The following is a 144,179-nucleotide window of genomic DNA, read 5'->3' as shown; positions in this document are numbered from 1 at the left end:
ACCAAGCCAAAGTCCAAAGCCAACGCCCACTCTCCGAACCTGAATTAAATGCTGTGCGCCCGACTTCCATTATAGTGCCATGCGATAGAAGCGTGTTTTATGACGCGGTGGACCCAGGTTCAATTCGGAACACGGGACGCGTTCTTCTCTTTCCAATTGCTTGCCCAATCACCGCCGCTGCTTACTCCGTACCCCTAGGGCCTCTTAAGTGGCAGGAAGTTTAGGTTCCCGGATTTACGCAAAAAGGCTGTGTGCTCGGTTCTCGGGGCCTTCGCAACCACATTTTTCTCTTGAAGAGCGCACTCCCAACACGTGCTCCTGGGCTTCTCTCCTCCATGGCAGTTTTCCTCACACTTTCTGGCTGAGAATTTTCTTTCTCTCCGCTTGGCCGAAGGGAATTTTGTGTTAACGATCCCCACGGACAGAAAACAACTTTAACAGCTTCCCCATTAGGTGAGACAATTCGGGTCAGGATTGATTAGGCGAGAAGCGCGGGATAGACACCGAAAGAAGCAGGAAAAAGAACGTGTGGACAAGGTGCGGCAGGGCGGATGGGGAGAGAAGAATTTGAAAGCGAAGGGTGATATGAAGGCAGGGTAGAGGAAGGATGCGAGATAGGAAATTTAAAAGTGTGAAATATGGGCAACAACAGAAGGGGAGAAACTTATATTATTATAAAGTAACGACACTACATCGAAAAAAGGACCGGTGGCTGGTGGGTAGGCAACTAAACTACCCTACACGAAATATTTCAAGACGCAAGTCGACAGGGAGATAGGGATTGGCAATGCCTAAAGCACGGCTGGATCCAATGCATATAAGAATCAAGACAATGCGGACCGTGTTTAACTCGTACTTAAATGAGGCCGGGAGTAGACCACGTAACGGGCCGTACGTCCAGCGTGTTAACATCATTGCAGTCATGACAGTTGGCGAAAGTGTTGACAGGGATACAACGTAAGGGGTCGCGGGTGTTGTTAAGGAGCGTGATATGCACATTGTGTGATCGGTTGCCTGAATGATTACTGCGAACTACATTCTTGTCTTCAATGGGGCTACTGGTGCCATTCTGCGGCCAAGTCAGATACGATGACGAAATTAGATTGCGCCGATTAAAGAATCATTCTGTTGTTTCAGATATCCCTGATATCCAGGGGACAAAATTCGCGGAAGCCGCACCTCTCAATTTTGCGGAGCGGCAACGCTCGCGTATCCGGCCAATCTGGTTGTTAATAACGTGAGATCTATAGGGTGGGCTGCCTTAAAGGGGCCCTGCAGACCAAATTAAACTTTGTGTTATTCGGAAAATTTCCTCTTTTATGGTGTCCCCAGTCTTTGACCGACAACAAATGGTCCCGTATTCACTGAGAAATTATAAAATTGACGTTAAAATGTTGATTCTACCGCCAAATCGTGTTTTCGGACGTCAGCAATGAAGTCCTAAGTGCACGTATTACAACGAACTTCCACTGCGTCATTCGGCTCTGCAGCCTTGCTTGCCGTCAGTCCTCACAGAGGGAGCTACCCAACTCATCCACTGACCGTGGTCCACCGTTGCTTTGTTTCGGAGCGTATTTTCACCTTGCTTGTTTTTCTAACTGTAGAAAGAAAGCGCTTTGTGAAACATGGGGTATCCTTGACAAACAGGGTCATGTAAAACAACGTCGCTTACGGCAATCTGGCAGCATCGTGAAAGAAAACTCCAAATCGGAGAACTGCTGTGCCGCTAAAACTAACATAGTCCGCCTAGTACGAACATCAGTGCGCATCGGTACGTCTATCTAACGCGTATTTTCGTAACTTGCATGGTTTACCGCACCATTGTTATTTCTGTAAAATGAATATGCATTACATTTAAGCGCAAATAGCTAGTTTAGCAACTCCATAGGCCATGCATAATTTGCGTTTGTTTTTGACGGCCTCCGCCAATCGCAATTCTGGGCACCTATGACGACATAATTATTTTGCGGGAAATGAGCTAATAGGTCGCATGTGCATTGCCATTTTTTCTAATTATATAGCGCATGTGTGCGAAGCGTGCGTTAAAGGTTGTTTCAATATGATTCCAACGAGGCAATCTTTCGAATCAACGAAACTTGCGATTTTTCTGGAGGACCCTTTTAACGCTGCCGGTGGTTGGAAGGAGCAGCGTTGCAGTGAAGCTGCTACGCAAGTTCTTTACCGGATGGCCACTATGAGGAGGCACCCAAAAAATACCGATATAGTATTTTTGCTTATGTGCAGGCTAATTGGAAAACGACAAGGAAGGAAGCAGAATGACGCAGAAAAGAGAAAACATGGAGAAGAGACGATGGGGGAGATGGAGGGTTTAGAGGAAGCAGATATAAGAGTGAGAGGGTTGCGAGGACGGAGGCAGAGAGAAACATAATGATCAACACCACCTATATAAATTACAAGGAACAAAGTGAAAGAGGGAGAGGTTTATTTGTGCCCATATTGGTAGAGACATAGGGAGCGAGGGAGGAAGTCGTTTGTCCCTCCTCGTTGGATAGCTACCATGAGCCCGTCGGCTCTAGCGGCATCTTCCGCCGTTGTACAGGTGGCTTCTGCTGCTAGGCGGGAGGGAGCTGACCAAGGAAGCTATGAAGAGTGCAGCGCGAGAGCGATGGCTACCTGAGGTGTAGTGGCTGAGGCAGCTGCGTAGCGTAGCCGGAGTGGCATCAATTCCATTACATTTTCGCGTCATGTAACTGAACGCGAAGAGAAGCGGGTAGGTTTTTCATCTACCAGCTGAACTGAAAAAATGAGAATTTCTTTCAAATGGTAGGGCTTCAGAAACATCTGTATTTAATTCCTCAGAAACAAATGAATATTCTTGGTGCACTGCAGTATTTTTTAAATGTACTGTACTGCTAAAATATGATATTTGGTCATTTCATGTTTTGGTTGTCTCTTTGAAGCCGCTTTTTTGTACCCATCCGGCACTGGGCTACTGACACAGTGTTAATAATATATCGATGTATTCTCATGCGTGTTTTGAAATGCATGCCAGAAAAGTTGTAAGGGACGCTTACGCACGATTTGATTTTACAAGCATGCTTGAGAGCCGCCAACATGATTATCGATCGAAACACGCAGGGGTAGACTGCGCTGCTTAATGGGTCATAGAGCGGCCAAAACGATTTTTATCGGCGCACAGTCAGTGGCCATTTGTCCACAAATGCAGAAGACCACACTGTTGCCTTTTATCCGAACCGCAATAGTGACATTCGTAGAGCAATTTAGCCCGCCTGTTACATCGCTTGGCGGTGAGGCAGCGAGAACTACGACTGCATTGCCATACATAGTGCAGCGTGGCGTTCATGCGTAAAGGTTTTTGTCATCCGCCATTTCCTGCAGGGATGGAATCAAGCTACTGCATGACTGCAACTATGACTGTGAGTCGCACTAGCGAACAAAAGGAGGAATCAAAAAGGTAAAGTTCTTTGATTCGCACTCAAAAAATGCCACACCTTCCCCGTAACCTTCATATTAATTCCTCAATCATTAGAACAAGCGTCTCTGATTAAATAGGTATCTGTGTCAAACAGTTTTCTAACAATACCGACGCGTAAAATACGCTTAATACCTCCGTGCTGCAGCGGACTGACGGAAAATTTAAGGTTATAAATAATAAACAGCAAAGTTATTACGCCCACTTTTGGGACGTCATAATAAATATACCCGCACTTATTTAACAAACTAAGCGGGCGCTTTTCAAGGTTATTTAGGCTGTACAGACGTACCGTTATTTCCTTTCACAGAAACTGTTCCCTAGCACTTCAATTTCATGGTGAAATTTACGGAATAGAATAAATTGTTGTTATTACATAATTCCTCGTTACAATTTCAACCCATGACGTTTGACATAAGCGAAATGCTCTTAACCCCGTAATGATCCATTTGTTTCGTTTCCAATAGAAAATTACTAAAAGAGCGTAGAGCACTTACCGTGAATGACTGGTCACCTGCGGCTTTTTCGAATGCTATGCTAGCATACGCACTGCTGTCAGGGTATCTCCGGTTCGCCGCGCAAGTGCAATTCGGAATTCCATTTTGCTTTTCCCTGCGCTCTGCAACAGCTGTGCCCGATCCCTGAGCGAAACCGGTCACCGGATATTCAGGTCGGCGGTCTGCAGTGCAACGTGACGGATAGGCTTCGTTCGTTCTTCTGCAAAGAACTATTTTCTTATCAACAAAGTTCAGACAACCTGAAAACCGGAATGGCACCTTGACACTCTAACGCTCTCACTCAGTGTTTTTAAACACTAAAATTAGTCACAAACCATAAAAAGACACTGTTTTGTCACAATATTTGCAGCATACGAACTTTGAAAAGTTGTAGGCAAGGAGAAGTAAGGGTAAATGAGTAGGAATCAGAATAGTTCGTGTAATCAGGCGGTGCTTCAAGCAAGGTCCTCGATCGAAAACAGTTACCCATATAAACAAAAGTATACTCAAGCAAAATTGGCAATTTAGTTGAAAATAGTGAGCAACGGAACCGATCTATCACGCATCCTTTCGTACTAGTACCAGGCGTTTATTATGAGCACTCTTCTGATGTTTTTCGTCGTAGGATGTTCCATAGAAAGCGGCAAACTTAGGACAAAGGGCATTACCTCAATCCTCTACAGGCTTTGCACTTATTTTTGTACGTACTTTGCTTATGGCCCCGTTGCCGGACCCGAGTATTAAGATTAAAGAAAAATGTGATTTCATTCAACATTGAGGTGTCCGAGCTGGTTTAAATAAACCACAAGAAATGAACAAAATAAATCGAGCCATCAATTGTTTTGTGCCTGTGAGGTCGAGAACATGGGAATGAGCTGGTTTGATTCCGACGTTGTAGATAAGCCCCCTCCATGCTAAGGTGCTTCAACAGTGCACTTGGGGTGCAAAGTATAAATGCAATTCACGGCACCACATGGTATTTTTCGTCTCACCCAGAATATCCCATGCATTACAGGGAATATTTAGGCCACTATATGTGACGGGGGTGGGGCGGGGCGGGGAAGAGAGGGCACAATGATCCCTCATCCTAATTCCTGCAACTGTCTGCAGTGCAAACAAGAAGCAGAGAAATTATGAGCTACTGGTGAATATACTGCGAAGGTTCTCTGCCCAACAAAACTGCGGCCGGCACAAATTTGCGGAAATTCCTTGCCGTGATCCGGCAAGGAATTCCCGCGTTTACGTGTTTGCTACACACGTCAAGAAGATATAGCTCTGCTTAAGAGATTGAATTGAAAAAACATAATATTGCCTCATGCGTTGTAGTCCCTTAGTGAATTTAGCACTCCACGTAAGTAGCGACAAATGGTGGCTTTCCCGTTACTGCCAAGCCCTGTCCTGCAGTTCGCTTCATACGTTTGGTGGTAGGCTGTCTCAATGCAAAGTGTATCAACCTCCCTTATAGAACGCGAAAGTGTGATTGGGATGATTGGGCAGCAAGCACGCGCGGCTGGCGAGCACGAAATGCGCAGCCGTTTTGGTCCCGGGAAAACTCTCCACAAAGCAGCCTACCTTCAGAGTGTTCAGCCACCAAGGTTATCATACCTTGCATAGGGTGCTTTACAAAACATTATTATAAATTCAATTCAGGGAAGGTAGACGACCAGCTAAGTTAAGGTCCGGGCTGCGCGCGACCTACCAATTAAGATGACGGAAGAGAAGTGGAATTCACAATAAACAACCAAACTTGGCTTCAAGCCGTAAGCAGCGCCCCAAGCACCCGGACGAAAGTATATATGCAAGCAGTTGGAATTACAACAAATACAGGGCTGTGCAAACAAGGACGTGGGAGGCACGGGTCGCACACAGCAAATTTCGAGGCACCTTTCTTATCCACCTTAGAGTACACTGTCATTGACAATGGCCCCTGCTGATGATTACGTTGCCTAAGCGCGCTTTGAATGGATATCACCAATACGTTTTTTTTTGTAGAATAAAGCAATTTTACGCCAAATTCGGAGCATGCAGGACGAAAATGCATGGAAAGCTAGCCATAAATCGCTTCGCCGTACAAGGAACAAAATTTGAGGCATTAATGCTTGCTTTTGTGCAAATGTCATCAAAAAAGGCTAGTCTTCTGCCATCCGTTGCTAAGGAAATGCCTCTCTTCGCTTTTCCGCCCGCCTCTAGCGCTATTGCCCTCCCCTTTCGCTGCTTCCTCAAAAAACACGGACGAAGTCTGGTAAAAACTGTGGAGTACAACAGAGTCAGACAACAATGCGAGAATTAGGAGGACCGAACAAAGCAAAGCAGAGCGGTTTGGGGAGAAGGAAATGTCAAGGAGAATGGGTAAGCAGAGGAGTGGGATAGCCACAAGCAAAGGAAATAAAAAACAGGGCGATTGCAAGCGACAGAACGTAGAGAAGTGGTGGAGTTGAGGGGGAATTGCAGGAGGGACAGAATTTAACAGAAGTTGATTCAGGAGAAAACGGTAAGGAATTAAATGGCATGACGGGGATTTCAGGCAAAGAAAATGAGGTAAAGGCGCGCTGAAAAACTATCGTTTTCGACGTGTATGCGGTAAAGCGAGTGGATTTGCGGGCTTTTTTTTTCTGCACGTGTGCCTGCTAACACTTTTTTTACTTTTTTTTCTTTATATTCTCGTGCTATTTTTGCAAGGCGCGCGCGTTGTTTTTTATGCTTCCTGGGTTGCAATAAAGTTGCATGCATAATTCTATCTGCCACCTGCATCCCGACGGCTGCATAAATGTTGTACGCCATTCACCCAGAGTCAAGGAATTCGCATGGCAGTTGTCCCTGCAAAACAGCTTGCAATTAAACACCGCTGTAGCCGTGCCGACTGTGCCTAAAACTCAATATGCAAATCCAAAAGGCTATTATATGTGATGCGTGATGGATGTTCTATTTGCTTGTGTCTAATTGCATGTTGGGGTTTCCTTGTACACTGTTGCCGGTGTGACAGGTTATTGTTAATTGGCTGCCAAAAAACGGCCACTTCCGATTGATGGAACTACTCTATAATAGTCAGGAGTTTATTTTGTTCTTTGAAGTTGCTGAACCACAATTGATGAAAAGGTCGTTTTGGTCGTGTCGTATTTGTCCTTTGCAGGAAAACGCTTTCTGGTGTAAAGCCCCCTAGGGGCTCCAGCAGTCGGCGTCTCGTGTCATTGTCGTCGTTGGCCGTCACCGTTGTCACGCTGTACTAAAACACCGGAACACTCGTTTTCCAATTCCTCGCGCTGGAACGTTTCATCTCCGTGGGAGAAATGCGTACTAAAAAAGCACACTGGGACAGTCGTTTTCCAACTCCGCGCGAGTAAACGCTCCGTGCTTCAGACACAAGACTTCTACAGGAAAGCTGTACGCCTCTACCCCACAATGGTTTCATCTCCATGAGCAAAAAACGCCAATGCGGCAAACATACATTTATGCACTGCATGCTTCGCCTTTTCCCAGGTTTCACGGTAGTGGGGATGGCCCGCGATTGTTGTTCAAGAGCAGGTAAAATACTAGAAACAAAGGCCGGGGCACCTTTTAAGATCTCTAATAGTGCTTTGACGATAGGGGATGGGGGGTAATTTGTTGCTGGAAACTGAGTTATTGCAAAGTGACTGGACATTTCCTACTATTCCTGCAAAGGTGTTTAAATCGCCACGCACCGTGTGGAAGAAGAGAAAATCAACATCACAAATGGGGTGCTTAGCATGCACGTCGCTATTCGGATAACGTATGCTATACGCACTTATATAGGCGTTGGTTTCAACAGGAATATTTACGACAAAATGTAAAGGTGTACGATTTCCTTCGAGTTTGTTTGCAAGTTATGGACGTAAGGAGGGGAATCTTTAAAAGTGTGAGTGTTAAACCAACGCTTTCATATTTGCAGTGTTGCAGAAAAAAACTGTCGAGTAAGCATCCAAAATAGCTGTTGTGTCTGCACCTTACTTCGGGAAGAAGTAAATATTTCGTTCGGATGCGATTTTCAGAAATCGTCCTGCTGTAATTTCCAAAATCGGCAGATTATGGTAGGACATTACTTAATAAAAACAAAAGGTCTAAGAATTTCACACTTACGCATATGTGTGTAGCAGTAACAGTATTTGACCTACCTTTTTCCATTTAATATAAGTGCTTCCTAACTACGGCTTAGAAAGCAGTACTTACTAATTCAGCATTACTCAGCTTAAAACTCTGAGTTTCTCTTTTACGGATCACTGAAGATTCCAATTAAAGTTTTGTCGCAATATCAATTTTCAGAATAAAAAAATTACCACACCCTCTAAAGAAATTTGACCGAACCGCGAAAGCTTTCTCACATGAAAAATGTGACAAAGCGCGTCAAAACCTTTGCTAATAGTGCGTACAATTGGAGGTCCAACCTTCAAAGATCGACATCGCAAAAAAAGCAGGAACCCAGCCAGTGATTTAAAACGCATCTACCACAGTTCTAAATTTATACCGATATGTCGTTTATGAGATAGAGAAGAAAGTACGAGATGAAGAAAAAATATAGTGTTCTACTCTTTATTCATATTCGATGCGGGTATTGCCTTATCGAGAGCCCTTCCTTTTCCGCAATTTTCAAGTAACCGCATTCCTAGTAACCGCTTTCCAAGCTAACCGCTAACCAATTTTCGAAAAATCCCTCGAACCGGAATGATCAGGCACTTTTTTTACTACAGTCGTCCCGCTCTACAAATTTATACAGCAAAGCTGTACATATTTAATACCTCAGGCCTCTGCACCGGTGTGGGTGTTTTAATCGGCGGCGAGTACTCAAAATGTCTTCCCACCAAGGCACATGCACATAGAGGCAAAGCCGAGTTTACGGCCACTGGCATCAGCTCGTTTTTTTTACTGGTTTTTCCAACATTGTTTGCTGCGCAGGAAAACATGGCCGTCTACGGAATGAGTATGTTTACAGCCCAACCAAGGTCGTCGCCTCTGCTCCGAGACGTGTGTACTGTTGGCCACGCGCTATATACTCCTTTCCTAGGCCGCCGCCTCTGTCCCGAGACGCTGGTCATGCTTGGTGCCCATTTTATTGCGCAATGACAAGCGCACTTCCGCGGGCACCTGCGCGGCGCACTAGCTAATGCACTCGAACTGGCGTAGCCACGGCATTACGTTACTCTAACTCTACCCAAGAATCATGTGTGTCCTTAGTCTGAGACGTAGAGATCTGGCCACTGTCGTTAAAAAAAACATATGCGATTCTCCAACATAACTATACCTACACAAAGAAAATCCTACAAAACCACAACCTACATTCGCATTTCTTCTGCTTAGTGTGGAAGTGCTCTGATGTTTATTTCAAATTTTATTGGTGTTGATATTGTTCGATTGCTTTATATTTTCGCTTTTATACGGGCTTCCAAAACTCTATTTTGTAGCGCAAGCTACACTGGCCGGGGTTGAACTGTTTCGTGTGGACCTTGAAGGGCGGTCATGCGCAAGCACGAGGAGCATTGGATTGGATTTGATTGGATTCAATTGGATTTGGATTGAATGGGATATCGACTGCATTGGATTAAATCAGATTGTGTTGGATTGGGTTTGAAATCCAATCCAGTTGGAGTACGGTTGTGTAGAGAATTGGGTCCGCACATTCGTCGGTCTGCGCATTCAAGAGGAGGGACGTCATAGCCGCGGCAGACGCACTGGCACCCGCGCGTGCCCAGCTGTGCGCCTCCGTTGTGCAGTAGCCAAGTCTGACGCTGCGCCGGAGGAGCTTGGTAGCCGTTTTACGTGGCCCCTGCAGAGCAGTGCTCCGCATACGCAAGGAGCAGTGACTGGACACAACTGGACTGCACTGGACTGGATTGGACAAAACTTGACTGCACTGGACTGGACTGAACTGGATTGAATTGGACTGGATTAGATTGGATTGCAATGCTGAACCTTAGCTCAAGGTGCGTATATTCTAGCATAGCCGAGCTTTTTCTTCTCGCTACGTTCTCTTTTAGTTCCTTCGGCTGTTCTACGGCACGTTTTTGCACTTACATATTTACAACATTGCCAAATATGAGCATGCCTTCCATTATTTTATTCGCAATATCTTATGTAAAAATATAGCACACGACCCTCACATTTGCGTCCTTCTTTTATGTGGTCTTTTTTAGTGACTTATTATTCAGTATTTGGCACTAAAGTTTCTCGGTATTCCCATATAGAAATGGCAGTTTGGTTGTGCGTGGTTTGTGCTTGTATAAACTCCTGCACGCCTGAGAAAAACACATCTTTGCAGTCGAGGATCTGTGCGGCATGGTGGCTGCGACCTCAGGACAGCTTCAAAGAAACTGTTTACTGCTACAGTTGGACGACGAGGGTTGCACTGAAGCTGTCTCGCTAGTGTTCGGTGCGTCTGCTTCCTGAAGCACAGCTGCGCCGTAGTCATGGGATGGCGTTGTACAGCTGCTATGATGGCGAGGGTTCATCGTTCAGAGGCGAGTTTGAGCAGGTTGCTTTTAAAAAATAAACAAAAAACGTTAAGTTTATGTAATCAACGTGCACCTATACAAATATTGGCAAAAGTTCTTAAACACGCATGAGTGCACTTTGAATGCCGGGAATTTTACTGCGAAGCAGAATATGAATAACCCCAATAGATACATTCCAGTTAAGCCGATTGTTTCGGCGCCACTGCAGCGCTCCTCCTGGTCACCGCCGACAGCGCGTTCAGAACTTTCACAACACCGCTTTCACAACTTTCGACAACGCTTCCCCCGCGCCACCAGCGATGCCTCTTTCACAAGCTGCGCAATTGGCTGATAACAGCGGTACCAGAGCAGCGGCTCTGTTTTGAACGCCGAAGTGAGCCCACAATTCTTTTCTGCAGCAAAGGCTTTCCTCAGTGCCACTTTCACCCGTGTATTTCACACCAATGCGCGCACCCGTCACCGATTGCTGATATGTGCGCGGGCAGGTTCAGAGTGGAAGCAGGGGTACCTGCATACACAGCTAGTATACATGCCGCTACCGATGACATGCGGGTTGTGCTGTCCGAAAATTTAGGCGTGGAAGCGACGCGGCTCAATGCCACCTGGCAGCTGCCCTAAATGGTTGAGCGGTTTGGTTTTCGGTTGGTGTGTTACACAGACAGTGAGATGCTTACGACACGGGACAGGAACGATAAGCCACATTTTTGTCCACTAGAATAAAGCTCGAGTCCTTCCAGGTTTTAACTCCCTATAGTAAGATGCTCGGAGGTACAACAGCGCGAGTCCAAGGAGCGTCTGCCGAAAAAAAAGCGCGGATGGGTTCGAAAACAGAAGAAAGCCGCTGCCACCACCATTTCCACCGCAAGTTCCAGCTCGCTGAGTAGCTGCGTATCTCTCCTGGGTGAACAACAACGTAGACGCGAGCCAATATTTCTTGTTCCGCATAGAGGGCTTTTAGAGCGAAACGTTTTGGCGGTGCTTTCCCTTCTGAGCTCGTACACATAACGTGCACATCACGCACGAGTGGCGAGGTGAGGGAAGGAGGGGGGTGCACGTGCCGATATAGATTTCATGCCCTCACTGATGACAATTTCGTTACACTGGCGGGAGGTGTAAACTTGTATTTTCAGCGCCCCAATGCGAACTTTCCGGTTGCCTGAGTGGTAGAGCGAATTCGGTTGGTGTGCTATGCAGACAGTGAGATGCCTACGACGTGGAAGGGGATCAGACAGCTCCATGTTTGTCCACCAGAATAAACCTTGGGCACTTCAAAGTTTTATTGGGCTAAGTTCTAATTGGTCGTTCGCAAAATACAACCAAGCGTTTTTGCTTTTCCCATTTCGTGTACTGGCTCCAGATTCACAGGTCATCCTTCTGCACACAGTGGAAGGGCCGTAATGTTTTTAAACATTTGCAATTTTATGTAGTACAAATCATTGCCTCTTAACATGCGCACACCGACGTGTATTCATGAAATCGACCAAAGCAAATCTTTAGTTTTGTTACGGACATATTTGGGATAAAAATATTAAAATCTTCACTCAGATTTCTGTTTGTCCTATTAGTGTCCTATTCACCGGGATAATTTGAGTGAGTATCGAAGTAAAACTTTCCCTATTTTGTTTAAGATGGAGGTGGGGAAAAAAGCAACAAATACAGCAAAGCGCTCGACTAACATACTACTCCAAAAGGTATCTACTCGGAAGCACTGGTAAGCAGGTCTTGCGGTACAGAACAGCGAAAACAATGTTTGAAGCAACGCACTTGCAATGGTAAATTGCCTTGTCAAATTCTTGCGCCGTACACATCGTTGCTGCAGTCGAGCGTTTTGAAAAAGCAGCGCTGTGTTGCCAAGGGGGAGACGCAGGCTGCGTGCCAGCACCAGCCTTCCCAGTTAGGAACTGGTGTGTGAAATCACAAGCTAGATTAATTAGAATGCCGCGCAGGTGCATTCTTGTTGTTTTTCGACCGTCCCAAATCTAGGAACCCAAATAGTGTCCACAAAGTTCAATGAAATCGCCCAATGAGCAGATTTCTAAGCTTACACCTGTGCTGGTCACTCGCTTGCGTAGGTTGCCCATGACGTTAGCCGCACAGCGAGCCATCACGAAGTCGCAGCGCTTTGGCACGAACACTGCGAAAAGAAGTTACTGGCTGGCCCTGGCGAAAGACGTAGCCAGGTGAAATGGGTTTGTAACCGCCGTCTGAACGGACGAGGACACTGCCACTTCCCGGCAATGACTCCGTCTGAACAGAAACGACAGTAATGTTTTTCATCATCGTCATCTGGCGAAATTATTCAGGGCAGCCCATGTAAGTTCACGTTGAGACCAAGGGCGCAATTGGTTCATAAGTATTACGGGCATTGATTTCGACGGAGGGAAGAGCACAGACCCATGCTTGTCCTCTAGAATTAAACTCTAGTGTTTTCATGCTTAATCCAGCTCATTGACAAAGAAGTACGCTGAATCGCAAATGACAAACGAATGTTGTCTTTTCCGTGTATGATGCGCGAGTGGAGGTAAAACACGCTTCAGCTCTACAGCTTGTTCTTCTGGATAGACTACAAGGGCTGATAATATGTTGTATAGATACACGGCATTATACTGCTTGTGCATTTATTGATTTTATTATTTTGTTTTGGCGTGCTATGTTGTGCTCTCTTCTCTTTTTGCTCAACTGGCAATGCATGTGATAGCCATTTCTATGTTCCTTGTTTTTATTATACCCCAGCCTCTTTGTAACTTCGATGCTTTTAAGCTTTTCGTCGATCCATTTTGTTTGTTAACACTAGTATACCGATCAAATTTCTGATGCATTTTTGTGCAAATGCAGAGCGTTACATGCCTGGTCCTTTTTCATGATTGTCTGGGGTACACGGTTTGCTTTCTGTAGTTTTGTGTTTTTTGTTTGTAATGGAATGGGGGTGTATGCGATGCACGTTTTCCATTTGATGCGTTGACATTGAAATATTTCCCTAATTTTTTATTTTGATCTTTCGGAATAGCCTTCGAATTTTTTTCTATTTTTACCTTTTTGTAATAATTAAATTTGTTAACTTTGCCAGTTACGCATTTTCGCGCACTCCCTTCTAACAGTTTTGGGGGGTTTTGGTTTGTTTTTTCTGGTTCGTTTTAAAGATTTTCTTGTGTAATTGAGCTGTTTAGGATGCACATCTTTAATTTACTGAGACCAATTTTATTATCGTTTAGTTTTATATGCTTTATTTTTGCTTACTGAAGTTTTCTTAACGTAATGTCTGCGTTCTGCATTATAACAAATTATTGTCCTAACTTTGCCACTTACGCCTAGGGAATGACAAGGTGTTATATGAAAATTTATATCCCGTTTCGGTTCGTTTTCTCAAGATGCTTATTTCACATTTGTTCTTGTGAGGGCTGCGAGGACAAAGGCGTTTTTTTTATTTCGGTAAACCTGTTTATTATTTACTTGTATTTGCAGCAGATGGAAATTATGTAAAATGTACACCTTCCTAGTGAAATAATTATGCGAAGTAACTGGATATTGGCGTAATGATACAGTCGTCTTAGCTTGAAACATAAGTAAAATTTTTTTTCCAATGTCACCTACCTTAAGGTCAGAGTTAACAACATTCGCTAGAAACTTGAGACGAAAATGTTTTTCGCACTGACGCGACGTGTAGACAGACGTATACCGACTACGGACACAGAGTACCTACATTCAGGTTCGCTGTAAACTATATAATTGAGCAAGTTAACGCTTTTAATTGTTCGCACAGAGTACGTGATTCTTGTTTTCTTGAACGAAGTTGCAAAAAATAAAGATAAGCGGCGTAGAAGCATTATTCTTCGTAATTTCTTTCCTTCCACACAACTGAAAACGTAGTTGGGAGTAAAAGGGAAGGTGGCTTAACAAGAGGCTAACATTAGTCTTATGCTTAGGGTAAACCCTTGTCTAATAGTTATCACAATTCCAACATTTTCTTTCTCATTATCTCCGTGCCTTTTTATATTTCAGGGCTGTAGAAAACTACCACGAAGCACTAGAACAGATTGCCCTTGCTGTTTTAAAAATCATACGTTGGAACACGCAAGGGCATTCGTTGTAGAGGCTGGCAAAGTGGTGAAACATTGTCAACGTCCGCAATCCTGGCCTGAATTTTTGACAACCACATACTGCCGCCGGCCACAAATTTTGACGGCAAGAGATTGGCGTGGTGTCCTAATAGTGTTCAAACCTTCTAAAAAACGTTCTGTTTAATATACTGCTTTTTTTGTAGAATAACCTAAATGGCGTCGAATCTCGCCCCGGAAATTAAATTCTCCCCTCGGCAATGAACCCGGGTATTAACTTCTTGTGGCACGTGGCGGCGTGATGGGGTACGGGTTGCTTTAAGCTCCCCACAAAAAAAAGTCATGACTTGTGAAGTATGTCAGAAGTTTCACTGACAACACGACGAGCGATGTTTAGACGAGGCAGCGGCGTCAGCTGTTCACTATTACGCTTTGCATGTAACAAACGGACCACAACGAACGCAGCGCAGGGGATGCCATTCACAATTGCGTGAACGCACCCAAAAAACTTCACGGAAGCTCGCACTGCGGCACAAGACTTGACTGGGAAGCGGTTGTGGGTGTTCATTGACGGACAAAATGTTGAGTATTAGTATATTGGTGTTGTTGTGATGCACCTCGGCGGAATGACATTTCAACGACCAGATTTTAAGAAAGACCACAGTGAGCTCGTTGTTTTGGTCGACGGTTTCGTACTCCACTCTTCAAGCGCGACTTATCGTCGCTAGCGGATCACTCGCACTCCGCTGCTCTCGAAGCGCGGCCTTGCGCACTATCCGAAGCCGGGCCATGGGGCGTCAATGATCACCTGCAGGAGCTCCGAAATTCAAGGGCCCTATTCTCGACTGCACAAATTGGCGGCAATTCGCCCATGGTTTTTTGCGTAAGCACGACGTAAGCAATCAGTGACGTGCTGCACCTATAGCTATGACGACATGCAGTGTAGTTTGACGAGTCACTCATAAAGATCGCTACCAAGGTATCAAATATTTCTCAAGAAAGATATAAAAACACTTGACATGTACTTTAAAAATTAAGACTGTGCTGAGGCTGACAAAAAAAACACATTTCTGAAGGTCAATTTTGGCTTCAACACCACAAGGCGAGCGAGTAACGTTGATCCAAAAGCGAGCGAAATGCGGATGTCGAGCTAAAGAAGATCACACAATTTTGTTTACCGTATCTATTTATTTCTTTCAATCGCTTTTAGTAACATAGCTGGGCTCTCTGCTTCAATGCAAGCTTTGTTGCGTTATCACCTTCCCTGCCGCCACCGCCGCCACGCCATCGTCTGCTGCTATGTTACAAGTTTATGGCGTGATCACAGAAAAAAAACGGCCGCGACCATCGAATCCATGACACATAAGAGCAGCGAAGCGCTACGCCTGATAACCGCGGAGCGCACCGATGTCGCCTATTCACTCATTCGTCAAGCTCGACTTCAATCAGCGCTGTAATGAACCAAATAGTCACTTTTCTTTGTTATTTGTCTCTTGAGTTCGATTATGTGACCCAACAGCTTACTGGGACGAGTGTGGACAAATGCCATGCATTGGTTCTCTTTGTCATGGAGAATGCATTGGGTTCTCTTTGTCATGGAGAGGCTTGTACTGCCCTCTTATGTTGCGGTTACGCCAAACAAATAATCTTTATTTTATTGCCAAACATAAAAGCAAAATACTGCAGGTTATTTGTATGCTCCATGATCGCTGACTTGGAAGCAGTTGAAACTGTAATTTGTTTCGGTAGGAAACATGCTTTAAACAGCGCGCATGCGAATCTGCGCCTGCTGCAAATAGCCGCACATTTCGTGGCGCCGTAAGCCGGGGCAATTTATTGCCCTATTTTGCTTGTATTTTGCAACAAAAAAGCCGCCATTTTCAAGCTGTTACGTATCATTACGTCACTTTTACGCAGGCTGAAGTTGCCATTGCATGACGCAATCGTTCCCGCAAACTGTTTAAATTACGTCACGCCTTCTCAGCAAATCACAGAGGGCGTGTGTATTACAATCATTATTGTTGTTGAATAGTAAAGACAGGCTTACGTTGTCATGTCCGCTGCATTGAGTCTGGTTTTTTATTCCCGGCCAATAATTATGCGCCTTTAGTAACGAGAAATACGGCAAACTTTAGAACTGGTGTCAGTAAACGACATGAAACGTCAAAATGACGACAGCACACACAACCGCTTTGTCAACCGGAAGCACGTCACCAAAACTGAAAGCCATTCAGAAAAGACTTCCGGCAAATTGCCAGAATTGCCGGAAATTTGTGCAGTCGAGAACAGGGCCCCAAGTCGCGGCTCTTCTGCGCTACTGAGCCCATGCATACGACGACACAAGGACGAACGAACGAAAGGCGTGCTCTATGGCGGGTATTTTTCGTTCCTAGCAAGTGTTGCCACGATACGGCGAATGCTGGTGTTTTTTTTTCGGCCCAATATTGGCCAATCTCTTTAAGTGGGTAGGCTAAGCTTGACAAACGTGCGCTCGAGGCACGCGAGCACGAGCGCTCAGCCTTTTTTTGTATTTTTAACTGCCGACACCATACACAAACTATTTGCTCAACAGCGTTGCTGTTAAATTGTTTGTTCCTTCAAACGTACTGTCAAGCTCGGTAAAGAACAAGTCAGCTCCGGGTGCAAGCTCCGTGGAAGCGACTAATGGCTCCATCGTTCCAAGTGCGGAGGTTATAAGGAGAAAGAGTAAGGAAGCGTCCCCTGAGGAGATGTGCGTGTTCTCTTTGCGAGAACGGAGCTTTTGCACGCAAAATTCGGCTTCACTCTCCACTGCGCGTTCCTGCTGTCACGGCCGAGCAGCGTCCGTCTGTTTCCTACGGTGCAATTATAGATGCGATATTTTTCAGTACAGTAGAGGCTGCCTGGCAACTATTCAGCGAGAACACAGCTACTGCTGGAAACCAAGGCATTTTTTTAGTCATAAGGGCGGGAAGATAATAAGGCTTTGTATATTAATTGGCAATGGTGCTTCCTCAAAAGATGTGGTTCCCGAGGCAGGATGTAGAAATGAACTCTGCGCGGAATAATTGCGTGCATATGGGTCCTTAGAAATACGTTGCCTGCTTACTGCTTTAGTGCAGAGTGCGAACACTGAATTCCTGCAGGCCCTGGCCTTTTTCGTCAGTATCGCACGTTCATGTGTGTTCACTGTATCACGTCCATACAAATCTCTTAAGTAATTACCGAAGACGATGGGGATTCTGATTACATGCTTAATCCACATCACACAAGTGGCAATCGTTCCGTATAAGGGGAGTCAGCAGTGCCCTAAGAAACAAGCACTGTGCAGACATCACATGAACGAATTGACGATAGAGAACAATTACCCTGTGAGGCATAGCCGGTAAGGCATCAGTAACCGAAAAAAAATAATCCTGACTTACCAAAACAATCTACAGCGCTGAGCCGCACTAATAATGTCCACCGCTTCTACTGCCGACAAACCTCATCAGAATTGTTTTGCAGTTTTGCGGCATATTGCAGCGCAGTGCCTGACTGCTTGCCTTGTATGGTACTAAAATTCAACCCGTGTTCCACTCAGTGTGACGTATGTTGAAACAGAGCACTTATGGTTCTCATAAGGCGTCTCAGGCGTCAACGGGTGCTCGCCCGTGAACGACACCATCGTAGCCCCGAAAATTGTATGGTTTGCGTAAACAACCGGCAGCGAAACGTCACCGGAGGGTGGCTGACGCCTCTCTCCGGCCCATAGTGAAAAGGAGAGGAATTAACCCCTGCGACACCACTGAGCCCTATATCGGTTGGTCTGGGAATGGGTTCCTTACTCACCGCTGTGGCTCAGGGACTATAGAGTTGTCCGGCTGAGTCCAAGTACACGGGTTTGATTGGCGGCCACGGCGGCCGCTTTTATGATGCAGGCAAAAGCAAAAATGCCCATCTGTCGGGATTTTGGCGCGCGTTAAACATCACCAGGTGGTCAAACTACTCCGGACCTCTCCACTACGGTGCACCTTATTCCCCAGTTTAGCTTTGGCGCTTTAAACACCACAATCAGCCAATCACTCAATGTATTCCTGCGAGGACACCTGTGCATTTGGGAACCTGCTTTTACCCCTGCGTGACACACGGCAATCAGCAGACTACGCTGTTGTATTCAGCTACGCTGTTATAAGTTCTTGCCGATGTGAGTATAGCTGGCGCCACTGTTTCCGGGCTTTTTTGAAGAAAGAATTAGCCCGATGTTCTCTCGCCGCCGGAGAGTTCCAGCGCTATGTGGACTTTCATGCGTCGGATATTCTATCACTCTAACGTACACCTTAACATTGTATATGGACTTCGACACATTCGCGCAATAACACGGCGCATATGCTTAGGCTCAAGTCTACCAATTACACAAGCTCACTGGACACCACCTGCCGCATGGCTCCTTTCTCATCAGCCGCTTCGACTGCCACCTTAGCTTAAAGTCACCACGCCCTCTGTCAGATATAGCAATCCACTGTTCGGGGGTCCTGCTGAGGATCGATGAAGCTGAGCTCCTGCACCCCACGCGCATCATCTTAACTTCGAAATACAACCAGTGCACACTACAGCTGCAAAAAACAATTCAAGCCTGTTTCAGCTGACAACTTGTGCCAGTCGTAGCGAAGGCAGAGCTTCTAGGCACTGACAATTGAAGTGCTCCAAAAAAATAAGTTTCTGTTGTTATAAGCGAATTTCTCCTGCTTCCGACATTTGCCTCATCCTGCCTGTTAACACAGGAGTGGCATGATTCTAACCAAACGAAATGAGGTGCGAAAATGGATCCAAAACTACGCGGTTCTTGCTGTATGACTGGACAGACATTTCTCCGCTTGTCATCATACACAATACCGTTTTCATTGAACGATATTTATACGGTTTGTTTTTTCAGCACTGAAACAAAACTACAACAGAAAATTCACTTCAACAGGAGAGTTCATTCTTCTCATAGCCATGAATACACCCCATCGGGACGATGCAAAATTCTCTTCAACGGGCGAGTTTTCTTTTCTCATAGCCCATAGCTGTGAATACCCGGTCATGATGATGTATTTATTTATTTTATTTATTTGTAAATACTGCAGTCTCTCTCCAGACTTTTGCGGGGTTGGTACAGGTAAGTAAATACAAATACATACAAAACAAGACAGCAAACAATAGAACATAAAATGCAGAACAATAAAAAACATATCTTATTACAAACACTTTTCAATTGAAGTCAATGACTGCTGTGCAACTACTTCGTTGCTGAGATCGTTCCATTCAACAATTGCTCGAGAAAAAAAGGAATATTTGTAATAGTTGTTTCGATGGTTCATTGGGGTTATGGAGAAGGCGTGGTGGCGTCTTGTATTATAACGGGATGAATATTTTAGGATGCGAGAAGTGTCGATGAAGTAATGCCCTCTAATTATTTAAAAGAAGAACTTAAGGCGGCAAATGCGGTTTTTGTCTGAAACGGGAAACATCCCGCTTTGTTCAAGGAGAGCTGATATTGAGGTGCGCCCATATAAATTTTAAATAAATCTTACAGCCTTTTTTTTGCAACCTTTCTAATTTATTAGTATTGGATTTTGTGAATGGGTCCGAGATTACTACTCTATCATTGGTCGAATAATTGCATTAAGTGCCGAAAGACGTACATCCGGTGTGCAAGATGTTAAGGAACGTCGTAGATAGAATAACTTGCATAGTGATCTAGCTGTGAAGCTGTGTATGTGTTTCGTAAAGGAAAGATTGTTCGATATCTAAAGGCCTAGGTACTTATAGTGTTCTACTTCCTGAAGACGAACATTATCAGCGCTGTATTGGTACTAGAAAGGAAAGTTTTAATCGGTTATTTTCACGAAGACAGATTTTTCAAAGTTGATAGACATTTGATACTCGTTGCACCAAGCATTTATTTTCTGGAAATAATTATTTAGTCTTGACTGGTCTGGTGAAGATTCTGTCTTAACATATACAAAGCAGTTATCTCCGTGCAATTTTACATGAACAGAAAGGTCAAGAAGGATGTCGTTAATATATAATAAAAACAAAAAAGGACCCAGTACTGATCCCTGATGGACACCAGAATCTACCGGTACACAGTTGTAAAAAGCGCTATTGATTGCGACCAATTGACTTCGACTTCGGCGATATGCAGAAATCCAGGCAAGTTTTTTATCATTTCGTATAATATGTCCTAATTTGCGCCGAAGCTTTTGGTGCATTACTTTATCGAATGCTTTTTTTAAAACTATTAAATATTACGTCAGTTTGTATTCTTTCATTAAAGGCACTCGGAAAGTCATGAACGGTTTTCACTAGCTGAGTAGTGGTCGAGAAAAAAGCCCGAAATCCGTACTGCATATTTGTTATTACCTTGTGTTTTTCTAAATTGTTGATTACGTGCTTGTAAATGATGTGTTCTAGCAGTTTACATGATGTTGAAGTGAGTGATATTGTGCGGTAATTTGGAATGCAAGTTTTTCCTCCGCTTTTATGTAGAGGTTTGATTTTGGCTAAGCTCCAGTCATCAGGTAAAACACCGTCATTTACAGACACACTGAAGACAGCATATAAATATTTTTCCAACCATGCCCCGCTTCTTGGGAATATCGTCTGGTCCTTGAGATTTTTAATGTTAGTATGTAACAGTATAATCAGTATTCCAGGCTCAGACATTCTAACACCAGAAAGGGTAGGGGGCAGATTCATTGAAAACGTGGGCAGAATATTCTTGTCCGTCGTAAAAACTGACGTGAAATAGTCATGAAAGGTGGCGGTAACCACTTCATCGTTGTGCACGCATTTTCTGTCTCTGACGAATATGTCATTACAGCAAAACATAGGGGTAATTGTTTTCCGGAATCTCTCTGGGCAAGCATTAATTAAACTCGGAAGCGAGAATCCGTAGAATTTTTCCTTATTTTGAGAAATTTTTAATTTTAGCTCCCTTGATATTTTATCTATTACCGATTGCTGCTGGACATTTGTAGAACTCTTAAACTTCTTCTTTATTCTCTTGAGCTCGCGTTGTAATTGCAACGTACCCCAAGTTATCCAAGCATTGTGGTTTTTGGCTTTTTTAGAAATTTTAGGCACAAAGCTTTTCACAGACTCATTCACAATGTATTTGAATTGGAGCCACAATTTATTCACAGAGGAAGTCATGTTTGCAAAATTGTCGTAAGAAATTTCTAACATGTAGATGATGGATACGTCATCAGCGCGAGACATATTCCAGTGCATGCAAATCTTATTATATTTCACAGCATGTACATCTTCTAATTTTAACACAATAGAATGGTCATCCGATATACCTGACTTAAAGTGACATGACGTCTTACTTTCAATGCTATCACTGACAAAAAATAAATCGAGAATGGAGGCTGATCCGTTTTGCGTTCTGTATAGTCGCTTACGATCTGAACCAGGCCATACGTAAAAACAATATCAAGCATTGTATCTTGAGCTCCTGTACTTGCCGAGAAATCTGTCCATACACTGGCGGTTATCTGACGATAACCGTGAGTTGACCTGTTAGCGTACAATGCAGTGCCGAACTGGAAAGGAGTAAACGCCTGATGTTTTTATGCCAATAGTGCGTGAACGACAGCTGCAAAATGCAGATACTTCAGCTGTGCCACACGTCACGGTCGTAATGCAAATTGCTCTCGCCGTCCCATCAGGGCCTGAAAAGGAAGTTAGCTGCAATGACATCGTTTAAGAGCATATTATTTTTACATACGTACATTGCCAAATATCTGAGCGGACAGCCGATATAGTTTGACCCCAGGGTTCAGTGATATCTTGTTTTCCGTCGGATGAGCCTGGTAACAAAAAGTGCATCGTGCCATTTAATTGCTGGGGCATTTTACCTGTTATTGCAGTGCATCAGATGCATGATAGAATATATACAATCTGCATGGCGATTTTCTGCACGCTTAGTATTGTTTATTACAGAAGGTCGTCCTTTAACGGCATTAGACGATGATCATAGGGCAGGCAAGGGTTCTCTGCTATGGTTTTCAAAGTTAGGGCTATGAATTTTTACTGTTTGATTTTTTTATGGCTAAAATGTGTCCCAGAGGGAGAGTGTATGTGCTTTTCGTTAGCGTCGTGTGCATCGCCTTGAGTTCTAGGGCGGAATTAGGCTGCGTGCTTGGATGAGCACCGATTCGGATACCGAAAACGATCTGCAGGGTAAAAACCTCGTACGTCTAATTCAGGCTTCCGTGATATTGAGGTGTGAACCGTCAACATTAGACACAAGTCATGAAAGATACATGGCTTTAAATTGGAAATTCGTATGCAAATTGTGCGCCAAGATTTAACGTCGACGAGGCCAAAGAAAGAGTTACAAGTGCAAGTTTGTCTTGTCGTTGTATCTGCAGCGCTACCCAAAATGTATGCTGTTGTTTCACCTGGCCCACGTACGCATAACAAATTATCTACATGAACGTGGAGAGTGGAAGACAAACATGGCTTCAATACTTCAAAACTATCGCTTTGCGGTTCCATTTGGAACATAAACACAGAGTTTCAGAATTCGGTGCATCACAACGCAGGTGACCGATATAATATGAGGTATGGCGCCACCCATTATTGCTATCATATCAATCTGTCCCACATAGTAACATAAAAACAGTAATATTTTCAATGTTTCCATGATATTTTTCTTACACAATCAGTACAACAAATTGAGAATATATTAGAAAAGAACATAGCAAATTAAGAAATGCAAGATAAAATCAAGGTTCCGTAAATTTTAGGGCATCTATTTTTTAATAACACCCCCCATTTGTCAAGGTGTTATCAAAGTATGTGCGCCCGCTGATAACCTACTGAGTATTTTCGCTGCCCGTTAGTTGCTGTTCAATTGTTTTTTTGTAACTGCGATTCATTTTTTAAACTTCGTTGTTCTTAACTTGTCGTTATTGTTTCAACCCCTGTAGACTGGTAAGGTATAATGCAGCTGCGTCCGAAAACGTACACTTGAAACATATTATCCTACATACGGTATCCATCATTGCCAAAAGACTGTGCTGAAAAAGATACTAAATGATTCTACGCGGGAAGCTTACCTCCATAGGTTTTACCTGCACCCGCGGCCGAGACTCCCGCCTCAACACGGTGTCCCGGGCCGGGTGACACGCCCTCCAACGTTACGGGTCCGGAAGGGAACCTCCGGCTTCCGGAGTCCCAAGGTCTGGAATGGGCATTCCCGGAAGGGCAAACGAACCTCTTGTCTCGCCTGTTGGAGTTTTGGGCTTAGAGGCCCTTCGCATGATGGCGTCGATGGATACTTCCGTCTGACGTCTGGACGTTGTACATGTCGTGACTCTGGCACTGTAGCACACGAGCAGCCAACTACTTAGGACCTTGGCGAACGTTTCTTGCGTAAACAGAGCCACCGCACTGAAAGCTTTGTTCCGGAGGCTGCCGCTTGCATTCCACGGCCATAGGATCGGGGTGAAGTTACGACAGGCCCGAGCGAAGGTTCTTGCTCAGCAGAGGATCGCCTAGGGTCTTACCTGACTCAAAGTGTGGCGTGTAATGTTGCTTCCGCCTGAAACGAGACACTTTGCACGCTAGAATGCCGCAACTACGTTTTGTTAGTGCACATTTCAGCTCACAAAACATGCAATCTGCCCTCCCGTTAAATTCAGTGTGGCAGGGATATCAGTGTACATGTACTCAGTGCCGTTCAAATTCAGAAAGGACTGCATCTCCCGGCTGGTAAACTTGGTGCCCCTATCGAAAACAACCAGATCTGAAAGTCCGTACGCTGCAAACATCTTACGCAGCCGCTGTATCACGGCAGATGAGTACACTGACGCCATTATTTCCACCTCAGCCAAGTTCGAGAAAGCATGACCTACCATTAGGAAAACGGCACCATCGACAGGTCCCGCAAAATCGATATACACTCGGCTCCATGGTTGCTCCGATTTCCTCCACAAATGCGTAGCTGCTTTCAGCTCACTTTGCCTGTTGTCCTGGCACTCCTTGCAGTGACGCACAAATTCTTCGACATGCAAATTAATCTTAGGCCACATAACGTAGGACTGCGATCGCTTTCATTGCCATCAGTCACTTCCAGGCGATTAGTATGCATGCAGAGGAGGTCACGTTTTTTCAGCACCTTAGGGATTACCACATGGTTTTCCCAAACCAGAAAGTCACGATGCACGAACAGTTCGTTCTCTATTCTCTCGTATGCACTGTAGTCTTTCCATAACCATCCTTTTGGCCAGCTGTCAACAATCAATTTCCTCACTTCCGATAGCCGACTGACTCGTGACGTGCAGCAAGCCACTTCTGCGGCGGTCAATGGCTGGTTCTCAGCGGCTTCGAAAAGCAATACGTCTACTGCTGTTTCTGCCTCCAACCCAAATGCTGGAGCCAGTAGTGAGCTCAAGCAATCGGCGTTCGTGTGATCCTCAGTTTTGGGGTAGTCGAGCTGGTATTCGTACGCCAACAGCCGTAGCTCCATCGCAGCATACGTGGTGACAGGGGGGTTTTTGGTCTATGAGAATAGAAAATTTTGGACTGGATAGGTACAGGTGAAAGTGACGCACTCCAAACACCGCGGCTAATGCTTCTAGGTCGATTTGAGCCCAATTGCACTCAGCCTTTATTAACGTCGTTGATGCATTGGCAATGGGTTACTTGTTTCCCTCCGCATCACAGTGAGCAAGTACTGCACTTAAACCCACCGGAAACGCATCACAGGATAGTATCAACCAAGCACTTTCCTAAAAAGTTACCAGCAAGGACTGCGATGTTAGCAGTTTTTTCAGGCTTTTGAATTCCAGTCGGTGCTCTTTGCCCCAATTTCAGGTAGTATTGTCATCAAGCAAGCGGTAAAGCTTCTCGGCTATTTCGGACCTGCCCCGCCAAAAATTGTCCCAATACTATACCCAGGAATGCCTGGAATTCCTCGTTGCTGGTTGGGGCCGGGAATTTGTGAATGGTCTCGACTTTCGCCTCGGAAGGGTAGATGCCACACTTGTAATGCGATGGCGCAAGAACTCGAGGCTTTCCTGAAAGAACTCGCATTTGTTGGGTTGAGCTCTGAGTCCAGTCTTAGCTTGGCAGCCGGATCCCTCTATGAGCATGCGTTCATGCTCCTCTGCCGTTTCGCTGACCACGAGGATGTCGTACGGGTACACAGCTACGTTATGTAGTCCAGCAAGGATAGTGTCCATTGCCCCTTCAAACATTCCCGCTGCCACAGATACACTGCACGGTAGGCTAGAAACTTTGTAGAGCCCTTGCACCATGTTTGTCGTGAGCAGTTCCGCAGTTTTATCGTCGATCACAAGCTGCTCGTACGCCTGTGCCAGATCAAGCTTCGAGAAGAGCCACCCCTTTCCAAGCTTAGCGAAAAGTTCCTTGCTGGTGGGTAGAGGATACACGTTGCTCTTCACTGCCTAATTAACTGTGCTTGGATAGTCTCCACAGATTCTGAGCAAGCTGTCCTTTTCCCGCACCACGAAAATGGGTGTGGCTCACTGAGAGTATTGTGTTGGCTCCGATATTCCTTACAGCACAAGCCTATTCAGCTCGGTCACAGCATCATCTTTCAGCGCAAAAGGAATGTTTAGGCATTTTAGTAACATTTCAAGGGCGGCGTACTTGAGGTCGATGTGAGTGGGCGGTGAAACAGCGCCCGGCAGAGACACATTTGTCGGCTCCTGCTGGTGCAATGAAGACCCATTACTTCTGTTTTCAAAGGTCCAAACAAATCGTGGCCAAGAAAACTGTTCCCGTCGTTCTTGACCACCAGCAGCGGCAACTCGTAGTTTCAACTCTTAGCCCTCACTGGCACCACAGCTTTTCTCAAAATCTCGATACTCTATTTCGTTGAGGGACCAGTTGGATGTCCGGCTCTTGCAGTTTTCGACGCTTTGACACCCGCAGTGTTTGAAACTCCCTCTGGCTGATAATAGACGGCGATGCCCCGAATTCATTTTCATTTTCACATTTTCTCCGCCAATCTCAACATCAACTACGTACTTCGGGACAGCGCTTGCTACTTGGCCAATCCTGCTCAGGCTGTCATGCTCGGCTCCTGTAGCGACCGCAGTCTGAGCCAGCTTATCCTGTGCTTGTGTCTTATTTTCTTTGCCTGCTTTTGCTATCTGTCATATTCCTGAGCACCTGAATCACTTTGCATTTTTCAACCTGCACGGCGTCGCTGTGTGGTTGCCCAAACAAAGAAAAAAGAACGCCGCTCACCCTTCTCAACACGGGCCGTACTGTGCCTCGTCGCAAATGTAATAACCAATCAGAGACAGCTGCTGCTCCAACAACAAGAACATTTATTGCTCGACAGCTTGGCTTAAATATTTAAGCCGTTTAGCGCCGATACGTATAGGCGCTCACAAACACAAGGAAAGAAATAAAGGCGTATGCTCGCCTGCGATTTTGCACGTCAACGCACGACGTCACTTGGCACCATATCACATCGGTAGCTTGTCGCTTGTCCTGCACGTCACCTCACGACGTCACTTGGCACGGTTCCACAGAAAGAGTAAAAATGAAAACACAAAAACAAAATGCAGAAAAGGAGGCTTATCCACGCTGCCCTTCGCGTGGTGCAAAAAAACATTTAGTTGCTTAAAGCTCCACAATTTAAGTAGCTCTACAAGGGGCGACATTTAAATGGGATTAGATTGAAACTCCGGTGCTCCTAAAGTGACCGAGGCTGCTAGGACGTCTTTTGTGGGCGTTCTCAGTGGTGACACCACTCGCGATTTGGGTGTTTGTAGTAGTTACTGCACTTACCAATACCTCCACTGAGTTGTTTTGTGCAACGACGCAACATCGACGAAAGTGAAAGCATGTGAATATAAACTCGTAGTACCCATCAACTCGTGAAGGTATTTTTAATTAAGCGCTAGGCAAACGCTGACAAATTTTTCGAGGGTTACTTCTGATCTTTTGAAGTTAATAAAACAATTTAAAACAAAGTCAGTTTCAAGTTGCTCAGCTTGATGCTGAAGCGACCAATTATTTTGTGTGACCAAAGCAGGAAGGTGGGCGAGTTCGACTTCTAGTTAACTTTTCACTTGATGAAGAAAAGAAAACATAAAGAACACGCCAGTGTTTCGTATTTTCTTTTCTTCGTCCGCTGTAACTTTCGCTGGCAGTTTTAGTTCATTATTTTGTGTTTCTTAGTTTGAATTACAACACGCGGGCAACCTTCAACCCTGCTGAGAATTTTCAGACTTAAACTTTCTGTCTCTTTTTTACTTATTCACTTATATCACAGTCATCATTACCGTATATAGGCATGTCAACAAGATTTTCTCCTCTTTCCGGAAATAGAAAACAGAAATGGGATATGCACTGCTCTGGTTCACGCCAAATGCGCATAGTAAATACAACAGCCATCTGTCGCAGGACCAGCAAAAATCCTACGCTATCTTCCACAGTTCTCAGCAGCAGTGTAGTATATTTCGGCTAGTATCTAAGGTATAAACTTCAGAATCTTAAGATTCTTAATTATGGGGAAGTTGACATACTGGGTGCATTTCAAATCTCGCGTTACGACTAAGAATAAACTTATAGATGTTGGCTAGTTCCTTAGTATAACCTTAGACTCATTCTTCGTATTGCCAAAGCATGTGAAGTTACTTTGAAGTTTACTTTTTATGTGCACCTGGTATTTTTGTGTTTTCGTACTCGGAAGTGTTTCTTCAGTGTTTCTTTTGTCTTGTTTTACCGTTTTGGTTACCCTTTTCGCTTGATTATATGCTCTGATACATATACTTTAGTACTTCCTTTTATATATTATTCAATGGTGTATTTATCTGCCTTTACTCAGATCTCTCCCAACCATCCCCCCTGACTTTGGTAATCCCCATACAGCGAGACAAATCCTGCCATTAGCATAGCTGACCTCGGCATAAGTGGTGATTTTTTTTTTAGTTCGGTACTCGTAGCGCAAAGATCAGAGTGCTCGAGAGACACATGAGCACCGCCTCACCTCTTATTTGGGTGTCCTTTGTCCCTCTTCGAATTACGTTTACCCTGTAGCTTCCAGGTTTCACAAAAAAGCACTCTCTCCTTCTCGTTCTCTCTCTAAAGAGGGGGATAATCTGGAGCTTAAACCGAGTGGGAGTTTTGCTTCAAAAAGTTCCAACGTTATTCCAGGTCTTTTGCAAGAGTACTGGTTTGACAGATGCCTCAAGGAAGACACTTAGCAACACTATATAGACGAGAAGAGGGTTTAAGAGTTCTCGACAATGTCGAAGCTGCGGAATCCCCTTCAGGCGGCTGAATTCGGTTCTTCAAATATATATGTTCATATGATATTCTCATAATTCTATTTAAGTTCATTGACTAGAATCCTAGAAGTTGTTTGGTACCCACTTAGAAGAGGTGATAAAAGTTGAACTCATCTGCCTTTAATTCAAATTAGCAGAATCATTACGAACACGTCTCAAAACAGGCCGTGCACTGGCTGAGGCCAAGAGTTCGGAAGTAATCTGGTGAGTTATTTCACCTTTGAGTGAAACGATGCGTTTTTGAAATATCCCAAACTCACAAGCCAACGCAGTATAAATCACTTCTTTCGGTTGATAGAATTGAACGCGCATATGTTCTCCCGTGCAACCCTTACAAAGACTTAAGGGATTGAATTGACGGTTCTTGGAATTAAACAGGCCGCATAAAATCACAGCCTCGTTTTCAACCGAAAGATGGTTAAAACACGAAGCTTTCGCCCTTGCAACTTAGGCCAAATTCAAAGTTTTAAATCCAAGTAGCTTCGGCCGTGCCGGATTGGCGCAGTCGTATAGACGGCGGATTCTTAACGCCAGGGACACAGGTGGAATTCTGCCCACGGGAAGTGTTTTTTGTGAGGTGCTTGATGCGCGTTCACTTATTTTGATAATCATATTTTGGGACACACGTTGTGTAAAGCAGGTTTTTGTGGAGTGCGTTTTGGTCGGACATCGACGTCAGCAGTGAGACGCAAAAATCTCCACTTTTAACTTTATTACATAAACATTATTTTCCTGAACTGCCTAACGTGGGCCACCGACTTATTGCACTAAATCATTCCGAAATATTGCTCAACGCATTGAAGACAATTAACGAAATAGTTATAGCGGCCCTAAGAAAATGACACGGAGAACTCCGTTATGTACCAGAATTTTCATCGGGACGGCTGGGCACATATCGTAAACTAGATGCCTGTTGTGCACTGCGGAATTTTTAGACATCGCTATCTGATGGGGGGCACTCCCGGTATGAAGCCACAGACAATACCTCGCTCATGTAGCATTAGTTCCGGCACTGTGAGCACATATATCACATGATGACTACACAGTGAGTTAGCAGAGACTTAATGACACTCTGCAACATTTGCGATAAACGTTTTCACTCTTTTCTTGGCGTCTTGGAGGACTGTAAAAGCTATAGTTATCCCCAGCACGGAGCGTCCCTGCGGGATTTACTCGTCGCAGGAGGTATGCCTTGCGTTTCTGGTTTGCTTTTGTGACTTGTTTATCAAGCAAATCCGTTCATTGCTGCAACTGAAGCCAACCCGGCCCATACTTACTACACCGCTGTAAGGACAAAATTGCAGTGGTTGAAGAACGCCACGAGCACGAAAAATAGAAAAATGTGGGACCGATTTCCTAAGTTATGGGATGGCCATAGACCAGTAATTTTTGCTGAGGTACTTTGTCATCCTCTAATCTAAGTACTGGATGTGTTGGTTGACAACGTTGGGCAAGTATTGAGTATTTCTGAAATAGTTGAAAAAAGTGGCGCAGGGTCCCTTTAGGTGAGAATGCTATGCGCCTCTAGCGCTACCTGTGTTTGAAGCCGACACTGAAAGCGTCACTGAGATCCCCCTATCGGCCGTTTCTATGAGAGCCGCGGGACGCTCCGGCACACTCCATACTGTCGCCGCTGCTTTTGGGGCCCGTTCACCACTGAAATTTGCCCCTTGAATGCGTTCTAAGTACACATTCTTATTCGCAAAAGTTTATAATTTTTTTTTCCTCTTTACTTGGTTCATGCTATGAGCTGTGAGTGTGCACATATTTAGCGACACATAGACTTGCATATTGCTAAAACTTTTCGCGTGGATTGTATTCTCTTCAAAGACAAAAGGCGTTGTTAGGTATTTGTATAATCACATCGCCGAGAGAGATGTTTTTGTGACGTATACATTCGAAACGAAGCTCATTTGTTGTGTGCGCTGCAAGACAAACAAAACGTCTCATTGTGCCAGTATTACGTACAACGAGATGACCATATAATTCGCTTGTGCCTGACGTGTTCGGAGGTGGCAGGGGTGATATGCTGCTGCCGTCGCTCACGCCCGTATGAGCGGTCACGAAGCGCGCAGAAACACCTACCCGGATAGCTTTTTCAGCGTTCGAGAACTCTGCCAAACCGCAGCGCTTTTTGAAGTGCCCTAGACGTACCATTTGCTTACAGAAGGAACTGCAACAAGGGCTTTTGGGTGGGGGTGGAAAGTCAAAAAGAAGCAGAAGACATGAAAACATTGCATGCGTTCCTATCAGCCATCCAGCGCTCACTCCGTAGAACCCGCGGAGAAGCAGTGGCAGGCGGCGCATCAATCGCGAAGCTCGCGGCGGATATCGTGAGCCTTTAGAATCACATGTGTTGTTGCGCAGTGGGAGAAATGGTGGCTAATCGGCACAAGCAAAGATACTGAACGTGCGACGCACAACTGAATACTATCTGAACCAGGTGTCACGTCCAATCTTCATTCAAACGTCGCCTGCATAGCAAATATTTACAGATTAACATTCGTCAGTAGGTGCACTGAAAAGTTTCCTTGAGATATTCGTACCCCCAAAGAGCACCAAATTAACCAAGAAAATGGCTCTATATTTGAGCGACCTTGTGCATAGTAAACTTCAAGCGGGAATGGCAGCGTAGTTAAAGGGAAAAGTCAGTCTATCGTTGTGCGGGGTTCGTTCCTTGCGTCGCGTCTTGTTACCTTCGTTCTTTTGCTGAAGAAGAAACTGCTCCTTTCTCCTGTGTAGGCTAAGTCCTCTCTTTGTCCTCAACAATACATAAAGACGGCTTTTGAATGAGCGCCTTTTTATGAACAGACAATGCGACACTACTTAAAGGTCTTCATGGGTGCACGCCTTCTTATGGTGGTGTGGCGTACGACTTTGATGCCGTGAGTAGCGGTTCTTTTATGCCGCTAAGAAGCAAACATTTCGACGTTATTGAAAACAATAGTGATGCTAGATCTTCACCCATCTCTAAAACAGATGTCTTTAATCTTTTAAGTAAAATGTGCTGCGTTGTAGGATTTCACAATTTTTAATGGAGCTTTAGTACTCCAGGTACACTCTCCCGAAGTGTCTGGTGGCGTACCTATGGTTCTCAAGCTCAGCCAACGTCTATGAAGAGGCTTGTGTGATTCTGCGTCCCCTGCGGACGTGCCGCGGACTGCGCTTCCTTCATCGACCTAACCTATTCGGCGGTGACGACGGAGGTGGTGGTCGAGGTAGCTTCGGTCACCAGCCGAGGCAACATTTAAGGCAGTGCTCGCAGCTAGCGTCTAAACAGCGTGCTGGCCACGTATCCAACACCATGGGGTAGAAGCAGCGTGGTGAACACTGCTACAAAAAGCGACATTCAGAACAACGTCCCATGGCCTGGGGAGCGCAGGGCATCTGGTTTGTCGCCGTTGAGTAATACTTTTAATACACTTTGTGAGGAATGAATTCGCAACAGCATGCAGTAGACGCTTAGCTTCACGTCAATTCATTCATACGCGGCTGATTCGGCAACTATATTTTCCGTTTTTTGGGCACTGCAACCACAAAGGGCTTCGTACGATTTAAAACCACGTAACCTTTCTGGAGAGAAATCCTGCTACCTTGTAATTTAATCTGTTATTCAGATGGTTAATTACGCAAAATGACGTAAAACAAATCACTGAGATGGCATAGATATTGTGTGTTACGGTTGTGACATTAAGTTTAATACATGTCAAAAAGTTTCTTGGTCTTCAGTACCTTCCGCACAGTTTGTCAATGCCATTCATAAATAAATTATAAGATACAGAAGAAAGGTTTTGTTGTCACCCCTATAAGCCACAATAAATGCCCATGTGACGAAAATCCGAACCAGAGCTGTAATAGCAGGCTATAATAGTCAGGTTCTCCCTACGCTCACGTGGGACCTTAAAAAAATGCGTACATGCAGAGCGTTACCTCAGCTCTACAAGTGCACCGTTCATACTACTGCCTGGGAAACAAAAATTGCTTTTCTCGATGGGTGAAAGAGTATACGAGAAAAATACTTCTTTATAAACTTCCTTTGTTTCGCACGTGTTTCGCATTTCTGGCTTCCTATGCCGAAAATGCCGAAGATGAGTACAGTATTATGAAAGCAGTGCTCCGGTGTTGTCCTTATGGTTTCTTCTTATTGCCGACCTTCATTATTCTATCATCACCAAACAACTTATCCGAGACTGCACCGCAGTCCCTATATTCGCGTATGAAGTGACTACAGTCGAAGCTCGACTTAACAAAAGCTGATGTTACGAATTTCCAGATCTAACGGACAAATTCACATTCTCCGACAGGTGCATATACAGCTCAATGATTTTATCAAACCGAACTAAGGAAATACATTCACAGCTATTCCTGATTTAGCAAACTAATTAAAAAACGTACACATTTAAAAAGGTGCAATTTCGAGAGTATTTTGTCACAACACTAACAATTTATTGCAGCGCGTAAAAAAATAGAGAAAAAAAAGGGTCATGCAGCTTCGTTTTTACGAAGCTCCGCGCGATAAACTCAGCAGTCTTGCGACCAGAGACCACGGCGCCCTGCCAGGACCTTACCACAATCCTAAAGAAAAAAGTCCGCCATCATCCGTTCCATTTAGTCTACAATTGCGTCAAACAAAAAGAACCGCGAGACCACCTCGCGCGAAAAATGTGAAGAAGCCATGTTTACGTGGTTGAAAGATAACAGAACCAAAAACATTCCACTCAGCGAGAAATCATTAATGTTAATTGCGCAAAAGCCTTGTGTTTTGCGCGTCTTTGGGCGTGCCACAACTTCAGGGCAAGACCCGCATGGCTAATTTTTCAATGCGGACGTTTCGCGCATTGCTAAATGATCGAAAGGACAGCTGCCCGGCAGAAACAATCACAGTTGCTTGAGCGCGTCCCTTATAAAATATATGCAATGAACTGCTTGTAAATTGAAATTGCCGATTTTCCGAAGCTCTCGGTTTAACGAAATATTTCGCGGTTCTCAGTGACTTCGTTAGATCGGGTTTTAAACGTAATACGAGGTGTGTGTTCACAAAACGGCTCCTTTAATGACTACGAATCACCACATTATCGGGTGACAGTGACGTATAAAAAGTGAAGCACACTTATTCACGGGCGATTTACCTTACTCTCCGAAATGCTCTTGTGAAACGCAACAAAAATTGCGGACGATTGCGATACTCCCTCATGCGAAACTTAAGCGGAGGGTGCAGTGCAGTCTTCTAGATGACGGCGCATTGTTGCTGCGTCTCAGAAAGTGATCACCTCATCAGAAAATGCCCGACAGCAGGCTCCACTATTGGAGAGGTTTAGCTTGCCGTTTTTGACGGTCCGCTCCGCTCCCGGCGGTCCGAGTAGCACACCCGAAGCGTCAGCAGCCGATGTCGCTCACGGCAAAGCGCGTCACGCAGGCGCAATGCGTTCTCGCTTACTCTTGGAGCGGAGCAGACCTTTAAAAATGACCAAGTAAACTCCCTTTTAGATGCAAAGCATCTGTTGCTCAAGGCTATGTCGGTTGTCCTTCCGACGTCCGTCCGCACCTCTCCTACTCTGCACGCCAGCTGTGATAACGTCACTCTCTCCTCTCCTCCTCTCCACACCACCTGTGTGCGCTGCTTCACGTCTCCCCCTCTCCACGCCATCTGTGATAACGTCACTCTCTCCTCTCCCCAACAGCTGTGCGCGCTGCTTCTTCTCTCCCATCCACCTGGTCACTTCAGATAAACCAGGTCCGCGCCGCTGCTCCCTTCAGTTGCTGCTTCGGTCTGCACCGTCCGATGAGCTGACAATGGACGCCAACTATTCTGGCAGTGACCCGCCGCGGTGGCTCAGTGGCTAAGGCTTTGCGCTGCTGAGCACAAGGTGGCGGGTTCGATTCTTGGCCACGGTGGCCGCTTTTCTGATGGAGGCGAAACGCAAAAAAAATCACACCATCTTCCCACGTTGGAACCCTGAGAAGATGCAAAGCATGTCGAGTTTGCACGAGTTCGCACGGCTTTGCATCTCCTCGGGGTTCCCCCGTGAGGAGACGGTGTAATTTTCTTTGCAGCGCGCCGCCGCAGTCTCGGCATACCGCTTTCCCTCTCACACTTTCACCATACTTTTCTTGTCTAATTTAGTGCTTGTCCCATCTCCCCTATCTTTGGTGTTCTTTTCGTTCGCTCGGATAAAACGAGGCCAAAAGCGACAGACGGCGCGCAACTACAGGAACGGGTAGGGTGCCTTCAGCGTCACTAAATAAGCTACGCTTAAGAGTACCGCACTTCGTGCACCTGGATGCGTCTGGGTGCCATTTTGTTTCTGGCTTGCAGTGTTTCCACCTCTCTCAACGAAATCGCCGCGGGTTGTAACGGGAAGAGTGACCGGCCCCTCTAGCATCCGGCAGCAGAGAGAGAGAGATAGAGGCAAAGAGGGAGAGAGAAAGAGAGGATAGGCGCCCAGAAACAAAATGGCTGCGCTCCTATGAAAACTAATATAACGTGGTGCCGACCGAACAATGAAAATCCTGGCGGCACCAAACTATGTTAGAAGAGAGTGCCGATACGCTGAAAGCCTTTATTTAGTGGCGCTAGGTGTCCGCTGTACAAGGTGGAGACACGTATACGCTGGCGTTGCCATTTTGGGTCATTCGCTCGCCGCTGCAGCAAGTCATTGAATCAAAAGCACGCTAAAAATTAATCGCCTCAACGCGATATACTGAATAGGTTGGAATCATGTTATCTGATTTGCGTTGTTGGGTCTTGAGGGAAACGAAAAGAACAATGCCTTGGGCCCTTTGACCGAATAGAGGCAACACGGGACGGTTCAAAGGGTGTCTCTGCCCTGTACTGCAGCGCTGGCATCGAGGCACCTTATGAGTGGGGGCTTAAGAAGTGCGCTGTAAAAGGATTTTGCAATCCTTAAGTTCTCCAAGTTAAGACATTTTATTGCATATTATTTCGTTCGGTCGTACACAATACAATCTCTTCACCAGAGGCTAAAAACTATCTTCAAAGAGAAAAACATCACACAACAAAGGTGAAGCTGTCGTCCATATTATAAATTTATTTCTTGCATGTTACTCGGGCACCGCTTCCACTCCATACCTCCTCTTCCTTCTTAAGCATAGACCATTAATGCAGCGCTGGAGAGAAAATGTCGGGTTAGTCAAAGCGAATACTATCACACTACAGTATGCGATGAAGACGATCTATCACCATGATGAAACGAAAAGTTAGAAAAGGAGAGCGAGAAATTGAAGATGAAGGACTCCACGGGATATCGTAAAAAATACATGTAAAGGGGAAGCGCTTTTGGGGGCATATAACACTTCGTACCTGCTTTGAAGGTGAAAAACTGGCAAATTTGTCAACGACGTGTTTATTGATAAGTTGTATTGGCGTCTGTTGCTTCGCTTTTGTTTTCTTGTTATTTGGCGCGAAGTAATTCGCCAGGCAGCACCATGTTACTTTTCTCTTACATCGCATTCGTTTCTGCGTCTTTTGGAGGGAAATACTCCAAGGAGCCGGCTGTTGATACATGCCAGATATTCTCCTGGATAAGAGTTTGGCGCTCCCGTGTGCACCTGTTACAGATTCGTGCCGTACCGTTATCTTGTGAAGGACATGCACGAGTTCATTATTTGCGTTACTGCTGCTAACGTTTTGTGAGAGCACAGTGGTGAAAGATTGGGCTCTCCTTTTAGACACCCTCGTTCGAATCCTATTTGAACTCAATTGTTTCATTTACTCCTTGCAGCTTAGCCCAGTTTGTGTTACGGGCTTACATCAACAGCGGTGATAGTTTTCGCTAATTGGATCGCATAACCAAGGCTTCCGCCAGACAACAATAAAACCTGGCGACACCCATGAAAGTTTATAAACACAAAGACGCTTCGGCTCCTGTCCGAGAGTCTTGCTTACGTCTTTCTTTTTTATAAACTTCCAAGGTCCCAATCAGTATTCTAATATCTTGTGGTTTCCCGCACATACGGGTTCCGACTCCAACGATGAAAGTTTATAAAGACAAAGACGTTTCGGCCCTGTCCGAGAGCTTAGTTCACGTCTTTGTTTTTATAAACTTCCAGGGTCCCCGTCAGTATTGTATTTTCATGTGGTTTCCCTACCAGACCGGGTTCCGTCGAAATCTTGATTTTAAGACTTCCGCCATAAGCATAAACTACAGGGAAAGGGGACTCGCACTTAACAACATATCAGTAAACAACTCACTGAACTAAAGCGGAAACGTAAACACGGCGGAATAGCTAGAGAACGTTAACACACAAAAAAACACAAATCAAGTCCACAAAACTTGTTTATTCGGAAGTGGGTGACACGCCCCTTGAGCAGAGGTTGCATACAAAAAAATCCGCAAAGGGCAGGACAAACATGTGTCTGGGTAAACCCAGATTATGCGTAGGCAGCGAATAATGTTCGCTACAGGCGCGAATAACTATAAGTTTTCTTTGTGTGCCAAACACCAAGGAAGCTGTGCGATGCAATGCTTTGTGTAGAATGGTACCCCAACCCTCCCTCTTCAAGTTGAATAGCTTCCACTATTTGTTCGGGCCTCCTACATACTCTTTTTTCGAAAAATAAAATTATTTGATTCGAGTTAATTAGGCTTGCGCCGCCAAGGCTGCCACTTCATTTTATTGGCTTGAACTTCTTGTAAAGCAACTGGTGTGCTTTGATAATATTACTAGGGGCGCAATAAGCTTGCGCATGCACAATTTCGCCAACGTGTGCTGGGGTAACCGGTTTTACCTGCATTTTACCCCTACGGTTACCGCGTAATCGAAGATTCAGACGACGCGACAAGGCATGGCGACCGATTGCCTAACGCATAAAAAATCGAAAAGCATAACGCAACGCAAATCAACGATACTGTCCTTTTAAGGTTGCTCTGCAGCCGTTTTCTTTTTTCTTTTTTGTGTATGCGAAGTGACTTTGAAAGCTTTTGAAAAGAAAAGAAAAACACTTACATGCCCGAGTGTGCTCAAAACAGCTGGAAACTATTTCACGATTGCATGACTTTAAGAACAAATCGTAGCTTCCTTTTTAGCTCCTCTCTCGTTAATCGTCATATTGTTGAGTTATCCCAGAATTTAGCCTCCTCCAGAAGCTTATTTTCCATGAAGACACCATGAGGCGACAAATATTCTGCGATATTTTGTTGATCTGCGTGCTCCCTAGGACTGATGTCACGTTAGGTGTAGCATGGCCTGACTAGTGTCATCGCTATAGGCAGCTTTGGGGCCATTGTCGCTGTGTATGAGTGTGTGCCGTGTCCAATTAATGTAAGTAAGGAGTAACGTATCACGCATTCGTTAGTTTTGGTCTTTTCAGGTTTTTTTTGGCGCATGGAACCTTGTCCCATAGAGTAGCAACTCGCACAAAAGTTCTCAATATTTAAAAAAAGGCGACATGTTTTGTAGAAGTGTAGCGGTGAACGCGCTAAAGAAAATGAAGCCCTCATCATCTTTTTATCCCTTCTACAATCTGCACGGAGACGCAATTTTGCTAGAGAGAGAGAGGGAGAGAGAGAGAGAGAGAGAGAGAGAGAGAGAGAGAGCGAGGGGGAGAGAGAGAGAGAGAGAGAGAGAGAGAGAGAGAGAGAGAGAGAGAGAGAGAGAGAGAGAGAGAGAGAGAGAGAGAGAGAGAGAGAGAGAGAGACAAACGTTGATTGACTGAAAATCCTAGCTAGGAATTGGTCCTTGCCGGTCCGACGGGGCAGGTCTCCTCAGTGCAGGAAACATCTGGCGGTGGCTGCCGTCTTCGCCCTGTTCACCAGATTCTTCTGGTTCTCCGGATCCTCGTAGACGAGCAGTGCCTCCCACTTTCCCGCAATGTCGTGTTGACCGGTTGTAAACGCACTTGCAATATCTAATGGTGCGGCAGTCAGGGTTGTTGAGGATGCTTACCTATCCAGAGGCGGGTCTGGGCAGCGGTCTTCGCAAGGGCACTCCAGGATCATGAGCGGCAAGGTGTCGGGTGTGTCGCAGTAAGGGAAGAGATACGGAAATTGTGTGGGGTGAGTGCGGTTCATGATTATTGCGTGTGCGTAGGTGTTTGTTTCGAGGCGACCACTGATCACGCTTTCTGCCTTCGTTAGATCGGGGTGTGGTAGAGATATCTCCTCCGCTCAAGTCGGTAGTGCTGCAATATTGTCCCATAGGTAGGTAATGAGTACGTCGTCTGCGCCGGTTGCAGCACGATTGTTGGGCGGCAGGAAGGCCCGGCTGGAATGTTCTCGGGCTTCAGCGTGCACTGCTTCGTTTCCCGCCATCCCTTCAAGCCCCGGGATCCAGGTGACGTAGGTGTCAGGAAGTTGGGGGAGCGTCTTTTTTAGATTTTAAGTGCTGTCGCGAACACACGTCCTTTTTGAAAATTGCGACATGCCGCTTGAAATTCGGTGAATATAAGTGCGCTCAGCATGTCGTCATTCCTAGGGCAATGGCTGCTGTTTCCGCTGCGTCAGGGTTACGAGCCGGTATTGTTGCCGAAGTCAGTTCCCTGCCTCGTTGTTACGTGACGCTTATTGCGAAAGCAGTGTCGTATGGGTACCGAGCAGCGTCTGCGTGACTTGTGTTGAGATCATTAGCATATTTTGGAAGAGTGCCTTCGATCTTGCCTGTCTTCTTTCATTGTGGTATACGGGCTATACCGAAATAAATTTTTTTTAAAGTTTTCACAAACAAGAAATGACACGGAATTTCATCGTAATTTTATGAGACGAAAGCAAGAAAATTAAAATTTTAAGTGAACAGAGCCGGGCTATAAGTAGAGTAGAAAAGGCCTTTATTCAGTCGAAACTAACGGCCGACCATGTCGACCGCCCGGGACACCACTCTGCTCTATTCTCTTTCAGAGCCAAGCCAGTCTGTCCAGGTGGTGATGAAAAGGGATAGGAAGGGATAAGAGCCGGGTAGCTGAGCCGCCCGGCAGTAGAATAGGCAATGAGGTAAATCAGCGTAGGCAGTGGGGCAGTTGGGACAAGAGGGGTCAGATCCACAGCGATAGAAGTATAGACGGGAGAGAGTGATCACGGCATTCACTTGGATCTTCCGGAGGAGTGGAGCCTCCGTTACGGGGAGTGATGGGTGAGGATTGTCTGAACCGACATATGAAGTATAAGCTCTGTTTTAATGGTTAGATAATGATAACTCACTCACCCATTTACACACTCACCGAATCGCTCACTTAAACATGGTCGCACATGTGCTCGCTCCCCCCTCACTCACTCTCACACCTGCCCGTTCACTCACTCACTCACTCTCGCACATGCCAGTTCACTCACTCACTCACTCACTCACTCACTCACTCACTCACTCACTCACTCACTCTCTCACTCACTCACTCACTCACTCACTCACTCACTCACTCACTCACTCACTCACTCACTCACTCACTCACTCACTCACTCACTCACTCACTCACTCACTCATTCACTCACTCACTCACTGATTCACTCACTGACTCACTCACTCACTCGCTCACTCACTCACCCACTCACTCACTCTCTCACTCACTCACTCTCTCACTCACTCAATCACTCACTCACTTTCCACGAACGAACTGCTGTGCAGCAAATAGTTTAACTACGGACTTTCTCCTTCACTTTCCCGCTATTCTTTTTAGACAAAAACAAAGCACTAACTACTAATCAATTGTTGCGACCACCACGGGCCCGTGTCTTATTGAAATACTGAAGGGCCTTCCTAAGGCGACATATCAGATAAGAATCCTTGACTGAACTGTAACATTTCATATAACACGGCATGGACACACGCATGCATGTCTTCAGATGTCTTACGTGATTAGCGCCGTAAGGATATTTAAGATGGCATGGAAGGCTGCTTGCATGCCATCTTTACTTCTGTGACATTACCGTTCTTTTGATAAAAACCTTTAAGTGTCCCATTCTGCCAGAAGGCACGGTTTTGTTTTCAGAACAAAAAAATGACCCCTGGTGTATAAAGCAAATAAATAAAGAACACGCATGATTCAGTGGCATTTTTGAACCCGGATCTCTACAGCAGCAGCCGTGGTTGTACCAACTGTGCTAGCTCAGTGCTTTTTTCTCTAATACATACAGAAGTACCCCTCACAGATATAAAACCACAGGCTATCTACAATAGTAGCACCTTCACTAACACACGTAAATACAGAACGTTCGCTTGCACCTATTTTTCAAAATCAGGCATAGACGCACATGCTAGGAGTAGGTGCACCTAGCCCAGTGCGTGGCGAGCGGTGGAACAGAAGTTTTTGCTGATATTCTTTTCTTCGTAGCACATGCCCTCTTGGGGACGGACATAAAATAGGGAGCTTTGATGTGATAATGTGCCCGTTCCAAGAAATTCCGTGAGCTGAATTGGAAACGTAACAAGTGTGCACGCCGCGAGAGACCTGAACGTGATAGCACCTTAGTGAAACAAGTGCAAGCCTGACGCGCAGAACCCTGGTTGTGGGGAGACTGCGGCATTGGCTTGACTAATTGTGGACGTAATTCGCGCTGTGAGGCAGAGAGGTGAGAGTTAAGAAACAGACACAAGAACCGTGCAGCAGAAAACAAATCTGTCGATGTAATTCGCGCCAGATGAAAAAGAAACGGAACCAATGAAAGAGACGCAAATACGACTTAACCGTAAAGTTGTTAAATACTATCATAGCGCTTTTGTATTGAAAGCATGTAAGCAGGGATAAGTGCCTCTGTGAGTTTTTTTCGGTTTCAGGCGTTACCATTGTATTAAAGTTTAACTAATTTGGCGCGCTATATTGCCTTCATCTGGATGGATATGTGGCAAAACCTCTAAAACCTTTCTTGTTTTTAAAAATAGGCAAAACAATCATCCTCATGCAGCTTCGACACAGTGGAGCCAGCAGTGTGCTAGCGCCGTGATAGAGGCAGATGCTCAACGCTAACAGTAAATGGAGGCTGGCATTTTTCTGCGTTTAATAAATCTGAGAAATAAAATTTAGGATGTGACTGCAAAATGACCACTTGACGTACCACTAATATCCATCTAGAATTTCGAAAGAATAAAAACACTTACATATTTCGTGCCATTGCATGGACTTCCATCATTTAGGTTTAGAGTTTCTGACTCCCGTGGGTAATCTGAGAGAACGCATTGAATTCGGCAATTTTGCACACCTATTTTCTAAATTTTGGAGGGAAGAAAATTGTGACACTATATTTTCAATGGCGACAACCTAGTAAGTAACAATCAGTTATTCACATCAGTTATTACTAATGAAAACAGGTCTAGTAGACATGAATAAATACTAAATTTCCTCTTGAGGTGGTTTGATCGTTCGCGTTAAAGCACTTCTGGCTTCCCCTTTTAGTCATTGGGCAGTTGTGTACAGAATTTGTGAACTTTTTAAGCTATGTCCTTGCGCAATTCTTCCATTTTGCATAAGTGCTTGATAGGAACTGTAAGCTGTACTGGTTCAAAAATGTTAAAACCCTCTCCTGGCTATAATGCTCTGCCCTCGTGGTACATGTAAATAAATAAATAAATAAATAAATAAATAAATAAATAAATAAATAAATAAATAAAAATCATCGGCCATAACCTACATGCGAATAAAGTCATATTTTTCTCACGGCCAAACTGCCACACAAGAAAAAAGAATACAGCGCTTGAGGCCGAAACACGTGTATCATATGGCGTTAATGTGGACCTATTTGTAATATTACTTGGCTTTAGAAGAAAATCTAGATTAGCAAAAACAGTACGACAAATAAAATATTTACGTCACAAGATGTATACATACCAACCGAATCGCTCCAACCCGCACTACTAAACCTTTCCTTTAAAATCACACACCAAAATTTGGAACAATACCAGTTTTCTGCATAATACATGTATACCCTGCCAGACACCTAATGGCTCTGGCATTTCGGATTACCAGGGACATCCTACTATCATAAAAACGTATGCCAACCACCGCTGACGTTTGTATGAGGCATAAATAAATTTTAGCAGGACGTGAAAAGCTCTCGGAAAGGGGAACAGGTTAACCAGTTGTGCACGACAGAGGGGCCTTTTTAAAGGTGCCATTGCGAGGTTAATGAACTCGTGTAATAGAGAAAAACTCGCAAACAACTACAGCCCGTATAGTCCGAAGAAGAATTTCGGGTGAGGAGGCCAGTGTTTGTAAAAAAAAATAGAAGGAGTATCTGCAGTTCCTGTCCACTGGGAGCTTTCTGTTGGGCTCAAAGGCTTTTTTGTATGTGTGTAAAGTAGACAGTGAGGCGAAATGCCAAAAGCGGAGGCAGGCGAGTATGCGTGCTCAATGAGAATATGCTAGGAGAAAGACAGGAAAAAAACGTTTTATCAAATTAACAGCTTTTGGAATTTTGGAATGGGCTGTGGGGGGGGGGGGGGGGGAGGTGTTGAAATGCGCGATGTCCAATTTTCGTAAAATCCTTATTATTCTGTCCGATTGAGATAACGTAAAGTTTATAAGCTGCTTTTAGAATAATTGATTCCAGCCGGCTCAAGGCAATTGCAAACAAGGCATTATTCCATCATTGCAAACAATGCAAAGAAGGCATCCATTGCAAACAAAATGCAAACAACGCAAACAAGGCATTATTTCCTCTCCCTTGGAGACTCGAAGTTTGACTGCAGAATATAGAGCTTAGGATCATGGAAACTGTAGTTCGGCTGGTTGATGTATGTATTGTGTGACTGCTATGTAGGTCCTGTTATGAGTGTCGGCCTGATGTCCGTTCAGGCGTAGGTTCATAGGCTGGCTCGTTTTCCCCATGTACTGCTTTTGACCAAATGAACATTCTAGCATATACACAATGTTAGAAGAACTGCACGTGAGACTTGAACTAATCTTGTGACCGTACTTGCCGGCAGTGCTATTGAAAATGCTGTCCATCTGGAGGTGTTTGCAATTCTTGCATCTAGGACAATGGCAGGGGCTTATGAGTGGTTGTTGGAAGCACACATTTTGGCATGCAATAAATTACCTTTCAGGTTTTTATTTCTATTGTAGGTGAGTTCTGGGGCGTCCGGGAACGTGTCTTTAAGTCGGTCGTCGGGTTAAGAATTTTGTCGTTAGGGCTGATGGCGAGCGCTTTCGATTCGACACTGTAGCTTGACCACTTCATCCGTTTCTAGCTTGAATGGTCTTTCGTAAGCATTATCCAGGTATCTGACCGGGAGATTTCTTCTTGCCAGGGTGCACTTTCCCTCATCAGGTCATTTATATACACCGTTATTACTGCATACTCTACTTAATCTGGTAGCCTGTTCTGCAAACATGCCTTCTTTCCGGTGCCGTGGATACTGGCTAGTGTAGTGCATGTAAATCTCTATCTCTCACTCTCTCTCAAGAGAGAGAGAGAGAGAGAGAGAGAGACTTATTGCGTGTGCTGATATCTACTTAGACGTATATAATATAGAGCTGATTATGTATATAACCCGCCACCGACGGGCATAACTAAGGCATCGGGCTGCTAAGAAGAAAGGCGCGAATTTTATCTCCGCTGCTGTTCTATACACGGCGAAAAGCGTGAATGCCTTTGTGCCGGGATGTTACCCAGCGTAAAGATCCCACGTGGTAGAAATAAGTGCGAAGCCACCCCGTACAGCGCGACTTACAGCCCAGGCGTGAGTTTGGTACGCTAAACTTCGAAATCTGATCTGACCTACTTTTGTATACGTATTTAGTCGTGGATTAACTTCATTCCCCTCGCGAAATTATTTCGGCAATCTCTTTGTTTACTTGATATTTTTGTCTGGCCGCACAGTACAGTTATTTATTTATTTATTTATTTATTTATTTATTTGTTTGTTTGTTATTTGTTTGTTTGTTTGCAATGCTGCCAGTCTCTACTGATACCGTAACAGCTGTGCCCACTGTACTGATAAAAAGAGCCCCCATCACGTGATGGATCAAGCAATACGTAAAAAACGAAGTGACAACAACTTTGCACTTTATAGAAACCCTGCCACACTTTTTTCCACTTTTTTATAATCTTAAATGCTTGCAGAACGTAGTCACCCAACACACCCAGTACTTATATTAGGAGGTCGCAAACTACCTCAGCCAAAAATTACTGCTATATGCCCATCAGAGAGTTTGTATACTCGCTGAAAAGATTTTTCTTTCTTTCCCGGTCCTGACCTTCTTCGACGGCACAAATTACGTCACCAAGAAAATGTAGAGGTTTTTGGCTACAAAAACAAAACAGAAATGGAAGGCGTATCTTGTGTGCGGAGCACATCACGCAGTGCCGCTCCTAGCTGGCGGTGACTATAACTTTCAAAGTGCTTCCAGTCGCGAAGGACATAGTGAAGCCGCTTATCGAAAGTGTTGCAGGGTTCCTTTAAACAAAAGCCATTTTCACTACATAATATATACACCTCGTACAAGTGCGTGCTAATTTTCGTGATAAATGGAGTTAAAATATAAACACTCTGTAGTGCATAAAACTACACACACAAAGTGCCGGTACGTGATGTTTTGTGATATCAGATAATAGCATTGGCAATTTATACATGATAGATTTCTTGAATTTTTCATTCCGGAACCGATTAGACTTAGCATTACTGGTTACAGGGTCTAGCATACTCTGCTCATGAATGGGAACCTGCAAAGAAAAGTGTCTAAATGCATCATTATTACATTTATACCCTACAAAGGTGTTTGCATGTCTGTGTAAAATTATGCATAAGATCTGCGAGCAATATTGCAAACTTCATATTTACCCTGTCGAAGTACACGTTCCTCACACTCGGGAACGCATTTCGGCATTGTTGCGATCTTGTAACCTTGTAGCCTGGGAGGTAGCGGTATACTTTCAAGCGTTTATAAATTACGTTTTTAACGTGAAGGCAGGATCCGCTGCGAGCCCTAAATATAGCAATGAGATTCGAGTCAGCACTTTGCACACAGTTATGAAACTGTTTGACAGTGGCGTTGTAATTGCGCGCTTTGTTTTATACCCTTCACAAAAACCCCGTTGAATAATTCCGACTTGCCATGGCGAAAGAGAGCGTAACAGTGGTACATGAGAAAATACTTCGGTCTGTAAGGTGCAGGCTGCACGAACTCCGTTTCACATAAAAAGAGCAATAATTCAAAATCACATGTTTACTATAATTTGCTGATACTATCATTACGGCATGCAGCGGGAATAAAACGCTATACGGATACAAAACCCATTACGATTGCATCACGTGGTATATTCTCTATTCGGCTACCGCAAAACTCTTTGTAAGTTTTGCTACGTGTTACAGGGTTGATGATCAGAACCAAGTTCTTAAAAATTTATCGATTCCGCAAATATAGCCAGTACCATCGCGGCTGAATATTATTATTGGGGCTAAGCCGTGGGGACAGAAATTAAAGCGCAGAAACACAAATATTCGCAATCAACACAGCAGCGATATCGACGTTGGCGACGGCGTTTGACAAAACGTCATTAATATCTGTCTACCGTGTAGCCCAGGGAACACCTATCCAGCAGCTGTAATTGCGGTGTTGTATTTTTTACGAAGCGATAATTACTTGGAAAGAAAGTAATTCATTAGGTTCACATGCTCGTTCTGTTTAGAGTGGTGGTCAACGATTGCTCCCGGTGAATTCGTAGAGCGAAATTTTTATGGTGATTCCACGAGCTGGTGCCTAGTTCTTAGATGCGTAATTGGCTACGAGTCATCACTAAATTAGAGAAAATATGGACATTCCAAATCGCTTCAAAGCGCATTGTTTGAAACTTTTTTCAAAGCGCATTGTTTGAAAACATATACATTTCTCGGTACTGTTATTAACGTCAACGTAACTCCAAAACACAAACGAGTAGAGTAATTGGGGGGCTCTTTCGCTATAGATAGGTTAAGGAATCTTGGCCTAGGGCGTACTAGGTGTCTCTGGCACTTGCTTCATCGCCTTTTTACAATTTACACAACAGAAACCAATGTGAACCACCTACCTGTTTAAGTTCAACCATTACAAAAACCAACGATAGCGTCAAAACCCCAGAACAAAACGATGTAATGTACAAGTCAGTATTGCTGCAAAAAATGCAAGACTTCCGCCCCTATTGGCATACACACTGCGTGTGTGGGTTCTTTATAAATATTGGCCCGTCATACAATTAGAACAGTTTTTCTGCCAAAAAAAACTTTGAGGGTCTGAAAATTGTCCATACCAAGCTTTTTCCCGTATTTGTTCAATGCTGCACGGAGAAAACTTGTAGCTGTTGCTGTCCTTCCGTACGTAGCTCATTATGTAACCTTGCTGAAAAGGGCAGTGCGTTGAACTTGGAGCGCCGAGATGAGCACAAGGGGACACTTGACCGTCATGTAAACAACCCATGCTGCAAGAAGTTGTGGGAGGAAACGTACAATTAGGCCATAGACGGACACGCAAATCAATCATCCTCATGCAGTCAATATTCTCTCGGGCAGTTCGCATTATTTCTTTGGGTAAACTTCTACTTGTTTCACCCGTTCAACGCCTGAGTAGAAATATCTAACAAAACGCGCAGTTATTAGAGATGTACAAAGGCAAATAACTGTTTTAACGCTCGAAGACAGCATTTCGAGAGGCACAGATGACATCTTATGATAACGCGAATTGGGAGACCAGTAGTTTGATGAAATATTAGGCCCAGCATAAATGCTGATCGAAAAAACATAATTGAAGAATAATTGGCGTAGCTTTAGGAATCTGTAAGCGTCTCTTCCCAATTATTCGCGGTCGTTTCCCCCGGCCCGATCATTGTGGCTTGCTAACACTTACTACTCCGCCGTCCTGAATTAGCTTCACACTAGGTTACACAGCGCGTAGAAGACATGGCGGGCGCCATTGTACCATAGAGGGAGCGTAGAGAAGGTGACGCACGGAGCTTCAACTTAACCACCTTTGATAACGTAGTCAGTGTGGCGCTCTCGAGACGGTCGTTTTGTGAATTTCTATTCCTTGTCCGGACGACACATCAGCGAACCTTGGCAGAGCAAAGGCAGGTTTGTCTACATGCCCTGCATATTGTAAAAGCAGTAACATTAAATCTATGAAATTACTATGATGGATGGCGGGAATAAAATTTTGCATTGTGAACTAATCAATAGGAAAGTTTCATTTTTTTCAAATATATGCTATACTGGTGTAAGAAAGTCATAAAGCTCGCACATTTACGCACGCTGTTCAGTCGTTCTTGTAGTGAAGCTGACCTGCTGTGAGCTCTCCTAAAGGGCGCCAGCTGCCTTAGAAAGCCTGTCTGTGGGTGGGAAATAACCCCAAAAAGTTTTGTCGAGTTACATGTCGGCCTAATTATTTATTTGTCATTGTGCTGCCACTCAATTGCACTATAAAATTTATGTGCATGGCCTGGTATAAAGTGCTTTGGCCTGTACTCGCTAAAGTTTTTCAGTGGCAGCTAACATGCATGTTTAGCAAAAGTGTAACTCCTATAATTATCAGAAGGCTCTTTGCACCACAAGCCATGCTCGACGCCATTCCGTATCAAAACCAGAAAACAACAACTTCACGCACTGTGACAACAAAGTTAAGAGCGCACGAGGGATACAGAATGCAAACACTGAAAATTCGGGCCCCTTACTTATGGTCTCTTGCTCGTGAGCTGAGCATCCCATGTTTTGTGATTTTGTTTTTCGCGCCTCATGCCTGTATTCAATTAGGTTGCGTTATATAAGTAGTAATTAGGTCAGATGTTTTCGCTTCACCAGCGATCTTTGCTTCCTTTCCCCCGTTTCATCTCACCAGTCTTCAATATGCTAGCATAAAAACCTGCACACAAATCGCAACTATAGTGAAAGCATTTATTACGATAAGAAATGATGCAGCGCAAGTATTTTATTTTTTATACGAGGTACGAATTTAGCCATGGATTTGAAGAGGCTTTAAATTGTGAGTGCGCGCTACTTTACAAGGGTAAAGCGCATGACATTGTTTAGACGATGCCTCGAAATGAATTAAACGTCTCAGTAACGGCAAGTATTTTGAAAGCATTGAGAACATAGCAAAGGAAGCTAACTATCCGCAGAGTAATTAAATGTTAGTCTAACTTGTATATAGAAAACACTGCTACGTTTCCGTTTACTTTAAAACGCCGCTGCACAGTAATTACTGGGAATTTTTTATGCTGACTCGCCTAATGTTCTTCAGCCGTTTGCGAGTTTAATCTTTGAGTGCTTACAGTCCCCATGTGTTAGTCAATGGACTGAGGATGTGATCTGCTATGGGGACGATTGCTCAGTTCACTTCCCTTGACTGTATCGATCCAGTTGCACTCTCTCTACCGGATGTCATTTGCTGCTTACGTTTCTGTTGCTGCTTACTTTGCTGTTTGCTGCTCTAGCTGCCACCCCCTTTCAGGAACATCAATTACGCCTTGGGGCAGTGACGTCGACAGTGAAAACCGCTACACTATTCTGGTTCCCTCTTTAAGTGCACTGCTTAACATTGGGCGCATGGCCCACTTAACTGCCCTACACCAGCAGTGTGCAACCACTGTAACAAGCCCAACAAGCAGAATGACGGCTGTATGCCCCAGAATCACTGCTTCGACTGTAAAGAACCAGGGCACGTCGCTCTGAGCCCGACATGTCACAGCAGAACACCTAAGGCACCGGCCAAAATTGTAAAAAAAAGAAAGCACGCGCGATGTAACGGGGTATATGTCACAGGGAAGCCGGATTTTATTCACTGAGCTAAACTGACACATTCCTGAGCCTCAACAAGAGTCATCTCAAAGACACCACCATTGTCACCATAATGAATATGTTGAATGCACTGTGGGCTCACATCTAGACGCTGCTCACCAAAAATCAATAACTATTCTCCAAAACATGAAGACGCAGTAATTTTTGGAACAACAAAACAGCAGCCCAGTCTATTTCTACAAGTCTCCTGAGTTCTCATACTCTACCGAGAAGTAGCAAGATCATCAAACCTACCCTAACCCGGATCCGACCATTGAATCTCCCTTCCAGTAAGCTCTTCAAACAGCCCGCACACAATTAACTATGAACGTCATACATGCGAAGAGGACCTCAGGAAAGATAAGCAATAATTGAGCGATCAACTCTACCAATAAGGTCCTTTATTTAGCCCATCATAATAGAGCTGCCCTCGCATCACGATTTCAATGCACTGCTTTGACAAATACCGTTATATGTCTTCGATAAGCTGCAATGAGCAAATCACCAAAAGCACTGTCCTAAAACTGCAGAAGTTATTTAACAACCGCAAACTCTTCTCAAACAGAACATGAATAGCCAGAGCCATTATACATTGTGCTGTACGAAGCCTGCCAAACGCGTCAGGTGCCAGGATATACACATACGCTACCCCGTTAATCCTGCACTGCACTTGCCGCAGCATCACAAACAATCACAACAGCGTATACTATAGCCAGCTATGCAGTAAAATTAGTGCACTCATCCTCGAGCGGCCATTCTTCTGTCTAAACCCACCCATTCGGTGTTCTCTCGCACAAACGCAGTTGATGTCTCCCAAAAGCATTACATGTTTTTCGAAATTTAGATAGGCTTCAATATCCTGAAAAACTCTTCTCGTTATTGTATTTTGTTTGGAGCGTAAATACAGAGCATTACGCATATATAAGATAACAAATTAATACAGAAGTGATATTTGCAGCGTTCCTTTATAAAAAATTGTACATGTTTGATTTTGGCGAGATTAAATACTTCATCAACTGAAGAAAAAAATATCACTCCGCCGTCGCCTACTGTCGCCCACGCCATATAGCTTCATGCGGCATTTGAAGAAATCAAGTGGCAACAGTTACGATAGCTTCCACTAGATAGATTCCACGTTCAGCTTGGAACGCACGTGGACCAGGGAAACGCAGTTCTAAAACCGTGGAAGTAGGGCGCCCCTATTCACGCGCGTCTTCGCCGTACGGCAGCGTTGGCATCGAGACACCCGGTTTGGAGCAGTTGAACGCGGAAAATATAATCTTCTTCGTAAAACACTACTCCAACACCAAAGAAGTTGTTTCAGCGCACGCCCACCTCCGCATGGTTAAAGAATCCTTTGTGATGACGGTTTGTTACAAGGAGTCACGTCATTGGAAAAGCAATTCCACTTAAACTAGCTTTCCACTGCTGATTCCCATTTTACTGGGTATCCGATTTTACTAAACGATGCGTTCAGTGAACAAAGCACAACGTGGAGCTACTCATAACCTCACCCGCGAGAGAAACCGCTTGAGGACGCTGTTGGCGCATCTAATCTACCGCTAATCAACAATTCCTACACCAACATAGCGTCAGAGTGTATGCTTCGCAACCAATAAGACACAACCATGGATTGGCTTCACTTGGGCCACCCCTGAATCCCATCACAAGAAAATAGATGCCTTGTTCTATACCATGCGACAGCGCGAAGCTACCCATCATATTTCAACTAATTTGAAAGCGGCTCTGTCAACGGAAAAAAAAAAGTGAAGAAAGCAGATTGAAGCTGGTTGCGACAAACCGTTCTCGGCTCATCTCTACCTGCTTTACCCAATGATTTCTGTTACATTATTTTCTATTCATCATTGCAGGCATAGCAAAAAATCATTTGTGCTTCAAAAGGTTCGTTGTGGACAACCCCGAGGCAAGTCTCTGAAAGCGAGTTAACGAGCTCGTCCACACTCACCGGAGCAAAGGTTAACGGCACAACGACTACAGGAAATGCGGATGCAATCTGACAAATTACAGCTTACCAAAAGCATTTGGTCAGACATGTTCGACAGCTCTGAATGCTAACCTGCGTGATGAGATATGCATTCCGGCACTATGGGAACTTGACGGGAGCGTCAGCCTTTGAGGCAAATAAACGAAGTCCACGTATTTCGCTTTAACGTGGACTCACAAGACCACCTCTAGCTCATGCGGCGTCATCAACCGATGATACCACGAAAGAGGAGACAACTGTTGTCATGGCCGTTGAGAAAGGCGTTTGATAACGGCAGCCAAAAAATGAATTTGGCGAAACTCCTTAAGGCGCATCCCTGGGATAAAAAACGGTGCAAGTGCGAAATGGTGCAAAACTGCGGAAAAAGGAGAGCCGGCGGCCCCTCTCCCTTTTTTGGAGTCCGGGCTGTTGCACCGTACTTAGATTTTGGAGCTTGGCGCTGAATGTTCTCCGTGACCGGCGTGCGCGGATGGTTTTGTCAGCAGGCTTTTATGTACCTTCAAAAGTGGACCGCGTTAGCCCGCACTAGAGCCCACGGCAACTCGGCATCGGTGCTCCTCACTGAAGGTGCGAACACACGTGAACTGGCGAAATGGACAGTGCGCAAGAGGTCACGCCACAAGACGCTGGGCAGAGTTTTCTGGAAGGACTAGCTGGCCGACACCGGGCGCTTCTCACGAAGCGGACGCTCATCTACTCTTGGGGTTTTTCTTGGTAATTTTTGGGAGCTCCTCACGTGGTACAAGCCCACGCCCAAGCCTTAACGACGCTGGGCACTCCTTAGGAGGCGCACACTCACGCACACTCGGCTGGGCTGAGTTGGCGGGTAATGCTCCACGGCGAAACTAAAAGCTTAAACAGCTCTGCTGTCTAAAGCTCAAAAATAAATACGAGCTTTCCTACGAGCAATGCCAGCTTACGTCCTGGCTGGCGACTTACTATTTATCACATAGACAGCGTGGTGCCTAACGGCTCAATTTTGAGGCAGGTGCTGCTTAGTATAGCCATGACTACAGTAGGGCGACAATTGGAATTCCACAGGGCTGCCAACATTACCATTTGTGCGGAAAATGTTGCAGTATAGGCTGAAGGAGCTGACTCTGATTCCCTTGAGACTAAGCACTCGAACTTCAAGCCGTGCATATATCGCCCAGGGTGATTGTCCCCGACCACGGACTTCATTTTGCTCAAAAAAAGATCCACCTCTTGTAGGTACACGTCTGCAGACCCCAATCTCAATTCGATGTCATACGACGACTCATCGGAGAGGATTCATCTAGATGATTATTCGGAGATGATTCAACAACTCACTACAGAACCCATTACCCTACTAGGCATACCAATCTTAAAAAGAACAGTGCCAGAATATGGCTACAGATAGTAAAGCTTAAGTGGTAAGGTATGCTTCACACCACCCGCAGCTCGTGTAACGACTACGAAACAGTGCCCCTCAAGGCCGCCCGACTATGATCAGGTATCTCACAGTGGGCACTCTCATGTACGGGGCTGTTGCCTACTGACGCAACACAACTCACACAAGAGCCCTCAAACTGTTGCACAGGGCAATTCGTCTAACCATCAGTGGTCTCTCCCCAAGGGCACATCTAAGGCAGAACTGGAACATATAGTCTCCCTTCCTCTCATTGATGACACCGTCCACTTAGCCAAGGAGCAGAGTGAATAAAATGTTAACAGCCCACGGACATGGCCTCGCTGCAAAGAAAACGCGCAGTCCACCAACTCTCTGCCTTTTTCCCACCCATACTGATCCAAGGGAGCGACCGGAAATGGAATACACTGCGCAAAGCAAGGCAATTGGGAGCATCAATCCTGCATTCCACCCACAATTTATCCGACGCCTTCAGGGAGGACAACTCAAAAAGGAAGTTGGCACCTAAATACCCAAACGTAAGCTGAAATACTATCGACCTTTCGTGGACGTTCCCGGAAGTCTTCGCTCTTTTGGGGTATCACACCATGTGCAACAGCCAAGCCACGAGCCTCGAAGCAGAACTGGATGCGCCAACAATTTCATGTCGTTTTATGCCTGTGATACAGATTACACTCTGCCCCCGGTATCATTACGGGCTCGTACCAAGCATTGGAGAATTTGAGAGTTTACATCACCGCAAATCCCTGTGCCCATTGGATACAATACCAAACGCAAATTCAACAGCGGACAAAATAGAAGTCCGCATTGACTATGTTCGGCGTATTGAATCTTCTTTCTCGGGCATCCAGGAGGCCCACGAGGTTGCTCAGAAGAGAAAACATTTTCAACCTCTTCTGGGTAGTCATGAACAGTCGACACGACCACCTACACTCCACCAGCGACGCGACTAGATCAGTATAATAAGGGCGGCTGAAAAACAAGTCTGCGGAGGGCTTTCAACCACTTTTCTAGCGCTACCATGCTCCAGGAAAACTTTATGTACAAATCTTTCACAGACACCGACTACTTAACGGAAATGCATTGTAAATGGCAGAGCCCACATTTGACCACAGGATACTTGAACTGTAACACAATTACCCTAACAAACAGCACCAAATACTGTGGTTCCGTCTGACTTTTGGACACACCGAACATCGACGGCACCACAATTGCACCATTAAATGAACAAACTTGGTTCTGAATAACCCCGCCAAATAGAAATTTAGTCTTAAAAGTGTGGCCTAGCACGAGTTGTCTACGCAGGAGCCTCAACGGTCGCACTCGCGGTGGACTAGTTGGCTGGGACACCAGTTGGCATGAACTCATGCTAAGAATTGGGCTGAAAAGAATTGCTGATCAGCACTACGAGACGTGAAGCATAGAAATCTAATCACTACCTGGTTTCCTTAGCGCTTAAACTGTTCTCTTCCTTTTCGCTCCTAGTTTTGATACCATTCGTCGCCCGTTTAATGAAATGTTGTACTGCTACTATCCCCTTTAAAAAACAAAAAAATGGTTGGCTTACATGTGACCCATCTCATGTGCCATTACATGAACGCCTTTGAACGTCGGAGGCGTATCTTCTCCAACACCGACCTTTAAGGGTGTGCATGCACCTCGAAGGTAAGCTTGGCCTGAAAACAGAGAATAATTGCAATAAAACACAAATGCGCTTGTTATGTTCATTTAATACCACATGTTTCGTAGTGCTTTCTGTAAGTATGGCAACCACACACGGAGGATGCGGGGCTCGCTTTAGAAAATCTAGCGAATGTTTCAGCAAGTTTCTTGGCTTTTGGTTAAAAGATTTCTTGCGCTGAACTTCAAGTACATATAAGATTTGCGCAATCTGTATTTGAAATTTCTGAGGCACAGAACTCGTGTATTGTTTTAGCGCAATTTTCGAGATCTATGTGCACATTCGCAATTCTCTCGCTAACACAACGCAATAACTTACTTCCTTTAATTTTCATAAGAACATTAAACAAATCTCAAACTGTAACCTGTGAAAACGATTTCTTCCACAGGCGCATGATCTACAGAGGCCTTTAGATCTGTTTTACAATTGTGTTTGCCGTGTTTTCACTATGACAAAAGAATGTCGACGTTTAAATCCTCCCCTTTAAACGAAGTATTCCGCGAGGAGGTCTTCAGTTTTGTAACGCCATCCTTATTCGCGCGCTTGTCGCCCAGTTAGATGTATCCTGGGGCATGGAGACACGGAAAATCGCAGTGGAAGTACCAAGTTCCTCAGTATGTTATAACACAAAGAGTATTTTATGCGGGCATACAAGTGCTCACTGAAGTCATAACCGTCGTGGAAACGACATCAGTAAAACGAATACGTACGAACGCCAAAAAACGTTCTGTGGTCGCGGTTCCGCTCGAACTTGAACTCACTATCCGTCTCCCCGCATTTTCTTTTTTGCTGGGCTTCGACAGTAAGACAAGACGCGAACTCAAGAGTAAACGTGCATAGCTCTACGAAGGCGTATTGGCACTTCCCCTACTAACCTCACTATTAAGACGGTGCTGCCGTCCAGTAGACGTGAACGAAGTAGCAAATCATGGCGCTAACAAAGTTCGACAACCGGCGCCCCGCACACAGCATATAATAGGGCGGAGCCATCTATTGAACGCTGTCATGCCTCCCATGTTGTGCCAAAATGCTCACCTCACAGTTGTTTACGTTTCCCACAAAACCAAGGAAGTAGAAAAGCGTGAGTGAATCTTCGCGAGTACACCTCGTCTCTGCGAAAACTATACTGCAGTCTTACTACAGTGACTTGCTGCGTCGGTGCATAAGCGACGAAAAATGGCAAAGCCTGCCTATACGCATGTCCACCATGGTAGCGAAGCAGCGCGAATTGACGCAACCTAGCCGACGTAATCTTTTGTGTCTCTCTGATCGTTTTGTCTTAAACCACGGCAGTTCGAGTAAAGTATCTCTGCTTGTCGACGCCAGTCACCTTCAGTGCTCCTTTTTCTGTCCAGGTAGGCGGTTTCCAACAACACCTCGCCAATTTTCAAGCATTGCCGCCCATGTTTGATCGCAGATAAGACCTCAAATGCCAGGCTTCTGGTGGGGAACACAAACGATGTGACCTTACAACTAATTTTGTTGTTTTTGGTTTGTTGTTGTTGTTGAAAAAGGTTATTTTGAGCTTGTATATGTGGGAGCGCGTCCTCATTCCAAGAGACCCTGCGACAACCCTGCTGTCTCAGGGCTGGAAACCACAAGCAGCTGGGCATACAAGCCAGCGATGTTCATTAGGCTCTTCCACAGCGTATGTGGACGAAGCCTTGTGCAAACTGACGGTGAAGAAGGTAAATCACACTTTCTTACAGTCATCAGTGAGCTATGAGACAGTCTAATCACTCTAATAGCCTCTCAGGTATCCATTGCAGAAAATAAACCCCAGAGAGAGGAGCTTGTCATGAGGTCGAAATTATGCGTTTCTCACGCAGAATATATATAAACCCAGCATGGCGAAAAACGCTCACTAGTTTGCTCATGGCCTGACTCAAGGATGCTCGTTTATCTATTTGAGTAGAAGCGTAGTACAATAACGGTTCGAAGATGAACGAATTCCCAACAGGGTCAAAGAACACAGCCGAAAACGCAGAAGCCCAGGCGCTTAGAAGAGGGAAGAGTGGTGATGCGACTTGGAGTACATACATTTAGTAGAAAATATGACAACGAACCACCAACCATTTGCCAGTCGAACAAACAGTCTAATAGTTTCCAACAACAATAGATGATTTTATTGGTCAGTGGTTGGATTGGTATGTGATGACATTTGTCATTCATTACAGTCTCGCTGTTGAAGAACACGTGAACACGATAACGTGACCTGAGCTTTAAATTCGTATTCGTAATTCTATAAATGTTGCTCTCTTCACAATTAAAATTTACAAGGCATTGCCGTAAACGTACCTGTAAATATAATGAATATATAATAATATGTTTAAACTATCTTCGTATACATTTCTTTAACAGTTTTTTTTCCGGAAAAAGGTGCTACGAGCTACGAAAAAGGAGAAGATTTTTAAACGCACACCGTTTCCCCTGAAGACTTTGTATATTTGTTATGAGACAGCCTAACAATTTTACTAAAGAGAATGAGTTCGCTGTCACATTACATGCGAATCATTCTTCATATAGTGCATTTGCGTTCGCTTTGGTCCGGAAGGTGTAAGTACGCCGTAATATTTCCGACTTCTATTTATGTAAAGTACAAATAAGTCATGTCTGGAATGAAAGTAATCCGGCATAAAAGGTCCTTACCGGCATTTTTATACACGACTTCGTGGGGATCCACTCTTGCCAAGTCTTTCCTACAGAGGAGAAAATTAATGCTGAGAATCTTTTCGAAACAGTTTGACTCTTGGAGATATGATGCTATTTTGGTACTTTCAAAGGACTCACTGTGAAGGAATTTTAACACTGGCAACTTGCGCAGGGAACTGTTATGGCTGCTTTTGCATTTGGAACAAATAAATTGGGGTAAAGTGTTTTTAGAAGCCTGAACTTTAGAGGCTCAGTCGCAAAATATATTTAACTGAGCAACACTTTTAGTAATGCACACGCTAATAATGTTTGACACTAAGAAAAGTGCATGATACTCCTGCGTTACAATGCTGCAGTTCCTATAATAAATTCACGGCGCGGAAATTTTGCTGAGGTACACAAAATGTTTCTTTAATAACTGTCACCATGCCTTGAAAGAATATTAATCTTTTCCCATGAACTGGCCACTACCAATAGTCGTTCTGTAGCAATGAAAACGCTGCCTGTTTTCTTTTTTTTTCTGTTTAAGACTTATAGCCTCACTTAAATTCGTACTTGATCATATCTATCCCGGTGCAGGACAAAAAGTTGGTACGTACATTTGATACCGAGAGATTTTAAAATAAACATAATAAACAACCATATAGTTTGTTCTTAGTAACCGCCGCAGCCGAAATGTGCAAGTTAACTTCTGTTTTATCGAATAGACAACGAAAGTCTGCCAAATAACTACTTACCAAATTTAACACAGCCGCAAGTTCTTCAGCAAACGTGACTGATTTCAACAAAATACCGTTTTTAGATTCACATGGCAGATGGCATTTTAAACCAGCATCGCGTCACATTTCATAAAAGTGTAGCACTCTTTAGAATAATATCGTCGCGCAAAAACAATCGAGCAGGTACATTTGGAGGTAGCAAAGTACAAATGCAGCATTGATAGTTAAAGGGGAGCCGGAGGCGGAAAAGCGAGTTTAACGGCAACTGCCAGGAACGAGTGACGTTATGCGGCATAGATTTCGAGGTTCACCCAGACTTCAGGCAATATTTATCTTTATTTATTAGTTTGATACCAAGAGCACGAATATGGCCGCACAGTGGGGCCTCACCAGAGAACGCAACCTCAAATTGCAACAGGTACAGTACTGTCAAAACGGACCGTGCCGTGCTTACTCAATACGACAAGAAACCCAGGTTGGCAGTAATTTCACTACTTTTATTGAGGAAAATCCAGTAACTTTAAAACCTATTGGAATACATATTCTACATTCATTATAGGAGGTTTCGTTTTTATTCAGACAACTTGATTTATTTTCATGCTCATTAGTGTTCAGCTCAGATACCTACATTTTGAAATAGATGGTTCTTGAGCCATCTGTGCCTTTTCACCAGCCTTCGCCCCTCACGCGGGCCCCAGGACCAACGCTCGCCAGCCAATGTGGGGTATGCACGACCATACTTTTAAGCACTAAAACAATCAAACACGAGGCCTGGGCACCTGCGTTGGGCCGCTGAAGTCAGGGTTCCGCGGTCTGCAGGTGCGGCACACAACTCCAGGGCATGTCCGGGTTCGCGGTTTTAACCACTCTTAGAAATAGGAGCGGTCGATTTGAGCCTCTCAGCCTTACGGATGCCATGAAGATTATGCAAAAGGAAGCTGAAAACAGCGACTTCGACACAGAATAGTATCGCTTCACTAATGCAAATGCGAGTTGTGGCGCTCGCGCAGAAAACAACCGCTTGTTTATTCTTCGTCATCGTGTTGGTTCATTTTAAACTTAATTTTGCCACCGCTTCAGCGCCAAGGAAGATTGTTAACGGTCGCGTAATTTTCCCTGCAAATGTCGACGGGAACATTGCGGATAATTTATATTGAATATCGTCTAAACTAGGTTAAAGTTGTCAAATCATGGCATACCAATGCTACATTGAGGCAATTTGTTTTCTGGCTCCTTATTGTCCAACAATATAAAGACGCAGCTTAGCGTTTGCCGCTGTCAGCGGTTTTCAGAGTATACAAGATTGCAATACGTTCCCGACCAATAAGTTAGTACAATCTTCGCGCTCCCCTGTACACCAGTTAGGTTACTTTGCAGCATGGGCGACCACGAGCAGCTTTAGAGTTCTTGACATTGTACAGTGGGGTCTTAAAGGGAAACCCGCTCTGTCGTCTGCTACGGCGCTCCACTGCGCTGCTCAGTTTCGTGCAGTCAGTGCGCATGTTCCGGCTGTCTCCGAGTCCCGCCACTTCTCGGCGCCGGGGCTTCGCAAAGGGCAGAAGACACGCGATCGCCGTTTTCCTTCAACAGTGAACCCCACTGTACCTTCAAGCGTAACAGCGTAAGTGCATGAAATACGGTTTTTTTACGTATAGTCCTACCGTATCCACATTTCATCTTAACCTGAACTATAGGAATTGTATAAAAGCTTTAAAAATGTTCTCGTAAATATTAGCGCAACACACGTTCGCGAGTATAATTTCGCTACCGTTTTTGTGGCAGTAAACGCAGCTGCATGCACGTAGCTCAGTAAGGCAAATTTAGGACAATGGCACTAGCTATTTTATTCATGCTCATTGTGTGATGCAAGAAAAGTAGTCTCTGGGCGTTTCTTATATTATTGCAGAAAACATGCAAACCAGCTATGCCGTATTTACATAACGTGTTCACCGATTGTTGTACCAGGAAAGATAAGTACAATTCTCAATTCAGACTTGAAAGATTATCGCGCCTTTATTATAGGGCACAAAAGAACGCTTCCGTAGCATCGCGCTACAGAAGCCACAAACATATGTCATCCTTACTCATCTCGTTACAAAACAGAACATTTCAGAAGTAACTAGCCGTCAGCTAAGATACATACTTTTTAACTAAGCATAAGTCCTCCAGAACACTCTGACATCCTTTTTCTTTAAGTAACACGTTTTGTTCGTTAAGATGCGTAAGACGTGACGTCTTTACTTGTGCACACCGTAAAGGCAGAAGGATTACAATTCTTGCAAAGCGGGAAACGGTTAGTCACTGCCCCTGTTGTCAGGCCGAGAATGCCCGGAAGACTGTCAACAGTAGAGTTACCACTTGGCCTATAACTCGTATTAACAAAGATCACGACCAAACATTACTGCAAACCTTAACCAACGTCACGACCAAAGCAAGGTGAGAGTGAACTACAGCGTATTTTATTGGAGGAATCATTTCCGACTTCCTTATAGGTATGTTGCACTCGCATACGCCAGGTAAAACAGACGTTCACATATGTATTGAAATACATAGCAATATGTACAATAGAGGTCAAGTGCGCGACCACGATATTCGCTATAAAACATGCGTTCTATTCCAACATTTTATTCCATCTTATCTACTGCCCATTGAGGAATGCTACGAACACCTACTACCCACCGCTCAGAAATACTGCAAAATACCGCCCCTACAAAATACAGCGCCCATTCCGCGGGAATTTATAATTTACTTTTACTAAAACAAAACCTACAATGAACCATTGAATGAAGTCATACTTTGGGTGGAGTTGCTCTTCGAAGTACGTTTTTGAAGTTACACTTCTGTCCATAGCCACAAGAAGTTCTCAAGCTGGCACAGAATAGCTTTTGAGCGAATGTAAAAACCTGTTGGGTCTGTTTAAGTTAGGAGTACAACCAAATATGCTGCGAATGTCCAACATCGTTGTTTCTTACTACCAGTAGACGTACCCACATGGGTTTATTATTGAACGATTTTGAACCCTCACCAGTACGTATAAAACGTGTGCTCGTCCGTCTGTTGGATGTTTTTGGATTGAGGAATTTGTGTGCACCAGACAATCGTTCTGACATTGTGATGCACCCCTGGAATTTCACATTGTCCAGGGAAAATCGAATTCTCGTCTGCTGATGTCCGACGGATGTTCGATGGCTATCTGTGGTTCAAAGGGCCAGGAAGAAGCTTGCCTTGACCTCTTCGCTTTTTTTCCTGCACTGGCGCTCCGTGCGAGAAAAAAAAAACGGGCGGTAATACTGAGTACGGATGCGTTTTGACGACAATGCATAATTTTCTTGTTCTAGATTAAGATGACCGGAGCAGTGTTTTGAGAAAAACTAAATTTTGAGAGCGCAGTCATCACGGTTTGTGGTCAAAGCCAGCTGTCCCAAGTGTAACTTTGACACGTGCAGCGGAGCGCTCACACTTTTGTTGTAGTTTTTCGCCCCTTGCTCGTCTTTCCGTGCATGTGTGTTAGGATTACGCCATTTAAATGCACGTACGTCATCGATTCTGCAGTGTGCGTCACAAAGCATAACCCCTCCTACTGAACGGCCTTTTTCTCAGAACTCCGTTGAAGAGAAGAGTCTTCTGCTCAGCGTCACTTGGTTGAGGCAGTACCTGTGGCGAATCGGCGCTTACCGGAATACGCTTACGCGCTGTTTTGATGGTCTATATTTACCCTTTTATATGAGACGCATCTCTTTAACTCGCCTTGTCCCTCCGGCGTATTACGTCGTCCGTAGTCCGCATCCCTCCACCATTCTCCTCGCCGCGCCAGCTGCACGCTAACGCCGCTCTCACCGCAGCGCCATCTGCGTGTCAGCGCTCGCTCCCGTCGCCATGCCAGCTGTGCGTCAGCGCGCGTTAGCGCTTGGTTAAACTTCTAACGCATGCGCATGCGCTGCTCTCTCTCATTCCCCTCACCATTAACGCGCGGTACCTATAAACACGGTAACTGCGCCGCTCCGCTCAGTCGTTCCGCCGCTCCAATGACATCCGATGACCACCGATGATTTCAATGGAGACTAACAGGACTGCTATCGCGATGGTCGGCGCAACCGTACGTAGTATAATGGAAGCAACAACAAATTGACACGTTAAATGGAAACTACATAACGGAAATGCAACGGAAACCGCACGATGCGTTGCATCTACCCATGGTTTCCGTCGCGGGAAGATGGTGAATTTTTTTTCCTTTATTACGGTGCTGCGTATTACCGGACATAGGTACAGGTTTTCAAAAAACACGCGCACCCTGCTTAAGGGCGCTGCAGGTTTTCTCTGTGCATTACGATTAAGGCAGTATATCGCGACTGATAAATCGGCCTGAAACGGCGCGTTTCCTGCCTGCTTTTTCTGCCGCGTTGAGGTGTCTGTTGTACATACTGCCGTCAGAAGAACCGACACACAGCAAACGAAGGCAGGACAAAGGCGCGGCAGTGTGTGCGACGGAATTTTTTGGATAAACAGGGCGCGCATTGCGTGAAAAGAAACAAGACAAGTAGGGTCCTTTCCGTGCGGCAGATAAAGCATTTCTAACATGCACATACATCATCACGAGTTAGCCCCCCCCCCTCCCCGCATTAAACTTTCTATCGACGTGCCATGGGATCGAAAGATATACTTGATATGGGCACCGGCCCACTCGGGCCTGGCCGGAAACGAGTGTGCGCACGATGCGGCTCGAGGCTTTACCGACCGAGCTAGCGTCGACACTTCTGACCCAGACGCTCACTCGCTCCGCTGGACGGGCAGAGACAGGCTCGTGTCTTACAGGGAGCTGACTACTCATTACCGGCTTGAACGAGCCCGCTACCTCCCCGCTCATCCATCCCTCAGTAAAAGGCAATCTGTGGTTTGGCGGCTTCTTCAGACGAACTCGTACCCGAACCCCGTCGCGTATAGTCATTGTTATCCTGGACAGTTTTCAGATAAATGTCGGAGATGCAAGGAACGGGCCGATCTTGCACATATATTATGGGCATGTCCTCAGGCGACTCCTCAGAGCCGCAAAATTAGCAGTAATGAGCAGTGGGAGACCGTACTGCTCAGCTCAGACCCGGCGAATCAAGCCTGGGCCGTCCAGTTAGCCGAAGACGCTGCTAGGACCCAAGGGCTCCTGGCCGACGCCTAGGGTGGAGGTCTAGCTCTCCTCCACAAACAGGACAAATAAAAGTTTTTTCTCTCTCTCTCTCGACGTGCCATCAATAGCAACCACCCCAACAGCAAGAAGAATGGTGATAAGAGGAGGAAATGCGCCGCGGCGACAATTTGCGGTTCCAGGTTTACAGTATCTCAATATTACTCTCCGCTTTAGCAAAATGCTCAAAGGGCATTAAAATACATTGCTTTATGTGGTTCTAGGTGCATCCATGTATTGGTGGGGGGTATTTGTGTACCACTCTAATAAGTTACCGAACGCTTTGTGTTCGTGAATTGGTGTCTGTCATCCTGGAGACGCTCCCGCAGTAATGCAAAACAATTGGCGTTTTTTTGCATCACATCTCTGTACCATACAATATAGTGCACTGAATTGGGTGACTTTGAAGATACTCAAGGTGACCAGGGCAAAATGAAACACGGTAAATGCACCTTATTCGTCCCTACTTTTCTTGTCATTTGTCTTTGTGCGCGCTCGGCATCACTTGTGATTCGCATTACCATCTTTAAGCATTTGGTGTTTTTGCTTTGTTTGAGTGTGTTCTGAAGATTTCTTTTTAAAAACACAAAACATTACAAGTTGAATTACCGAACATTTACAAGCACTGGAATACCAAAATCTATCATTTATTACATAGTAGGGAGCAAGATATTTAATCGTGGACATGTAAAGCAGCGGCGAAATTATCCGAAGTGTTTACAAAATCAGCTCAATAATATGGTGTATTTGAAGGCTATGTAGTATAACAGCAAACAACTGAAATCCCTATCGCGACTTCTGCACAGTGCTCTTTGATATCTTGCACAGTAATACAGAACCGTCGTGGTCACTGTGTCAATCATGTACTCAAATTTGTGCCGAAACCTCACCAAAACGCCTCATTATTAGGAAATATAAAATTAGAGCCGCGGCTTCTCTTAACCGACGCTAGACTAGGTAGCAAAGGACGTAGCAAAAATGTGCCAAGAATTTTGGCAAACTATTCTACCTAATGATACTATAAGAGGATGTCTATATTTAAAGTACACAATAAGACCGCATTGAATGTGGTCACGCCTTTGACGCGTTGGAATAAAAGTACAGTAAAAACGTTTATAGCGGTGTGCACCAAAGTGCAATAAGATAACGCTAAAGTGCGGAAATTCTATGAAGCGTAATGTGGTATTCAGTTCACTATTCCTAAATGTTTGGAAGCAATTTTCGTAAATCGTGCTACTGTTGTATGGCCACTACATGCATCCGGCATATTTGCAAACATTCATTTTTAACTCAGGTTGTTGATTTGTACCTTGTACACGTGCAAAAGATAACTTACTTTAATACACTTTGTGCGTTAATTGCAGCGTCGAAAATTGAAGTTTTTTGTACTCACGATGTTAAAAAGTAGACCAGGTCATATATGTGGTATTCGGATTTCTCTTGGACGTAGCGATGGAGCGCTGAAAGTGTTGCTTGTGTGTCTAGAGCTTTCGGATCCCATTCAAGTGGACAGAGAATAGCTGTTTCTTGGTAATGCTAAATATGAAAGGAATGAAACGTGGCAATTTAGGAAATTTATTTGCTGATTTTGAACAAAAAGCGACGGGGTGCATGGTAACATGTATTTCCCCTTGCAGGTATACCGATCAATGAAACTCTAAGGCCATGGTCCAATTTTCTCCTTGTGCACCGGGTCATCAGCTGATCATGATAGTCACGAACAAAACAGGCTTGAAGGTACTCAACTCCCTTTTCCGGCACAATTTAAATTTATTCTTTTCGTTTTTTTGGGAAGCAGGGTTGAACACAAAAATATTACAGACGAATGGGCTGGGCCAACCAGGCAATATTGTCTGACCTCTGATCCTGCGTGATATGTGTTCTCCAGAACATCAAGAACACGAAGGAGGAAAATGAGGGGTGCGGTTCAGGTTTGTCTTTATCTGACCCCTGCACTATTCAATAATTGCGTAGAGTATTTTTACTGTGTCAATGAACTAATCAAGCAGTCTTGTGCAGTTTTCAGCCCTTTTTGGGCCCGTACAATCAAATCGGTTCCGTGAAGCACTAAGACATATTCTGAATATGCTAGGCCTTGTCAGCGCAGCATCTTAATGGGTGCTTCCGCCGTTGCTATGTCAGTGCGTCTCAAAGTGCGGCTGGCGGCTCGACATGGACCTGCATGAGTTTTAGCACTAACAATGCCCTGCTACAAATTTACTTCCTTGCCATGAGAAGTTTACGGCACATCCGTTGATAAACTTCGGCCTGCTCCTGTCCAAGACGTAGGGTGACAGCTGCCCAAGTTGTTTGAATAAAGAAATACGAGGCTCAGGGCGGAGTCATCATCACGCATTCTCTTAACACTACCTCATGGCAACGCAACTTCATGGCACATGCTACAACGGTGGAAGAAGGGATGGGGTATGTTCGCCTCGGTCTTGGTTAATGTTAAGCTACTCACCAGCATTGGCATAGATGTCAGTCCTAGTGAAGTGCTATTGAACCTACTCTTAACTATTGTACGTTGCTGTATTTTGCAGAAATTGCATCTCGCAGTTACGATGTTGCTGTGCACTTTTTACACATCACGATATCTAGCTACAGTCAGGCGTTTCAGATTCTCAAACGAGCAGGATTTTGTGAAGAAAAAACGGCATTCAATTACAGGGAAACTTCAGAAGGTCTCCGCGCCACCCTATAGTAAAACCGATGGCACCAGCAATTGAGGTAAACGGGCCCAATGGCAGAAATTTAGCGGGGATCTTGCGTGAGAGCGCATGTATGCCGGAAGATCAGGTCATGAGTAAAATGAAGAAGTTGTCCTCTGATACCCCAAACCTATCACTGGCATCAAATATTGCCCGACAATAGTCAAGGTGGATACTTAGACTTTCATAACATATGATAATTGGGGGAAATATCTCCAGATCATCCTCTGCAAACGCTGAAGCAGAACGTACTTTGACGGTGAGAATCGTAGCTGACTCTTGCATTGTATTGGACCAGCTGGCCCGGATTCCCTGCAGTCGAATTTCCGCAAGCCGTATCACTCCCATCATTTAACTATGTCAAACTAAATTCGAACCAGAAAAAACCGTTCCAATATCATGTTACGTGACTACTATCAAGGTTCCGCTCACAGTTTGGCGTGCTGATATCCAAGAGGTAAAATATAAGACGATGAGGAATCTGAAAGAACCCTTCACGCCAGGTAGGTAATTGGCCCCAACCAAGCCTTGTCAAAATCTGAGCCCAACAGCATCCGAGGAACCAGTAGCCGAGCTCATAAAATAAACTCCTGTATTTTAGCTCTAAGCAACTGCCAACTACGGGCTGAAACAGGCCTCATAAAGCATACTGACAGAGCTCTATCAAATGCGCCGAGGGGAAATAACACATAACTTTTTTTGTTGAAACACGCATCAACAATCTAAGGACATTGGTACAGTGTGTCAATATTCAAATATATAAAATTGTATATCGGAATTCCAGCAGAGAACTGCATTCCCACCCAAAAGTTCGCAACGGAACTGCCGCACTTGAAAAAAAGCTTCCTGACTCACAAATTCAACATGTATGTGTTACTAAAAATACCAAGCACTCAGCCACTAACTGTATATGCAACTTACTTTACAACTTTATTTCATGATGACGCAGCATACATGAAATATTCGCTGGTATCACCATTCCATACGCTTCGCAACTCTTAAAATTCAAATTTGATAGCAAACAGAAGTTTTCGAGACCTTATATAAACTGACAACCAATTTGTTGCCGTTATTCTATTTAATGCTATTCAAGATTAAGGTTAGAAGTTGAGGCGATGTCATTACGTGGGTACGTTGGTTCCTGTGAATTTTAATGGAGACACAGTATTATGTCACAAGGCTGATATCTTCTACAATGTTTCTACAATCTTCTACGACGTTTAGGCGCTAATTTGCGACTACGCGTGATGCACGTCAAGCTATAGCAAAACCCTCCCCCCCATCCTGCGTAACTGTGCCACCATGAATTTACAGCACAGCGTCATGGACTACCTCGATTACCAACAACTGCCATAGTCAATAAAGCCAAAATGCGTTGGAGAATGTTGATCGAGCAAGGTTCGAAACAACTTTTCAGTGATTTTAAATATTTCATTTGAATATCACTGCAAATCCCAGATTATTGCAAATCAAACCGAATGCAGACACTTTGCGGCCACACACGCATTTAAATGAGAAAAAAAACGTTAATGGCGTTCATTTTCTTACCTGCAATATTTCTACTCCTACTAATCTGTGCCTTACACGGGGACTTGGAACACTGAGGTACCTTAAATTTATCTGAAAAAAAAACGACAAATACCGCTCAACCTAATGTAGCGGAAATAATGGCGGAGTATAGATTCATTTGTGTTTCAACTGGCCTTTACTGCGAGTGGTTCTACATCAGTATCGCAATTTATTGTCTAAACCCCACTAAATCGGCTGCAAAAAACACGTCCCCGCACACCGCCTTAACGTATATGGTGGGCGTTGAAACATCCATCTATCTCCTCTATTCAATGGAGCCCAAGTACCTCTGCTTAGAATACCTGAATACTTTTATGGCACTTACCCTCTCAGGCTGCGGCCCTGGGGAGTAAAAGTACAGAACAATAATAAACGTAAATTTCGTTTCGTAGCCCCTGATTGATTGATAGCAGGGTTTAGCGCGCCGACTCGACGCAGGTGATGAGGTGCGCTGTAGTGGAGGGCTCCGGATTTATTTTGGCCTCACGGGGATCTTTAATGTGCCACAAAATCTCGTAAACACGGGCGTTGTTGCTTTTCGCCTCCATCAGAAAAGCGGCCGCCCCGGCCGGGAATCGAACCCACGCCCTCGTGCTCACCAGCATAACGCCTTAGAAACTGAGTAACCGCGGCGGGTCGTTACGTAGGCTTGCAAGGAAAAAACCGCATTTCTAAGCTCCCAGTGCAACGAAGAGACAAATGTAGTTACCAAACAGAACTGGTTAGGCAAAGTTAAGTCCCATAAGTGATAACGTTTTCGAATGGTTGGTCGCTGGTAGTTTAAATGACGAATGTTTGGGACAAAGTGTCATAAACTCTAACTTGAGCGTTGTGCACTTGAGGTAAGCTTAGCGGACGTGGACCCTCTGAGCGCGGCCGCCGAAGAAAAACTAAAACAAGCGGAGAGTGCTTGTGAATCAGTAAAATCGACAGGTGGGCTAGTTGGTGCTGTTACGTCCTTAAGTAGCGCTTGCAAGAAGAGAAAAGCAGAGAAGACACACATGACGGCGGTAACTCGCCACTGTTTTTTGTGGCGCATAAACACAAGTACATACTCAGAATGAGCATGTGCCACAGTGAGCACGTGCCACCTCCATGCCTCCTTGTTACAAGTATACACTCCGTGAATGAGCACGTGCCACCTCCACAGTGTGTTTTGATTCACAGAAGCTTACAATGGTTACATGATTACGGTTCGATAAACACAAGATTAGAATGTTCACACTCAACAAACAACGGAAAAAACACCTAAAGTAATGCATTCAATAAGAAAAAAAATTATTTCCACGTAATTGCACCTTGGCTTGGGTGACACACTTTTTATCGTTTTTTCTGTTTTCATTCATTCATTTATTTATTTCGCATCAAGTAAAATATAGGATGCTGGAGGTCCGCAGAAAAAGCCGACGAGATGTCAGCTTGACGGAGCTCTTCTCTTTCCCCCACTCGCCGCTTGAACAGCATTCAGAAACGTTGTTCGGATGTCTAACAATACTGTTTCTTAAATCAATCGGCTTTCTAGGAAATCATTAAAACATAGTGACACAGGAACATCATTAAAGTACAGCATAATTGTGATTATTTTAAAATAACGTAGAAAATCACTAAAATACAGTGACACGCGAAAACAACAGCAGAAAGTGTGGGCTCGATGATTGCTCTAAGAGAGCATTAAACACAACGGAAAGACATATGTTTGCCGCTTTCGTCATTGGGAACCTAAGAACATAAGAATTCAAGAAAGCTCTTCCAGAAAAAAAAAACATTTAAGCACACCTCAAAAATAAACCAACAAAAAAAACCTTCTCAGGAGGAGATTAAGAAATTGTATGGCGAAATGAATATGTAATACAGAAAGCTTGAATTACTTCTCGTGTCAAATAGTGATTCTTCCGCCACAACACGCTGCTGTTCTCAAATATTGCACAATATTGCACTAGGTTTTTATCTGTGTGGTCTCGCGCAATGCCCAATGATGTGTGCATGAGGGTTGTTCTTGACTGGCCACAGGTGTTCCGTGAGTCAAACATTGATACACCCGCCTGACTGGCCAATATAACGGTTATCATGGGATAATAGCAATGAGTACATAATTGTCGTGTTGTACAGAACAAATGAAAAATCATGCCTATTATTGCAACAGCTGTCAGACTTCTGTCCTTACAACTTCCATTCTACCTATTTAGAAAGCTTGCCAAGCTCGTTCAGAGCAGAAAAAAGTACTGTAACCCCGTAAAGTTCGGCAACATTCTTCAAGCCATGTGATAAATGGTTCATGTACGGGATACAAGCGGTTTTCATTCTGTCGGCCACAAGACCATCTTTCCAATATTCCGCTGTCGCACCAACCAATTTTATTTTTTAACTTCTGGGCAGTCTTGCGCAATATGTCATCCGGAAAAGCGGCAAGGTTAAGCCTGGTGATCTGCACCTGGAAACTGCTCCCCGTAAGCGAAAAATGAGGAATAATACCCTGGAATTATACAAAAATTTTAAGTAAGTCGCCAAACTTTCCCCACTGTTATAGCGAAAACAGGAAAAACAGGCCTACGAGCAAACCTTACTCGTACCCTAGAGGGATGTATATTCGAATTATCTGGGTTTGGCATCAACTGCGGTCAAAATAGTCGTTGCATTAAACCAGTTCACATTCTAGAGCGAATATAGACATTATATTATTTGTTTTTTATGAAGACGAAGTAGGCGCCTACAATTTGAAATTGCACGATATGATCTCACGTCACATTATATAGAATTCATCCGATATTGAAATAAGCATCTGTTCTCAAGTTTACTCACAGCATTCACCGTGATGGCCACGTATTTTATGATTTTCGTGGAACTTGAAAATCTCTGAGCAAATGATGAGTCTACGAACACTAAAAGTTCCGGGTAGATTGTGTTGTCAGATCTTCCTGACACTTTGCCGTGTCCTGAAAAATACAGGTGTATTCAGTAATGCATTGGCTACTTCCCGTTGGATGAAGCTTGTGTTTTGCTGGTAACGTACCATCATTAGGTTGCATGAAGTCCATTCTGGCTACGCTGCTGTAATTTGCAATGTCTGCAAAAGAATGTAAATGGACTGCCAATAATGGCAAAACCACAGATTAAAATGTACGTTTACTCAAAACATCGCTACAGTATTTTTTTGAATTTCAATGTCCATTATATCGGACATGTATACGTGCATGTAGTTATATACACAAAGCGTGGCAAAAGGAGAATTGTGACTCCTATTAGTGGTGCTCTTTTCGCTGGAGTTGCTTCGGCGAAATAAGCTTTTTATAGTGCGCAACACTTGCTTATCTCCTTGTTTAACCAGAATAAATTCTGGCTTGTCTAAAACAACTACACAGGCTTTAAAGGGACTAATGATCTTGCTTTGGGGTATTCTCCACACCAGTACTCCCGTAGAGCTGGTCGACGTATGGAGGCAAATATACTGACGTATACCTATGTACACACTAATAAAAAACGCAAGACGATATGCGAGGCGAAAATTACCTTTGTTACACAATTGTATCTCCTTCCAAATTTACTTACTCAGGTCACAAAATGCAAGGGGGCCAGAGAATGGGAAAATCGCACTTGCATTGGCATACGCTTCAGCTAAAGTGATCTTCAGTGACCACAAAATGGCTGTTACAAGTTCCATTAAACGGAACATAGCGCCACAAGCAGGACCGATTTTGGTAAATTGCGATTGGTGAGAATGGTCTAAGTTGTATTAACGCCTACACAACTTTCCCTCTCAAGCAACGAAGCAGCTCACAATACGGGTAAATGAATTGCGTGTTGAGCCACCGAGTAGCCTCCGTTGAGACCTTGAAAAGACCGCCTGGCCTATTACCGAGAGATTACTAGTCATTTGAGATTCAAATGGGCCTGATACAGTTATTCGCTTTTATTGCTAAATACAACTGAATTTGTTTTCTGGTGTCTTCTACAAACAAATAAGTATCAATCGTTGTGGCACACACTCACTGCTACCTTGACCAGCATTGAGGCGTATGCACGCTAAACAAGGACAAGATAAACCTGCCACATATACGAGGGTCTTGTCCTTCGGCAATTTCACAATATCGTGCAATCACAAATTCTACACTAAAATATTATACAAATATACAATCACGAGAACAAGCCTAAATCCCTGCTCAGCTCATACCCAGACGACCAACTCTGGGAAATGCAGTTGTTTGAAAACATATCGAGAGACAGAGGGTTGCTGGCTGCCGTTTTGGCAGCAGGACTAGTTTTCCTCAGAAACACATCATCACCACCACCATCAGCATCATCAGCAACGTCATCATTATCATCCTATGTAGGTCCACCTAAGCACAAAATCATCGCTCATTGACGCCTACCAGCTCCTGTCCTGCTCTTGCTGAGTTCACTCCTTGCCTGGAATATTTTTCATTTTGTGGCTCCATCTGATTAATGGCCTTTTCCTTATGTAGACCGGGCTCTCGGTAATTATTATGTTATCCTGGTCTTGCACATATTGTTACTTCTGAATACATAGCCAGCCCAAGTCATTTATTTTTCCTAATTCGAACTAAATCGTCTATTCGAGTTTTCTGCCTGAGCCAGAAGCCTGTTTCCCAGTCCCTAAAGGTTACCCCAGTCATCCTACGCTCATGGCACGTTGGGCGGGTCTACGTTTGCTTTCTAGTTGCTCAGTAACGTTCAAACGTTGCGCTTCATATGTCATCACCGGCAGCACATATGTTTTGCATGCTATTATTTTCAGTGAGATTGGGACGTAGCTTACTTATAGTTATTGGTAGTGCTTGCCCAGTTAAACCCATCTGATATCTATCATGCGCCGGATTTCTTCTTGTTTGGATCAGTCCCTTCAACTCGTACGAGGTAATTATACTTTTGGAATCGCCCTAGTGTTGCGTCACCAAATATTTAGAGCGCGCTTTCAGTATGTCTATTTATATTTATCAATAAATTAGGCTTATTCATATTTGTAGCCCGCCAGCCAAATTTTCTTATTGCTGTTCCTCAAATATTTTTTAGTTGCTTTGCCGAATCACCGAGAAAGACAATATCGCCTGCAAGTTGAAATGGCTCAGGTACTCCCTGTTTACCCAAAATCATGAGCTCTCTTATTCAAGCTTAGTAAATATCGTTTCCAGACCAGCTGTGCACAGGTTTGGTGAAATGGCACTACCGGCAGAACTGCCTTTCTGATCCGGAACTTGTCGTTTTTCTTCTGAAAGTTTATTCTGTCCCTACATGGCTTATATAAGTCGTAGTGGAGTCTTGCGCTGGTGTCCTTTATAAATTGATCTTCCAATATTTCAACGATTGCTGCGGTGCTTACTAAATTATGCAGTTTTTCAAAGTTTATAAATGGGACTTAAAAGGGCTTATACTCTATGAATTTTTCTACTACTCAGTTTATGACATGAATGTGAAATATCATAGATTATCCCTTTTGAACCCTGCCTGTTCCCTAGTTTCGTAAAAAACCAATGCTGTTGCATGTAAGTTTAACTATTACCTTGGTAAACAGCTTGTATACCACCGAGCCTTGAATTCTTAAGATCTTTGCTATCAACCTTCTTGTGATTGAAGAATATGTTGGTGTTTTTTTAAGTATGGGCATCTTTATTGTGCTTATGCATTTGAAAAATAGGTCAGATTTTTTTTGTAGTACAATGATGCCAGTATTCCTTAATAGATAGATGGTTATACATTGTTACCTGTAGCTTTTTCTCTTTTCATGATTTCGTAGGCCTTTTCTATCTCATCCTTAGTTACTTGTGGGACTTCGCCAGCTACGCTTGTAGGCTCAGACGTTCTACTTGATGTAACGTCGCTGGCGTAGTTAGGTAATAAACATATAGTTGTCTTTCGCTCTCACTCATGATACATAAATTTTCCGACAGCGCCCTGCAGGCAACAAAACCGCTTTTTTTATCATGACATAAGGGTACATCGCGTCTCTATATTATTTTATAACACAAGTAGGTGGCCTGAGGAACTTGTCCTCTTGAAGTCAGCATGCAGAATACCTACAACAAGATAGTGAAGCAGAAACTAGATCAGAAAGAACCACCGAAATTGAGCAAGCATGTTCCAGATTGAGAAACATTAGTCCGAAATAAAAGGCGGGCAGAAGGCTAGGTTACTGAGGTGTTAATTTGGTCCACACTTCGGAACGAAGAAAAACGAAAATTTGTATCCCCCTCCCTCGCCAGCTCTTGAGGATTGAAGGTTTGCTTAGAGCTCGATATTGAGGTTCCCTTTTTTATGGGACGCGTATCTAAGCAACCGCTTGGATTTTTGTACCCAGACGGATCTCAAAATCTTTACGGGCCCGTTTCATCTCACTGCAACTGTATTTCTACACATTGGATTGCTTTCGTCTAAAGAAAAATCAGAAATAGATCTAAGCAACATTTTGTCCAACTGCTGTCTCTGCTGGCGCGGTGGCAAGATTACCTTCCCCAGTGGAGTTCGACCGGGTCTGCTTACAATCTCAAAGGCTGGCTAACGGAGGTATATACAGAAATTCTTTCAATAAAATAGGGGAAGTCTAGTGCTTCGTAGACTAACTGGTTATGCACCGCATGCCTTATCAGGAGGCTGTGGACTGCTGAACTTGTTATGACCCCAGCCTCAGCTGGCTTTCTTTTGTAAGTAGTACCTGCCAGAACAAAATTGTGAAATGAAAAGAAGCTGTAGGTTCGTCTTGTGCTCCGAGTACGTTTGGCTTCTCCTTTCTATTTGAACCCTCATTTACTAGGAGTCATTGCTGGCAGACATTCAGAAATGCATTTTAATTAATGTATTTTGCACTTTAAATAACCGGCAATAAAAGCACAACATGCAGTTTATATTAGAAGAATGAACAGAGTACAGAGAATAGAGCAAACGATATTTTGACCGGTGAAAATTTAAAGCGCCCGCGTTATTCCAGTCTATGCTGGGAAAACTAGCTCCACCGTCAACCGTTGCTAGCGTCATCGGTTCTCTAATTCACAGTGTAATTCCCACTGAAGCTGGCAAATATAGTGCAGCTGGGCCGATGATTTCGATGGGATGGCCTACGGAACGACAAAGGACCAGTATAAATAATGTGGAGGACACTGTCCGAGACACAGCCCCGAGACCACTCTTCTGTACGAAAAAACTCTGTATGAGCTGTAAATGAGGAAGCAGGAATACGTGGACGGCCTTTTGGTCAACACCAACAGCTAATGAGAACGGTACATTAAACATTGAGGTGTAACTTAAGCACCGTTTTGACAATATGCAGACTCAACTAAGAAAACGCCATCATAAGAGCTAAACCCAAGTCATAAACCATTAAAAAATAACAAGCGATATTTAACCTTGTTCCATGTAGTTGTCCATATCCTCTTCAGGGATGTCTGACAGATAATGTGCCACGTGCCCGCTAGCAAGCCGCTCCTCATTTGGAGTTGGAGAGATGCGTAATTTTGGTCCAACCAAACCTTCCTGTAAAGATAAAGTAGTAATAAGCTCACCATAGTGGCAACAACTGAAAAACCTGACGGTACTGACTTCTAGTGCGCAAAATGAGGCTGCTTGACATTGTCTCCTACGAAACGCCAAACTGATATGATACGCGAAGAAGGCCATGTGGCTGTTTTTGAAATAACACGGTTGACCACTTTCACTTTTCAAGTTTAGGGCTTATCCGCCATGGTTGTTCGAATCGTCGGCGAAGGCGTTTTGAACCTGCCTCATTTTGAGAGGTTCTCTGGTTGTCCACACAACAAAAACCTAATTCAACAATATAATATTACGCTAACACGCTAGTTGCGCACTCTGCAGCATGGCTAAAAGTTTTCATGCGTGGGGTGGAATCGCAAAGAATACACAGAATTCTTCGAAAAAATTATACGCCTTAGTCTTGTTTTCCTCAAATGTTCAATAAAAAAAAATCGACTTGTGAATACAATACTCCCTAATGCGAATTCTTGGCTCAGCTGTGTAACTGTTCTGACTGTGCAAAATATGTTTGAACAAATGATTGCAGACAGACATTTATGTATGATTACAGAAAACTTTTGTTTGCAGCGGCTCACGAAGCATAAGCACCGGTTTTCTCGCTCATTGTTCGGCACACACTCTGGTTTCGGGTATCGGCAATACTAAGCCTCCTCCCGGACACCTCGTTTACTGCAGCGGCTGACAAAGAGCACGGCCGGGTGCTTCACTGCCGGTTCGGCACTCTCTCCTGGATACTGCAGGGCGCTGTGGGTTTTCTCGAAGGCAGCGATTGGGATCCCCTGTGTAGGCGGCGCCTATCACGTCTCAGGAAGGGACCACGAATTGTATCTTAGGAAGCGAACGCAGGTCATCGTCACGCTCATGCTCCCCTTAGCGTTTTCGCCAAGCGTTGCGCAGACGAGGGTCTCGTGCCGACTCAGCAGACTGTACCCCCCCCCCCTGCTACTTTCGTAGAGGCGTCTCGCTAAGCTGCCATAGCCAACCGCCCTCCCTTTACAAATAGGCGACAGTCTCCTCGTTTGCTTCCTTTCACTCTTCTGTCTCGCCATCGTTCGCCTGGTTAGAACGACGATGATGATGCCACTCAGACGAACAACGGGCGCCAAAGGGCTGTGTTACAAAATGTGATCTGGTTGGTTAGAAGACGACGACACCGAAGCGAAGACGAGCAGCCACCGCACGAGCAGCCAGGCTCGAGACATCTTTTTCATCAAGCGAATAACGCTAGCCGCTCGAACGTCGTCAATAAAGCGGCGTCCTCTTACCCACGCTTGCTTCATGGTTTTCAACAATTTGGTGCCATGACCAGGATTGAAGGATCACACTGTTGAAGACCCTACCGATGAAGCAAGCCCACAGAAGAGGACGCACCGTCCAAGAAGGACGCATCGCATCACCTCCCACCAGAACGGCATCTCTGCCTACCGAGCCCCATTATGAACCGCCTGAAAAGGAAACGCGGTGTGGTCCCCGCCTCGACTACAAAGATCATCAGCGAGATGAAGTCCATGATGGAGGTGACCCCACTACCGATCGGTGACCTGGCTGAACAGCTTAATATGCTGAAGCAGAAGGACGCTGCCTTAACCGAAATAGACAAAGAGATAGAGCACCTCGTCCCCGATGAAGAACTAGATGATGAACTGAGAGCTGTAGACGATTACCGTGATTCCATCGCACGTATGACCTTCCGCGCTGAAAGACATCTTTCAGTCGCATGCACTTTAACGACTAGAGGTGTGCTACAGGCCGCAACGTCACCTCAAGAACGAGTTCAAGCTAAATTTCCCAAACTTGAGATCCAACCTTTTGACGGAGAATTTATAAGGTGGCCTGCATTTTGGGACAAATACGAGTAAACGATACATAGGAACCTGTGCCTAACAGACGTTGATAAATTCAAGTATCCGCGCAGTTATCTGAAGGGGAATGCACAGGGCGTAATCAGCGGATTACCTACAACTAACGATAGCTACTCCTTAGCCATCGAACTGCTGCAGCAACGTTTTGGAGACAAAACCCTCATAATTAACGACCACATGAGCAAACAGCTAAACCTCCCGAAAGTGACATCCTGCGAAGACTTGAACGGCCTTCACACGCTCCATGAACGTGTACACACTCACATTAGATCCCTTAAGAACCTCGGAGTACCCATTGAGTCGTACGGCATTATGTTGCAGACGGCGCTATTGCAGAATTTGCCCTATGAGCTCGTGCTCAGGTTCAACCAGTTAACGTTAACAACGCCACAAGTACAGGGAAGAGAGCAGGCTGGTGAAGTATCGACGTTACTTGAACTTTTGAACCTGGAAGGGCGAAGTCGGGAGATCACTTCCGTAATGACTGCATCAGACATGCCTATTAGAACAAAGCCACACCGGAACCAAGTCAAGGAAAACATTCAAGGTTCTTCTTCCGCACTGATGGTAACAATATCCCGCATTGGATCTCTTCTCTGTGAATCGAACGACCACTTCACAGAGGACTGCCACGCTCAAATCACATTAGACGAAAAGAAAGCGGAATGGCAAAAACAAGGTTGCTGCTTTCGCTGCGCCAGGCCCTTCCACCGTGCCAAGAATGGCAAGAAGACAAGAAGACTCTCATGTCGGAATTCCAAAGGATTACACATCACGTCCTTGAGTGATGCCAAATGGAAAGGACCGACATTAGAAAAACTGCCGACTCTGTCCACATCGACGGCTATATCAGAGACGCCCCCGAAGAAGGTTTTTGGGTAGACAGTTCCTGGAGACGCGAAACGTACCTCACCAGTTATAAGATCAGAACCAGTGTCAAGCTCGTACGCATCAACTCAAGGACCAGTGTTTTATCAGGAAAGGGCCTCTTTGGAGGCGGACCAACCACAAGCTACAGACGAAGAATCTTCCGAAGAAAGTCCACTGGTCTTGAAAGTCCTCGCCGAAACTGAAGCGGAAACCGACACGAGAGAAAGCGCCGAATATTTATTCTCGACTTCAGCGCCTGAAGATTCATCAGCAGAGACACTTTGTGAACGTTCGAAGTACGGACAGCACCTTCTGGAGAGACCTTGGAAATCAGGGTGGCAGAACAGATACCTTTACGCCTTGCGCCCTGCGTACACAATACCGAGGAAGTCTCCAGTTTTTCTCGATCTTGGGCACAACAATCAATCCCCAAGCCGTTCTCGTGTTCACGATACTAGCCATCCGAAGCCAACCAGATTCATATTATGGCGCCGGCCCGGAGAATGTTACAAAATGTGATCTGGTTGGTTAAGACGATGACACCGAAGCGAAGACGAGCAGCCACCGCACGAGCAGCCAGGCTCGTGACATCTTCTTCATCAAGCGAATAACGCTGGCCGCTCGAACGTCATCAATAAAGCGGCCTCCTCTTACCCTCGCTTGCTTCCTGGTTTTCAACAGGCTGCGCCTTAAAACTGACTGAAACGTCCCATAGATCTAACTGCACTATAGAACAGGCTGCGCACGAATATCTCTCTTAATATGCAGGTGTAGGTAAATTCTACATTTTCAAACGCATGTGTTTACTTACAACACGCAGGCCACCTTCTGAGGTAACTGACACAGAAGCCATGTTTTGGGGATCATGATACAAGTCTTCTTCTAACTGTGCACCATCCATCTGTAACACATTAGGAAATAAAGCATATATTTTATGCTCTTTGAAGGCTGTACTATTGAGATGCAAGATCCGTATCACTCACGTAGTGGTGCATAGGAATTTTTCCAAAATATGTACGAAGCAAGAACTCGCTAGACAGCACGGAGCTTTTGTGAAGTGTAAGCAGTATGTCATTGGTTATTTTTAGTACCAATCTTCCATCACTGTCACGTTCCCGGAGTATTTCTGGATGCACAACCGAAACACCTGAGAAAAGTATATGAAAACACATGTCGCAGTACCACAGCTCTACGTAATAATGTTTATAAGAGACATTAATTCAGATTTGCGCGTTTCATAAAAAACGGAACAGCCATATCTGCTTAAAATGGTTTGTATTTTCGAGCTTGATATTATCATTACCACGGCCAGTTTACAACGTGGAAGTAAAGATTGTTTTTCGTGAACGCACGAAAGTGCAGTCCGATATAAGCAATACATTGCGGTACCTTTTTGTTGTAAGTGACGTTGGAGAATGAGTAATAAAAGAGTACCACTGAAAATGTACTATGTTGAGTTATCGGAAGAACCTGGATTAATCGCTCTGACTGGGAAGTGTAGTGCGGATGTTGTTGAGGAGAAAATTTTGGCCTACGTTTTAGTGGCTTCACGAGAGGCCCTGACATGGTTATTTATGATAATGGTGTTTGAAAACTAGTGCACTGCGGCATTACCGCAACTCGTTTACTGCTCTTTCACAGCTACTTGGCTAATCACAAACCAATCTTTTACATCCGGAGTATTGACACAAATAGAATACCTGCGAATGTCCCAGCTTTTCGTCTTGAGTGTCTCATGTAATAACGATCTTAGTTATGTTGTATCGTTATTCATTGTATGTTATATGCTCAGAACTGCCCTTAATTCAAATTTGTGGGTTTGAAAGATCACTTTCGTAACTGTATATCCTTCACTATTTATTGCCGTGGTGTCGGCCTAATAGACTGCTCAACACAAACTGCGTGCAGTTTTAAATTTTCGGACATTTTGTTTTTAATTCAACGATCCTCCATTTTCGTAGTATCTTGTCAACCATATTGCATACCATGCTAAATACGGCAGTTCACATCGGATCACCTAAGCTAAGCAGCATTGGGCTTGGTCAGTACCTAGGAGGGAGACCACATAGGAACGCCGATTGCCGATGGCTTCTCCTATTGATATACTCTTTGGTATACGAGGCTTAAGTGCCGCCTAAATTTTCACAATCGCATTCTCCGCTTTGGCAATCTTGGTTTTATAAGATTCGTATCAAAAGAAATCGGTATTTTCCGTCGAGTACCTCATTTGCACACTACTGACACATCCCCGTCTGTAACGCGCAGCAAAGTTACGTAGGAAAGTTCAGAAAAATATTGCAACGTCACTGCTACCACGCAGATGTAAAAGATATGATACCGCGTACGCGGCGGAAGGTATTTTGTTTCACACAGGCAACAAAATCAGCGAAACTGCCTTGTGCTTCATCATGTTGCTCTTCCAGCTTCTGCTAACACCAAAAATGAAGCAGGGAAGATTAAAAGTGCTTGCTATTTCACGTGCCTTGACATCACTAATTTTGACGTAACCGTTATTGATTCATTCGCTGCCAATTTATGAATTTCACACAGGAGTTCTCAAGTTGTCAAAAACGTCCGTTCTCCGCTCCGGTAAAGGCTTTCATAAGAATATGGCTTTCTTGTTTACTTCATTCGCGCACCCACGTCTTCAGGGCTGCCTGTTCGGTAGATCTTGCTGAGAACCTTCCGCTGCCGGCAAGTAAAATTACCTTGCCTTTAATTGGCGCTTTATAGAGTTACCCCGTAGACGCCATAACGACTGAAATGAGGTGTTAGTTGTAGCAGCGAATTGGTGGTTGAAAATGTAGTCACGTGATGTTGCGGATTGTTCTGAGTTGCAGTAAGTTGGGATGGACGAATTCGTCTCTCTGCCAAGACTGATAGCCGCATTAAAGTCGATCTCAGTTTTCGGCCTGATTGTGAAGCGGATACACATTTGAAGGCTAGTTTTAGAAAAAAAATGAACGCTGCGTTAGAATCATGCAAATTGGGTACACTGGTTAAAATTTACGCTTAATTCAGTGCCATTCCAACTAATATTTCACACATTTAGTTTAATATACTATACGCGCCTTGCCATCCCACAGCACAACTACAATTGAGAGCTTAATCATACTCTTCTCCCCCAAACTTTCAGCGTTTTTCCTCTTTTATGCACCTCTTAATTCTGCCTGTCAACAAAGAACTAATGTAGGAGTTCTGTAAAGCGGCGTAATCCTGTGGACACAAGCATGCCATATGACCGTTGGCTGGAATCGTCAGCAAGACGACTGTGGCCCATTTTATTAGCTTTTTAAGGATTTGCTTGGACCAGATTTTTCATCAAATTAGAAAACTATTATGGGAAAAGTTATAGGTATCAAAATATCTAACAATTCACTCACCCAAATCAATGCAATGGTATTTTATCCCCCTTTGCAGTATTCTTATGCACTTGACTAGTAAGTTGGCCGATCATGTTTCCAGGATTTTTCCCCATCCACGTCGTTGTATGCCCAACAGCTGTCTGTTATGCGCACCTTAATTAAGACTTTCGTGTGGCTACAATAGGCACCAGCGGCACTGAACTCTTATTACCAGCGTCGCTCCCCTTGAATACTCGGACAATGTCCTCTCAAAACCCTAGTGCGGCCCTGTTTTTGCAGGCTTTGCATCCTGAGTCGGGTTACTAATGTATCACATGAGCACTAATTCATTGCTTTGGCATTTATTATTCTCTGTCAGCGAAGGTTTTCCCAGATTGTTGAGAGTAATAGCAACAACAGGAGGCTACGAGGAGCACGAAGGTTGCCAATTGTGGCCTCTTAAAACAAGTGCGCAGCTAATGTGGGGGAAATCAGAAGACTGCAACAGACAAGTTAAATGTAGGATCTTGCTTCCCACCATCATGGCGTTTAAAAAAATGACGACAACAGCGGTACAGAAACCGGGCTACTTGGCAGGGTTGCATTCCTTTTTTAGCCATAAAAAGGTGTGGAAGAGAAACAAGGACAACGCAAGTGCTGACTATCAACTGAGTTTATTTGGAGAAAACAACACTTGTATACACACATCTGGTCATGCGGAATCGCTGCGCACATCAGTAGAACGACTGCATATTTTTGTTTGCCGTCCCACCGCTTCCCCCCCCCCCCTACTCTGAACTGAGCAGACCAAAGAACTTTGTTATGTATATGCAAGTGAGATCAGGAAGTTCGTCGTCGGAGTTCAGTGCTCTAGATGATGGCGGGAAGAGTAAAGACGGCCAAAAAATTTGCAGCAGTTTTATTTATGTCCGCAGATATGGCGCGTTACGAGGTGTTGCAGTATAACGGAGAATCGGGCCGTTTGGTAACTGTCCATCTTAGTGTTGAAAGCCTTCACAAAACATTGCAGAAGGCAGGACAAAGATGGCACAGCGCTGTATATGCATATAAGTGTTTCATATAAGGTGTCATATAAGACGTTCACGTAGGAGTTATGTCCATATAGGTTCCTTTCCAAATAAACTTAGTTGATAATCAATGCCTGTTTCCCAGTTCTTCCTTTGTCCCCGTCGTCTAAAGGCTGCTAGACGTAATATCAAAATATATCATGGTTCCCAAATTTGTTCCAATTTTATTGTTTAGGACTATGTACTGCATAGAAAAGGAACAGCCTTCTTGTGTAAATTCAGCATTTGTTTGAGCATTGCACTAATGCTGAAAAAAAAACTACCATTGCTGTCTAAATAAAGTTGAAGGAAGCGCGAACCTTTCTGACATCGAAACAGCACCAAAAGTGCGTCAAACCCCAAGAAACTAGTTCATACAATGAATGGAACTTTAAAACTACGAACATGCAAATCGCAAACAAAGACCGAAACCATGCAACGATTTTTCGCACACTAAATAAGCGCATCAACGAACAATCTAGATGTATGCCGATATGTGAACGAGATGAAGGTATACTATAGCACTCTTTCTTCATGAGCGATGCCTGCAGAGGAAGGTTGCCCTGATGTTTGCCTGAGAAACAGCAAAGCTATTTTCTACATCCTGGTCAATGAGGGCCGTCATTCCCATTGTCGAAGATTTCAGGCTCAGGATGGCATCAGTTTATAGCATTGAGTTTGCGTAAGTGGGGGCACCCTGTACAGCTGGAATTATCCTGAGTCAAGCACGGGCGCCCACACAAACAAAGCATCTAGGGTAACGTCATGATAACAACGGGCGAGACGAACAAACAGCTTAAGTGGAGCAGACGAAAAGACGGTAGTTGTTAATATTGTAGTCAAGCAATCATAATGCAGACAAAAAAATTCAGAAAGGAACAGATGCATTCATCACGGCCGTCGTTCTTCATGCCGTGCCTCACTATAACTCCATATGTCGTTGACACGGTACGCTGCAGGCAGTGGGTGATAAGTGGTCGAGAAATTGAAACTCTTTTATCGATGCCGTAGCTTTATTAGTAAAACCTCTACTCTCACAGCGGCCTTGTGTGGTTCAAGGTGATTATTGCCCAAGTATGACGGTTTCTTTTCCGCGATTTTCAAGCAATTGTTTTACACAATGAAAGCCTGGTTTCGGGCTCGCACCGCGTGTCCAGAGATCTCATCATGGCTTTTCTGTCGACCACTCGGTCTACGGAGAAATGCAATAAACGTTTGACAACACGCCATCGGTATCACTAAAAAAGCTTTCGCTTTTATTAAAGAAGACGACACGTACTGTTGGCACTGCCGAATCGGGAGAACGGAAAGCTTGGGCGATATACAAGAGTTGGAGAGTGCCCTTCGCTGCTGCCATAGGAGTCGGACCATGTGGTCTGCTGCAAAAAGGATGTTTCTGCTAACACATGCGTGTTTCATCCGGTTTCGCTCATCTCGAAATAACTTTGAGGTTCGCGCGACATTGTGGTTGCTTCACGAAAAAACAAGTTTACCGAGAGCCGGCTACGGCTTTGCTTGCAGATACACTTCAGGTGTCCTGATGTCTCAAATATATCCACTTTTCCCAATTACATCCCACAAAATGATTTGTTTGACTCGAGCAAAGGTTTTCATATATCGCGTGGCAATTGCTCAGTATCGTGGCAGATCAACCCGGCCAACTTGCACGGAAGCACCGAAGGGCACTTGTGAACCCACATTACGGCAAAGCAGTATATGTCTATCCACCTGCCCCTCCCCCCAGTTTTCATTCCGGTGTCATCGATCTACTCACCCACCGCGGTGGCTCAGTGGCTAAGGCGTTGCGCTGCTGAGCACGAGGTCGCGGGTTCGATTCCCGGCCGCGGCGGCCGCTTTCCTGATGGAGGCGAAAAGCAAAAACGCCCGTGTGTACGAGATTTCGGCGCACGATAAAGATCCCCAGGTGGTCAAAATTAATCCGGAGCCCTCCACTACGGCGCGCCTCATCGCCTTCGTTGCGTCGGCGCGTTAAACCCCACAATCAATCAATCAATCATCGATTTACTCGGCGCCGCTCCCGGGTTCCTCCTCTCCTCCGCTGGCACCTCATTCACAACTATTTCCCCCCTCACCTCCTCGAATTCCCCTTTGGCAAATTGCGCAGTCGGAAGCTAACGGTGGTATGCGGTTATCAAATGATTGCGAAAAAAACTCCCCCCCCCCTCCCCGAAGGGGAGCGTGCGGAAATGCGAATGCATTGGGTGCACCGATGAGTGCGCTGCGGCAAGCAGTAACGGAGAGAGGTGTGCGCTCCACTGCATTTATATACATTTTCCGAGCGCAGCGAGCTGAGAGAGGGTACGCGGAGAGGAGAGAGACCCGCGCAACACGCCCGCCCCGCGCGCGAGCTCTCTCTCCCGCCGAGCTCCGCGATCCAAACGCCCTCACACGCCCAAGCGTGCTCCTCCTCTCCACTCTCTCTCCGCTACTCCGCCCGAGCTCGATGCGAGCGCCCTCACACGCCCGAGCGCGCTCCTCCTCTCCCCTTGCCCTCCGCTACTCCCGCCCGAGCTACCACCTGCTCCAGTTGCTAGGCGCTCCACAGCTGTTGCTAGGGCGAGGAGGAGCGCGGAGAGATAACACCTGCGGGCGCACGCCGACGGAGGTGTTTTTTTCGACCAAGGTGTTTTTTTCGACCAAGACATGTCTTGGAATACACACATTAATTTTCTCGCAGGGCAACTTTCGCGCATAGTTGGAATGGTGTATTCTGTACGTGACCTTCCGTATAAAGTCAAGTTACTGTTGTACAATTCACTATTTCTAAGCAATTTTAACTAATGTTGTCTCGTGTGGAGCACAACTTCTGCAACTAATATAAATAGGTTATTTTTGCTACAGAAAAGAATTATTCGGCTTCTATGTAATGCACGTTACGATGCTCCTACTGCCCCTTTGTTTAGTAAACTTTGTCTACCTAAGATTCAGGACCTGCTTAAGTACCGCTTAGCCTACACATATACTCTAGAACGCAAAAACAATACTAAGAACATTTCGTTGATAGCTAATCTTCAAATTAATCATACGCCCTATCCGACTAGACTGTCTGAACGTTGGAAAGTTCCTCGCCCACGTACAAACTACACTTTGCAGATGATTGGGTATACCCTTCCGAAGTTGTTGAATGGACTTGCATTTATTGACTTTGATATTGACTCATGTACAAAATCTATGCTCTTTAACTTGTTTGTTCGGAAAGACTATGATGTTTGGGAATAGTTGCTTGCTGTGTTTGTGCGGTTTGTTGCGTATATTTTTTTATCACTACTGCCTTCACGTCCTTATATCCACTTATTGATGCGCTATCTATTGTAGTTTTGAACATATTGTATTTTTCGTGCTAGTTTTGTTTGTCACCCACAACTGGTGTCATGTACTGCTTTTCTTTTTTTGTTTTCCCCGCCGCTGTTGTTGTTTCTGTTGACCATGAAGGATGTAAAGCTTCGTCAAGTTGCTGAGTGCAGCTTTTTACCCTATTTTCCGCCATAACGGTGTACGTTTATGGAAATAAACTTCAACTTCAACTTCAACCCCCGACTAAGAAATACATTCGCATTTACGACGATGACGAAGGCAGAACTACGAGGGGCGCGCTCACGTGCGCTCGCGCTGGAGGAATGCAGGCGCACGCCGACGGAGCACGACAACCCCAGACTAAAAAATGCATTCGCATTTAAAATACACAAGCACGGATGGGAGTAACAAATGCAATGAAGATTGCTGCACTCTTTAATATGAAATTTGTGCGCAGCGCGATCTGCAGTCTTCTCGGTCATGGCGCATTTCTGCTGCGTTTCAGGAAGTGTTCGCGTGATCAGCGAACGTGCGGCTTCGAGGGCTACTCTGCTGCTACCTCGCACTGCGCCAGCGCCGCCGGCCAGCATGTTGCAAATCGTATTTGAACCTCCCGCGCATATGTTCCGATTAGCCCCGCGCATATGTTACGCTTAGCCCCGCACAAGGGAGGAGCGAAAATATTGTTGCGTATTGGGTTTGAACCTCCCGCGCAAACGTCCCGTGGTTTGGTTCAGCGGAGAATGGAACACCGTCCGGGGAAAGTGTGAGGGGGAGGGTGCTCCTTGGTGGCGACACCTGAAACCTGAAATGCAGTGAGAGAGATGATGCTGTAGCCGCACCTTTCCCTAGACGCTCATCTCCGTTTTCTTTCTTTCGTCGCTGCTGCGTTCGCTCACTCGGTTACGCGGACATAAATACGCCGCTCCCGGGAAACTCAGGTAGCGGCTGCCAAAGGGCTGCCCCCTAAAACCACCGAAACTCACCGTCGCCACTTCGGCAATTACTTGCGAATCCATCCCGCTAGAAGACAAACTTCCCTAGTTGAAACGCCGGCTTGAGCCAATATTTCTGTTGCAGATTTGAAGGCCTTTCTAGCGACATTTTTGCCGGTGTTCATTTTCGCCAAAAACCACCACCGGTTGCCGGTTTATGCATGCACAGATTGCGGGTAGATAAAGGGCCGCGTGCAGGCACAGCTAGGCTTCATGCCGCTACCGATGAAGTGCTGGTTGTGCTGGTACTTAGACGTCAAAATTACATGACTCAATGCGCTTATTCGGCTGTCCTCAATCGAGTGGCTCGGGCGTGGGTTGATGTGTTACACAGGCATTTTACACACAGTAGGGTGCGTACAAGGGGAAAGGAAAACGGAAAGCCACATGTTTGTACGCGAGATTGTTCGTACTCAAGGGCTTCCAGGATTTAAATCGTTATGGGATGGATGCGTGCCATTCGTTTGGAGGAAGAAGAGCAAGAATCAAAGCGTTGACCCGAACACCAGCGCCTATGGGCGCAAAAACAACGGAAAGCTGCGGGAACCGCCCTTACCGCATCATTTTCAGCTCGTGGAATAGCGACGAATCCCCCCCAGATGAACAGCAATTAGCTCGCTTGGAACACCGGCCTGAACCAACATCACTTCTTCAGAGGGCTTTCAGGGGCCGGCGTCTGTCCCTTCTAAGCACGCGTACACGGCCGGCTTCAGGTTGATGCGTGCGCGGCTTCGTATTGGAGAATAGTTGGAGGTAGGAAGGGAGGCATGCACGCGCAGCTATAGGTTTTATGCCCGTACTGATGGGTGGTATGTTCGTTGTTCTGGTGCGCGATTAAAACGCGGACGTTAAAAGTACCAATGGGACCTGTCTGGAGTCCTTAGTGGTAGAGCGGATTGGGTTTGTGTGTTACACATACTGTAAGGTGCTTACGACGCGGGAGGGCCACAGGCCGCTCCATGCAAAAACCAAGCTTAGATCCTTCAGAGGTACGTTCAGCTCGTTGGCTAGGAAGTATGATCCATCGCAAATTCCAACAAACGTGTTTTGTTTCCTGCACTCCCTGGAGTGCGTTCAGCTTTGCAGATCATCTTTCTTCACAGATTGGAAGGGCACAATTTTTTTATCTCGTTGCGGCTTTTTGTTCTCGCGGCTATGCGTCGCCACTAACATATGTTTTCTGCGGATATTTTGCAGCTAAGCGGTAAGCCTGTCCTTGGTTGGAAAATTTCGTGTCTAAAACAAAAACCCCGGGCAGGATCCAGCAGTTTTCACTGAAGGCTGACCCCATGCATCAGGCGAGGCAGCATCCTGCATGGGCCGCGAAAGAAGCACAGCGCAATCTTTTAGATACAGAGCATCTGCTTCACTCGCCATGTCCCTCCAGCGTCGTCATCGTCGTCGGCGTTGCCTGCCCCTCCCCCATTCTCCTCGCCGCGCCAGCTGCGCTCTCCACCGCTCAACCCCTCTCCTCTCCGATAGCGAACACTCTCTCGCGAGGGGCATTGGATTGGATTCGATTGGATTGGCTTAAATTGGCTTGGCTTGGCTTGGCTTGGTTTGGATTAAAGTGTATTGTGTTGGATTGTGTTGCGTCTTAGCCGCGGCAGGCGCGCTGGGGCCGGCGCATGTGCAGTACTCTCTCTTCCGCGGTTTCCTCTCCTTCGGGCGGGCTGCGCATATAACCGGTGTGCCGTTCTCCGGCGAAGCACATCCACGCTTGCCTCAAACACCTAGAGTCCTAGAGTCCACGCCACTTTACAAGTATGCCTACGTCGTCATCGACTGGGACCGGCTTACGCAGTCCCCTCAACGTTATGCGCGCTATAAAACGCGGTCCCTTCGCCGCTCCGCCTATGCGTCGCATCTACACAGGGGCTCCCGCGAGAGGAGGTGGGAGTTTTTTTTGTTATGAGTCTTGCAGCACAAGGTCTAGTATTTGTTAACACAACACAAAGCAATCATGAAATCGTAAAATACATGATAATGCGCCTTCGTCAAATGTGACCCTCCTATGTGTTCCTGCTAAAGATTACGCTAGCAGCTTCTCGCTAGCTTCTCGCGATAAGGGGGGATGGCTAATCTAATTCAAAGTCGAGTGCATGCGTCAGGCTCTGCGACCAGAGACGCCAAGCGCGAGTGTTAGGCATGCTGAGACGTCGAGACCGATTATATACCCTTCCACATCAGCATGTGTAGTGGTTTACAAAAGCTTGGCTGGACATCCAGTTTCGCAGGGCATGACGGTATTAATTTTTTAGCATTTATTCGTCTATACTGCATTTGCGTGAGCCCCTCTTAGGTCCTGCGGAAATAAAGTTTGTTCTCTCTCTCTCTCTTTCCCGGGCGGTTGGTCAGTTTGCTTCGCCGCACCAATATTCTGCTCTTCGCTTTTCTCAGCCATGAACGCTGTGAGCAGAAAACAGCAGTTCCCTTTTCCCCGAAAGTTCTGCCCATTCAACCGGCAAGGAAACAAACGCGTGAGAGACTGGCCAAGGGCGTCACCGACAGGACACGTAAGAAACAAACCACCTAAAAACCCCCCAGCAATCGAAGAAGACAGCAAGCGTTTAAGGATCCAAGGCAACACAGAAACGCCCAGAGGAGCAGCTACTCTCGAGTATGCTTGACGGCGCTCATTTCAGCTGGCTGCTTTGGCGACGCCGGCTCTGAGTCATTCAAACATTTATTCCAGCAAAGGCCACGTATCCCTTATACTCAACGAAAGGTCAGAGAAGTTTGCGATCAGGGCTGTTGCATAGTTCCCGACCTGCGGGTAGCGCCGGGTCAGGTTTATTCTCTTCACACCAGATGGCTATCTAAGTCTGTTATAACCAGAGGTCCTATACGTACGGGAGGTAGATAAAGCTAATATCTTGCTCTAACAACAACGTTTGCTCTTATCAGTGCGCTGTTTTGTGTAGTGGGGTGGGTTCGACAAACTGTAGTAAAATGATGGTTCTCTAGCAAAACGCTATAACCGCCTGTGAAACTCGCATGTGAGCCAAGAGCCCGTTTTCTTGACTCGGCAAAACAAAATTGACTATCCGATGAGTAATCTCCCATATAAAATTGTAAGGTAGGCGGTCGAAGCCAAGTGCTGACAACTCGGGAATTTTGTTCATAAAGGGCCCTAAACGCAATGAAGATTTACATTATTCAAAATATCGGAGAGCTGTTAGCACACGGTAATTTTGTTCAACGGGAAGCGCTGGTGCTGGTTTTAAATGTTGAGATGCGCAAATTTTTTATTACCCGCTCGCCGTTTTGGTGCAAAGGCTGTTTGGAATACTTGAATGGGCAGCAAAGATACCACGGAGAGATGGCGTCGGCACGCCCATTAGTCAGGGTAAAGCCTTACGGGTGCTTCGCCCTGTATAGTAACCTTGTGCCGCGTGAGGGCATAGCCATGAATTTATTTCTTCCTCCCGTATATGAAAATGACTACTATTAGACGACGCGAATTCAACTAAAGTTTCAGTGCCTTTTACAAAAAATGGATGGGGCTTCACTGAACGCGAAAGTTTTCGGAAGTGCGGAGCAATGATTCGTCACTGTTTTTCGGGTGTTGTTCGGAGAAAATTGTTTTTATATTCTGCTTATTTGTGTATTCCTCTTCTTTTCCTGCGGTTTTTTTTTGTTTTTCTCTGCCTTGTTTTTCTGTTTGTGTATGTTGCTTTTCTTTTACTGTGTCTGCTTTGCCTTTTATGCCGTTTCTCTCGACCTTCCTGAATTTAACAGCAGGAGTCGCGGTCCTTCGCTGTTGTTGATCCTTGACGAAGCTGGGAATTTCCCTCTCATTGTTGACACTTGGCTTCTGATTCCCGTTGTCTCAGAGATATTTCGTGTCATAGGCGTCACTGCCTTTCGCGACCAAGCGCCCGCTGTAACTCGAACCGTGTCGACCGTTCGGCGTCCATGGCGGGAAAGACTAGCTCGCTGTTCGCAGGGTCGATTGTTTCTGCTAAGGCTGTCCACGACTATACATTCCCATCAGAGAGAAACAGCGGAAGCGACAACAACAAAGGGACCCTGTGTTATGTAGCGCTGGCGACAGGTCGTTGCCATTGCGCACCCGACTACTCCACTGAGGACGGTAGAGTTACGCTTGTCGCGTCCCTCGCCAAATACCAGTCGACCGTGTGGTTAGCCGTTAAACTTTTTTTTAAAAAGACGTCGCTAGTAATGCAATTGACAGCGGGCAACAAATGTTCGGAAGTGCGCCGTTATGAAGTACTGCCGGAAAATGTGTGGTAACAGCGAAGCGCCACAATCCATTGGCAACTCAAGCAGTCTTACGCAACTGAACTGCTGGTAATGGCGCTTACGCGCCACTTACGCCTCCTCAAATTTATTGTTGTCATCTACGCGCTGCAAGCACGAAAGCGCTGGCTGACGTAGCCGAAGCTAGTTCTTTACAGTTCGCTACTTGTCCACCATCCAGAACGATCGCAAATTGTATGCGCCAGTGAGGGGAGTAACATGTTTCGATGATTGGAAAATCTTCAGCTTGCCAGGCTGCCAACATCCTAGGGGACTTTGTTGAGACGGGCCACGGCGTAGGCCGGTTTCAGCAGTGCAATAAAACGATTTCCTGGCGATCATTTACCCAAATGGCACTGAACTTGTTCGTCGTGTGAAAAATGTTGTACCCCTGTTGTAGTAATTACCTCCTCATTTTTTGCTTGACATAGCCGCTCTACAAGCCTCAGGTGCTTGTACAGCAGCTATGTCAAGCAAAAAATGAGGAGGTAATTCGCTATGTTATCGTGGATGCCCAGAGGAGCTAAAGAGACAAGAAATTAAAAAAAAAGTTCGAACTCTGGACCGTAGTCTTGCCTGAATAACCGTTCTTCGAGGGCGGTAAATTTTGCGGATGGTTTAGGATGGGTTTGTAACCCTTTCGTGCGGAAAAAGTGTAGCACAGCACCTGTAGCAGAGAGCCTGCGTGTCCCGCACAATTGGAAATGTTTGACGTCTCAGCCACCCGTGAGTCCTGACACAGTCTCCACATTAGGCCAAGACAAAACAAGTGAATTTAAAACTGCAGAGCAAGGTCTTTCTTCTGTCTCCATTGAGCTCGGTACATAGAGCTACAATTTCTGCTCGTGTGAACACCTCTTTGTCCGCAGCCGTAAACAAACAAACGCTCCACAATGCCTGGCGCTCTACGCACCTCAATCTTCAAAAAGAGTGCACGAATTAAGTGGCGTTTAGAGATGTTTTTGGAGGCGTGGAACAAAGCTGCACAGAATCCTTCCCCAAACGAACTCGCACATTCGATCGGGCAGATTACGCTAGATCTTGAAGCAGAAAATTACTGTGGTCAGTAGGTCCAGGCGTACGTCGCCGCAGGTGGTAGAGCTGAAATGTAAAGATTCCAGGAAGTGCGGTGGCTTGCCGAAGGACCCTAAATAAGGAACAAAACTCCGGAAAGCCGCAAGGTGGCAGGGTTACGCATTTATTCCCTAAGTGGATGTTAGGATGAAGCATGGCGCGTAGGCCAAAAAAGCCTCGCGGTAATATGGCGCACCCCCTGCTCTCGATTTCGCCCATAGTAACGGCAGCCGTGAGTTTACCCATGAAAACCTGGACGAAGCAATTAACGTATGCACGCGTGGTGAGCTTTAGTACGGCAGTGCATAGTGCGGGGAAAGCAGCCGAGGCTGGTATAGAGTATGCAGTTGGATTTTTGGCTGACATCAGTTGTTACAACCGGAGCAACCGAAGCAGAAAAGCATTCGTTGGAAAGAATTCATCGGCGACTGTTTTTGAAGCAATGTCCAGAACGGAAACGGCTTGGGGAAATTGTGTGAAGTGTGTAATTTTTGTCAGAATGTCGTCGTGAGTGGTAGAGGTGGCAGTCGGTTCAAACAAATCAATATGATCGTGATAACAAATGCATCGAGGTAGTAAAAAAGCTGCGTGGAACCTTTCTGCGTCCGGCCACTGTTACAGTCTCGCGCAACTGTATTGCATCGGCGTAAATCAGTTTTAATGCTCGGCAGACCCACCAGTAAATGAAATTGCACTTTGGAGCTTTACCGCTGGGCGGTCACATTTATTGTAGTTAGGGAACAAAATTTATGAAAGAGTAAGAGCTATTCATTCCCGCTCTTCCTTCGTTAGATGCCCTCAGTCTACGATAATTTAGTACTTGATGGCAGTAATCCCACAAATTAAGTCGGCAAAAATGAAAGGGTGATGTGCACTGGCTAACATATCTGACGAGACTGAGCCAGGCAGAAATTTATGAGGCACGGGTTAAAATGCTCTAGACAAAATGGCGGCGTATGTGCTCACTTCGCGCCAAACGCCGTCGAAGGACGATGTTCATTTGCCAAGTAAAACTGTAGACTGGGCTAGTTGGTAATTCATACTGAACAAATGTAGCGTAGCAGAAACACACGGGACGGAAAGAATACACACGTACGAGCGCTCACTTCCAACTGATTCTTTATTCACAAGACGGCAAATATATATGCCTAGCCTTAGCAGAAACAAAAAAGACGTAGGAAACAAAAAACAAAACAACAAAAGAAGCAACAAAAAAATCCTGACAAAGAAAGATCGAGTACACCCAACACGCGCCAAACATCTTCACAATCACAGTGACCTGTCGCGCATGGCATCACATTGCACAAAATATACCCGCCACGGTGGCTCAGTGGCTAAGGCGTTACGCTGCTGAGCACAATGTCGCGGGTTCGATTCCCGGCTGCGGTGGCCGCTTTTCTGATGGAGGCAAAAAGCAAAAACGCTTGTGTGCACGAGATTTGGGCGCACGTTAAAGATCCCCAGGTGGTCAAAATTAATCCGGAGCCCTACACTACGGCGCGCCTCATCGCCTGTGTTGCGTCGGCGCGTTAAACCCTGCAATCAATCAATTAAATCAATGACATTGCAGAAAATGTAGTTCACGGTCAGATAACGCAACCGACGGTTTGCTAACACAGTCGTTTTTTTTTCCGCGCCATCTGAGCTGCCTCAATAATTAAGCGCGGTTGCTTGTCCGTAATTATCTCACCAACTGTGGTGCTAGAGAACTGCGCAGTGCAATCCCTACACGTCCTGACATGCTGTGCCAAAAAACCTTCCTTGCCATGACGCACCTTATTGGCACGCTCGCGTAGACGCTCATTGAGACATCTGCCATTCTGTCCCACGTAGCTCGCGCCGCACGCCAAAAGAATTTTATAAACTACATTTTGAACATATTCTACGAACTGTGCGCTGTGTGCTGTGTGCTCAGGTTCCTAGAGCTGAGGATTCGCTTCCTTGAGAACCACACGTGCTGGTGTTATGAGCCTCGAGCGCAGAAGCTAATTCTGCCGTTCCCATCAGCTCACAGCAAACTTTTCAAGAGAGCGATTGTGCAGACCTGTTTTTCGAACGCTTTGCAGAGGTCTTGCCACCACGCCTTGTCAGCCAGTCTTTTGGCTCAGTCTGAGCGCCTAGGCGAACCGGGTACCCTCGCCCATTGCTTGTCTCTGTAGCCGAGACAATGCGTAGGAAACAGAAATGTAGGGGTACTGACCGCGGCACACAAGGTCAAGCTACAGCGGAAACACGTCAGAGAGTGGCTGTGGTTGCGTATATGCACTCCGTGTTCCATCGCATTAAGGAAATGGGACAACGTGTTAATGTGAAAGTTGTTTTTAGCGCTCCCGATGAGTTGTCCCAGTTAGCCAGCAGCACCTGTCCCGTTAAGAGTCGTGTGGTCCAATGCACTGTAAAACACAGCACACAGTTTGTAGAATGTGTTCAAAATGTAGTTTATAGAATTCCTTTGGCGTGCGGCGCGAGCTACGTGGGACAGACTGGCAGATGTCTCAATGAGCGTCTACGCGAGCATGCCAATAAGGTGCGTAATGGCAAAGAAGGTTTTTTGGCACAGCATTTCAGCACGTGTAGGGATTGCACTGCGCAGTTCTCTAGCACCACAGTTGCTGAGATAGTTAGGGACAAGAAAGCGCGCTTAATCAGTGAGGCAGCTCAGATTGCGCGGGAAAAAAACGTCTGTGTTAACAAACCGTCGGTTGCGTTATCTGACCATGAAAAACATCTTCTGCAATGTGATGCCATACGGTACCGGTCATCACTGTGATTGTGAAGATGGTTGGCGCGTGTTGGGTGTACTCGATCTTTATTTGTCAGTATTTTTTTGTTTTTTTGTTTATTTGTTGTTTTGTTTTTTGTTTCCTACGACTTTTTTGTTCCTGCTAAGGCTAAGCTGATATATATGCCGTCTTGTGAATAAAGAATCCGTTGTAAGTGAGCGCTCGTCCGTGTGTATTCTTTCCGTCCCGTGTGTTTCTGCTGCGCTACATTTGTTCACTTTGTTCATTTGCCGCCTTTGCACCTAAATGCCTCTCTCCTCTCCCGTCCCTCCAGTAATTCTTTTCGCTTTTCTTTTCACTCCTGTCGCGATAAACCTGAAGTCAATTCGATTTGCACGCTGGTGATGATGATTAGTGGCTGCCCCTTTGAAGCGGGACATCGGTTGTCAGCAACCGACTTGCATTTTATTACGCTTACTTGCCCTAGTCCTAGCTAGCCTAATAGATTTGCTTCCTCCCTCCATCTCCCCCACATCTGTTTTAAACTGTCATCGCTCCCACCCCCCTTTTTTTCTGCCCGCGCTGTTTTAGATTCTCCCGCATATGATTACTCCGCTTGCGTACCCATCCCTTCCCTACCTTTCTTCCACTACAACTCCAGTCGCCTCTTCGTCAGCTTCATGGCCTCGCAGTTGAGGTTCCCCGTCGCCCCAAATCCCAATGCCTCCGCCAGCGTCATTTCCCCTCAACCCGCGGTGGTCGTATCTGTGCATCTCCTGGTCTATAGCTTCCCCACCACTGCCGCAGCATGCACATGTTTCATCCTGCTGCCGGTAGATATCCGTGTATGCCCGGGTTCTCGGGCACCCGGCCCATGCTTCGAAGAGCAATGCACTGCCTCTCGTATTGCCATAGAATTCTTCCTCGTTAATTTCAAGTTTGTCTGTCCTATAAGGCTCCAGGGTTCTTTTTTCGCTTCCATTCTCTGTGCCTACTTTGTCGTCTAAGCTGCCTTAACCTGCTTTTTAACTGTTATGTAAGCACTACTTTCCCCTACCGACTTTCCCTACCGCTTGGTCAGCTGTCTGGTCCTCCGTCTCCCCCGCGTGTCCATGCTCCTCACAGGTACTTAAACACCCTCGCGGCAGATTTTTTTGTCCTCCATGTCATGAAGTCGCTCCTAAAACTTTATCTGCTCTGCGCCTCCCTCTCCTGGAAAGACGACCAGCACATATCCTCCTGTACCGCTTCATTTATAGTTTTGCTGTGGGCATCTAGGGCCATTCTGCCTACCGCCCTATGATTTACCTCTAGGCCCGCTTGGGTCTCACTCAGATTTCATGCACAGAACCGAATCCTGGTACCATGACCCCTTTCCAGACTTCTATTACCACCTCATATTTGTTGTATCCTTAGAGGGCTCTATGCTTCATTGTAGCCGCGTTCTGTTTTCCTTTCCTCTTAAGGTGAACCTCATGCGCATGCGTGCAATCCCCGGTTTGAGTGCTATCTATTGGACTCCTTTCTTACTATTGAACTTGGAAACCTTCCACGTGGTCTACGCTTTTCACCTGCTCCCTTTGTATTTGTAGGTAAAACTATTTCCTATAATAAACATCAACGGAAAATCAACCCAAATAAATTAATACTGCGAGCTACAGTTGTGTATCGATGTTTTCCCTGAAATAGTACTAATAAAATTCCTTTGGTAATAATGCTGACAAGTATAAAATGCGTTTCAGATTTTTTAGTTCAGAAACTTTTTCTTTTCATAGAAAACAATCGTTCAAGCAACCCTTTTTGTCCCCGCATGGCTTTATCGAGGGATCGACCAATACAAGGACAGACATACACACATACAGAGACATAAAAATTTCGGTGTTTAAGAAGTCAATAAGTACTTGTTTTTAAAAGTTGCTCAAACCCAGACCCTTCAGGTCGACGCTGCCTACGCCGCGGATCTTCCTCATGCTGCTGAGCAGCTAGGGGGGTTGGCGATCTCTATTGCTCATTCCGGGTCAGCGTCGCTGTAGGCGCGCCTTCTGGTATACTGTAGAGGTGTCTGTGCTACTCCAAGGCAATGGTTGGGGGCCACGGCCAAATTTGCAGCGATTACATTAGCGGCGAGCGCTGACGTTGGCAGCTTACAGGTTGTATATAATACACTTAGCTACATGTACTTGCGCTAGTAAATTGTGTACGCGATAAAGTGTTTATACAAGTTTTTTAAGCTGCGGAGAGCGGTGTGTTTTTGCCGATTTTCCTGGTCAATTTATACTTTTTAAGACATATAATACAATGCAGTAGGACCCATCCTGCTGCTCTATTTGCCGGAAGTGTATAATCGGGTAAACAAACTACAGAAAAAAACGCAATGACTTTCTGGTGATTCCCCAAACGGGATGGCAAAAGGCGAAACCATCAACAAACCTATTCACTTTGTGCACATGGCTTATCAATAAAGCTGTACAGTGCGGCTGGTACTTTACGCACGACCCGTGGCGTATACAGACTTTGAACAAACGTGCGACCGGTGTTCGCCATTGTCACTTTCACGCGGATGCGCTAGCACCGCGACCGACGATGCCCGTCGTTGCAGCTGGAGCTGTGATTCACGAAGTAGCGGCAATAGCTCGCTCCTGCAAGCGGTCACACTTTTACCCCTGCTCGCGCGCCACCTGTGTGGCAGCGTGGTACGACTATAACGATTCCAGTGGGCGCCCAATGCTGGCACTGAGGATCCTACTCTCTGGTAAGGCCGGTGACGAAGCCGGTGTTTGTGAGCCATGGGCGCTACATCTCGCGCTAAAAGTCCACAGCTAGCCTTTTATTAAGAGTCCATTTGCACACGTATGCTTTTAACCAAATGTGGCTGCAGTTACGCACATATCACAGTTACAATAAAACATCTCCCAAATGCAGTACTTACCTTCTTGTAGAGCAGAAGCTGTGAAAACCGCTTGCATTAAAACCAAGAGACTGCAGGCTTTGTGTGCTTCCGCTTCCCTCATTTTTTTCGCAAAGAGTTTCTGTGAGGAAAATGCAATCCTTATTTATCTGCGTAAAAACCTAAATCTAAATATTAATTCTGATGTTCTGCGCATGGGCGTCAGCGTCATTTTGTAGTGCAGCGATCGTCTTCGTCATTTTTGCACAGCTTGCGTTGGCACAGCATTCAAAGATCATTATGCCCTATTTCATAAAGAGCATAGTGTGTCCCCTTATCCCGGAAGCGGACTCGGGAAAAAAACAAATGTTCGGCAAAAAATTACCTAAGTAGATACTCTCTAGACGACCTCCGAAAAACAGGCTGCATTGAGTAATACATCACAGCATTATTTTATGCGAGGTAATACTGCATTGCGAAAAAGCACTACTTTCCTGGCAAATTTAAAGCATGCCCACCATTATTATAAAGTATTTTTCTATCACTGTAAAATAAAATGTTTACAACGGAATAGAATAAAAATTCTTTACGTCCTTTCTTAAGCAGAAGCATCTCCCAGTACACAGCGTTTCCGGTATCAGAATATTACTGGAATTGATTTTCCCGAAGCAAAATTCGTTTTACATAAGCATTTAACGACTCAATAATACAAACACCACGTACCGTGAGGCATAGTTTGATTTCCTCATTGCTAACAATGCAAGCTTGTGGTACTATAAAAAATATTTGATGAAAGTGATTTTTTCTTGTGGGGCGTCTGACCGCAACATTTTTTGCTACATTACTCTACACAAAAAATGAAAGCGTGGGTTGTGACTGCATCAGTGTTGCCAATTTAGCTATTTTGTAGCTAGATCTAGCTACTTCTGGACTCATCTAGCTGCCAAAAATGTAATCTAGCTACGAGTAGCTGTTTTAGCTCATTCTTTCAAAATTTAGCTACTAATCTATCTATTTTGGCTTCAGTTTATCGGCATTCAAAATCACTATTCGGGTAAGAAAAAATAATTGTTACAAGACGCTATGAAAGAACTAATGTTGATTACGTTGGGCACGTAGCACCATTTAGTAGCTTTTCAAAAAGATACAACCCGACTGAGATGTACCGTGTCTCAAGGGAAAGAAGGAAACCGAAACCGTCAAAGCTTTTTGCAAATCTTACAAGTGTTCTATCGAGGCGAAGAAAGCGAGCATCGATAAGCACGCCACGTGTTCGAAACACATTGAATGCGCGCCACGCAAAGGGTTTCAGCAGTCTGCTATAACTGATGTCATGCCGCGTGCAATGACAAGTCCTGTGCAACGAGCAGAAGCCACTCTTGCACTTTTTGTTGCTTAACATTGCGCGATAAACACCACCGACCACTTGGGAGAAGCTTGCAAGCGGATTTTTCAAGATAGCAAGGTCGCGTCTAATACCAAGATTCATCGCACAAATGGTACTAACGTGATAATTTACACCCTAAATGCGCTGCTAAGTGTAAGGAACGGGCTTCGGAGCCATAAAAAAATGCCATGAATATAGCTTGCCTAGTGACGTGGTGGCAAAAATCGGCACGATGGCATTGTACTCAACGGCAGAGAACGATACTCTGCAAGCTGCAAAGATTGTCGAAGAACTGTGTGTACAGCAGGAGTGATTAATTATGTACTGCCATGGGTTATAATTGTTTTGCTTTATGCCTTCTACTGGAGTTGCTAACAGATATTTCTGTTTTTGTTCGCAAATATGGTTGATTGCTCTTTTATAAGTACCCTGAAATCTCTTTTGTACGTTTTATGTGTGAAATGCTATTCTAGATTGTTTCGTTCGTTGCAAATGTGCAATTTCTTTGTTATATGTTCAATGATTACGTGCTCCCATTTATGCGGATGGAAAAGTTTTTGTTAATAAAACCGCCACCCAAAAACCTTTCAAAGGATTTTGTGATAACTTTGTGTTCATCAGTCTGGCCGTGCTCGTGCTACTGCATATGGCAACAAAAAAAAACTATATACAAATGCTAAGCGTAGGGCTTTAAAACATGCGCTAAAAATTATATACTTGAATAAAGAAGTGCTCAGGGTCGAAGTAATTTTTGTTTATTTTATTTTTACAGTTATACATTTTGAAAAGAATTTCAGTTTCGATTTCATAGTCCTTTGGGTACGCCCATAAGTTTCATTTTTAACAGGTTTACAGAGCGGTGATGCATCCGGAGCTCGTCTTTTGTGAGCGCACAAAATATACGCGTTGCGAAAACTAAGACAGGAAAAAATTATTTGAATCAAACTTGGAGCACTTTTATTACTTGTTCATGCATATTCTGCGTAGTTGCATGCCTCCAAGAAAACATGACTTGAAGGCTGCGTTCCATCTTTTAAGATAATACAGCTGCAAATAAATGCATTATACACCCAGAATATCTTAAAGAAGCGCTTGAAAATATATTTAGCTACTTTTAGCCCCTTGCTGGATTTTTTAGCTACTTCTAGCTACTTTCACGTTGCCATCTAGCTACTTTTGTTCCCCAACATTAGGCAACACTGGACTGCATGTATATCCCACGATGAGAAAATCCTGTAGACGTACGGGCTACATCTGAACTAAACCAAACATATATTTCTGTCAAGTGGCCGGAAGACGAGTTGGGGTGCAACTATTCCTCACAACAGCATTTTCTAGTAACTCCATGTCACAGCCGTCTTCCCGCAAGGTTTCCAGCTGCACAGTTGGTAATCAGTGTTTGCACAGTGCTATCGTCTTGTTACGCAATAATTTTTAAGTAGAAGATTCCCCGGAGGAACAAGGTGATGTCTTATGTAATTATCTTGACTTTTTCAGGCATATTATCCTAGGTGTGGAGTTGAATTTTCAGGATTTTAAGAATAAATTCCTCAATCTAAAATTTAGCATTGTATCTGGCCCCAAGTCACAGCAATATTGCACGTGAAATATGTAAAACTTTATGCGTTGACAGGTCTTGTTTATGTCTATGCCTATACCGACGAAAGTATGGGACGTGTTGGTAGACTGATATAACCGCAACATACGGAAGGAGGTATTTTGGATTAGTTATTTTGTCGATTGAAGTTTAAAATCAGAAATATTCTTCATGGCAGTAGCAAGAAGGCAATTTCTTAGAATTTGTTAAAAATACCTTATTATGATATTCATATATGTTTGCCGCACCAAATGTACACCGTTTTTATCAAATTTTTAAATAACCATTCAAACACAATACCAGTTGAGCGCCAGTCATAGGGATATTGTGCACTCCTTCGTTATTCCTCTTTTATGAGGTAGCCTACAGCAACAGTTCAGTAAGGCGATGACACCGTGATTCAAAGCATTATATTTTACCAATTCATATTTGCAAATGATGCAACGTATCGAAAAGGAAACAAAGACCCTCAAGGTAAAACGAGTGTGTATCAATTACAACGCTTTGGTTGCGAAAAACAGAAACTGTGTTCCTTTCAGGTTCTGGCTTATCGTTCCTCGCACTCATAGTTCAGACAAGCGAGGGCAAGAGGGAAAGCATAAATTCTTTCATTAACAAATTTAGCATTGTTGGAAAGAATTTCGCCTTATAAAATAACCTATCTGCAGATTTATTTGTGTGGACGTTGATCTTGTGATGGGCCTGAAATAGCTCAGGAGCGCTGCATATAGAATATGTATATGAAGATTATCACTGATAGTTTAGCATGATACGTGCTGACATAAAACTTCCCGCAGCTTGGTAGGCGTTTAGGCAGTGAAACGACTTCTACTGTTCCGTATACTACCAATTATTCACGGCGTCAGCCGATTTCTTTAACCATACTGTTTAAGGCTTGTATTGACAGGCAACGGGTGTCCAAACATGGGTACATCTTCGCGGGGAACTAAGCCAGGTACATAAAACTGTGCGTTATAAAAAAGCTGCCTTCAAGGCCACTTTTTAAAAAATACTTTGTTGCAAGATATGCTGACTGAATTAGGAACTTTCGGGCATTGGCGAAATGTTTGCTTTTCCGAGAAGCATAAAGGGTAGTTGGACATAAAAATATCTTGCAGAGTGAGTCAGAAAAATCTTCACCATAGATGTTCGAAGGTAGAATAAGACATTGTAATAAACATGTTAAACGTGGGAAGCTGCAGAGTAACGACAAAGCAAATGTTAACGTTTGGTCTGGGGTAACTTACTGTGAATATTGCTGTCTTCTTATCGAGTATATTCTGATAGTGAGAATGAAACGTAAGAGCTATTTTTTGTAAGCTTTGATGTAAAACTTTGCTTTGACGGGACACTCCTGTAAACTTTTTCAAGCGCATCGGCCTCTGCGAAAAACGTGGTGACATGACCGGCCAGCCGCAGTTCAAGCTTGAAGATTTCGTAGGCCATAAAATACTATTGCCACGGAGTTTGAATGCTGCCAGAAGATTTTATGAAATAGCAACTCCCGACCTAAGGACTGCTGGACAAATCTTTTCACTAAACCTAGGGAGGGCAAAGCCCATTGTATAGCTTATTCAAGGCAGAATAACAAGGTGGAAATCTCGCTGAAATAGCTTTTTCTCTGAAAGTTAAAAAACCACATTTACATAATATTGAATTCAGAGAATACAAATGCGCCCTCCGTGCTATATTTACAAGGCACAAGCGAAATGGCAGGCAGAACAAAGGTCGCAGTACAAATACAGGCTATAAAAAGTCCGTTAAGCACCAGATCAAATATGTGCGGTGCACGTATTCGCTTGCCTGCTTAGCGAGTTCGGTGGGACGATTTTGTGGGTGCTATTACGTAGAAATTTGCCGCACGAACATGTCTTATTGATCAAAAGAAAATCTTAATTGTATTGTTGTAAGTTTCTATTACAAAAAGTTTGTCTATGGCATCACAAAAAAAAACCTTTTTGAAGTTCAAACAAACGAACTTACATTTTTTCACTTCCGCAAGCGTTTGTGGAAGATAACAGAAAGCAGTTCAAAGTAAGTAAATATGGTTTCCTGGGATTTACAAGACACGTCAGTTGCCTGCCTGAGGAAAGTGAGTTGCTACCAGAAAGATGAATTTCACGTCTCACCTAACGCAATATTAAAAAGAGTGAAAAAAGAAGAGATTAAAATAAAATTTTGAAACTCGTTTTAGCACGCTTATTTTTGGGCCAGCAAAGCAAGAATATTTTGTAGCGATCTTTTGAAGTTACTCAGGACAAACTGTGGCATTCTACATACGCACATAAGGAGTTAAAAACACGCAGGGCCTTACTTGAAACACGTATCATCGTCGCCCTCAGCAGCTCGACACACTTGTGCCTATTGCCATTTTTTAACAACAATAATCAAAAAGGTGACGACAGAAAACACTCACATGAGCTGCGGTTATTTGTCTTGCTGAAGAAGAATCTCTTAAGTCCCAAGTACTACGCTTCCTACGGGATATGGTTTGTACACTGGCATCCGCAAAAGCCGTATACACTGCGCGAGAATCGGCCAGTTACGGTGGAAAAACTATTGAAAATCCAACAGAACAAAGCTAAAGTTCATTTTATTGTATTGACATAAAAAAAATTATGCGCTCAATTATCGTCTACCTTTCCTGTCATTTAGTGATACAACTATCAAAATGATTACAAGTGAAAGGCTTGATTCAGCCCTAAGGGGATCAAAATAAATACACCGCTCGCTTCACACTCGCTAAAATGTGTTTTCAAATTCCAGATATTTTCTTGTTGCTCTAAGTAAATTTATATTGACTGCGTCTCGCATTCTGCAGGTGACATCGGGGCTTATTCTTCGGAGCATGGGCTCTCCGTAGCAAACAGCCTTCTTTCAGCGCCTGAAGTCAAGCGTCGGGTCGACGTGCAACACATTGAGTCTCATACGTTCCTGCGATCAGAGATATCTCATGTGTACGAGGTACTTTTTCCAAAACACCTTCCATGCAGTACAGGGGGACAAAAATGCCTTGGACAATCTTCATTGTGAATGCCCCTCCAGAACTCCTCGAACGCTCGAAGACATACGTGTTAATCTTCAGATTGCTCAAATGAGTGCTTACGCCCATCTTAGCTGAATATATGCCTTTTCAATTTATATGTTATGAAAAAAAGACCGATTAACTACGGGTGATTTACCTCTCACGCAGCGTACCCACATACAGAAAAATGAACCGCTTCATCAATGTTATCGCTTCATCCATGAGATAAGTAACACTCAATGACAAGGGTGTTACAACGGTGTTACATCACTTAAAAGTGCTGTTGGTTGTCGTTGCGGCAGTGAGCTTACAACATAAATAAAAGCAAGGGATGTTTTCTGTGCCTACTGGGAACGTATTTTAAAAAGAATGTTGCTGCTAAAGCAAAACAAAACAATGCGTGCAAAACTAGCTGAATAACGAATGGTGTATGTTTTCCCGCTGTCCTTTGTGTTGTTCTAGAGATTACGAAGGCTCACTAGCGTACAATTTTGCTATGAAACGCTTCGCTCACGGAGCTTTCATAGGTTTTAATAACGTCTTCGTATTGCTTATGCCGAGATACATCAGTTCTTCGGCCTAGCCAGTTTCTACTTATCTGCATACTTTACACCATGGCCTAACTTCAAGGCTTCTGACCTAAAAAATCCGTAGGCAGTGACAAAGGGCAATCATTGTTGCTTTTTTTCTCACTCTCACTATGCAATCCCATCGCCGTGACTAACTTTGACAAACGTATGCCACCATTCTCTCGTTCCAGCAAGTAGGAGCAACGACAACACTAGCGGTAAGCTGTCTCGAGAAAATGCTTTCATTATTCAAATATTAGGATCACCCCGATTGCTGCAAAAAACGTGTCTTGCCATCTGGTAATACAACTGCATTTCTGCACAAAATTGTTTACCCGCATTTTCCTGACAATTTCAAGCATCACTGTGATTTTTTAGAAAACAACTCGAAAATGGAGATGTTCGAAAAAGCGACACGAATGATTCCATGCTTCACCCAGGCGTTGAAACGTATGATTCAAATAGTAGAGACAATTCAGGATAGGTCATGTATCCATGTATCAGGGGACGTCACATGTAGAAATTTAATCCCCTTTGCGGGCGGAAAACCTTATGCCAACGTTTCTGTACCTGTCTGTGGGATCGGTGATGTATCCATAACACTTGCGCACTAACTTGAGTCGGTTTGAGCCTTTGCCCTGTCCGCAAACAAGCAGACGAGTTTGCAACACCTGAAAATAAAGGAGTAGTATGGACACGAATTGGTGAAGGAATGAATAAAACCACTTTTATTCCACAATATAATGTGCCGAAGGTACTGCGGGGGAAAGGACTACGGTGTTACAGAAGAGGGAAATGGTTGGGGTGCCTGCGTTTTAATAATGGACGCTTTGGAGGTGGCTAAGTGGGGGCCGCTTGAATCTTGTGGCTGTCGAGGAGCCGATCACCAACCGGTGGCGTCGCCGGGTCTTGAAGGATCAGGAGGAGTTCTCACTAGAGCTCGGTGGCTCGATCCTGAGGCTTGGGATCCGGACAGGCCCATGTCCAAAGAGAAGAAGGCCTGGGTCCCGTTTTATGGTGGTCAGGGCACGAAGCCTAGCTGGAATGTAGAGGGGGCACTCCCAACACCGGTGGTCGAGATCAGCGCGGCAGTTGCACGTGGAGCAGGTGCCAGTTGCAGGCGGTGGAACATTTGCGTGCGGTTGACCGGATGATACGGCAATTCATACACGATACGGGAAACGAGAAAAGCTAGAGCAAACTCTCGCATTTCACGTTCGTTTACTCCAGGAGTGCGGTTAGAGATTCTGCGTAAAACGTGCAGGATTTGTTCGCTGGTCCTAGTAACCCGTTAGAACCAAGTGCTCGCTGTGCAGTTCTCGTCAAGGTGCATACCGAGTATTCGGATAGTAGATTTTCGATCTATGGGTCGATCACCGATGTAAAGTTTAAAAGACCCTTTTTCTTCCTGTTTCACAGCGGTGTGTCGGCCACCATGAATGACGACGTACTCGGTTTTGGCTGGGGGGTGGGGGGGGGGGGGGGTGTCTAAACCTATCTCAGTCGCGTAGTCGTGAATCATGTTGAGGCCTCTTTGTAAGACGTCCTCCTGCTCACCGATTGATCCTTGATGCGCTCACGCAGTGCCATCGTCAGCATACACCGTGTGTAGGCCAAATAGCGGTACGTTTAAAAAACTGCTCTATCCATATAAAAGTGACACATTTATTATAGCACGCTTGCTAAAAACAATAGACATAAAAAAAAACACAGAGATTAGTCAGGACGCACCAGCAACTTTGCGACAATATATTTGTGACGTAGCAGGTATTTGTTTCGTCGGTTGACTGCTGATCACCTAACCACAATCAAGGACCTTGACTGGTCAGTTGTGGCGTGGCCTTTATTTTACTTTTATCATGTTACCGAAACTAGCGTTAACAAAGTCAGAACCATGTTATTCTTGCCCATAAAACGCCACTACTGCCCATGACTCAACACTACAGCGCACAATATAAACATATTGGTTAGTTTTTGTTGAGATGTCGCGATTAAAAATTGTCTTTTTTTGCTTAATTGGAGGTGAGTAGTTTTAGGAAGGTATATTGTCATCAAACCTAACGAACATGTATTTTCTCTTCACGTCTACTTAACCCTTTGATGCCCAGTGTTGCACTGGAGCAAAAACTCAATATTTTTTTCTGTAGCACTTTGAGGTTTTGTCGACATTGTTGTTTAGCGACGGACAATGGAGCCCGAACCTTCGAAAAGTAAAGAAGAGAGAGAAGCACGTACTTTCGTGATCTAAAAAAATATTGTTTACCCGTGTCAACTCGCATAGAGGTGGGGGGTTTCAATGGGCTAGTAACAGGTGAACAAAACTGTGCAATTTCGTTGTGGTTACAAATGACAGCAAAACAAACTTTACGTTATTGTCATCAAGTTAACCCTAAATCATGGTGATCTAGAGACCTCTCTTGTTAAAGTGATATATGGGAAGCCAGTGCCCACTGTTTTCCAGTGCCCAGTGGGTCCCAGTTTCTGTCGTAATGAACCAATTTTTTTATGACTTTATATTTGTGAAGTCGGAAGACATTTGAGAACATAAAAACGTCCCGTACGCTTCAACAAGAATATATATTTTTGGGCATCAAAGGGTTAACTCGTCTCCGTGAATTCAAAACACGTTAAAGCCTGTTTCGTCTCACTGACGAAAGCTGGGCGCTTTTCAAAACCCAGATTTATGATGAGTGCAGGTCCATAGTGACTGTATGCTTAGGATGCACACGTAAGTAATCTTGCACTATTTATCGCATATCAAGCGATTATTCTTTTGGGCGGTTGGTAGTATGCACAATACCGGTAAACGTGTTTCCGCTGTTACTATCTAAATAAGATAACTTATTCAAGTTCCTGCTGTTGTTCACAGGGACATTTTCCACACTCCATGGGAAAACGGAGGTGTCATAAACGTAATGTCTGCCAACCCGAACCGGGCAATTTTTAAGCTGCTGCGCTGGTATTTGCACAAACAGAAACTTCAGAATACAACATTGCAGTTCTGCAGAAAATCATACAGCTGGTTTAGATTTGTTCGACTGCAAATTTATAACATCTAATTACGGACACTGATTGGCGGTTATAACATCATACCTTCTGAACCTTTCATTGCTTGCCACGCGCAGAAAGTTGTTCCGCCGTTATTTTTTTTATAGTTGATATCATAGGAACTCGTAATTTTCCCCATCATTCATTCACCCGGCTCCCTACGTTTCTGATCGCGTAGATCATGCACATAAGGTCAATCCCATACACTCACGCACTACGAAATATCAATTTTTACCTGTGCGGTTACCCATAAACGAGTGGAACGTGCTGCCCACAAACATCGTCGCCATTACTGAGCCCTCCCTTTTCCAATCTTCAGTACTTACTTACTTAGAAGGTGACAATAATTTGTAGCCACCATTGACATTTAATGGGTAACGCATGCGTAGAGAATGTTTATTGCTATTTCTTGAAATATGTTTCGTGTTATGGCGGACTGCTTACTGTGTTTATTGCCAACTATGTTATTAGCAATGTTGGTTGTGGTATTCGGCCGTTGGATTACTAGTATTACTCCCTGACATGTTGTTTTACTGATGCTTTAGTAACCTCCTGTGTGTATCCCTTCTTATGTAATGCCTTCTGGGCTGTTAAGGTATTTAAATATATAAATAAATAAATAAATAAAATACTACTGACAAAATTATGCGATATGTAAATCTCAATATTGCCAGATTTTAGTGTAGTTCAAATAAAAGCTTAAGCGTTACAGCAATAATTTTCCCATTGGCCGCAGTCCGAGGTACGCTCCGAAGGAACGAGTTGATTCTTAACGCACAAGTTGACTAGCGTTGTGGCAGTCAAAAAGATAGCCATAAAGAACTCAGTAGCACCGGCCGAGCAAATGCGTTTGTTTTAAGAAGCCTGAATATAATTGATAACTGAATCCAAAGCAAAGTTTTGATTTTACATTTCGATTGAAAGACATCATGGTGCGGGCCGCCCAATCCACGGAAAATCTAAAGTTTTAACAAGTGGACTGATATGGACGTGGAGAAGCATGTAAACCTTATGGTACAGGCCGCAGAGAATTTAGGCCATAATTTAGCACAAAGTTCGTATGTATTACTACATTTGTTCTTCAGCAAGAGGAAAATATTTCGTTTATATAGTTACGCAATCTGAATAACTACGTGTGCCTTTTAACGCACGCTCTATTACTTCTGAATATTTTTCAAATTTTAAATGCAGTCGCTATTGAGAAGGAGTTCCTCAGAAATTACAAAGGTCCTGCTAACACCCAAGGCATGTTCAGAATAAGCGAAATTAATTGGGCAAAAAAACATACAACTTTTAGTTTCTTCGTAGCTTTGCTGTGCAGGCGTTGTCAGGCTTAACCGATGCAGCTGGGTAGTGATACGTTCTTTTTAGGTTCGATATACAAAAAAAACTGCGGGCATTTGATTCTGCTTGCAGTGCAAAGCACGAAGTCTCTTCAGGTAAAACGCGCTTAGGCATGGGGATAAAGTAGGTTATTTTAATGCGAGATCTCTAGCCCCTCAATAGGTCAAACTTTCCGCATCATGGCCAAGACACGTTTCAAGCAATGGCCGTCATGCGGCAAACTAAATGACTGACTTCTTGAAGCGTGAAAAATATCCAACCAATGCTTGTAATTACGCCAAAGTTCTCTGAGAAGCTCCCCTAAACAAAGTAACTAAATATCTTTAAAGCAAGTATATGGCTTCATAATGGTCAGCGCATACGAAAACCGGACAAGAAGAGTAAGGACGGCGCAAGCGCTGACAAGAAGAGTAGGGACGACACAGGTGCTGACAAGACGAGTAAGGACGACACAAGCGCTGACAAGCGCTGACGACACAAACGCTGACGTAGGCGCTGACCATTATGAACGCACTCCAACTCGCCCAATTCGCTGCCTTATAGAAATATATGACTTTGTAGTTGGTAATATTTTGGTTCATCACGCTAAAAGTGTGTCCTCGATATCTTTTTATTAGGTTACGGAGACATAAACTGAGGCCGCTCCAGCGAAGCCCAGGTAACGGCTGCCAAAGAACTTCTCCCTAAAACGACTGAAACCCGCCGTCGCGGAGTATGTCACTTCTAAGCACGCGCACAATATATTGTATTAGGTATTTGTATTAGGTAACACTTTGGTTATTCATGCTAAAAGGATGTATTTACAGTTGTATTTATTTAGGGATACATAGTTGCTTCTGTTCCTGTCACTTGCGCTATCAGTTAGTGGGGTCCTAGTCCGATTTCTATTAGAGTGACGTTTCGCCTCAGCACCTCGACGATTACGTATTGCCAACGGTTCAATGAAAAAAATTAGTGCCTTTCCACTCTGTGAAGAAGGATGACCTGCAAAGCTGGACGCAGTCCTCGGAGCGCACAAAACAAAACACGTTTGTCGTAATTTGCGATGGAGCATATTTCTTAGACCATTGGCTGAATGACCCTCTGACGGATCCAAGCTTTGTTCTTGCAGATAAACATGGAACTGCCTGTGTCCCTCCCGCGTCGTAAGCATCTTACTGTTTGCGTAAGGCCGATTTCAGGCTGTTGCCACAACTGTCGCAATGACCTAAAGAATGAAGTTATTTCACGTCTCAGCTAACCGAACTTCCTGACATGGCATTGTTTTACGTCCATAGATCACGATATGGGTTTTGCGTGGCTAATTCGAAGCTAGCCTAACACACAAACCCTGTCTGTTCTACAACTAAGGACTCCGGACAGGTCCTAATGGGGAGTTTGACGCCCGCGTTTAAATCTCGTACCAGCACAAGAGACATGCCATCCATCAGTACGGGCATGAAACCTATAGCTGCGCGCGCACGCCCACCCTCCTCCCGACCACTATTTTTCACTACAAAACTGCGCACACATAAACCGGGAACCGGTCATGTACGAGTGCTTAGAAGTGACATACGCCGCGACGGCGGGTTTCAGTCGTTTTAGGGAGCAGCCCTTTGGCAGCCGCAACCGGGGCTCCACGGGAGCGGCCTCTGTTTATGTCTGCGTAACCGAGTGAGCGAGCGAAGCAGCGACGAAAGAAAGAAAACAGAGAGGAGCGTCTAGCGAAGGGTGAAGTGGGGTAGGACACCTGCGGCTACCGCGTCATCTCTCTCACTGCCTTTCTTTCACACATGTTTCATGTGTCGCCACCAAGGAGCGCCCTCCCCCTACACTTTCCCCAGACGCTGTTCCTTTCTGCGGTAATACAACTTCTTGACGTTTGCGCGGCAGGTTAAAACACGATCTGCAAAACATGCTACCTGCTTACTTGCGCGGGGCTAATCCGAACCACGAGAAAATAGCGCGGAAGATTCGAACAAGATTTGCAACATGCTGGCCGGCGGTGGCGGTGCACTGAAAGGTAGCAGCGGAGTAGCGCATGCTGTCGTATGTTCGATGATCACGCGAACACTTCCTTACACGCAGTAGAAATGCGCCGTGACAGAGAAGACTGCAGATCCTGCAGCGCACAATTTGTAGTAATCGTCAGAGCATTGTTTTAGGCCCATGCGTACTTCAGTTTATTTTTAGAAATCATCTTATAGCCGCATACCGCTTTTAGCTGCCACCTGCGCAACTTTACAAGGGGCCTGGGTGGAGGTGAGAAAGAAAATAGTTGTGAAAAAGGTGCCAACGGTTGGGAGGAGGAGCTCCGGTACGGCGCCAGGGGAGTGAAACTTCCTATACCTTGCATGGGGCGCGATATTCGATCGAAGCGCCGGACAAACCACTGGTGTTTGGGGGCGGTACTGCAAACATGGCGGCGTGTTGCAGACATGCACTGGGAAACGCCATCTTGATGAGGACTGAAAAGCCGAGCGGGGTGGGGGGGGGGGCGCAAATTAGCGCCAAATTCAATTGGGATGCACATGGAAGGTAAATTGAGCGAGTGGAAGATATTCAGATGGCCAGCGCACGACCTTGTTCCTGTTGCGCAACCCGCCACATTATCGAAAGGGCAATGTTTTTGTTGTGATTGATGAAGTTTTACGCGTCCACTTCTTTTTGCACTACTTACTCTAAGTACGACGTTGTTTTGGTTTGTTAGTACACACAATCTAGACAAGGATAAAGAGTACAGGTATTTTCATTTTTATTGCTAAATGTACCATTCATACAGTAAAAACACAAATTGGATATTTTACACTTTTAGTCGCAAACAAAAGTGTATGGCACATGACCGCATGCTAATTAGGTATCCAGCCAGTGCATATCTGTCCAGTGCCTTGTCTGTCCAAGGTCCTCGTAGTCTCTGGTGGTCAAATGGGCAGGACACAGCCGGTAGCTGCTGTAGATCTGTCGAGGTGGTAAATGAGCCAGGTTCTGCCTTCTCGCTCACTGGAGCCAAACGCGAGATCTGGAACATCAATCACGTCTGTATATTTGGGTTAGCATGAATAGTAGCTTTACGGCTGCTTTCAACTAGCATCTGTATTCGGAATAAACGTTATCTGATATATTAGGAATCTTTCTTTCTTAAATTGATTTTGGCTACAAAGACGACTTGTGACCAATCGTAAAGGCAAATTTTAAGTTAAATACAGCCCTTATTATTAAGAGATGCAGATACGTTTTTCTATTTGTGCGCTGATAATGTTCGGTAGCAACGACCCACCTTTCCTCCTAATCCAAAATACACTTCTGCAGACAAAAGCAGCCATCCCACACCAGAATCGCTAAGCAATTATTCATGCATATATATACTTTGGCGCCCTATGTACTCATTGGGTATTTCTCGGGCGGTGCAATTTAACCGGTTATAAAAACCTTATTTCAAAACTTCTAATAAATTCCTAGCAAAGGTTAAGCCTGCACTGTGTAATTATTTATCGGTTTATAGCTGTAACTGCGTTCTTGTGAATACATCGATCGTTCTTGTGCTAAAGCTGAAACTGCAAGCACGGAACTGAAGGTTAAATTATAAAGTATAAGTGGCGGAATTATAGTTATGATTGTATTATAAACATATAAAGTAATTGCTTACTTTGTATAGTTATTGCTACAAATTTATTCTGCTATGTGCCGTTGATTCACGTGACGACAAAATGCAGAACACACAGAACACATAATTGAAACGCAATAAAATAATTGATGCAGTCACTACTTAGTTAACCTAGTGCTAACAACACGATATGGACCTGCGGACCCACCCTTTCAGCCATAAGTGTATGGGAGATGCCTTCCTCCAGCTGTGGACATAAACAGGCTGATAATAATAACGATAACAATAATATTGGTCATAATTATAATAATCACAATAATATTAGTAATAATAACAGCAACGCATGCTACGAAAATAAACCAACGCAGGCAATCAAAAGATAACAAAAATAGTGCAGATAAGCTCACACTGTTCCATTAGTTATTGTATATGTTGCCTCATATACACTTTGCTGCATACCGCGCATTCACTTGCGCTAAAATGCAAAACACACGATCTAAACACATTAAATCAATAACGCGCGTATAAACAAACGTGTGTAGCTAATGTTGTGATTGGATTAATTACCAGATGCTCTGCCGCGCATTTCATGCTTCAGACAAGAGTCAAAGGAGACAATCAGAATGTAATAAATAGATAGTGCACGTGCATGCTCACTTAAATTATACAGCTACTGCTGCAACCACATCCTGCTATCTCGTGCAAGCGTAGAAAAGCAAAACAAGCAGCATGCAGACCGTACCTTTCGTCCACCGGGATCCAAACGAAGTTTATGCCGGCCTGGCGTGAATAATTTTGACCCCCCTCAGTACAGCGCGATCTGTGATGACGGCGCGAATCCATTCATGCGTCTGTTTCGATGAAACAGACTTTACGGGGGTAAAAATGGCCCTCGGAACACCGTGGATCGTAGCATACCTATGGGCGCGTTTAGAGCTATTCCATTTAGAGTTATTCTCTCCGAACGGGGAACCTGGCAGCAGGCTGTGTCAGGGTTTCTCATGAAACTTTTAGATACTTTGCATGTCAGTGATCCGTTCCTGGTCCCCAATTCGGCAGCAGTTGTCGAAAGTATAGGGGAATTAGACAACGGAACCTTTGAAGCGTTCAGCATCGATGTGGAGGATTTATACTATTCTATGCCACACGCAGCTCTAAAGAATAGTGTAAAGGATTGTATAATGCACGACAATGACGAGTGTGCATTCATTGCCAGGTGCGGAATGTCGCTGAACTCCTTTTTGGAACTGTTGTCATTCTATCTGGCTTCAACCGTGGTCGAGTGGAATGGAGCCACATTTACTCAGAAGGGTGGGGTGTGCATAGGGTCCCGAGTAGCCCCGGTTCTTAGTAATATTTTTCTGGGAAGAGTGGATTGGTGTTTGAAAGAGAAGCTAGAGGGGCTTGTTGTGAAGGTGTTCCGGTATATGGATGATTTCCTTTTTGTGGTGGGCAGGTCCCCTTGCAGAGTATGCCCTGATGTACTGAAAGTGTTCAAGGAGTGTGGTCAGGGCCTGCGATTTACCTTTGAATTGCGCAGAGATCGGGTGCTCCAGTTTTTGGATTTACGGCTGACTTTCAGAGAAGGGCACGCGTGCTACAAGTATTCTCCGAGGTCTGTTAAAGTCCTTTTAAGCTTTATGTCGGCACACTCAAAAGTGGTGAAGCAGGGCATTGCCCTTTCCTGCCTGAAATCTGCCGTATCCAAATCCTGCGAGCATTCAATTGCCACCAGCGTCGTAGAGCAGGTGGAGAAGCTAAAAAATCTGGGTATGCCATTCATATAATTTTCAGGACCAGTTAAAAGCTGTTAAAGTGGGTAAAATTTGACAAGGAAGCCGAAGTACCAAAAAAAAACCCAAAAACTTCGCCGTTGTGCTCTATGTTCGTAAGATGTCTCACGGACTAAAAAAAGTGGCAGGACGGTATGACGTGAACGTAGTGTTTTCGGCTCCTAATGAGTTGGGGAAGATCTGTGCAAGAGTTAATAAAAAGGCAAAAATACCGTCAGGGGAAATGTGGCATTAATCACCAAAAGAAGTTCGTACCGTGTGCTACGGGGGTCGTTTATTCGATAGAACTTGCCTGTGGCAAAGTATACATTGACCAAACGGGGCGGTGTTTAAATGTCAGGCTTAAAGAACATAACTATTCAAAGGAAAAACGTGACCTGCGCCACTTATGTTCTCATTGCGGCGCAAGCAGACCTGATTGTGTCCCTGTGTTTGAGCGCACAGCAATCCTTTCCCTACATAAGAACCAGCAAACGCGAGAAATTGTAGAAGCCAGCCACATCATAAAAGATGGTTCCATTTGCATCAGTCATCCCTCCATCGCCCTGCTTAATCGAAAAGTCGCATATTTTGGTGCACATTGAGCGCTATTTCGGTGCCTCTTCTGGGCATGCGTGTTGGGGGTGGGAGGGGGGTCTTAATCTATGCGTGATGCGGTTATCTTTGCTGATTTTTCACCATTCGTGCGCCCCAAAGTTCGTTTTGTGGTTTTGTTATTACGGTTTTTTGTATTTACGGCTGAGTACGCCGAGCACTGTGACGCAGTGGGGGCGTGCCGATTGGGCGCTTGGGGTATTAAAGCTTTGAATTGTGCAATAATAACTATTTGCGAGTCTGCGCTTGTGCCGTCTTCATGTGATCTTGTCCCCATTAATTTGCGCGCAGTTTGTTTTTCGAGATGCATCATTACCAACTCGTCCAACTCTCAACCCTTTTATGTTAGGCCTAACATCGCAATTTGAGTTTTAGTTCGGTAGGCCTAACAGGACATTTTGAAGGATATTACCTGGAGACCACACCCACACGAAGTGCCTGTGTGCGCCAAGTGGCAGGTGCTCATTTATGCCATAAACCGATACCTTAGGCGCACGCTTCGGTTTAAAGAATTTGCGAGTGGCTGCGATTATTTCAGAAAAGGGTTCCATGCTCGAAAGTGGCCCGTACACGCAACGCCGGATTGGCCATCCGAGGAATCCATCACGAGGAAGCGTCGCCTTCAGCCGTCGTCGTCACTAGACGAAGGGTTGTATGACGTGTTTTTTTTTCTTTCCGCGACAATCTTGTTCCCTTATCAATACATCTTTATTTTTTCCTTTCGCTTTATTGTCATGCCATTCGGGTTATTTGTTATTTAGAGCCACGCGAGTGTGTTCTCCGTCGTGCATTGCGTACGTTCTGAAAGAGCTCATCTTTTTACATAAAGCTTCACACTGCATAATTAATAAAGTTTGTAAAAGGTTACTTTATATGTTGCTATGTGCACTGCATGGCCCTAACTTGGTACTAGAAAATTAAGCACCGCACACAGGCGTACCTTGCACATAATTCTCGTCAATGATAGCCAGTAATCTTTTCCTTTTATAGTCTTTCCTGCAAAACATTCCCTGGGTGTTTCTACATAAGAGTATTACTATACGTCGGACTAACTGTAAATATTCATAAGATATGTAGCGCGAAAATTACCAGGGACGCGAAGAAGACTACAAACAACGACTGACTTCAAACTAATTTTGATGAAAAGAAACACACAAATACACATTCTTTAACAATGGCATGGCAGATACCTTCAGCTGTAACAGAGCCACGCGTACAAAACATATTAAAGCCCGCTGTCGGCAGGCATCGAAAGAAGTAACAAGGAAAATAAGACAGAACAATCATCCAAGGGAAAAGTTCACAATGGGTGCCCAAGTAAGTAATCTTATTTTTGACAACAGAATGGAGGGGGAACTTTTGCACTTATCTCCTTCGCATATTAAAACAGCTGCCTCGATAAACTCTGGGATAAGTGCATGACCATGACGGCTGATGACAAGACACTTGTCAAACAGTGGCGTATAACCTGCGTGGTATCACGAATAACAATGCTGGCTGAGATATCCATGCAAACCGCGCTTTACATTATTAATATTTACCTGGAACCTGTCATTCAGACAGAGGCCTGTCTGTTCTATGAATGTTTCCCGCATAAAAGGGGAACCTTGTAGATACCCCCTTCCACACACTCAACAAAACTATTCCGTCGATTTAAGGGGAAATACTTGCCGCTTCAGAATTGGGCCTATTTAGTTTACACAGCCTGGACCACTTATGCGGTGCAGATAACAAGACCTGAAGATTCACACGCTCGGCAACTATCTTCAATCTGTGTGACACTCCTTGAATGTGTGGCATAACAACTATTTTCTTTTTTATGGGTTACTTCTCCTTGTTTTCTTTGTTACTGTTCTTAAGAAAATTCAGCAGTCTCTTAGCAACGGCACTAATCAATAGCGGAGGGTACCCTGCAGACAAAAGACGGGAGGCTTGAACAGTAAAGCTATCCGACATTGCACGAGGGCATGACATTTTGACGACATTTGCCAAACATGTATGGACAATACCCCACTTAACAAGCTTTGAATGACAAGACTCATGTGAAAGCAACGGCTTATTAACGCGTGGTTCATACCACCAACACACGTGGGACTCCTTGAACAACAGACGTAGGTAAATGAAACGAAAGGGACATTCAACTGGAATTTCGCGGGTCGGAATCGGCGGGATAATGCAATCTTGAAAAATCTCCAGAATGCATTTTGTGGCCCACTCTACACTGATACCTTTGGTTTTAAACAACACCACATAATAATCTACGTAGCTAAACACACAGATCACGTCGCTTTCTGGCAGACAATAAGCCAGAAACCCACAAAAATGCGCCAGCGACAAGAAACTCAACAGTGAAGCAACTCAAGAACCAATACAAACCCCTTGCTCCTGTGGGTACACTGAATCATCCCATTAAGTATACGTTGAAAGCAAATATACTGACAACTATTCCACAAAACCCGCAACCGTAATACTGGAGGAATTTTGAAATGCCGCAACACCAAAACTTTCAACGGTGGTCTCGACGCAATCCAACATTTGTTTGTGAGGCAATTAAAGTTATGTCTTTTATGTCAATTGAAAAAGCGTTAAACAATTCTTCAAAACGTTCTCTAAGAAAGCCCACAACCTGCTCTAAGTGCTTCGTGTAGAACGGATCATCAAGGGATAATAATGTCAGATTCATTTGGAGTTACATAGCGACATTCTTCTGCCAACTTCCCTGGTCTATAATTAGGACTTTGAGGAGCCAATCCGCTTTATTGTCTTTACAGTGAACAACATGTCCAGGCTCAAGACCTTGCTTTTATGATCTGTTGCTACGACATTGTTAGGTTGTACTTGGTAAACAACTTCTCGGCAACGTTTTTTACTTTACTTTCGAGTACCCCTTTCGGGAGGACAGCCAAGTTATCTTCTTTATCGGAGGGAAGCACACATAGCGCAATTGCTTTCCAGTAACTTAGCCACACATTTCACTGGTCAGTTGCGGCCGGAACCGCTCCCTCTGTACCTGCACGGGCAGCGTTTATTTATTTATTTATTTATTTATTTATTTATTCATTTATTTATTTATTTGGTTATTTATTTATTTATTTATTTATTTACATAGCTACTACGCCCGTTGGGCATTATACGCTCGAGCTTCGCGATCGCGGCGCCGCCTGCCGCCGCTTCTCCGCGGCGTTGACGGGCATTGCGCTGCGTGGCTGATAAGGGTTCGTGCAGTGTTTGGACTCTGTTTCGCTTCTTTTCGCCTTTCCGCGCCCTTAAACAAACTTGTTATGGTGACGTCTATAGGCCAAGAGTACGTTAGGTCACTTAAAAAGCATCTGCGTCTTCGTAGAGTACGCGATCGCCTCCAAGAGCTACCCGGGGACGCGGTTCTGCGCGCTTCGTCGCCGCTCCTCCGTGCGTCGGCGGCGGCAGCAACATATCGCCCATGTCACCTCCAAAACATCAGGCACAAATGAATTCTACTGTCGCCTCGTTTCGACCTGATGCTGCCACAATGAGAGGTTGGCGTCATTTTGCAGCGTGGACAACGAATGCGGCTTCGTTTAGAATATATACGTCGCCGAAAAATATGTTTCAGGGCTGTGATTACCCGTTCTTGGACAATAACTTGTGCCTTTTATAAGAATACAAACCATGCGAAAATGTTAGCTATATTCCAAGCGTGTGCATCGTTTAATATGTGCCCACACACGCAATATAGCAAGAACCAAGGCAAGTTAAGGAAACCACGGAAAAATAAATGCTGTGCAAGTGCGGAATTAGGAAAAATAATAGCTCTATCGGAAATGAAAAAAAAGAAAAAGTGCAGCTACTAACATGCTAAATACGTTCATCGAAACTTAAGCCAGGTAGGGTTCATTACACCAACTATACACGAAATACGCTGCTATTTCGCGAGACATCTGTGGGGGGGAGGGGAGGAGGACGCTGTGTACAAATGCGGAGCGGAATCCAGCAATGAACGTTTTAGTAATCCACACAGAAATCTCGCGTTCACTTTCCTTTCCTTTTTCTACTTAAGCGAAGAGCTAATCGTACGGAACACGCATTTTTGAAGTATACAGGGTAGGCTGTTCAACAAGCGATGAAAGGTGTCGTTGGAAGAGTGCGGTATGTGATAACGCCCTCTGAGTTCAGTTTCTGCTTCATTCTGCAGGCTCCCTGTGCCATATGACGATATTTTGAAAAATCATTTAGTCGCGGACACGGATTATATTCTAAGCCCGTCTCCGCGCTGCTCGCAGACGATATATGTAGCAGATGAATGTTTGCGGGAGCTCACTTCATGACAAAACGACCCTGTCGTGTGCTAATCCCCGAGTATAATTATGCATTGTCCATCATACTTTTGTTGAATATTCCAGCAATTAACACAGACTGGCTTGTAAATGGTGGTGATCAATATCTGAGATATAATATTGGCAATCGTAACGTAACTGGCGTGCTGTCAGGTATGAGTGCTCCGCTGAGTATGTAAGCGCACAAAACGGATTTAAATAGTAGTGTATAGCCGTAGCATGAACACATGAGTAACCGGTGGTTACGGAGACACGGGTAGTAAATTCAGGTCAGTGTAACTACAATCGGCTCCATCATTCCCCGGTTCCACGACGCTGGCCTGTGACACACACCTCGTGCTTATAGAGACAGAATATAGCACACTTAAATCGCGTCAGAAACACACTGTCCTAAACATACCCCATTTGCGAACCGAGTAACTGCTCCACATAAACATGGATTTCAAACGCCCGCAAATGGTAAATCTCAGTCGTGAAGGGGTCGCAAAAGCAGCGGCGGCACTGGGGAGCGGGGTGATGACTCCCGTGGCTGCTTTCAAAACGGGCCGCTAGGGGGATTTCAGTGGCGCCCCTACAGGCCGCGCTCGAGGCGTATAGGAGTGAGGACAAATAGTCGACATAAAAAAAAGATTGCGCAATCTTTAAATGGTTTAAGGGAAGAAAATCAATTTTAAGAAAACATACAAGGTTTAAATTAAAAGACATTTGAAAACACTAGCGGCTGACGAAAAACATATCCTACAAGGAGGTCTAACTTTCTGTCCCACAAATAACCGCGTGAATGAATACGAGTTACACAAACATCTTACTGAATTTTCCCGGAGAATGAGACTAAGAGAGTTTTCATCGGAAAAGCGGGGCCAACATGATATTAACAAACGCACCCTTCCCGCACCTAGCACTTGAACTCCAGATTTAAATCAATCTTCAGAATAAAATCTGTACTTAAAATGAGAATCAAGAGAAATATTGACAACTGAGCAATCAAACAAGCGAAATAACCTAACTCCGTCGGAAGAAGTTACCCTGAGTAGTCTATCAACAAGAACGGACCTAGCCATAAAGCCATCCGACAAAGGTAATGGCGTAGTTTTTTTACCGATCTGAAAATACAAAGGTGAAGCTTAAGGCTTCAGAGCCTCACAGATGAGCCACCGGAAGAAATATTAACGATCACTCACTTAAACTTCATGAAACTGAACAATAAGCAGGGAGAACGTTTTTACCTCGTCCCAAAAGTCCACAAAGTACCCGTAGGGTCTTTGTTTACTGCCGACATTCCTTGCAGACCCATAGTATTGAATATACATACCCCAACCGAAGCCTTAATACTGCTTCTGAATCATTACCTACCCGACATTCGGGCTCTTCGTTCATTCGTTCAGGACACCCCCCACTTCCTCTGCATAATAGAATAAATAAATAATGGTGGGCGCCAACACACTTGAACCCTACTTTTTATTGTTGACGTTGCCGCCTTGCATACAAACATCCCTTTCGTTGAAGAAATCGAAGCTATTTCAAAAGCTTTCTCAAGGAACTCGAACCAACATGCGCAAGAATTGCACATAACATTGTTAAAACTAGTTTTAAGCCTCAATTGTTTTGAATTGGACGCATCTAGTCTCTTGCAAGTTTTTGGAACCAGCATAGGTACTCCATTCGCGCCAACGTATGCCGGGATTTTCATAGGGCAACTTGGAGCCACCCTGTTAAACTCTTTTCCGCATAATGCTCAGGTTTACCTACTCTACATACACGATATATTTATGATTTTGGAACACGGTCGCGTGACTGTGGAAACGTTTATATCCCATCTAAATTCTTCGGATCCGACTTTTCAATTCTCACGCCAGCATTCTGAAGAGGAAGTGAACTTCCTGCATGCTACCGTCATTCTAGTCAACGGTAAACTTACAGCCAGACGTTTTCGAAAACGAACAGACAGCAGCAGCATCTAGATTTATAAAATACATCACCCGAGACACTTCAAACAAGAAATATTTGTATGACAAGCCACCAATATTAGAAGAATATGCAGTTTTGACAGCGGCTGCATACAGCATCTAAAGGCACTAAATTCCAACCTTATGAACATGAACCACCCCAAAAGCTCGCTCGATCAGGCGTACCAACCTGCACCTAACCTCAAAAGGAGTGACGTGCTCAACAAACAGCGAAAAAACGAAAGCGCCAGACCGCCGTCCCTAATAACTATAGTTTCAAACGCCCTCCCTAACGTAAACATATCGTGCGAAAATACTACCCTATTTTAACGACTAACCAGCGACCAAGAAATACGTTCCCGGAAGCAGAAAGGGTTACCTACCGGAGAATAGGAATCTAAAAGTTGTTTTAGTACATTCTAAAAGAAGGCCTTCAATGGAACCAGTCATAGCCAAATGGTCCCGTCCCAGATGCATGACTTGCAGGCACCAGCAGACAGACTGCTTTGTCAAAAGCAAAGCCAGTAATTACGTTCGAAAGAATAATTCAAGTATTATGTGCACTTCATCCAACATTGTGTATATGTTAAACAGCATATAAGCGAAACGAGTCAACTTATGAGCCTACGTTTTAGCGGTCACCGGGCAGATACTCTTAGTAAATCCTTCATAACTGTAGTACAGCATTTCCAACAACGAGGCCATAGTGTTGGTGACCTTAAGTTGTAATCAGTCCAACTTTAGGTCTCCTATGGACCGAAAATACAGAGAACCCTCTTTAATTCGCAAATTCAACTTCTCGGAACCAGGCGGAATTAATGCGTCTAGGGGCAATCTAGAATTTGAGATATTCACTGGCAATACAGCATTAGGCATTGTCTTGCTTGTACCTTATCCAAAGATAATGACCCCTATGTCTGCTCCTTTTGCGGTTACCTATTTTTTTTTCCGTTTTATTCCTTAGCTTCGAGTTTAGTACGGGCACACATCCCTCCATCCTTTGGTATTTTTTATTTATTTTAAATTTATATTTACTCTTTTCTGTCTTTTTTGCTCCGCTTTGTCTTGTGCCGCTAACGCCCTTCAAACTTTATGTTTTCGTTTTTGAGATTCAGAAAAGGCCTGTTCTAGGAATGTTGCTGTTGGCGACACGTGCCATTTGAGTTGTGCGGTTATTGCGTTTGTGTGCGTGTTTGCTTGTGCGTGTTTGCTTGTGCGTGTGCGTGTGTGTGTGCCTGGGCGGGTGTGTGTGTGTGTGTGTGTGTGTGTGTGTGTGTGTGTGTTTCTTCCCTTTTTTTTCACTTGACATAGTTAATTTGCCCCTTTCCTAACTTTTCTGTTGACCTGGGGCTTGCAGATTCATTCTGATAAGAACTTCCCTCACCACCTTTCACCAACGTCAAGTTTCGGAAGTGATAGCATCGGGCACTGCCCCGGAGGTGAGTGCGCGATGATGTGTTTTTCTCCTTTCGAGAAAGTGTTGCCACGATCGCGGTGAAAGCTGGAGCGTTTCTCGCCATGAGAAAATGTTGCCACGACTACGGCGGACGCTGACGTTTTTCTGCAATCTTGGCCGAACTCCCTAAATGGGTATGCTTGGCTTGCAATGCGTGTGCCGGGCCCGCTCGGCGGTCACCGCCACGAACCCACACACGTGCGCGCGGAATTTTTTTGCTTTCTATAACTGCCGGGCGATCACCTAAATCTCAGCCAATTTCACTGCGTGAGTATGCTTGGCTTAACAAATGTGCGCCGGGGGCGCTGGGCTGTTGCCGGAGGCAAGCACACCCGCGCCCTAATCATTTTCTTGTTTTTTGTTCACTGTGAGGAGGTCGCCGCGAAGCAGGTACTCAAGTGCACGTGCTCACGTGCACTGGGCATTATCTGGGTAGTGTTACGAGGCAGCACGACAAAGATGAGAAGAGCTATGCGATGGGGGCAAGCAATCTACGATATTTACTGATTTATAAGCACCCCCTTGTTTGCCCGACTTTGGCGCCTAAAGTGAAGGGGGTGCTGACATCCTAAAAAACTAAGTAACCCTTGCGCCCCCATTGCGCCACTTTTTTTCGGGGGCGGCATCTCGATGAGACGGGCTTGAGGAATAAGGATTAATGTGGCAAATAATCAAAAGAAAAATAGGTAGAGACAGTCCACCACCGCTCACGTCCCAAACTCAGTAACCTTCGCTATACCATTTAGGTCCACTGTGCCGCTTAAGACGCCGCTCTCAGAATCCCCCAGCAGGTCTACTCAAGTTCCGTTGAAGTGGTTTGTAATAAAACCTTCTTAAATTACTTGGGCACAACGACAACTCAGGTTCGCTTCCAAGCGTCCCAATCCCAACTTTTAATGATTGCTTATAAAAGGGGCTGCTTAGGTTCCCGGGAAAACTCTTTTCCACTTATCACCCTCAAAAGTGGAAGAGGATACTTAGGATGGGGTGCAGCTTAGAATGACAAAAATGCGGTATTTACAATATAAAAATTGCCGCCGTGACAGCAACCGCAAGGTGCTGTTGTTGTTGTTGCGCCTTTAGATACGGCACGTACCAAATCAGGGGATCGGCCAATCAACAGAGGATAGTTAAAATGAATGAAATTCTTACCTAATAGCGATACGCTTAGGAAAGATAGTTTAGACCGGTTGGAAAAAGGTTGGAAAAAAACCCTGAAAAATCAAAGCCAGGGTGACCAATCGCACTCATAAAGGGAATCGTTTTGAATTTTCAATGTAGCGCACGAGGGCAGAGCATACATACCAGCGGCAGAACCCGGTTTCGGTTGCCCCGAACGATAGTATAGCCGGCACTGTTAGGGATATCCCCAAACTGCAAAGCGGCACCTCCAGGGACTGACGTCTCAGGCGGGAAAAACGTCGACATGTCAAAAGGTAGTGTTCGACATACTCGTCTTCGTTGCAATAGCTGCACAGTGCTGTTGGCGCCAGACGAGACCTGTGTAAGTTCCCATTTAACTGGGGTACTCGACAACGTAAGGCTGTAATAACCACCTCTAAGTTGCGTGAATGGCACCATTCAGGTTTCCATGAGAATTTAAGATGATTAAAATTTCTTAATGATAATAAAAATGATTCTTGCTGTTCTTGGAGTTTCAGCATCCTACGGTACCTAGATGCTGTTAATTAGGGTGTCGGCTCTACGACGTCTACTACAGGCACAGAACGTGCTATTCTTGCTAGAGAGTCGGCAGTCTCGTTGAATGTGGTTCCCGCATGACCAGGAACCCAAATGAGGTAAATTTCGGTGAAGTGAGGGGGTAGAAGTTACCTAAACGTTCGCAGAAGGGGAGCACGCCAGGAATTGTGTCATCGTCGTAATCGTTTTCCGGTCAAAGAGATGGGAGACATTGCCCACCTGAGTCCCGTAACCGTATTTTTAGCTGTGGAAACCAAACTCTGATGATTTATTAAACAGCTATGGTATTAAAAGGCGAATCATTACGCTCGGCACTCCTTTCCATACCGACCCTACGACACGACAGGGCCGCCCAAAGAAACTTCCCCGTAAGCCCTTGAAAGTACGCAAGAAAATACAAAAAACTTTCCGAAAGCAAAAAGAAGTCTTCTTGCTCAGACGGCATCGTCTGAATATTTTACGAGGTTTTCGCAAGAAAATACCCCATTCTGGTTACTGTTTGAAAAAACCCAGAGTGGGTTGGTCTCTTGCTTTTTGTCGCAAAGTCTTCTCGTTCCATCCCCCCCCCCAAAAAAAAACCAAAAAAACGAATACTTTATCAGCCGCAAAAGAGAACTAATCCGTCTGATTCGTATAGACCGACTATAAACTCTCGTGTAGATTTTATATGGATGTTTCAAAACGCCTGTCCTCAGTGTCCCACTGAAACATGGAGCCTGCTGCTTCAGGGTACGTTCTACAAGCACCACTGTGCATCGAATGAGGACCTACTCCGACTCTCCAGAGATTGGCTTTATGCCTACTGTCGTCCGTCAAATAAACCCAAGAACAGGCTTCCATCAGGTCGACCACTCATCTTCCCCCTGCATCACATATACAGAATAAGGCAAACAGTAACAGCACAGCTTAAACCCGGTTACTCTCACATGACAAGAGTAATGTGGCCGCGCGCACTCGGACAACCCATTGTCTTTGCCAGCGATGTCCGATCTCTCCCTTATCCTCGGCTACATATGTGCATTTGATAAGTCGGATGATTGCCGTTCCCCGCTCTATCAACTACGCCCAAGGAGGTTAAAAATTTTTGACCTCCTTGTGTACGCCTACCGGTCGCAGGTGTTGGAGAAGGTGGGCTGGCACGCCGCTTTTCCCACTTCTCCGGAGCTGAAGTGTACCAAATATGTTATCGGGAGGCCGTGCTTCTCTCCACTTATTTTGTGTGAATGTAAATATTTTTTAGGATTGGGGGTGGTTGCTGTCATGTGTCAGGGCACCCCCTGAGTGGGGGACGCATCGAACCCCCGAAAACCAGGAAAGAAAAGAACAAAGGAACGGCCATTTGAAGTGCGCGCCAGGAGCGCGCCAATCAGCAAGCGCCAGCGCTGACGCACCAAGGAATCCTGGGAAAAGGTGGCAGCACACTGGTCGGCCAATCCGGGAAGGCCACGCAGGTGACAAGTGGCGAGATGACCATATAAGGACAGGGAGGAAGCAAGAAGCCAATGGGAGTGCACCACGGGAGAGCCCAGAGGGTATAAAAGCGGGGCGCACAAAAATAAGGGGGAGGCAAGAAACCGAAGAAACCAGGAGGCGGCCGGAGCACATGCCCTTCAACGAACGAGCCAGGGGGACGCGGCCAGGCCATCGACCAAGCCATCCGAGCCTGGGCGGGAGCGGGCCGACTTCGCATCGGCACTGTCATCTAGGTGTACCACGAACCTGTGTCTTCGTGGCCCCAGCAGCATCGGTCGGGCACCAGCGGCCAGCGTCCACGCTCCGTCGACGTTCGTCTCGACGTTCCCGAAAGGCGACGTTCGTGCCAAGCCTACCTGAAACCTCCAGCGGCAGCGGCTACCAGGGGGTAGCCACCGAGGAAGCACGCCGCCGAAGGGATGACCGTGCGCATCGAACGCCGGCATCAAGGACTTCCAGCGAGAGCGGCTACCAGGGGGTAGCCACCAGGGAAACAAGTCGGGACGCGCGGAGCCCACGCCGTCCAACGAGTGACCGCGCGCATCGAACGCCGGCACCAAAGAAGAGAGACAAGGACGGCTACCACCGAGTCGCGGCCACGCAAGGGTGCGACACGTCAGCGCCGACGACAGGGGTAGGCCAGTCCGATATGGGCGCAGTATTAAGACACAACGAGGGAGTTGTGATTTAGTGAGATCACATTGAGGGTGACAGAATGAGTTGATTAGGAGGAATTGTCTAGAATTTGATATTGTAGAAACCTTTGGGTTAGAGTCGAATTGTATGTTGGGATTGTTACAGATGTGAGTTTATCGTTTGTGTGTAGTTTAATTATTGAGTGCTTTGCGTTAGGCTTTTCAAGTGTACATTAAATGTATGTTGTTAAACACGTCAACGGCTTCCCTGTGTCCATTGCTCCGAGCTGGTAAAGACCACCCCACCATCCGTTCACGTGACAAACAATTGAAGAGCCTGCCAAGATTGATTCATCCTCATCCAGGATATATCCATCGGGCCCAGTCACGTGTCTAACCAGCTTGGAGAATGGATTTGGAGAGGTTGTTGACGCTAGTTCAATCGCGAGGTTTGAACGAAAAACAGTTTTTTGAATTGTTAGATGAAGAGAGCCACAAAGGGCATGAGAAATTGGATGCAGAGATTAAAGAACTGCGAAAGAAGTTACAACTAAAAGAATCGAGGCGGCGGTTCGGGGAAACTAGTTTCTACGAAAAAGGAGGGAACGTCGAACCCGCTGCACGTGAGCCAGAAGGCACGCGGACCGCTGACCGCGATGAGTCACGTGCGATAGAAAGAACGCAGGGCGCAAATCATGATGAGGCACCTGAGATAGAAAGAACGCAGGTCGCTGACAATAACGAAGCGACGAGTGAAAAGGAACCCAAAGAAAACAATTGTTTGTTTTAACAGCCCACTGAGGGGAGAGGCGCGTGCGAAGCGCGAGGCGATGAATCGGCCGTATGTGGCACGGCGGCAGGCCAGGCGCCCAGAGGTGAGCGCTCGGAGAATAACCACGGCGCTGAAGAGTTGATGCCTTCATGTTATTATGGTGGTGGGCGTTTGTCCAGCTTCTCTGCGCAAGCATTGACTGAGGATGTCGTGTCTTCCCCACGGTGTTCTAGTAGGGATAGCAACCGGAAAGAAGGCTTCAGCTGTGTGCCGTCAGAAAATTCCATTGGCGAAGACACTGGCAGTGTCGTTGAAAAGGGCAGTGACGCATATTTACACAGTCAAGCGATCCAAGCGGGGTTTGTGCTTGTTACAGAGGTCAGTGGTGCAGAGCCAGGTGACGAGTTCCCCGATCAAGCGGGACCACTCTCTGAAATCGAAAGCTTGGCAGTCGACCAAAGCACGCAGAAAAAGGAGCCAGACAGGGCTGTAGTGCAGGGGAAAGTTGGCGGAGACAAAAAGGGTGTGCGAGCCCCCAGAAAGCAATAACGCACTGACATCAGCGAGAAGGACCACGAATCCTACAGGGAGCTTTCGGAGAAAGGGGAGGAAGACTGCGTGAGCCGCAGGCAGCTTGGAGTGCGTGAGCGCAGCCCTGCTGAGAAAGACAGGCTAAGCAGAAAATTGGCCAAGCTAACAGGCAAAACTAGAAAGACAAGCAGGCGAATCGCCAAGCTGAGAGTAGGCAAAAACGAGGCTCAGAGTGAGCAGGTGAGCAAGGTGGCTCACGTCATAGAATAAATGACGCCCTCAGCGGCTGGTGAGCTAGTATGGTGCCAAGTGCAGCGTGCAAGCGCAGAGTGGCAGGTGAAATTGTAAGGCGTGGCTTGCCAGCAAAACCATTCAGACAGGCTATGGGCTACTGGCACGCAAGTGGTGTGACTAAGGTCTGTTGTCATAACAGAACTGATTTTGTAGCGAAAGGTGCTGAATGGTTGAGGCGGAAGAAGGTTAAGATGAAGCCATAGGTCAACGAACCTTATGGAAACTACGGAGCTGACTCGGAAAGGAATAGGACCCATTACGGTGACGAATGATTGTATGTTGGCGTAGAGCGTTAATGGTGTAGTATAGTGAAAAGGCAAGGTGGGTGTAGACGTATATTATAGAGATATGAAAGAGGGAGTGACAAAGTTCCGAATGAGAAATAGGGATGTTGAATATTAGAAAATTGATGGCTTTGATTTGGTGATGTGATCGAACAGATTGTATGAGTAGAGTTGTGTATGTGCATTAAGTGTAGATATAAAAGAGTGCAATTGAGGAGTAGCAGGAGGAAATACGTTTTTGATGGGTATTGAGAAAAAGGGTTGTTGAATAAAAGATCATTGAGGTGTTTGATTTTTTTGATGTGTTAGAGAAGAGTTTGAGTATTTCGGTATTAGAGAAAGTGATGTATTGGTGGTAGAACGCGAACATGGTGTGCACCAATGTGTGGGTCCTGTAGAGATGAGTGAAATACAGGTAAGTGTTGAGAAAGTGAGGGTGAGATGAAGTGCGAAATGATGGTGTGTAGAAAGAAGTGAACGGTAAAGTGATGAAAAAGTGAACGGTGGTGTGCAATGAGGTGTGTTGTGTGTTAGTAGAGAACAGTGGGGGTGATCAGAAGATCCATCAGCGACAAGTAAGCAGTTTTTATAGAAAAAACTCTTAAAGCGGGGGGTGATTATCATGTTTCACGGCACCCCCTGAGAGGGGGATGCATCAAACCCCCAAAAACCGGGAAAGAAAAGAACAAAGGAACGGCCATTTGAAGTGCGTGCCAGGAGCGCGCCAATCAGCAAGCGCCATCGCCGACGCACCAAGGAATCCTGGGAAAAGGTTGCAGCACACTGGTCGGCCAATCAGGGAAGGCCACGCAGGTGACAAGTGGCGAGATGGCCATATAAGGACAGGCAGGAAGCAAGAAGCCAATGGGAGTGCGCCACGGGAGAGCCCAGAGGGTATAAAACCGGGGCGCACAAAGAGAAGGGGGAGGCAAGAAACCGAAGAAACCAGGAGGCGGCCGGAGCACGTGCGCTTCAACGAACGAGCCAGGGGGACGCGGCCAGACCATCGACCACGCCATCCGAGCCTGGGCGGGAGCGGGCCAACTTCGCATCGGCACCGTCATCCTAGGTGCACCACGAACCTGTGTCTTCGTGGCCCCAGCGGCATCGGTCGGGCACCAGCGGCCAGCGTCCACGCTCCGTGGACGTTCATCTCGACGGCCCCGAAAGGCGACGTTCGTGCCAAGCCTGCCTGAAACCTCCAGCGGCAGCGGCTACCAGGGGGTAGCCACCGAGGAAGCACGCCGCCGAAGGGATGACCGCGCGCATCGAACGCCGTCATCAAGGACTTCCAGCGAGAGCGGCTACCAGGGGGTAGCCACCAAGGAAACAAGTCGGGACGCGCGGAGCCCACGCCGTCCAACGAGTGACCGCGCGCATCGAACGCCGGCACCGAAGAAGAGCGACAAGGACGGCTACCACCGAGTCGCGGCCACGCAAGGGTGCGACACGTCAGCGCCGACGACAGGGGTAAGCCAGTCCAATGGGGGCGCAGTATTAAGACACAACTAGGGAGTTGTGATTTAGTGAGATCACCTTGAAGGTGATAGAATAAGTTGATTAGGACGAGTTGTGTAGAACTTGATATTGTAGAAACCTTTGGGTTACAGTAGAATTGTATGTTGGAATTGTTACAGATGTGAGTGTTTATTGTTTTTGTGTAGTTTTTTTATTGAGTGCTTTGCGTTAGGCTTTTCAAGTGTACATTAAATGTATGTTGTTAAACACGTCAACGGCTTCCCTGTGTCCATTGCTCCGAGCTGGTAAAGACCACCCCACCATCCGTTCACGTGACAGTTGCCACCCCCGCTACGAGAAGTTTTCTATCGCCCAAGCTCCAAAACTTGTAAACACAATAATACAAGCTTAATAACAAACGCAATAATAACAAGCGCAATTTATTGACAAACGCAATAACAAACTTATTAACAAACGCAATAATACAAGGTGGTTATACGTGCTGCACAAGAGAAAAGTCAAGGTTTCATGGATCTGTTGTCACAAACGAAGTGTCCTTCCTGGCTCTCTCTTCTTCTGACCGTAATTTACTGGATACCCACACAGGCGGATTGCCTTGCCATGAGTCCATGCTCCCCACGGTGCCTGCATTCGGAAGAATAGAATGATGGCAGTCAATCAAGCAAACCGTGAAATCATTCAGGTGGTTTTGAATCCATAATATACCTCATTGGAAGTGATGCAAAATTTCCCAGCCTAGATGGTAGCTGCCCATTGGTCGGAATTTTTGTGATGTGTCTGCTCAGAAAGGTGTGTGAACGGTCCAGGACCCAGATAGCAAGAAACAAGCAAACAAGATATTGCACGCGCAACTACTGCTTAGTCGCCACCTAGAGTGCGAAAGAGAAAAAACAACCAGCAATACAATGGAAATGAAAATTAGAGTACATCAGCTCTTACTGGCACAAAAGATTCTGGCGTGGTGGGCGCGACCCTGAATATGGAGATAATTTTCCCCGCTCGAGCGACGAGTTCCTTATAAAGCTGGAATTACGAGCGGCCAACCGCCTCCGTCAGCTGGTCAGGGGAATAAATGGAAGAATGTATGTGCTATGCCCAAGCATCTAGTCTTGGTTCCCCATTTTGGCCGTTCACTGCGCCCCTTTCCCACCCTGTGGTGGCAGAGCGGGGTTGAGTTTAGCAAAGGGTGTATGTATGTGACTCAGGAGGGCTGTACTGGGTATACACTCCATTGGAGCTGACGCAAGCGACGTTAAACCTTCGGTCTGATGGATGAGTGAACGGGACCATGACTGTGTTACCTCTCTGAACGTGAGGATACTGTGGCGGATCAAGCAAGGAAAGGAGGACCCAGACGTCCGGTTCTCGTGGTGGCCACGGAACACTCAAGCTCGAGCACGCGAGCGCGGCCGATCTTCTTCTTCTGATGATGCCACGCCCCTGCCTTCGCTTGTCTCAACCGCTGATTCCACCTTTATTTTCTACACAATCCCTGGTCCGCCAAGATGCCTAAAGGTTGGCTTCAAGGAGGTAGAGCCGTTAAATGGGCCGCCTGATTTCTTGACCAGTTGACAGGTGGTGTACACAGGTGCGGGCGATACCGTCGCGTCCGGGTAGCAACTTGGCCACACGGCCGAGTCTCCAAAACGTTGGGGCGTATTCTTCATCGTGCACTACAACCACGTTTCCTACTGCGAGTTGGTGTAACGAATGTGAGGGCGCTTAGTGAGCAGATCGCAGAAGCAGCAGGTATTCATTCCGCCGTCTATGCCATAGGTGCTTTTTGACGTTCGGTCGGTGCCTCCAGCGGCGTGTCAACTCGGAGCTTGCCGACGATGGCTCGAATGGCCCGAGATTCTGGGGGAGGCACGCGTTCGGCTTGCCGAGTCAGAAGTGAGCCGGTGTTATGGGATGAGGTCCGTGGGCATCAGTGGTCAGGTACGTCATAGGACGGCTGATGATAACCGCCTCCACTTCACACAACGTGGTGACCAGTTCCTCAGCTGTCAGGGAGTTGCATCCGAGGGTACGTCTCAGCGTCTCTTTTTTTATCCGATTCATTCGTTCCCACCAACCACCCCACCACGTTGCCTTCTTTGCATTAAATTTGCAAACAATGCGCTGACCGCTGCAGAAATCTTGGAGTGTGACGTCGGTGAGGGAGTGGAAGGACTTCGCACAGTGTTTAAAAGCGAGGCCGTTATCGGAGTATACCGTGGCAGGTATTTCGCGAGGAGCAATGAAGCGCCTGAAGGCGAGCAAGAAATTGATGCTGTCATCCCCGTCGTCAATTCTAGGTCGGCGACGTATGCTTTGACATTCAAAGATTCGTTGGTACGGCAGCACAGAGGACCGCAGAAGTCTACGCCCACAATAGAGAACGGGCTTGTTTCCGTTATGCAGTCACGTGGTAATGGTGCCGTCGGTGCTGTCTCTCGTGTCAGCCTGTGCCTTCGGCACGGCAGGCGCTGGTGGAGGGCATTCTTCACAGTCTGGCGTCGTCGAATGATCCAATAGCGCTGGCGGATCTCCGTGAGCATGGCTTCTGGTCCAGCATGCAACTGGCACTCGTGGGGTTTCCAGAATAAGCAGCCAGGTTAAATCGTTCTTTCCGGGCAGAATGATCGTATGTCGCCCTTTGAAACAAGATTGTAAGCAGTGCAGTCGTCTATCCACGCGGATAACACCAGCGGAGTCCAAAAAGCCCTGTAGACGAAGCAGTCGGGAAGTCCCCACACCAAGCTGGCTGTTCGATAGAGCTTCCTGGTCTTGGGGGAATGCTGCCTGCTGTACCTGGATATTCCAGTACAGTACAGCTTCTCAGACTTCGTTAGCGACTAGTGGCCCGGTCATCGACGGCCGTTGCGGTAAAGCGTTATATACGAAGCGTCGATCCCATGCCGTCGCTCTAAGAAGCCGTGAATAGCGGCTGAAATCTGAAATTTCGCATACAGATTCCGGTGGCGAAGACCGCACCGGACAAGATGACGCCAAGGCTGGTGATGGGTCGACGAAGCTAGCGACTTCCTTGGGCTGGTTCAATGGCCACACGTTTTGTGGGCGGGCGATCCATGATGGTCCATGCCACTAAAGCTCAGAGGTTCTGAGGACTGTTGCACTTATTCCGCGTGTGATGATGTCGGCAGGATTGTCCGTGTTGCTACAATGCCTCCATCTGCATCTCTTGGTCAGGCGCTAGATCTCTTCGATGCGATTCCGGACGAAGTGGGGCCACAGGCCAGGTTCCCCGCATGTCCAGTACAGAGCAATCTGCGCGTCCGACCAGAAGAACGCACGTGTAGTTCATAGGCCAGGAACTCGCATTAGGTGTCTTAAAGGCGCGCTGCAATGCGACAGGCCAGGAGCTCAAGGCAAGACAACGTCGTGGCCTTGTTAGGGGCCACACGACCTTTGCTGATCAGCAGATTTGCCTCAAACGGGTCACCATACGTAGAGCGTCGGCGGACGTAGAAAGCTGTTCCATATGCTTGCGGGCTAGCGTCCGCGAAGAAGTGGATTTCGATGGACGGCTCCGGGTAACCTTGGTCGTCTCATACGTTTCGTGGCAAACAAAGATGTTGCAGCTAGGTTTGTTCGGAGCACCATGCGTTCCAGGCGGTGAGTTGCTCACGTCGTGGACGACTGTCCCATGGGTGCCGCAGCTTCCATAAATCTTGGAATATAACCTTTTCCCGGACCGTGAATGGTGCCAATAAGTCTAGCGGATAGCGATTCTTGCAGATGTGTGTAGCAGGGTTCGCTTGGTGGTGGGCTTGGTGTGGATAACCGCGGCCACGTTTCTTGTACTGATGAGAAGCGTGTCGTCCATCGGGGTCCAGCACACCTCGAGAACTTTCATTGTGGTGGCGTCGCCACCTTCATCCTACAAGGCCAGCTGATCTCTTATAAACAAGTCCCGCAGGGAAAAGATGTTGGAAGCCCTTTTTCGGAGCTCCATTCTGGCTTCGGCCATTACATCCCTTGCTTCCGGATATATCTGATGAGCTCGGTCGACGTTGTCTATGCCAATGATGAGGTCGTCGACATAGAAAGACCCTCTCAAGATGGCGGTGGTGTCCGGAAACTTTTGTGAGACTCGAAGATGATGGTGCTAAGTGGCGGCGAGCAAAAAGGGACTCGACCTCGCACGAAAAGGAACCCTTGTCATTCGCCACTTGACTAGTGGAGGAAAGGGCACCTTCGGTGTAGAAACACGCTCGACCCACATAAACGTAGCGCGTTCCTGTCCTGTTACCGAACAATCATGTGGAGGTAGGCCTTCTTTATATCTGCGACCATGACCATGGGATAGCACCAGAATGTGGGAATAAGCCTTAGCATGTCCACATCTAACTTGGGCCCCTTACAGTGGATGCTGTTCAGCGAAGGTTGCCACGAAACATGTGACGAGGCATCAAAAACCACCCTCACCTTGGTTGTGATGGCGTCCCGACAAACCTCACCTTAATGCGGCATGTAGTACCTGGTTGTTGAGCGTTGGTCGCGGTCATGACCGGGAACTCGTTCGGAATGGCCGTTGCCGAAATACATGCGGATTGCGTTGTCGTACGGGGACAGCACCTCAGGCTGACCATGAAAGCGCCGCATCTGCACGCGCAACCGCTGTTCTGCGAGTGTAGAGTTGTCACCGCCGGCGTCCAGCCCTGGCTCCTTGATCATGAGTGGAACCTCATACCGCGCGCCATTCTTCCTTACGTCACTCTCGAATTGCGCTACGGCCGCGCGTTCCAGCACTGACGCAGAGGGTCCTTCTTTGATCCCGATAGCATCCAGTCGCCACAGTGACGATAACTCGTTATCTGCCGGCGCGTCATCCAGCGAGGGCTCTATGAGGGTCAGGAATAAGGCACGAGATAATCCCGAAGTACAGCCAGTTTCGTCGGAATGTGCACCCTGGAGAGTCAAGCGAACAGTGTTTCGACGGGGGTCAGGTGGGGAGTCAGCCTTAAAATGTTCCCCGAGGTAACTTGCCAGTATAAAAATGACCCAATTAGGTTGCTGATGTTGTCCTGCACATAAGCTGACGCGGGCGATGTTTGAGCGGTGAAAATACCATGGTCGTGCATTAGTCTAAGCGTGTCATCGTTCATTGGGGGACTCGTAACGACGCAGATAATTGGGCCTCCAGGGCGTCCATGGCCACCTGCTTGCCGTTGTTCTGGCTGGCCACCGTGACTGACACGCGAGGATACTTCTCAGCTGCCGCATGGTGGCTCTTGCCGAATGTGACAAGCTTGATGTCCTGAACGCCTTCAACGGAGCAGCCCAGAGCGCGCGAAACGTCCCGCCGAACGAACGTCCGCTGGCTGCCCGTGTCTACCAGAACCCTCACCAGAAGCTGACCCTTGGGACCCGCCCCCCATGCGCGGCAAGTCTGCAGTTAGACTGGAGTGGGCCGTGTGGTTCTAGTTGACGCTGTAACCATCGACTGTGGGCGGTTTCCTTGACCAGCCGTGTGGGCAGACCTGGTAGCGTGCGCGGAACCTGGCTGAACGACATCGCACAGCGACGTTAGATGCCGCCGGGAACAGCCGCTGCAGGACAAAGTTCTAGTAGTCTGGCAAGCACGTGCAACGTGATTCTGCTTGCCGCACCGGAAGCAATGTCCTCCTGCTTGCAGTCGCCGTCGCTTCTCCTCTGGTGGCACATTCATGGTGCATCGCGTGATCCCATGGCCTCGCCCATCACAAAGGTAGCAACAGTCACGACGAGGAGGCGGAGATGACTCCGCATATAGCGCTGTGGCTGACGGCGGGGAAAACTCCTCCTTCGGTGTCGGCCGGGGTGCTGGAGGGCGTCGAACCTGAGGACCGGTGCTGTCCATGTGTCCTTCTTCCCGAATTTCCACCTGACTACGGAGAAAATCCAAGACCCCCTGAACTTGCTTGGCATCGCCGGTCACCTCCTTGGGGGCTGATTTCTTCATCCGTTGCCGGTAAAAAAGAGCGATGTCATGCGGCAACGCCTTCAGCAGGACCCGGTAGTTTATGACGGCGTACCGGTCGGGCGTGATGCCTAGTGCCGCCAAAACGCGAAAGCCGATGTCGTCATGCAAGCGCCGCAGCTCCGCGACGTCCGCAGAGGTTTTCACCGTAGTTAAGGCGAGGAGGGCATCGACTTGATCCGCCATCAATAGGTCTCTGCGGCCAAAACGGTCTTTAAGAATCTTGATCGCAGCGTCGTTTCCATCCTCCGCAATCCTGATGCCCTCAATCGCGGTTTTAGCGGGGCCGGTCATGTACGAGTGGAGGTACTTGAACTTATCGATTTTCGTCAAGTGTGGGTTTGCATGGATGGTGGCGTCTAATTGTACCCAGAATCCCTGCCAATCGTGGCAGTCCCCAGAGAACGGTGCAATCTGCAGCTTGGGGAGGGTGACGCGGGGAACTGGCATGGCGGGAGGAGCCGTACATTCGGTCACCCTTCGGTCTTGCGTATGTCCACCAGCAGCGGAGCTCGAGGGACCGGAGACGGCTGAAGGCGATGATAGGGCAGTGTGCACGCGGGCCCGAAATTCGCAAATGCTGTGCTCATAGTCCCATGCTGTGACGCAGTCCACCTGAAATGCCTCATCCGAGAGTTGAGCCTTGACGTCCAGGGCACGCAGCTCTGTCTGCTTCTCAGTAAGGAGGGTGACGTAGCCCTGCATTCGGGTCTCAAGGAGAGTCTCAAGCGTGGCGATCGCCTTCGTGATGGCGGCGCGCAGGGACCCACGAACTCGGCGTTCGTGCTCCATGAAAGAAGAAACTGGTAGCCTGGGTGAGTTTTCGGCACCAGCGTGTGGCGGATCAACCAAGGAAAGCAGGACCTAGGCGTCCGGTTCTCGTGGTGGTCACGGTACACTCAAGCTCGAGCACGCGAGTGTGGCCAATCTTCTTCTTCTGATCGTGCCAAGCCCCCTGCCTTCGCTTGTGTCAACTGCTCATTCCACCTTTATTTTCTACAGATATTATACCCGTCGATCTGACTCTATAGCCGGTTTCGTACTCCTGAATAACAAATGCTGCGGTTGTAGTGTGGGGCATCTTCATTCCTCCAAGTTCTTTCCGAGTAGAACCACTGCAGTTAGACCATGTGGAAAGGGGAATATAAATAGAGAATTTTTTGTGCCAGGGACAAAATGAGCCCTTTGGCACTTCCTCTGAAGATCGTTTAGAAGCCGCCCCATTCACCTTCTGGTAGAGCGCTACGTGAGTATACGAAATAGAGAAGTCACGAGGCCCTGACATGAACACGTCCCTCTTGCTGACAATCACGTGGACAACGCCAGCAGGCACGACGAGGCGGGTGCCGCAAGAAACCGAGCGTTGCCGTCACGTAAACAGTAGCAGGTCGGCACTTCGCATCTTCGCAGTCCAACTACTTTGGCATGATGGGACTGGCAACCGAAGATCTGTTGGATAACGAAAGATGCCTCAATTAGCAGTAAAAATAGCACAGGGAGAAATTGACTTGCGTGTGATCAGCGATATTCATGGACCTAGGATAACTACTTAACCTCAGATTCTTTGCAGAAAATTATGCCTTCACACAATTTATAAACCAAATATTTTGAATGTTGCCTGCTCGGGATTGTGGAGCTGTCAACTGTAGAAAAAGAATTTCACCCTATGTTGCGGGCAAACTTTTGTCACAACACATAGCTAGTGTCAAAGAACGGAATTTCAGTGCTCAAGCGGAGTCTAGCGATATGTTTTTGTAAATGAAATTTCTTCCTAATCCTGCATGGCGGGTACACTCTTTGGGCTGTGATTTGCAAATGGATGCGCGTATTACGTTTCAAGTTAACAGTTTCTTGACCACAGTGTTTAGACCTGAATTTTTAGGTGCATCAACCTTCGCTGGTTCGCCAGTACATGCATATTTCTCACTCTACCGCGTGTGTATGGTGCGTAGCGTGTTATTTGTTCTGTGAGACTTGTAAAATTGTGGGTTTATCCACTTATTCACGCTCTTACCCCGCACGGTGCACCGTGAGTATTCATGGAGACGGTGTTGGCGACACCGCGGACCACGAGCCCCCAACATAAACTGTAACCTACCGTGGTGATGTGTTTAAAGGTTAAGGGTAGAAGCCTCAAACGGTGGCCGTCGGAGCCCAGGTCAAGCTCCGGCAGATGGGCTCCCTGTCTGTTTACCAGGCAGGGAGCTCCGGGACCTCTCAGGCTATCAGGGTAAGGTTTGAGAAGAAAGAACCCCCGTGCCCTGCTTTTTTCTATGCTGTATGGAAAATTCCAAACCCCCCTCCAAACGTGATCGGTCCCTGAAAAGGGGCCGCACCGAAGTATCTTTCCCTCCACTTCCAAGCATGAGCTTCCCAAAGCCAGACAAATACTCTCGTTTTCTTGTTATCGAATCCCTTGACACAGCCCGCCCTCTTGCTTCAAAATCAGTATTTTTGATTACAAAATACCTTGATGGAATCATTGGGAAAACCTATAACGCCAAAAAACAACGCGCAGGTGAAGTCCTTGTACAAGTAAAAAAACAGCAGCAGGAAACCACACTTCTTGGCCAGAAGAAAATGGTCGATCTGGACATCAGGGTCACACCCCACCGCAGCCTGAATAGCTCGCAGGGTGTGATCTCTGAGGCAGATCTTCTTAACAAGACAGATACCGACAGCATAAGGGTGTCACAGCAGTGCGCCGCATCACGATGCGTAGAGATGATAAGGTAATCCCCACGAAACATATCATCTTGACCTTCAACTGCTCCTCACTTCCTGACCATATCAACACAGGGTTCAACCGATGCTCCATTCGTCCTTACATTCCGAACCCGCGCCGCTGCTTTAAGTGCCAGCGGTTTGGGCACGGAACCAACTCCTGCCGTGGTCGTCTGACCTGCGCAAAGTCCGCTCAGCATGATCATCTATCTGATAATTGTCCATCATCAACCCTCACCTGCGCCAACTGCCAGGGACTCCATGCCGCCTACTCTCGAACGTGCGAGAAGTTTAAGCAGGAGAAGGCGATCATTAATGTGAAGGTAACTGAGAACATCACCTTCCCAGAGGCGCGAAAGAGGTTCGCCTCTTTCCCCCTGGGGAGGTACGCCGACGCGGCTCGCCGGGGGGCGGAGCGGCGTCTGGTGTCCACAGAGACCCAGTTCAGCGAGTCTGACCTGATCCCTCTCCGCCCCCCACCCCCCTGGGTTGCCTCTGGCAGACGAATCCGTTGCCACGCCGGTTGCTGAAGCAGCAGCGGTTGTGGTGACAACCTCTTCTGTAGGGACCGGTGCCGCTCCCGCCTCTGCCTACCCGTCCTCCAGTGCGTTGGAGGGTGCCAACCGGATGGACACCGGGGGCCCCGCATCGGTTCCCACCGCCACCGCCCCTCCCATGCCACCTCTGGTGCCCCGGACGCCCTCGGCGGTGGCGGCTCAAACGAAGGGCTCCCGAAAGGGGGCCAAGTCCGAGGGGCCTGGTTCGCCGGGCACCCTTCTGGCATCCGAAGAGGAGATGGACGTCGCGCCGTTCCTGCCTGCAACGCAGCGCAAGGAGCGGCCTCCGATGTCCAAGCCGACAGAAAGGCCTAGAAATCCTAGAATAACTGCCCCGAAAGACGACACATAAACAAACACACACACACAAACTCCAGTTATTCTTAAATTTAAATAATGGGAACAGAAAACATCATCCAATGGAACTGAAGAGGCCTCCTTAAAAATCTTGATGATGTGTATGAGATTCTGCATGCCAGTCAGCCAAGTATCATGTGTCTCCAGGAAACCCACCTGAATTCTAAACAAACGAATTTCCTAAATAGGTACATGGTATTCAGAAAGGACAGGGTTGGCTGCACACACTCTTCAGGAGGTGTGGCAATTGTCGCCCGGAAATCCTTAGCCTGCCACCCTGTCACTCTGAGCACTGTCCTTGAGGCTGTAGCAATCCGTACGATAATATTTAATAGGTTCATAACGGTATGCTCCATTTACATCTCTCCTGATTTTGCACTTCTGAGCTCTGATTTCGAGGCGGTGGTTGACCAGCTGCCCGAACCGTACATACTAACGGGCGACCTTAATGCGCACAACTCTCTTTGGGGCTCCTCCAGAACGGATGCCCGAGGTCGCCTGATAGAGAAGTTTCTTACGTCCTCCGGAGCATGCCTGTTCAACAAAAAACAGCCTACATACCATAACTTAGGACACAATACATACTCGCATCTTGACTTGGCTATTAGTTCCGCAGTTCTCTTTCCAAGTCTTGAGTGGGGTGCGGTCACAGACCCATATGGGAGTGACCATTTCTCCACTTTCCTCACGTACATAGGTAAAGGCCCATGCAGTCCATCTTCCCATAACAGGTTTAATGAATCAAAAGCAAACTGGAGTACATTCACAGAAACATCTAAACTACACCACACAACCATAAAACACCTACACGTGGAGGAAGCAGCCCAACTCGTCAGGGCACACATACTCAACGCCGCCGAAAAGTCTATGCCCCAGGCCTCCAGTGCGTCCCGCAACCCAAGGAGGCCCTGGTGGAACGAAGACTGCAGGCGGGCGCGAGAGGCCTAGAACAAGGCGTGGGGTGTCCTTCGCCGGTACCCCACGCCAGATAATCTCATTTCCTTTAAACGGGCAAAGGCTCTTGGGAAGCGTGTGCGTCGTGAGGCGAAATGGAGAGTTGGCGCGCCTTCCTCACTTCCATCAACTCATACACCGACACTCACAAAGTCTGGACACGAATATGTAACCTTAAAGGACAACAGACACACAGCCTGCCCCTGGTCAGTACAACAGGGGACACACTAGAAGACCAGGCTAACACCCTTGCACAACACTTCCAACACGTTTCCAGCTCTGCACACTACACAAACACTTTCCTAAAACATAAAAATACTTGTGAAAGGAAGTCCCTACATGACAATAACAGGTCAAAATTTTGATACAATTCTGAATTTACACTCTATGAGTTGAGGGTTGCCCTGAGCACATGTAAACCTTCAGCTCCAGGGGCAGATAAGATTACATACACCATGATACAACACCTACACCCAGACACTCTTGAAACACTCCTACACCCGCTGTTGCGAAGGAGACTGGATGACCAACGAGCTTAAACGACCCCTGACGAATTGTGGGGTTTAAACCGCCGCTGCGACACCTTGGCTATTACACGTGCTGTAGTAGAGGGATCCATATTAATTAAGACCACTTGGCGATCTTTAAAGAGCGCCAAAATCTCGACACAGGTGCGTTTTTGCGTTCAGCTTCCATAAGAAAATCAGCCACCGAGGGTGGAATGTAGCCCGCAGAACGCCTTAGCCGCGAAGCCAACGCGGCGGGTTACTTAAACGTCTACCTAAGAATTGTGTGGTCAGGTCAGCTGTATTGTGGTCTGTGGTTTCCCTGGTGAAGAATAGACCAGCAAGAACAGCACTCTCGGGATCCTTTTATCGGCTTTCTGATTTGCAATAGACGAAGTATTTATTGCTCAGGACTACCGTTTAACCTTCCTCTCACTTTGTTCCGCTGAACGTTCCAGAAACGCTTGTGTAAAGCGCGCATTCTGCCGGGATTGTCCGAAGAATCTACATTGCGTTTCTGAATCGTCCAACGTTACACGATATTTTCGTTTACTTCATATCACAGTGAAATTTTAAGCAGGTGTATAGGCTCTTTACGAAAATGGCTGAACAGATTACGCCACTTGCGAAGGCAACGGCACAGCAGTTTGAAATCCTCATAGATGCAAGAAATCGATCAGGAGCTCATGCTTACTACTCGGTAAGAGAAAAATGGCTTTTTTTTTGTTTTCTGGACGAGAACCTTGTTTTACTGTGCAGTGTAGATAATTTGAGAAAAGTTTCGTGATCCTTGCTATCACCATTGGCCTGTTTAGTGTCCGCAAACTTCCAAAAAATGTTTTACTACACCCATTTTGTTCCAGAATCACTGCACAAACACAATCTTTTATTTTCTCCGGCTTACTTCGAAAGAATGCTTTAGAGATGCCGCGTGGCTTTAAGTTTACTTCACAGCAGCTTGCCGTATACTTTTGTCGGTAAGGTAATGCAATTTGTTTTTTCAAAATTTAGCATATTTTCAACCAACTGCAATTCTCTGAAGTGGCAATCCCAGCATTATTTAGGGCAGGGCAGCCGTCTCAATAAAGTTCCCTCTCTCCCTCTCCTGGTGTTTAAAGGAACGTGTATTGATTATCGTTAATCATGTAATAAATTTTTTTGTAAAGCAAACATTTTCGCGCCAGTTAATATTAACCTTAAAATTATCATCATCACCATCATCATCATCACCACCACTGAAAAAGGGTCCCAATTTTCCACCCCCCCCACTAGTGCCTAGTTACAAATCTTCCCCTGAATGTATTGCGCTATAGTAAAACTGGGTGCGAACATTAGCGTAAACGCAGTCTTCGAGCTTATGACTGATAAAATTCCCATATAACTTCTAGATGCATTCAAGGCACCATTTATTCAGAACAAATTAAATTTTTAAAAATGCTTGCTGCCGAACCATCAAGACGCGTATTGGGCAGCATACGACAACCTTTGGCGTTGTACCTGGATCAATTACATTTTAAAGAAACTTCATTATTGGCAATTCAGCAGCTGTCAATTAGATCGCATGCCACCAAGTAACGCGTGATGAGTGTTGTCAATATTTCTTTTCATTCGGTAGCTGGAAAATGTTTTTTTTTCTGTTCTGCCGAGCTAGCCATTTTTTCGTCGCTGACGAACAACATTGCAAATCTTGGAGCTGGCTTTTATAAAGCTCTCTCTTGTTTTACAGACAGGCTACGATTCTTCTAAAGAGCGCTTTGAGCTAAAGTTTCCAAGCACATTTAGAAATTTTGACACCTTTATTGTGGCATTCGAGTTCTTCTCCGACGAACGCAAGTAAGTAACCTTAAACGTGCCCCTTACTTTGAAAGACGCGAACGAATATATTGCAAGTTGCAACATCTTCGTCGTATAGTCACTCCAGCAACAATTTGCTTTCAAGAAAAGAATATTCAGAAGGTGGATTGGGAAAACACAAGAATAATTATGAAGAGCGTACATGCGTCATTTGAGGTCGCCCACGACAAATTATTGGTGCGTGAGTTCAGCAGAGTACCTGCAAACGTGCTTGGGGAACTGCAATAAAAAACATGGCCTTGCGACTGAAAATAAATAGAATAAATTTATAGAAATGAGGAATAAGCATGCCGTAAACTACCCCTGTACCTTACGGACATGTTAGGATATGAAGCCCTTAGGATATGAAGCCCATGAAGAGGTACTACAAGAACGTAATTACCTCGGACCGATGGTTAGATCTGACCACAACCACGAGAGAAAAATCCGGAGCGGAATAGGCATGGGTTGGAAAGAACTCGGCAAGCCGTCTCAAAGTAATGGAAGGTAAGCTACCTATCTCACTGAAAAGAAAAATACACAACCAGTAACTACCGCTGGTGAACACATACCGATCTAAAGAAAGCAAACGTACACCGACCAACGACCCACAGAACGAATAATGATAGGAGTAACCCTTCGGGACAGGAAACGAGCTGCATCGTTCGGGGAACGAACTCGAGTTGATGATATCTTAGTTTAAGTAAAGAAAAAATAAATTTACTTGGGCTGACTATACAGCGAGACAAATCGACAACCTTTGGACAATGAGGGTAACAAAGTGGATACCAAGAGTTGGGTCTAGAACAACGGGAAAACCAATGACAAGATGAAAGGATTAAATACGGAAATTCGGTGGCCAACAGTGGACTCGAGCGGCGCAGAAAAATAGCTGCTGGAAGTCAATAGGAGAGGTCTTCGCCCTGCAGTCTCCCTGAGTAGGCTTCTGATTATGATAACTAGTGGCCAAGATGGGTCCAAACGTCATACCACGAGCCCTTGAAGAATTAAAAACAAAAACACTAGCTATGCTGGGTTGTACTGGGAGGAGGGTTTACTATAGTAACTTTGTCTACTGGCTTGCGTATATGTTACACGCGGGCAAGTTCCTCTTTGTCCGGGAGGGATTTGCTGCTACTCGACGAACTGGAACTTGAAGCGAGAACGCCGGCTGCTGCACGTTCTGAGGCAGCCGTTTTCTTTTGCTTTCAACCCCACTAGTACATTGTGCGCTGGGATCCTCCTTTCATCCCGCTGTTCGTCCTCCAACTGAACAACACTAGTCACTTCTATAGCCAGTTAAAAGAGCAACTGGTGATAACGGCAGCCGCGCCGTACCGTGGCGAATGCGTAATGTATGAATGAGGCATTGGTGGAGGAGAAGGGTAGAAAACCTATCAAAAAGGCGCTTATTACGGTGAGGAGTAGCCACAGTGGCGTGACGAGTAAATTCATTACACCGGAGACAGAACCTGCGGGATTTGACATGTACAACTTCGGTGCAAAAGCATTCAATCACTGCAGTTCTAACACAGGGAGTAAGCGTCACAAGTCGCGGCGCCACGCACTAAGTCACAGGTTCCAAACAGCAAGGTTTTTTTGGCAGTTCATGATAAACAGTGTGGTAGTACTCAAAGCTAACCACTGTGGGTCGCTACATATAACAGGAAGAACCCGTTTTGCACATACCTCAAAAGAAAATTATTCACTCTGAAGCGTTCCAGTGATACATCTTCGTAGAATAGCACAGCGCATAGCGGGGCGTTGCATAAATCATGTTCAGGGAGCATTGGCGTAGCCAGAAATATTTTTCGGGGGTGTTAAGTATCTGATTGTGCCGGTTAATTGCTAAAGTTTCCCGGTACTGCGCTTGTGGTTTTCTATGAAAGCCACAACTTGCAGCATTTTTTTTCTAATACGGCTTTTTTCGTTCCGTAAATCGAACACGGGAAAGCCCATCTCCAGTGGAGGGCAACCGTTCAGCCCTTATACTTGGCAGCATGCGGGGGGTTTGCAGCTAGTACGGCGGTACTCGGGAAAAGGTCGAAGGTCAGGCGTGCTGCCAGAAACACAGTAGCGGCGGGACATAAATCTCTCCACGGATGAGCCGCGAACCGCAATATGGCGCGAACGTGACATCCCTTTACAAAGTGGAACATGCCACAAACGTGTTTTGGAATGTGTCCTTCGCAGAAGTTATTTATTTCTGACCCTTTTGAAACCCC

At 45.6% G+C, this 144,179-nt stretch overlaps 2 protein-coding genes across 4 annotated transcripts in view; both read right to left on the bottom strand.

The window, feature by feature from the left end:
* LOC144141961 (sulfotransferase ssu-1-like) overlaps positions 1 to 4,029 on the bottom strand; it is an 18,483-nt gene extending 14,454 nt beyond the window's left edge. Inside the window, exon 1 of the mRNA XM_077673396.1 lies at positions 3,952 to 4,029. The gene's annotated coding sequence lies outside the window, so the exon portion shown is untranslated. The remainder of the gene's footprint in view (positions 1 to 3,951) is intronic.
* A 31,717-nt stretch (positions 4,030 to 35,746) lies between these two features.
* LOC144141960 (venom metalloproteinase antarease TserMP_A-like) lies at positions 35,747 to 97,421 on the bottom strand. 3 transcript variants are annotated; one of them, XM_077673395.1, is made up of 14 exons: positions 97,277 to 97,421; positions 78,550 to 78,713; positions 78,378 to 78,467; positions 74,690 to 74,816; positions 70,348 to 70,422; positions 70,137 to 70,270; positions 67,317 to 67,388; positions 64,451 to 64,593; positions 57,160 to 57,209; positions 54,397 to 54,505; positions 46,920 to 47,087; positions 45,475 to 45,619; positions 41,794 to 41,858; positions 35,747 to 35,880 (listed from the first exon to the last, which is right to left on the bottom strand). In XM_077673395.1, the coding sequence occupies exons 1-13, from the start codon at positions 97,356 to 97,358 to the stop codon at positions 41,832 to 41,834; spliced, it is 1,386 nt and encodes a 461-aa protein (XP_077529521.1). In that variant the 5' UTR covers positions 97,359 to 97,421; the 3' UTR covers positions 35,747 to 35,880; positions 41,794 to 41,831. The 3 variants fall into 3 exon arrangements, with proteins under 3 accessions (XP_077529521.1, XP_077529519.1, XP_077529520.1); XM_077673393.1 differs by having other exon boundaries at positions 35,749 to 35,880; positions 41,794 to 41,901; XM_077673394.1 differs by having other exon boundaries at positions 35,749 to 35,880; positions 41,794 to 41,901; positions 70,348 to 70,401.
* Between the last annotated feature and the right edge of the window lie 46,758 nt (positions 97,422 to 144,179).

The sequence above is a fragment of the Haemaphysalis longicornis genome, unplaced genomic scaffold (genome assembly GCF_048455015.1).
Source record: "Haemaphysalis longicornis isolate Haplotype H1 unplaced genomic scaffold, Haemaphysalis longicornis Haplotype H1 scaffold_6, whole genome shotgun sequence".
NCBI lineage: Eukaryota > Metazoa > Arthropoda > Arachnida > Ixodida > Ixodidae > Haemaphysalis > Haemaphysalis longicornis.
The sequence above is the reverse complement of the archived record's forward strand: the minus strand, read 5'-3'. Positions and strand labels throughout refer to the sequence as shown.

What these genes read in the sequence shown, in the direction of transcription:
- LOC144141960 (XM_077673393.1), bottom strand. Translation starts at nt 97,358, where the DNA reads ATGAGGGAAGCGGAAGCACACAAAGCCTGCAGTCTCTTGGTTTTAATG. An exon ending in AAATTCCTATGCACCACTAC is followed by an intron (nt 78,468 to 78,549) that starts GTGAGTGATACG and finishes AATGTGTTACAG; the next exon opens with ATGGATGGTGCACAGTTAGA. An exon ending in GGACAACTACATGGAACAAG is followed by an intron (nt 70,423 to 74,689) that starts GTTAAATATCGC and finishes CATTATTGGCAG; the next exon opens with TCCATTTACATTCTTTTGCA.